The 123,490-nt window shown below is 35.6% G+C and overlaps 14 protein-coding genes, 2 long non-coding RNA genes and 1 pseudogene across 30 annotated transcripts; 8 read left to right on the top strand and 9 right to left on the bottom strand.

Annotated features, from left to right (window-relative positions):
• The first annotated feature begins 1,425 nt into the window (after positions 1–1,425).
• LOC121237190 (protein BREVIS RADIX-like) lies at positions 1,426–7,999 on the top strand. Of its 3 annotated transcripts, none has more exons than XM_041133810.1 (7): positions 1,426–1,574; positions 1,982–2,118; positions 3,019–3,163; positions 5,696–6,096; positions 6,383–6,512; positions 7,034–7,374; positions 7,613–7,999. In XM_041133810.1, exons 3-7 carry the CDS (start codon positions 3,059–3,061, stop codon positions 7,689–7,691), a joined length of 1,056 nt encoding a protein of 351 aa, XP_040989744.1. In that variant the 5' UTR covers positions 1,426–1,574; positions 1,982–2,118; positions 3,019–3,058; the 3' UTR covers positions 7,692–7,999. The 3 variants fall into 3 exon arrangements, with proteins under 3 accessions (XP_040989744.1, XP_040989746.1, XP_040989745.1); XM_041133812.1 differs by having other exon boundaries at positions 7,037–7,374; XM_041133811.1 differs by having other exon boundaries at positions 1,453–1,574; positions 1,968–2,118.
• A 650-nt stretch (positions 8,000–8,649) lies between these two features.
• Positions 8,650–9,870, bottom strand: LOC121237191 (protein PAM68, chloroplastic-like). The gene is made up of 2 exons (XM_041133813.1): positions 9,513–9,870; positions 8,650–9,261 (listed from the first exon to the last, which is right to left on the bottom strand). Exons 1-2 carry the CDS (start codon positions 9,591–9,593, stop codon positions 8,746–8,748), a joined length of 597 nt encoding a protein of 198 aa, XP_040989747.1. The 5' UTR covers positions 9,594–9,870; the 3' UTR covers positions 8,650–8,745.
• A 10,147-nt stretch (positions 9,871–20,017) lies between these two features.
• On the top strand, positions 20,018–29,622 carry LOC121237189 (cyclin-dependent kinase F-4). 2 transcript variants are annotated; one of them, XM_041133808.1, is made up of 19 exons: positions 20,018–20,175; positions 21,538–21,787; positions 21,888–21,939; positions 22,035–22,615; positions 22,694–22,772; positions 22,879–22,947; positions 23,031–23,120; positions 23,219–23,357; positions 23,979–24,081; positions 24,783–24,835; positions 24,936–25,002; positions 25,256–25,364; positions 25,882–25,947; positions 26,174–26,242; positions 26,387–26,450; positions 26,543–26,656; positions 27,805–27,836; positions 28,456–28,534; positions 29,046–29,622. In XM_041133808.1, exons 4-19 carry the CDS (start codon positions 22,608–22,610, stop codon positions 29,261–29,263), a joined length of 1,359 nt encoding a protein of 452 aa, XP_040989742.1. In that variant the 5' UTR covers positions 20,018–20,175; positions 21,538–21,787; positions 21,888–21,939; positions 22,035–22,607; the 3' UTR covers positions 29,264–29,622. The 2 variants fall into 2 exon arrangements, with proteins under 2 accessions (XP_040989742.1, XP_040989743.1); XM_041133809.1 differs by having other exon boundaries at positions 22,035–22,223.
• LOC121237192 lies at positions 29,089–42,036 on the bottom strand. The gene is made up of 2 exons (XR_005934876.1): positions 41,544–42,036; positions 29,089–29,271 (listed from the first exon to the last, which is right to left on the bottom strand). It is a non-coding gene; the product is annotated as an uncharacterized LOC121237192 (long non-coding RNA).
• On the bottom strand, positions 30,624–33,731 carry LOC121237187. 2 transcript variants are annotated; one of them, XM_041133806.1, is made up of 4 exons: positions 33,571–33,731; positions 32,995–33,430; positions 31,483–32,609; positions 30,624–30,952 (listed from the first exon to the last, which is right to left on the bottom strand). In XM_041133806.1, exons 2-4 carry the CDS (start codon positions 33,335–33,337, stop codon positions 30,878–30,880), a joined length of 1,545 nt encoding a protein of 514 aa, XP_040989740.1. In that variant the 5' UTR covers positions 33,338–33,430; positions 33,571–33,731; the 3' UTR covers positions 30,624–30,877. The 2 variants fall into 2 exon arrangements, with proteins under 2 accessions (XP_040989740.1, XP_040989741.1); XM_041133807.1 differs by having other exon boundaries at positions 32,995–33,315; positions 33,571–33,724.
• LOC121237186 (probable methyltransferase PMT21) lies at positions 35,951–40,717 on the bottom strand. Its single transcript, XM_041133805.1, is given in 9 exon segments — positions 35,951–36,549; positions 37,168–37,245; positions 37,358–38,033; positions 38,596–38,806; positions 39,029–39,224; positions 39,343–39,403; positions 39,406–39,490; positions 39,591–39,883; positions 40,480–40,717. Coding segments are annotated over 8 exon segments (1,800 nt in total). The 5' UTR covers positions 39,861–39,883; positions 40,480–40,717; the 3' UTR covers positions 35,951–36,326.
• Positions 42,037–48,623: 6,587 nt separating the features above from the next.
• On the bottom strand, positions 48,624–57,855 carry LOC121237838 (protein CYCLOPS-like). 7 transcript variants are annotated; one of them, XM_041134731.1, is made up of 13 exons: positions 57,166–57,726; positions 57,032–57,085; positions 56,672–56,917; positions 55,185–55,240; positions 53,983–54,123; positions 53,703–53,760; positions 53,578–53,630; positions 52,811–53,505; positions 52,163–52,206; positions 52,010–52,055; positions 51,030–51,078; positions 50,511–50,639; positions 49,473–50,052 (listed from the first exon to the last, which is right to left on the bottom strand). In XM_041134731.1, exons 3-13 carry the CDS (start codon positions 56,843–56,845, stop codon positions 49,923–49,925), a joined length of 1,575 nt encoding a protein of 524 aa, XP_040990665.1. In that variant the 5' UTR covers positions 56,846–56,917; positions 57,032–57,085; positions 57,166–57,726; the 3' UTR covers positions 49,473–49,922. The 7 variants fall into 7 exon arrangements, with proteins under 7 accessions (XP_040990668.1, XP_040990670.1, XP_040990665.1 ...); XM_041134734.1 differs by lacking the exons at positions 49,473–50,052; positions 57,032–57,085 and adding an exon at positions 48,624–49,045 and having other exon boundaries at positions 57,166–57,723; XM_041134736.1 differs by lacking the exons at positions 49,473–50,052; positions 57,032–57,085 and adding an exon at positions 48,624–49,045 and having other exon boundaries at positions 53,703–53,751; positions 57,166–57,722.
• Positions 57,856–62,203: 4,348 nt separating this feature from the next.
• LOC121237507 (ATP-dependent Clp protease proteolytic subunit 4, chloroplastic-like) lies at positions 62,204–64,860 on the bottom strand. The gene is made up of 2 exons (XM_041134251.1): positions 64,302–64,860; positions 62,204–62,903 (listed from the first exon to the last, which is right to left on the bottom strand). The coding sequence occupies exons 1-2, from the start codon at positions 64,757–64,759 to the stop codon at positions 62,420–62,422; spliced, it is 942 nt and encodes a 313-aa protein (XP_040990185.1). The 5' UTR covers positions 64,760–64,860; the 3' UTR covers positions 62,204–62,419.
• A 1,519-nt stretch (positions 64,861–66,379) lies between these two features.
• On the bottom strand, positions 66,380–69,020 carry LOC121237327 (ankyrin-3). Its single transcript, XM_041134022.1, has 2 exons — positions 68,828–69,020; positions 66,380–67,338 (listed from the first exon to the last, which is right to left on the bottom strand). Exons 1-2 carry the CDS (start codon positions 68,962–68,964, stop codon positions 66,720–66,722), a joined length of 756 nt encoding a protein of 251 aa, XP_040989956.1. The 5' UTR covers positions 68,965–69,020; the 3' UTR covers positions 66,380–66,719.
• A 903-nt stretch (positions 69,021–69,923) lies between these two features.
• LOC121237179 (26S proteasome non-ATPase regulatory subunit 11 homolog) lies at positions 69,924–73,292 on the top strand. The gene is made up of 2 exons (XM_041133795.1): positions 69,924–70,054; positions 71,889–73,292. The coding sequence occupies exon 2, from the start codon at positions 71,913–71,915 to the stop codon at positions 73,179–73,181; it is 1,269 nt and encodes a 422-aa protein (XP_040989729.1). The 5' UTR covers positions 69,924–70,054; positions 71,889–71,912; the 3' UTR covers positions 73,182–73,292.
• Positions 73,293–73,715: 423 nt separating this feature from the next.
• Positions 73,716–75,368, top strand: LOC121237180 (acyl-CoA-binding protein-like). Its single transcript, XM_041133796.1, has 4 exons — positions 73,716–73,874; positions 74,803–74,919; positions 75,008–75,070; positions 75,155–75,368. The coding sequence occupies exons 1-4, from the start codon at positions 73,862–73,864 to the stop codon at positions 75,232–75,234; spliced, it is 273 nt and encodes a 90-aa protein (XP_040989730.1). The 5' UTR covers positions 73,716–73,861; the 3' UTR covers positions 75,235–75,368.
• Positions 75,369–77,318: 1,950 nt separating this feature from the next.
• On the bottom strand, positions 77,319–80,540 carry LOC121237914. Of its 2 annotated transcripts, none has more exons than XM_041134847.1 (4): positions 79,315–80,540; positions 78,595–78,650; positions 78,302–78,491; positions 77,319–77,768 (listed from the first exon to the last, which is right to left on the bottom strand). In XM_041134847.1, exons 1-4 carry the CDS (start codon positions 79,966–79,968, stop codon positions 77,418–77,420), a joined length of 1,251 nt encoding a protein of 416 aa, XP_040990781.1. In that variant the 5' UTR covers positions 79,969–80,540; the 3' UTR covers positions 77,319–77,417. The 2 variants fall into 2 exon arrangements, with proteins under 2 accessions (XP_040990781.1, XP_040990780.1); XM_041134846.1 differs by having other exon boundaries at positions 78,302–78,494; positions 79,315–80,537.
• A 5,772-nt stretch (positions 80,541–86,312) lies between these two features.
• Positions 86,313–94,113, top strand: LOC121236929 (pentatricopeptide repeat-containing protein At5g65560-like). 3 transcript variants are annotated; one of them, XM_041133447.1, is made up of 8 exons: positions 86,313–86,619; positions 86,881–87,117; positions 87,627–87,719; positions 87,809–90,637; positions 90,719–90,856; positions 91,486–91,557; positions 92,957–93,033; positions 93,751–94,113. In XM_041133447.1, exons 1-4 carry the CDS (start codon positions 86,509–86,511, stop codon positions 90,563–90,565), a joined length of 3,198 nt encoding a protein of 1,065 aa, XP_040989381.1. In that variant the 5' UTR covers positions 86,313–86,508; the 3' UTR covers positions 90,566–90,637; positions 90,719–90,856; positions 91,486–91,557; positions 92,957–93,033; positions 93,751–94,113. The 3 variants fall into 3 exon arrangements, with proteins under 3 accessions (XP_040989381.1, XP_040989380.1, XP_040989382.1); XM_041133448.1 differs by lacking the exon at positions 91,486–91,557 and adding an exon at positions 87,293–87,426 and having other exon boundaries at positions 86,314–86,619; positions 86,878–87,117; XM_041133446.1 differs by lacking the exon at positions 91,486–91,557.
• Positions 94,114–94,253: 140 nt separating this feature from the next.
• On the top strand, positions 94,254–95,359 carry LOC121236930. The gene is made up of 2 exons (XR_005934845.1): positions 94,254–94,335; positions 94,933–95,359. It is a non-coding gene; the product is annotated as an uncharacterized LOC121236930 (long non-coding RNA).
• A 3,771-nt stretch (positions 95,360–99,130) lies between these two features.
• Positions 99,131–102,524, top strand: LOC121236426 (putative nuclease HARBI1). 2 transcript variants are annotated; one of them, XM_041132850.1, is made up of 4 exons: positions 99,131–99,794; positions 99,898–101,400; positions 101,516–101,747; positions 101,873–102,524. In XM_041132850.1, the coding sequence occupies exons 2-4, from the start codon at positions 100,867–100,869 to the stop codon at positions 102,340–102,342; spliced, it is 1,236 nt and encodes a 411-aa protein (XP_040988784.1). In that variant the 5' UTR covers positions 99,131–99,794; positions 99,898–100,866; the 3' UTR covers positions 102,343–102,524. The 2 variants fall into 2 exon arrangements, with proteins under 2 accessions (XP_040988784.1, XP_040988785.1); XM_041132851.1 differs by lacking the exons at positions 101,516–101,747; positions 101,873–102,524 and having other exon boundaries at positions 99,142–99,794; positions 99,898–100,709.
• Positions 102,525–104,160: 1,636 nt separating this feature from the next.
• LOC121237328 (phytochrome-interacting ankyrin-repeat protein 2-like) lies at positions 104,161–108,196 on the top strand. The gene is made up of 3 exons (XM_041134023.1): positions 104,161–104,874; positions 107,407–107,578; positions 107,715–108,196. The coding sequence occupies exons 1-3, from the start codon at positions 104,743–104,745 to the stop codon at positions 107,927–107,929; spliced, it is 519 nt and encodes a 172-aa protein (XP_040989957.1). The 5' UTR covers positions 104,161–104,742; the 3' UTR covers positions 107,930–108,196.
• Positions 108,197–115,898: 7,702 nt separating this feature from the next.
• Positions 115,899–117,159, bottom strand: LOC121236448 (annotated as a pseudogene).
• Between the last annotated feature and the right edge of the window lie 6,331 nt (positions 117,160–123,490).

Raw genomic sequence — 123,490 nt, forward strand, 5'->3', positions numbered from 1 at the left:
CCAAACGAAACCTAATTTTAAGCAAAGCTAGCCAAATCATTACTTTAGAATATGAGTGGATAAAATAAGTAATAAAGAGGCTTAAAAAAGGAATAAAGAAAAAAAGAGATTTCAGATTTGAAAGTGGTACTGGTACGAGATAGTTTTAAACAAACAAGGGGACATTTGAAGTTAGAGGCTCATAGATGAAACTGAAATTTTTCAATTTTTTAAAATTTTTAATAATTTTATTTTCAAACATCACTTAAATATAAAACACATTTTGATTTCAAATTTTTGACTTTTTAATTTAATCATTACTTAATTATTTTCTAAGCACAAAAACCAATACAACATACCAATACAAGTTTTATACATACCAATACAAATTTTATAGACTTTAAAACAAAATATAAAAATTAATACAATTTTTTTAAACCTCAAAATAAAGATAATATTAAAAAATTATATTCAAACAATTTTATAATTTTATAATATTTGTATTCAATTTTTTCTCTCTCATTTTTTAAAACTCAATGAAATATTTTAATTCGAATTATTTTATTACTATTTACAGAAGAAAATGTTAAAAAATATCAATAAATAAAATAAAAAAAGCAAATATCCACTATGGGTGCATTTTATGGTGCAATCATTGGATCCTTATAGAATGACCCTTTACAAAATTCTAAAATAGTCAAAATATCTAAAGTGTATTAACAAGGAGCCCCTTGTCATGTTTTGGTGAAACAAAAAGCATCTAATCAATTATATTAGAGAAATATTACACATCATATTTTCGATACTTTAATTTGTTATATAAAATCTTATGATTTTTATTATAAAAATAATATAACACAATTTTGAATCATTTAACTCAAGATTAAACTCTTGTATTGACTTATTTGATAATAGAAGTAAGCTTGTTTGGATTTAGAGATAGTTTCATATTATTTTATATCATATCATTATTATAATTTTTTTAAATTTTTACATAAAATATAATAAAAAATTTAATTTTATATATTTTAAAATAATAATAATAATAATATAATATAATATTTTATACATATTTCAAACAACCCTTATCCTATATTTTATATGAAATTCACAAACTTCGAGAATTCTACGCAAACAATTTAAAACCCACTTGATGGGATGGTTTAAAAGATGTCAAATAGAAAGCGTGAAAGAATTCATTCTGATCAAATCAAACCGCCCCTTCTATATGGATCACATCACAGTCAATGAAGCTACGCCACGTGTACAAGCTAAGCAATAGATCCCGCCCTGCCCTTCAGAAGAATTAGACATGTGGACCCTGGTTGACTGTATTCCTCCTTCCCTGCTCCGGACCCACTCGTCACTCTTTAACGGCTTTCCCACTAACAGACTCACTCTTTTTCCCGTTATCGTGACGGCGAACCCAACGTCGTCAAGTCCCTTCTCTACTCTATAAATACGGCGAAATCCCAATTCAAACGAGACTCTCACCTTACTTTGTAAAAACTTCGAATTCCTACCCAGATATATCACCGGCGTTTCGTCCCCGGCGAAGATTTTTCCTGGCCTATCTTTGCATTTAGCAGACCGGAGTGAGTATTTTTTTTTTTGGTCTTTTTTGGAGTTGAGTTTCTTCAGCGAAATCCAGGGGATTTGATAGCAGCAAAAGGATGGAGGGATTGAGAGTTCAAAAAAAAAAAAAAAAAAGAAGTGTGATTCTCTTATGCTCTCTTTGGTGCTCGAGAAATTTAATAATTTCATTTGGTTTTATCGAGAAGAGTCATTACAAGGGAAAATACTCCAAATTTTCTCTCTCTTTTTAGAAATCAGTTTCGCTGAACTTTCTCAGGAACCAAACTGAATGTTGCTTTTGTTTAAAAAAAAAAAAAAACAGTTTATGAAGATTTGGATTTGCTTTTGCTTCTCCTTTGGACCACCATCCATTCGATCATGGTTTTGCATGTTCATGTTGATGAAATGTCAAGAACTTTGGTTGCAGGAAAGATATATAAGAGAGGGCAGATTTGAAGAGTTTACCGGTACGGTGATTGAGACTTTGTGAAGAACGGTGAAAGGAAAGAGAGACAAGAGAAGAGGAACAGTTTTTGCCCTTTGGGAGTTGGGGTTGGCCTTCGGGTAAGTCGTTTTCGTGTGGTTCTAATGTTGCAATCCAATCTCAGAGCTAACGTTATTCTTGCTTCCTCATGTCCCTTTGTCCTCTCAACCACATCTTTCATCCTCAGACCAAAACAAAAGAAAAACAAAAAAGAAAATACATATTTTGTCTGTCTAAGTTGCTTTTTTGTCGTTGGGATTCTGGAAGGACAAGGAGCGATGTGATTTACAGTACACGAAAAAAAAGAAAGAAGAGGGATTGTCAGAGACAAACTTGGGGCTTTGCACAGACAGCACAATCCTTTTGATTCTTTTATTCGGCGGGGGAGAGGGGGCTTTTGTTTTGTGGGTTAAAGCAAGCACGTAAACCACAGTAAATGAGACCACTTTCAATATGCCTTTGCCCACATTTTGTTCTTTTCTTTTTTCTTGTACAATTATTGATTCACCATATCTTAACTCACTTTCTCAGACTTCTCTGATCCCGAGCCGCGCCCCCCCCCCCCCCCCCCCCCCCCCCCCCCCCCCCCCCCCCCCCCCCCCCCCCCCCCCCGGGTTCTCGTGCTTCGCTTTACTCTTCCTCTCCAGGAGGGACCAACTTTTTCTCTCGAAACGAGGAAAAAAAAGGGAAAGAGAAACTCATATAGAATTCACAACTTCATTGGGTTTTTTCCTGGCTGAATCGAAGCTCCATTAATACTATAGTATCTCCGCTAAACTGATGCAAAGAAAACTAGTTGCGTTATTGTTTTTCCTGTTATTTATTTCATGTAATATGCATAGTAATGTTATGCATTAATTACTATTTATTCTCACTTTATTTTTTTTTTTATAGAATGTGAGGCATTTTTATAGGATATAAGATATTTTCAAATGTGGAGCGATACAGTTTTGAAATGTAAAGGTTTTGTTGTTTTGCAGGGGTAATAAAGGAGGAGGTAATTAAACGAGGGAGGAGACAATGTTTACGTGCATAGCGTGCACGAAGCAAACGGGGGAGGACGGTGGAGAGGAAGGAGCGCGTGGGAGTGGCACCCCAGGCTCCGTCAAAAGCCTGACGGCGCAGGTTCCTAATCCTACACCTCTCTCTCTCTCTCTATCTGATTTCTCTTTCGCTCTAGGTGCTTGTCTATCTCTGTGTTCGGTTGTTGTTGCGTGTGATGCACTGTAGAATCTACTTTTTGTTCATTCTTTTATTCGATTTCTCTCACGTGAGATCCTTTACGTGCCAAGCTCTAAAACCCCTGCCCCTGGCCCCTCTTATTAATTCGATTTCTGTCACGTGCACCACTCTTCTTGTTTTTATTATCTAATTAACTCCATCTAAAATTCTTGATTCTTTCCTTTTGTTCCAATCAATAATAAGTGCATGATTGCCATTCCTCTATTATTCATGAAATCGGCCTCCATTTTTTGGATGGAGATAATTTCCTTTTTTAAAAAAAAATAATAATAATAAATTCAAAATATGAACATGATAATCTCTTCAGCAGAAATTCGTTTGGACCCAGAAAAACTTTAGCAGTGGATGATGAATAGAATCTCATGTATAGCTTAAACTTTGAGCCTAGATTGGTAGAAGGTGCATGGGACGACGGTACGTACGTGCATGAGAGCCAGTGGGGAGGCCGGCTGTTTTTCTCTGCGTTAGTTTTTCTATCGATAACGAGGCTGTTTCTATGAATGTTTTGGCCCTCCAAAACTTATGGCGGATGGAGTCTGGAGATAACAATTGAAATTGTATTAATTTTGTCTCTTTGCCTTTTGTTTTGGTCAAGTCTTCCTAGTTGTGGCAAATTTCCTAGAGAGAGAGAGACAACCAGATTACACATCGACCAGTCGTGGGAATCTAAAAAAAAAAACAAAGGCAAAGACAGAGTCGACGCACACCAAGAAAAGGACTATCCAAATAGGTATCTTTGTGTGAGACCCACCGCTGAATTCTTGTCGTTTCCACTGTATTTGTTTTGAAACAATTAGGTAGCCAATTATATGATGCAGAACAAGAGAGAAAAAAAAAACTGTGGGTGACAGACCGACCAAGAGTCAGGGCATATCAGAAAAAGCACCTGTTCATTTCAGACTGTGTTTAGACTATATATCAGCCTTCAGTCCTTGACTGTGGCCCTTCCTTCACTCTGTCTATACTGTGTTATCAGTTATCAATACACCAATCTCAATTATTATTTTTTCCTCTCTAAATACATTCTTTGAATCAAATGCCATTTTAGTAGACAATTTTAGCCTTATGTTACTGTTTTTCTGTGATTTTCTAGGCCATGGATTTAGCTATCCCATTGAGTAGGACACCTATCTTAGCAAAACAGTTTAGAAGCCATGCATGCCATCTACCAATACCAATTTTAGCGCCTGTTTAATTATGTGATTTTCATGCATGCCATGTGTAAGTAAACTACCAATACCAGTTTACTTACAATACTCATTTTATTAATTTTTATTTTAAATTTTAAATTTAGAGATTTTCAATATATCAATAATTGACATATGAATAAGTAAATTTATTATAAGTTTTTCTTAAGTACAATATTTTCCTTTAATTATTACCCTTCTATTGGATTAAAACATTCTCAAAACCCATAATATAAATTAATAAAGAAAACTTATCCAGTCAAAAGGACTCAGTATCCGTACGTTGGCCTTACTGGCTTATCCCTTCTTTACGAGGGGAAGGGACCGGGTTCGCTTGTGAAAGGAGAAGATTACTATTGCCTATGTCAATTTATTACAATGCATACTTTACATTATTGACCTTTTGAAAGGTTGAGAATCTTTCCTGCCATCGACGCTCTATGGATTGAACTTTGTTACATGTTCCTCTATCTTAGCACCACTCTTGTAAATACTCAAGTTAGAGGATTTTTTTTTAAAAAAAAAAATTAGTTAAAAGGCATTTATTACACGTTCTTATTTACTCCCCATTAATGTCAAAACTTGCTCGTGTGACAATATTTTTTATGTAGAGTCAAGAGTGTGTGCTTCTTCAGATGATTCACTGCCATTCTTTTCTCTATTCTTTTCTTTTTGAATTGTTCTTCCCAATCTTCTCCACTCATATCATGTACTATAGATTTCTCATGTCCAATCTGTACTGGTATGTTTTAACAAGAATAACTTGGGTGAGGATCGTACTCCATACTACTCTTCTATATACACGAGCTAGCTACCGAGCATCCAAACGATGCAAGCTTGGTTTATTGTATTTAGGCCACATCGAGTGCTGGTGTCCTACTTCATAGTTACATGAAACATTTAGGCCACATCGAGTGCTGGTGTCCTACTTCATAGTTACATGAAACATAAGCCTGTTCTTAGCTCGTGTGGATCATGCCGTATGCTTTAAGTTCTTCCCATCTACTCCACCTTTGGTATTTGTAGATTGAGTATATTAGTTATGAACATGATAGAAAGAAATCTGCAAATTGCTTGTCCATTTCATGGAATTGCACTATCTTTTTTTGTGGCTTGCTGTTTGCATGATCCTCCATTTCTAATCATGTTCAAAATTTATAACATTGAACTTTTATCATGTGATAATCATGTTTGCATTTTATTAAGCATGGATTTCAATAATGTGCAGATCAAGGATATGGCATTGAAATTCTCTGGTGCATACCGGCAATGCAAGCCCTGCACAGGCTCCAGCAGCTACAAGAAAGGCGGCCATCGGCCTTACCCAGACTTCGATACGATATCAGAAGGGGTTCCATACCCCTACCTTGGAGGAGCAAGTGCAAGCTCAACACCTGCATGGGACTTCACAAATCACCACCCCACAACAAGATCTGACTCAAGATTTAGTGGGGTATTGAGAGGTGATCAGACTCCTAGAGGAGTGTCTGTGTCTGCACAGTCTTGTGATGTGGTGTTTGAGGATGAGGATGAGCCTAAGGAGTGGATGGCACAGGTAGAACCAGGTGTTCACATCACTTTCGTGTCCCTTCCTAATGGTGGAAATGATCTTAAACGAATACGCTTCAGGTATTGTGAGGTTTACTTCCAGCATCAGCAAATTTTTCCCTGTTAAATTCAAAAACAAAAACAATAAAGAAGAAGAATCAAGTCACAATTATATTTTTCACATTGATTAGTTCTGTCTCCAGTCTGTGTAATATTTGGGGTAGCTTGTTTAATAACTCGCCCACTTGAAAACTATATAAGTACATACATATGAAATGGGCCTTGGGACCCCAAATTTCTTCAGAAAGCTTGAGAATTACACTCTCTGCATCCAGAAACTGACATTACTTGGCATTTCAATTTGAAGCCGAGAGATGTTTAATAAATGGCAAGCTCAGCAATGGTGGGGTGAGAACTATGACCGAATCATGGAGCTCTACAACGTCCAGAGATTTAATAGGCAAGCTCTTCACACTCCCCCGAGGTCTGAGGATGAGGTAAACACATTCTAATGCCATCGCTTATTACTTGATCAGAGTATAATAATCAGCCGATAGGCTGCTCACTAATAAATTCCAGATTTGAGTCTATCCACAAAGAAACTAAAATTCTACGTACCACGCTACTCATTAGGTTCATCTATTCATAAACCTATGTAGTCTATTCATAAACCTATGCAGTCCTTCAGCTTTTTGGAATATCAACTCCATCATCCAAAGTCACAACATTGTCTTTCCTCAAGTCATGCTAAAACCTTGTATATATATGAAACATCATTTCTCATCAATTGGGAAGATGGACCTAATGGTCTATAAAGCCGGTGAGGATTTGCTTGAGTAATAAAATAACAAGCTGAAAAAAAAATTGACAGTGTCTCCAATATTTATCTCCCCATCTGTGTGCAAGATAGATGATTTGAGTGTCCTATAATATAATATACTATTTTTTTTTTTTTTTGTCTAGTTATATTCATGAGGGTAATCCCCAATTACTAACGGATACTTTTACACTTCAACAGCAGAGAGATTCTTCATACACAAGGCTTGGATCAGCAAGGGAAAGTCCCATGGCTTCATCATTGAACAAGGAGTGGACACCAAGGAGCCACTATAGACCCTCTGGAAATACAGGGTATTACCCAGCTGATCCGTTGGATCATGGTGGTGGCCACCATTACAATGCAGGATCATCCATGGATGCATCGAGGACGACAACCTCTTCTCGGGATGAAGCTTCTATTTCTATTAGCAATGCCAGTGACCTGGAAACTGAATGGGTAGAGCAAGATGACCCTGGCGTGTACATTACCATCAGACAGTTAGCTGATGGCACTAGGGAGCTTCGGCGTGTCAGGTTCAGGTAACCAAATTCATTTGCATTTATATCATAACTCCTTGTTGCATCATTTGGTGGCCAAGAAGATTGAGGAAGGAAAAGAGTTATGCAACTTAATTGAACAAGAGTTCTAACTCTTAAGCTCCAAAAATAACTTAATTTTGCTCAGCTGCCCAATTCACCATTTGGCATTTTAAACAGACCTCTTTTGCCTTCAAGGGTGAGGCAGCTTTTGACAAGTTTTGCATTTGTATTTGCACAGCCGAGAAAAGTTTGGAGAGGTGAACGCAAAACAGTGGTGGGAAGAGAACAAAGAGAGAATACAAGCTCAGTACCTTTAAAGACTTGATTTAAACGATATACATTACCACAGATAAAAGTATAAAGAAGTCAGGGTGCATCTGCATGCTGTAATGGAGCCTTTATAGAGAGAATTGCAGGTAGACACCACAACTGATGGTTATAACCATGTGTTCCATCATAACCTATTATGATGGCTCTGTTTTGGGGTAAAGGCTCGTTTCCGTGAGATGTCCAGATGGGTCCTGTTTTTTCTTTGTTATTGTTTTTATGATAATGGTCACTATTTAGTGAAATATTTTTGGGCCTACTTTTTTCCCACTTACATATAAGGGTTTGTTATTTGATACACAAATTCGAGAAATGGAATTGAAATCATTCCCGGCTGTATGCACAGATTTCTTGTAATGCTGATTTTATTCTTTAGGAAGATTTTTTTGATTATATTGTTTAATAACAAACTCTTAAAATGGATGGAGGAAAAAAAATAAAAAGAAAAATAGAATCAGTCGTGCCCCCTAGGCCAAATTCTCCTTTTCAATTTTTTTCCTTTTTTTTATTCATATTTTTTTAATATTTTAAAACATTCTTTAAAAAAATAATAATAATATACTAATAGTTACTTACTTAATCAGTAAGTAAAAGAAAAAAATGTAAAAAAAAAATTAAATGCATGAGGGGACAAAATGGGACCGTATAGTAGCATTATTCAAATAGAATAGAGTGAGCCATGCTAACTTATTCATTCGCCTAGCTTGGGATTAGATTTTTGGACCTTTATTGCCATAATCTGATTTGGGAGGCAATCTTGGTTCTGTAACATCTTAGATCTATTTGTTCAGCTGGGGCTACAAGTAAGGAGGCTCAAGTATGGTGTTTGATTTTGTGTCTGCAAAAGTCAGCTTTGATTTATGGGGTAAGGCTTGGCCTGCGGCTGCAGAAGAGAGGAAAATATGAAGAAAACTGAAAACCTATCCTAGAAATTTGGAATCATGAATGTACATATTTAAAGTCCATCAAATTTACTTTAATGGTTTGAAAATGGTAAAAATATCAGAAGGCAGAAGAGGTGTGATAGAAAAGATAAATCCTCTACTACTCTCTTCCAGATCTACCCCAGATTGACTGCCAAAAAACAGGCCAGTTCTTCTGAGCTTCATTCCAACCTAAGAGAGAACCTTCCCTCATTGGATCCCAGCTAGAGGATACAATCCCATAACTCACCCCTAAGAGAGCAGACCCAAAGAAGAAGAATGACACAATGAAAGGCACCCATGTGGGCACATCAATCTTCAGTCCAACTTTCAGATAGTAAAAGAATGGGAAGAATAAAAGCCCCATGAACAGTGGTATCCCTACTGAGAAACCCATCCTGCTCATCATCCTGTTGGTCACTACCTCTGGTATTACTCCTCGATCTGGCCCTTCATCCTCTTCTTCCTCTTCCTCTTCTTCATCACTGTCATTATCTCTCTTTGGCTTCTTGGTTTTCCTCGGAGACGGTCCAAAGCCTCGAGGACCTCTCACGGTTGCAAAGAGTGAAAAAGTTGGCCGGGACAATTGAGCTCGGTTTCGGTATAGTTTTGGGAGGATGCAAATCTTTCGTTCAATCTGCAAGAGAAGATATATATATATATATAGATATATACACATATATATAAGTATTCATACAATAAAGACAGCTGATTTTACCAAAAGGAATGAGATTCAGCAAATTATCATACTATATTCTTGCCCAGAAAGTCAGGACTAGAGAAGGAAAGTTCCTTTGCCCCCAGTTACCGATATCTTTGTACGTTCAGTCATGGTATAAGAAGACCCAATTTCCAATTTTTTGAGTAAAGTATTTGGAGGGATTTTACCTTGTGGTAAGATTTTGGATTGAACTTGGGAGTTAAAGAAAGCTTGAATGTCGATGAAGTTGCCTCCGAAATTACAGCCATTAGGTTCTCTCTTATCTCTAGCTTTCCTGTAATATCTCGATCTTCAATTAAAAGTTAGACGAAGAAGAAGAAGGAACTTTTGGTTTGAGAAAGAGAGAACAGGGTTACGATAACTAAGCTCGACGAGATATTTCAGGGTTATTTCTGAGTTGCCATGAGAGAGAGAGAGAGGTGAGCTTTGGAAAAGGATAAGGTTTGATAAATTAGATGAGATATTGTCAGTTCCTCAAGCCTCAAGTGGCGTCGAGTGGAACTTAACGGTCCTTCCGGTTCTGTCCGCATCTAAAAATTATTCCATCTTCTGGTTTCACGTATCGTCTCTACGGGTCTAATCGATCTGGCTTAGCGATTGGGTCCATCATGGATGGACCGTTAGCTATTTCCTTTTTTACAAACAAACTAAAGTCTCGTTTGTTTTAAAAAATGAGATGAAATAAAATAAGATTAAAATTAAAAAATTAAAAAAAATATTATTAGAATATATTTTTTAATATTATTTTTATTTTAAAATTTGAAAAAGTTGAATTGTTTATTTTATTTTATATGAAAATTTGAGAAAGTTGTAATGATGAAGTGAGATGAGATGAGATATTTCCTGAAAACAAACGAGGCCTAAGATAAAAAAGAGTAATACTACGTACAATCTCTATTTTAAAAATTACAATACAAGTTTAGATAATTTTTTCTTTAAAATTTTTTCAAATTACAAAATTATCCCTCTTAAAATAATTTTTTTCTCATTTAATAAAATATCTATACATACAATCTCTAAATAGAAATTACAAACAAAATTTTTCTATAAAAAATTAATTAAATTAGTAGAATTAAAATTAAATTATTTTTTTAATATTTTATATTTGACTAATAAATATTAACTAATTTTATTATATATATAGTCGATATTCAATGATTCATCCTTTGATAAAAATTATATGAGAAAACCTTCCCACATGAACATTCGCTATTCTTCCATCAACGGACTCGAATGGGGACATGCCACGTAGAAGTCACATGAACACGCAGGTAGACTGCACTGCATAGGATTTAAAAAAAGAAATCTCGCTTCGTGCACTCCGTCCCCCCCACCCCTCCCTCCTTCCCCATATTTGTATATTTTGCGCGTTCAAACCATAATGACTGGAACCTTCCAAAGTCCAAAGCAGACATACTTTTCAACACTCAAAATATGCAAAAATATTGTATGCATTTCCTTGATGAATACGATCTCCTGAAACTACATATATATGTTGTTGATTCACTTGACAGCGACGACGAGGAACTCAAGAACATTTCAACCCCACCCCCTCTCTCTCTCTATCTGTCTCTCTTGATTATTAAGCCCTCCTTCTTGGGTTTCACAGTTTCGATTCATTATCCGCCAAACAAAAATCAAAGCTTTTCTCTGAATTCATTTCCTCTAATTTAAGAATGAGATTCATCTGCTTGTTCACTCGCGCCTTCAACCAGTGGTCAGCGGTGACAGCTTTGACATTCACACAGACGGACTCGTGGGCCAACAATAACAAGGATCGAAGTTCACACACCATTAACAATAAAGTGCAGAATAAATAAAAGACATGAGAATGTGTAGTGGATTGTGATGATTCGTGAGGTTTGGAGGTAGGTTGCAGAACTGAACAAGAAATGAGAAATAAGAATGTGTTGCGTAGTGCGATGTTCGTGCGACTACGGTGGGTGGGTTGCGCTGGTATGGTCTGGAGCTTCTCCACTGGTGGCATGAGGATGTGGGACGTGGTGGGTTGATGGGTAACAAGAGAAGAACACAAGGGTCCTGGTTTCTAATTTTGCTATGGTGCGATGCGGTCCAGAAATGAGGATGTGTGCTTAGTGATGTGTCAGCTCCCTATTTGGTGTCCATTAAACTCAACATATCGGATTTACCGTTCCGAAGACGAACTCAAATTACATAATTAACTCATACAACTACTATATAAAATCATATATTATATATATAAAATATTTATAAATATATATACATTAGGTTGGTCTCTATCCTGTCTGGTCAGGTTTAAAAAAATACAATTCGAGACCGACCAATGAGACTATTGGTTCAGTCTTTTAGCCTTAAGTACATCTCATCTCATCTCATCTCACATCTCATCTTAACATTCAAACACAAATACTTTTCAATTTTAAATTTTTAAAATTTTCATCTAAACATTACCTAATTATTACAATTTTTTCAAACTAACAAACAAAACACAAAAAATAATTCAACTTTTACAAATTTTAAAATAAAAAAATATTAAAAATTTATGTTCTAAAAATATTTAACTTAATAATATTGTTATTCAACTTTTTTTTTTCTCTTTTTCCAAAACTTCATAAAACATCTTAACTCAAATAATTTCATTACTATTCACAAATTATCTTACTATTATTCATAGATTTCTCATATCATCTCGAGGTATGAGTGAACATACACTTTGATTAATTTTTTTTTAATATTTTGAGGTATTGAATTCTTATAAAATAATTATGAAATGAGTTAATTATATTTACAAATAAGCTTGAAGTATACACTGTCTACATCATGACACATTTAATTTGTAAAATTTAAATCTGTAAATTTTTCTTACAAATTAAATTTTGCCAAATCTCAGTAATATAAAATGCGTAAACTCCATACCGACTCATGAATATACTTTTTTTTTAATATAATATTTTTATTTATAATTGTAATGAAGGCTGTGTATACAATTTTTATTTTTTCCAGGCATTGTTTTAAACACAAATCTTATGTTCTATGGTAACTTTTGGTGATGGCTCAAGTCTCATTTCAGTGAGATGTCCAAATTGGGTCCCTTTCATGATTAGGGCTCCCCACTTACATATTGGAGATTTTATGTGATGAACAAATTTGAGAAATGAAATTGAAACCATTCCCTGTTGTTTATAGATCTTGTTCTTTTTTTCTTTTTTTTCTTTTTTTTTTTTTTTTTTCGTGTCTTATGAAGATGCTTGTGGTTTTATTGTTTATGCTTTAGAAATTAGAATGGTATGAGCTATGGAATTTGTTAATTAGTCGCCTACCTCATAGTAATTCTACTCTTAGGCCTCTCTCCAACACCCCACACAGTGAGTAGAACGATTTGTTTTCTCTACTCCCCACATTTTTCACATTTTCTCCAAATCATTGATTCGAAATTCTCCTCCCCACGTCTGCCACAGCCTTTCATCGTCGACAACTCCGATCGACCAAAGAAACTCAGATTCGGCAGGAGGTTGTGCTGCTCTGGTATAAAGGTCCTCTTTTATGTCTAGCTTCTCTCTCTATGGCAATTCGTCTCTCTCTCTCTAAAATTTCAGTAAAACACAGAAAATACCCACATTTCTCTACAACCTAAGTCGAAGAAAGTTGATGCTTGAGTCGCATGAGCATAAATAGAGTTGAGTGAAAAAAAATTAAATTAAAAAGTTGTTGCTTTGTCAATCTGAGTCGCATGAGCACAAACACAAACATGCAAATGCAATGCACAGAAGCTGTGCAGTGTAGAAACTTGAGTGAAAAAAGGATAATAGAGATGATGGGTTAGATAGCAACTTCAATAGAGTTGATGATGGGTTAGGTAGCAACTACTAACTCTGAAAAAAGAGTTCCAACGACAATGTTGCTAAAAAAAAGAGAGAGAAAAGCTTTCATTGAGGCAACTTCAATAGAGAGAAATCGACATTTTTGACTTGATATTGCTTGTTTACTGAAATTTGTTACTTTATGATATTGCAATATTGTGCAGTGTCTCTAAGATCCAAATTGATAATGTTATCGTGCAGAGGGAGGGGGAAGAGCAAAGAATGAGGGAGGGGGGAGGGTAGAAAGGGAACCGATTCTAAAGCATTAGACCGTTTTCAAATAAATCGGTCTATCACATCATTAGTATGTGGTGTATGCATCTAGACCGGTCTAAGAGTAGAATTACTCCATACCTTGGGTTAATATTTTTGGATCTTCATTGATTTGGAAAGTCTGTTGGTGTTGTAATTTGCTAGGTTTTAATTTTAAGTTATGATACTTCTAAATTGATATTTAAACGCACTGTTTATTATACGATCCATTATAATTTCAAAAAGAGTCAATAAATGACTTTATATAGAGTTTTTCTTTTATTTTTGGCATACAAATGGCAGCTTGGGGGTAAGGTTTGGCCTGCAAGGTTGCAACTGAAATTGAAAAACAGAGAAAAGAATAATATGGAGAAAACAAAAATGTGTTCTATAAATAAAGGTGACAAAGATAAATGCTTTAGGATTTGTTTGGTTACGTAGTTCATATGAGATGCTTTGTTAAAAGTTGAATAAAATATTATTTTTGTTTGAATTTAAAAAAAAATTAAATTATTTATTATATTTTATGTGGTTGTTTGGAAAAATTATAATGATTATATGTAGGGCTGTTCACCGACCCGACCCAGCCCGACCTGAAAAATAATAATTCCGACCCGACCCGAATGGACCATTCCGCTCAACCATTTAACCGTTAACCGATTACCCGACCAGACAGTAGATTCGGCAGAAAACGGGTATTCCGACCCATTTTTCTCTCCTTTTTAATTTTTATTTTTTTTTAGAAAAATTTGATATTCATCAATTTATTTGTACTGTTTTTTCTTTTGAAAGAGGCGTGTGCTGGCAGCGTAGTTCCTAGTTCCTATCCTTTCATGGCTATGGAGTATGGAAAGTGATGATTTCTTTTGTTCCTTTTTTTTTTTTTAATTTATCCGGCATAATTAATTCTCAAAGACTTGATTTGAGTCAAACCTGCACATTGAATTCTCATAAGAAAATAAAAAGTAAAAATCCTGAGAGGTATGGATGCTTTGGTGAAAAAACAGTGACAGAATTATTGTCTTGGAACCAAGCTGGAGAGATGCTCCGGCTAAAATTGGGAACTCTCTCTCCATTGGAAAGGACGACAAAATTCTGAAGAATAAATATGTGAAACGCTTTGAATTGAATCCAATCGACTGCAAAGTTGTCGGTGCTGAGCTAATGACCGAGTGTTTTTAAACGGGTATCGGCTAATAGCCGAATTTTTTAAAACGAGTCGAGTAATTTCTGTTTCTAATTCGGAAGCTGTACAGGTCGGGTCGGTTCGATAAACGGAAGTAAATATCGGCCGGCTTTTTTGTTCAGTCCTAATTATATGAGATGTGATAAAATAAAATAGTTTAATTTTGTGTAACCAAATCAATCTCTAGTTCTTCTCATATATAGAGGATAGAAGCCTGGAACTCGGGATCCTAGAAGAAGAATGATACAATGAAGGACACCCACGTGGGCTTGCTGAACAATGCTCTTCAAACCATAAGCCGAGTAATTATTGTTTGAAGGAAAATGTTACTTAAACTCATTAATGTTAAGGAAATGATTATTAGTAATATTCTATATTTTTTAAATTTTTTCTTAATAATTAAGAATGTTAAAAAATATTTACAAAAAAATAATAAAAAAATAAACTACACATTTATGCTAGTGGTACGCCCAACGGTAAGTGCTGGGTGGCCCGCTAGCACCACCCTTGTTTGAAATATAAACTTATATCAACTCACTTTAAACTAATTATCGATGAGACTTACAATTTTTTTAACTTTTTATAAAAAAGTTAAACCATCTCAACCTATTTTTATTTAAACACATTTCAATGAAACCTATAAAATAATACTATTTATAGATCAATTCAAATCATCTGAGATTACCTTAACATTTAAAAGTAATTTAAGTTCAACACAATCCCAGCCAAATCGCGTAGAAGATAAGAACATGCAACATAAAGATAGACATGTTGACAAAGATAGAGTTAGAGTGCCAAATGATATCATATAACGTTAGATTACTATTGTAGTTTAACTTTCAGGCTGCGTTTGGTTGTAAGACTCAGTTGAGTTCAGTCTAATTTTAAGATGAATCTAACATTCAAACACCCAACTCTCAAATTACTAAACTCATCTCAACTCAAAACATCTTTATATGTGAAATCCACAATTTTTTTTAACTTAACACATCTTTATACGTGTAATTCATAGTTTTTTTAACTTTTCATAAAAAGTACTAAACTCATCTTAACATCCAAACACACTTTAAACTCAGTTTAGATGGGTTCCACGTAATTTCCTCCACTACTCAACTCACTATTATTTATAAAAAGCTGAACTTAACTTTAACATTCAAATAGAGTTAAGAGTGCCAAATGATATCATATAACGTCAAATTACTGTTGTAATTTAACTTATAGTCTTCTAGATAGTAAAAGATTGGGAAGAATAATTATTAATGATTTCAAATAAAATACGAGTATGTAAAATTTGAATTTGATATCTAAATAGAAGGAAAAATTGTTCTTTCCAATAATCATGATTTTGCTCTAAAACTCTTAGTGCAAAAATATGCAGCCTTGTATTGAGACGGTGTTTGACCCAAAATGCAACATTGAGACTCCTCTCAATTTTGAAGATGCTAAATGATTTGTATGGTTATAAATATGTAAATCATTTAAAAAAGAGTAAATGTGAGATAAACATGAAAATTTTCATTTTTAATAATAGGTTCCACTATTTCTTAAAAGTGGGTATGCGAAATTTGCAACCTAAGATCGTTTGGATAGTGAAGTAAAGTGAGATGAAATGAGATGAGATTGTTTTAAATGAAAGTTAAAAATTGGATAAAATATTGTTAGAATATATTTTTTATATTATTATTGTTTAAGAATTTGAAAAAATTGAATTGTTTATTATATTTTATGTAGAAATTTATGAAAGATGTAATGATGAGATGAGATAAAATCGTTTCTATATATAAACGAGGCCCATATCAGGTGTTAGTCATTGGAGATAGATGGAAGAACGCAAATCTGACCAAAATACCAAAACATTGAAGTCTTGTGGGAGATGTTTTTTAAAGCTGTGCACCAAATAGGCGTGTGCGTTACACTTACACCAAATAACCAGCTCGATGTCGGATTTATGCCGCCACCTTTGAGTGCAAATCCATTAACCTTTGTACCTCAACTCACCACCCACCGCATATTCCCATTTCAGTTCTCACCAAAATCATTTCTCTCGTCCCTTAATTTAAGAAGTTTATGTTTTTTTCTTTTTTTTTGGTTCATTAAGCTTTACATATCATGTTTTTATACAATTAAGCCATATGAATCAAGTAAATTCATCAATGCCAATTTTGTAAACAAAATGTGTGGAAAATTCACAATTTAGTGACTTTCCTACACTATTATTATTTATTTTATAATAATGTTAGATATAATATTAAGGTGTACAAATTCCGTACACTCCATTTGAAAAAGAGTAAGGTCTACCATTAAAAAAATTAAAACTTTCATATGGGTATCATATTTATCTACTTTTTTAAAAAGAAGTGCAATACTTGTACACCTTAGAGCATACACATTGGTCTATGCATATATATATGCAAAGTCATATTTGTATAATATGACCTTAAAATCCTCTACATTGGCTTATACATATCTAAATATTTAGTTAGTTATAAACAGTGCTTATCCAAATTTGGATAATTACTATTCACTCTACAAAATATATTTTAATCATTATTTCTCTCTCTCACAATTCTTTCATTTTCTTCCTCTTTCAACAACACAACAAACATTCATATGCACATTCATTTTATTATTATAACATATTTTTTTTTTCATTTTATTATATTTTAAATATAATATAGAAAAAAATTATATTTTTTTATTATTATATTTGTATTATTAATGTCAAATGTATGTAGTGGATGTTAATTACAATATATATATATATAATTTGATTTTAGCAAAAAATTTTCAAATATACATAAGCCAATGTGAGAATTTTGCTTAAATGACAAATTGGTTATACAAAAGAAGTGATTTTGCATATGCATATACATAAACCAATGCTAAGCTCTTAAGATTGCAAATATCATTTCTCTGTATTTTAACATCTCTCTAAGTCATTTGGCTCCAAATGAATTTATTATATCAGTGGATCTTGTTTGAATATTTAAGGCCTTGTTTGGATAATCAATTCAACTTATCTCATCTAATTATTATAATTTTTCTAAATTTTTCTACAAAATATAATAAGTAATTTAACTTTTTCAAATCTCAAAATAAAAATAATATTAAAAAACTATATTTTAACAAGGGCTGCAACCCGGTTCATATTTTGGTCTGACTCGACCCGACCCGACTCTGGCACAAATCATGTCGACCTTGACCCGACCCGAGATTGGAAGCACAAGGAGGAAATTGCAAAACTGCGAATCAGAACAAAGCAAACCCAAATCAAACCTTGTGCGCATCGTATAAATATCAACGTAAAATGTTCTATCTTCACTATCCTATGGCACCCTTTTTCCCACAGCATCGAAGAAAAATTTTTATGCATGTACACAAGGTGCGATCCTCATTTCTTTAGGGTTTGTTTTGCAGAATTAGCGAAATCCCAACCTTATTTACAGCTTAAGATCTGCTATTTTTCTACCAAATCTGCAATGTGGGAGAAAAAAGTGTGTGCGTGTGTGTAGATGCGCGTGTCAGGAAGCATTAGCACAATTGATATTGTTCATGGATATATATCGCAGAGAGGTTAGGGACGTGGTCATAAAGCTTACAGACCCATAGATGTGTACAGAAACACAAATTTGCAATTGTGACTGTGACCCACGGCCTGATAAAGCTTATAGACCCATCGTGGTCATATAAAACTCACAGACCCACGATCCATGAAACTTGTAGATCCATCATCTACTGATGGGCATTAGCATGAGGACGGAGAAGAAGAGAAGCGGAGGGAGAAAGAAAATAGGTGGGCTCTGCAGCAGCCTCTAACAGTGTCCTTCACTCGAACATCAGCTTGGTAAATCATGGTTTTCATGGCTTCGAATTTTTCCTCAAGGCAAAGGTTTTCATGGTAGCTAGGGTTTGAGAAATTGAGATCCTTAAAACATGCAGTCGGTTTCAGCGAGTTCGACTTGCACGTTACTTCAACCCGTTCTTTTGGATTGGGTGGAGTCGGGTCTCACGGACGGACCGGGTCACAACATTTTCTACACAGGCTTAATTCTAATAATATTTTATTCAACTCTAAACATTTACGCTATCTTATTTCAATTTACTATCTAAACCTTTCATAAAGATAATGCTATTCAACCTGATTGATTTTGCATTTAGTTTATAATTTCTTTTCTATTTTTTTGAGTGTTAATTGATCAAATTAAAAGAGGGAGGCACAATTACTTTTTCTGTCTGTTCTCAAATTATAAACCTTCAAGTTTTCAACCGTTATCACAACCTTCAGCCTTTTATTATTATTAAGAAAAAGTCTGTTTGCAGGCACAGAAGGGGGAAGGCCTTGTGCACGTCAGCCACGGTGGTAAATGACGACGATGTCGTTTTGTGTTTCTTGAGTGTGCGGGACAGGAATGAAAGGGAAAGAAATTGCGCGTTTCATTAATTGGTTCTACCCCGAAGGTAATCTTAGATCTCGTTTGCATTCAAAATTCATCTCAATGTATTTTAAATTCATCTCATTTTATCATTACAAAATTTTCAAATTCACACATAAAATATAATAAACAATTCAATTTTTTTAAATTTCAAAATAATTTTTTAAAATTCCTACACAAAATATAATAAATTATTTAACTTTTATTCTATTATTTATAAACCATCTCAACTCAACTTTTATTGTATTATTAAGGTTTTGGTTTCGTAAACTTTTGAAATCAATATCATCTCATCTCAACATTCAAATACCATTTAAACATAAGTATTTTTTAATTTCAAATTTTTAAAATTTTCATCTAATTATTACAAATTTTCTAAACTTCTAAATAAAAGACAAAAAATAATTTAACATTTTCAAATTTCAAAACAAAAATTATATTAACCCTCTCTTAATTTTATAATTTTTTATTCAACTTTTTTCCTATCATTTTTTAAAACTTCATAAAAACCTTAATTCAAATAATTTTATTAGTATTCATAAATTATTTTATTATTATTAATAAACTTATCATCTTATGAGACGTAAATCACACTAACTTCCTAGACTTCCAGAAACTATAATTAAATGTTAACAATTACTCAACATTATGTTTCTTCAAAATTGATATTATATTCCTCAATATATAAAAGAAAACTCTAACATTTTTATGAATTCTTATTTATAGAGTTTGATTGAATGATAAATCTGGCACACTTTCCTAAAAGGTAACGAACAATTAAAAAAAGCTGGAATTTCCATAATTATTGTCGTTAGTTAAATATTATAAAAACAAAAACGAGGAACCGGCCACGTGATGACTGATCAACCATTGGCACATCCTGACCGTCCAATTAAAGTGAGAAAAATAAGCCACGCCGTAGAAAATCAGAGCCGAGAGAGAGATTAGTTAGGTAAAGGAATAGTAGGATCTATTTAGGGGTCTGCACGAAGAAACAGGCACATCGGATTTTTTTTTTTTGGGGGAAAGGCACTTCGGCTGCAACGGAAGAGAGAGAAGCTCTGGATTCCAACTCCTCACCTCCCTGGCGACGGTGCTTCTGCCGCTTGGCTTTCAGGTCATCTCCCTCTCTTCATATTTTCGTATATGCGTACGTGGACCGGATCAGATCTGATGTATTTGCCACATATGGGGAAAATAGGAAGCTTTTTTTTTCTTCTTTTTTTTTTTTGGATTTAGGATTCGGTCTCGTTGAGTTGTTCTGAATTTGATTCAGGGACTGTGATTTTTTGTTTGTGTCGTTGGAGAGTTGAGATTGGATTTGATAGATCAGGATTTGTGCGAATTGAATTTGGAATTTGGGATTCGTCTCAGTTTTTCGTGTTTGAAATGGATGGCTTTGTTTTGGGAAACCTTTATTTTGGCGAAACGCTGACGTTTCTATGTTGCTTTATCGCGGAGGGTTAGGGTTTTGTTACGGTATTTTTTAAGGGTTATGAATTTGTTTCGGATCTGAGTTTTAGGGTTTCATTACTTGTTCAACTTGCACTTGATTTTTTATTTCCACCTTATTGCCTTCATTATGTATAGAAACGGAACCGTTCAACACTTTATCAATTTTTTTAAGGTCATACTATTAGATGCGATTGCTAATGTGAACACGCATGTTGTTTATCAATCGTTGTATCTCGTGGGTTAAGAAGTGTGAAGGGTATTTTTTTTTTTTGTGAAAAATTCAATTCTCAAGTCGTCGAGCACATTTAATACAATGCTTACATGGTATAATTTAATTTAAAAGATAAATTTTAAAAATTTGAATTTTACAAATCAAATATTATCATGTAAGTGATACGGATGATGTGCTCCACACACCGGCTTGGGAATAGAAGAACTCTTGGTTTGTAGATAATTTCGCTGCATGGACTTTATTTGGCATGTAGTTTTATTTGTCCAATATTTTGTTGGAATCTGTACTCATCTTGTGTTAAACTTGTTCTCATTCATTTTTAAAATACTTTTATTCATAGAAAGGCGCTCTTTTTTGTTTTTTCAATTTGAGTTGTGTGTCTGAAGCATTTGTTTTAATCTTCTCTGTTACAAATGGTGTTAGATCACTGGTATTATTTATTCCACATACCATGTTGAGGATATTTTTTTGGCGGTTAGTCTTAAGAGTGAGCGACTGATAAGCCATTATTACCTCATAATTATTGATTTTGGTTTACTTGTTCGGCTGATACTTCAGCTCTGGAACTGTCTTTTAAATTAACATGCTCCTCTTGTTTCACTTTAATTTGTGACTAGTTTATCATTGGAACTACTTATAAAAAAAAAAAAGTTTATCATTGGAACTTGTTTTGCCATATCATTCAAGACTATTGTCCTGCTGATGAGCTTTAGTTATGAATTAGGTAATACTTATCAAAACTTTCTGCATGATGATTTGGTCTGAGCTTGGACGCTGTTGACTTTTTTTCAGGCTCTGCCAGGCTTGGGTTCAAAGTGCTTTAATATCTTTCTTAAGATATGGAGCAAGTGCGCTTCTGGTCAAAATGCTACAAGTTTAGGGTTTTCTCGTTCCAGGAAGTTCTTGACTGGAGGTTTCTTGTCCTTGGAGATTTTCTTCTGGTTTCCTTTGTTAATTGCACTTAGTGGTCGGCTCTTAAATGAAAAGGCGTAATGCAAGTTTTTTCTGAGATAGGTGTTGGATCTTTAGTGCACTTGTATAAGTAAGATCTCTCTCTCTCTCTCTCTCTCTCTCCCCCCCCCTGCGTGGTCACACACCAAGCACCAAGCTGTTTAACTATCTAATAAATTGTTTGTTGATAGTGCATTGGTGGCACAACATCCAATCAAAACTTTTGGGAAAACGTCTTCCGGGGTACAGCATTTTATTTGTCATCATTTTTGTGATTATATTTGGTTGTTTTCTAAGACATATAACATCATTCTGACTGTGTTCCTCTATTTAAACAGGGCTGAACTCTGCCAATCACTCTCGGAGGTTGCTTACCGTAGTTGACATTAGATAAGCAATTGCGTGGAGTCTGTGCAGACTGCACAGATCTTGGTTGTTTCATCGTTGCTCCCAATGGGTTCCATTTAGTGTGACCAGATCCAAGTTAGCTGAAGATTCTGCTAAAAATTCTTCATAGTATAGATGAGGTAGCTATTACTTCAAGTTTTGAACCCTTGGCTGACTCTGTCTTAAGCCAGGGATCCTTCCTGTTTGTTAGACCAATCATTTCTTGTCAGGTGTTTGATTCATTACAATATGTTCTCTAGTACTTGTCCTTTCTTAGTGTCCACCCCGTGTCTTGAAGTCGTGGGTTTGGTAATAAATATGGCTCTGCAGCCCATGCATCAGAAAATTTCGGGTCTCATCCTATTATATCTCACTGCCAAAAATTAAGGGTGGATTCAGCTGGACCAGCAAGGCAATTGTTAATATCATATGGAATTTTTCTACCAAAGATAAATGCTATTTATCTTTTGTGAGTTCTTTTACTTTCCTGAATAAAGAAAAAGAGCTGCTTTTGTTCCAGAAGAATGGAGAGGTGAGTTAGTCTGCTGTGGGACTTGCTTTATAGAGTTTGTATGACATTGTCCTTATCACAGTTTTTGGTCTATTCTAGGTTCAACTTAATTAAGGAAGTTGGTGATGGAACATTTGGGTGTGTCTGGCGAGCTATCAATAAGCAGACCGGTGAAGTTGTAAGTGGTTTTAGTTCCATTCCCTCTAGAACTCACGTCTAGAATTTTGATTTTTTTTTTTTTTTTGTTTAAGTCACTTTTATTTCTAATGCTTCAACTTTAACAGGTTGCAATTAAAAAAATGAAGAAAAAGTATTATTCGTGGGAGGAGTGTGTAAATCTGAGAGAAGTGAAGGTAATGTCATCTGCCATTTTTAATTTTTCTATTTCTGTCTTTGCTATATTGCAAATACTTCAGAAGTGTTCTTCTCATGACAGTCATTACGTAAGATGAATCATCCAAATGTTGTGAAGCTTAAGGAAGTCATTAGAGAAAATGACATCTTATATTTCGTGTTTGAGTACATGGTAGGTGGCATTTCTGCGCTCACTAATTGCTTGCTATTAGTGTTAGAGATATATTTAGTTATCTATTCATTTAATTGTTGCACTCATTTGTACTCTAGGAATGCAACCTATACCAACTCATGAAAGATAGGGTAAAGCTTTTCTCTGAAGCTGATGTCAGAAATTGGTGTTTTCAAGTTTTTCAAGCTCTTGCTTACATGCACCAGCGTGGATATTTTCATCGTGATCTCAAGCCAGGTAATTGACCATCTTCGTGGAGGAGCTTGAATGATGGAAGAGAAACCAAAGGTCTTTATGAATTTGCAGAAATAAATGTCAAGAAGTGTATTTTATTTTTGATTGGCACTAGGTGTCTGGGAACAAAGTCCCGACTAATCCCTAGGGCACATAGGCCCTTTGCAATAAGTTTCCTGGAAGTTTACCGATAAAAAAAAAAAAAAAAAAAAAAAAGAAGTTTCCTGGAAGTGCACATCAGGTAATTCAAAGGGAAATTCACCAGGTCTGATGGCCTTTAGAAATTTTTTGCACCCAAGGGTTCGAACCTTAGACCTAGAGGGAGCATTCCATCAAAACCAAGACCCTTATCACTTGAGCCAACTTGTAGGGGGCAAGAAAATTATTTTGTAAATATGTATTGAAAAAAGACAAAGCAGATTTTGTCTTGATACATTCTGTTTATAAATATGTATTGAAAAAAGACAAAGCAGATTTTGTCTTGATACATTCTGTTTACATGCTATTTGAATTCTCTATGCATAAGCCATGCGCAGCTCATTTCATATTCAATTTTCATATTTTCATTTGCTGCTAGTTTCTTTGGTTGTAGTTTACCACTAATACCTACAAGCGCCTTTGCAGAGAACTTGTTGGTTACAAAGGACATAATCAAGATTGCTGATTTTGGTCTTGCACGGGAAATCAACTCGCAACCACCATATACGGAATATGTCTCAACACGCTGGTAGGTGTTTTCATGTTCTCGTATTTATGAGCCTCTGCTTGAATGATTGGTGTGGCCTTTTTACTGCGAGGTAGACATACAAATGAAATCCCCCCGTGGTGGCCCTCTAGAAAATTAGGAAATATCTTTGGCTCCTCAACAGAATTTGAAATACCCCTCAGCCCCAGAAAATCCATAGAAACCCATAATTAAAAAAGATGAAAAGAAACATATTTTTAGGTCTTTTCTAATACTCAAAACTACCTTGAATATAAAAAAAGAAACTGAGATTTTTTTTTTACTTCAAATTTTCTCCTCAAAAATTCATAGAAGTCAAATGATAATTATCTAAAACTCAATGGTTTTCTCAAACCTGCCTTGGGTTTATTCATCCTCTTCCTGTTGTCATTTATTTTCTTTGTTCTCCACGACAACTCGTAAACAATAAATTGAATGCTTGTTGAGGAATAAAAGTTACTATCGGTAATGGGTGATCTTTTGTTACAACATCCGTGCTCTATATTCTGTTAGGTTGATGTACAGGTTGATACCATTTGGTGTATCTTGAATTATGATCATAATGTTCTTGCTGTATTATTGTATATATCAAAATATATATGTTATGCAAACAGAAGAAAATAAATAATAATTAAAATATTAGGCCCCCCAACCCTAAGATGAATTCCTGGCTGTCATTGACTTCCAATATATCAACATTGCAGGTATCGAGCCCCTGAAGTGCTGCTTCAGTCATACCTGTATGGTTCTAAAGTTGGTGAGTATTTGGTTGGAATGAACCTGTGGTTCCCTTATTATGGTTGCCTACAGTTCTATTCATTTCTCATTTATGAATGGTTATGCCTTATGACATCTAGATATGTGGGCAATGGGTGCTATCATGGCCGAGTTGTTCACTCTCCGTCCTCTTTTTCCGGGTATCAGGTACATATATTCTTATACTGAAATTTTGGTTCCTTTTTCATCTTTTGCTTGTTTCAGTATTTTTATTTGCATGTCTTTTTTTCTTTGTTCACTTTTTTTATGCACAGTTTTTTCTCCTTTCTTGTCTTCTTCTGTTGGGACGTTGTCAAAGGTTATGATTTGTTGATCTGGTTTGAAGTTTGATAAATATTCAGGCATGGATCTATATTGGGTAGTCACTAGTTGGTACTCAATAATATAATTATTTTTGCAGTGAAGCAGATGAGATATACAAAATATGCAGTGTCATTGGCAGTCCAACCAAGGATACATGGGCTGAAGGACTTAACCTGGCGAGGGACATTAATTACCAGTTTCCCCAGGTCGGTTTTGCTTTTCTGGTCTGCATGCCTTGTAGGAAGTGCTTGTATCGTCGAAAATTTCAGTGGGCATTCTTAAAACATCTCTGAAATACTTGGTTGTATCCGTAAATTGGGATGTTAATTGAGTGCTTTTGGCTGGGTCTTGCTAGCCAGATTTGGTAGATACAGTGATTTTGTGTTTTTTGTTTTATGGTTTGAGTGGAGAGAAGTGAGTGGAGGGAAGCATTACTTACTTTTTGATGAGTGAGAAGCATTACTAATCCTTTGTGGACAATATATTTTGCTACTCTATGCCTTTGTTACTTTATGGAAGATGAAACATGTAAAAACTGCTTGACCTTTTTAAGTTTTTTTGCTAGGTGACTAGAACTAATTCCATTATTTACTGTCCATGTGTGAACAGTTAAATCTCGTGTTACTTATTTCACAGTACATGGTTGAGTTAATTGAACTGCTAATGTGGATTTACTCCTTGCAAAAGTAAATTTTTGATGTCGTTTGTAATTGGCCATTGTAGTTTGCTGGTGTCCATCTTTCTGCCTTGATTCCATCTGCAAACAATGATGCTATCAGCCTTATCACAGTAAGTATGCCATATAAAAATACAACTTTTATCTTTCATTTTTAGCCCCTATGGTGCTGTTGCTTTATTTCTTTATTGGGCACTATCGTTAGATGATTTTATTTTGTCATTTTTTATTGTTAGAGCATAAAGATGTAAACTCTTGTATTTTCATTTTCTGTTATTATAGTTCTCATGAGGTTGCATCCGTAACTTAATACTCTTTTTTTCTCTATTTAAACATTAGTCACTTTGTTCCTGGGATCCCTTGAGGAGGCCAACCGCTGCTGAGGCCCTTCAGCATCCTTTCTTCCAGGTTGTGGTTCATCTTTATAAATCTGTGCAGTTATCTTTATCTGAATCCAAGTGAGATAAATTTTTTTATAAGTGGATCCAAGTGAGATATATTAAGTAATGTTGTTTCATAAATTCTAAAGCCCAACTCCATTTGATGTGGCAGAGTTGCTTTTATGTTCCACCATCCCTTCGTTCTAAGGCAGCTGTTATTAGAACACCTCCCTCTGGTTCGTCTTACTCCTTGAACTGACATTAGTTTAAGGTTTCTGGATTTCTTGGACTATGTTATGCTGAAGTCTAGTCAATTTTCTTGTTGCAGCTGGAACAAGGGGGGCATTGGAGCAGCGATCTGCTAGGAGAAACTGTGGGACTTTGCCTAGTTCAAAGATGACTAGCAGCTCTCCTTCTAAGTCACACGCATCTTTAAGCACAGGTGGTTATATAATTTTGGTTTTTTAAAACATTTATAATTGACTTTATTAACTCATCTTTTGTCTTATGAGGAATGGTTGGTGGATAGTTATATTATGCAAAATGAGGTTGATCTCTTTGCATTTTGTGCTTCAGGATTCATATTACTATGAACTTCTTAAATTCTAAGTTGCAATTCGCAATGAAAATTTTTGTAAGAATTGCATGCTAATAGATTAACAATTGTCATTTGCTTCAAACTTTTACAAGCTTCATTCAAAAAAACGACTTCAAACACAAACACTTTTCAATTTTAAATCCTAACATTTTCATCTAATCATTACCTAATCATTAGAATTTTCTCAAACTTCCAAACAAAACACAAAAAACAATTCAATTTTTTCAAATTTCAAAACAAAAATAATATTAAAAAATAATATTCTGGCAATATTTTAACTTTATAATATTTTTATTCAACATTTTCTCTCATTTTTAAAAACCCAATAAAACTTCTTAATTCAAACCATTTCACTACTATTCACAGTTTTCTCATATCATCTCATTCCCCAAACAAGACCTAAGTTAGGGTTACACCTGCATTTTTTAGTAAAATCGTTGTTTACTTATAAAAAAAAAACACATGGGTAATTTTGATTTCTGAATGCTGATGATGAGATGATTTGCAAAATCCAACGGGAAGACATTATGGCATGAACTTCCAGGTCTATACTGCAGTCAACTTTTGATCATTTAAGGGCTATATATGACTTCGTCTTCATCAATATTAATGACTTTTGTTACCTTTTAATCTGATGCAAATGTTATAGATAGATAGTTTTTGAGGTCTCAGTGCATTATTGCAACGTCTTTTCAGAGCAGTAAGTGCATTGAAATTTTTTTATTGGTTTTGATCATTCCATGTTGATAGGGTTTTTAATGTACACTTACATGTATCAAGCTTATGCTTTCAGGAAGAAGTGATAATACGGTGACCATATGCGTGTTTTTTATATTGCGAGTTTGTTGATCCCCTTATTTGTTTTCTTTTTGTTTTTGTGTGCATATAGTTCAAGGAGAACATATTAGGTTCCATTATGTGTTGATTTTCTTTTGAAATAATGGTGTGTGCCGTGTGCCATATATATTCATCCTTTCCAAATGTTGTTACAGGTGTGCAACGCAAGCTGGATTTGGTTAATCAGGTAGATGCTGGAAATATTTTCTGTTACACTTTGTAGTTTGTGTAGTTTTTGTGCATTAGCAAAAATATTAATCAGTTATTTTTTCAGTTAGTATGAATGATGCTTTGGTTAGGTTAGTGGGTCTTATTACTTTATGTATGATTTGTCTGTGATGCTTTTTTTTTTTTTTTTTTTTTTTTTTTTTTTTTTTTTTTCTTGAAGAACAATGGTATGGCGAAACTGATTTTGTCCTTTCAATTTTTGAGGTTATTTGGCACCCAGCTGTGCTTTTCTGAATCTCTGATGCAGCCAGCATCGAGGAACAGTCTCATTTGTTACATATACAAAGCAGTCTCTTTTGTCATTGCCTTGCAGAGATTTAATCTCTCTAATGAAGTCTTAAAGTTATACTTCACATGAAATTTAATTATATGCTATCTTGACTAAAATACTTTTTTTTTGGAAGTGACAGAGGTGTTTGATGATTAGATATGTAGAAATTTTATTGCATCAATTCAAATCAATTTCATGAGGTTCATGATGATTAAACATTTCTGCGCTTAACTTTTTGCCTCATTGTTCTGAAGTAAAAAGAATGTCTAGTTACACTAACTTTTCTCTTTTTATTTGTTTGTTTAAGGATGCAATGAAGAATGATAAATCCCTAAAGAGCTCTAGCAAACAGCCAATATATCAGCCACCAGGAAAGAACAGCCCAAGTAAGTTTCTCGTCTCCTATGTTCTGTTGTTAAAAATACGTTGTTAGTTTCTTTCTTCCATGTTATTCCCTTTATTAATTGAAGTTGTCATTTCAGGTTGAATTTACTATACTATGTTTGATGTCATCTTTTCGATGGAATATGGGCCAAATTTATTAGATACTGTAAATCAGAATAAACTGCTCTATTTTTCTTTCAAGGGAGGTGGACGAGATTTGGTTTTGAGCTGTGCTACTCATCATCCCCACACACATCACACATTTTTATTTTTAAAATTTTTTGTTTTGTTTTATTCTTCTTAAACTAATTGATTTCTTCTACTCATCATCTATACACCGCCCATTTGGTAAGAGAAAAAAATAAAAAAATTATGTGGTGGTGTGAGGATGATGAGTAGAATTTTTCTTTTGTTTTATTTGTTTGTATGCTTTGCTTGTTTCAAATGTTTGTTTTTTTAAATGAGAATTGTTGTTGCCCTCACAACTAACTTTTGGTAACCGTTGGTTTGAAGGCTCATTGAACAAAGGAAGGACAGCACGGGGAGTATTGGATTCAACTGAGAAGTTGGCAAACATGAGTCTTGGTTCTCGAAGGCAGTCTGTGGGGCAGCCACGCCCCCCTCCCATGAAGTCTGGAGTCCCCTGGATTTCTGGATCTGGAGACATGTTTCTCAAGCCTTCCAAAGGGATTCAGCCTGCTAGAACTTATACCAGGAAAGTTGCTGGATGAATAAGCACCTCGCTCTTTGATGGCCGTTTATATAAAATATATGTGAGATATATGTGCCAGGAGTTGCCGTGTGTCGGTCTTTTTATCTACGTACGTGTGTTTTATCAAAAACACAAACCTACGAACCAGTCCGTGTCTATTATTTTTGTTGGGGATTATATTATGGCCCCTTTTGTGCTGCTGTTGGATCGCTTTGTTTGCTACACTTTCGTTGCTTTTGGTGACGTTTGACTTTAAATAATGCGTTAGTACCCCTGGGTTATCGGGGGATTAAAGGACCTTTGTTGTAGCCTGCCTTGTTACTTTGCTAATAGCTGCCTGAATTTGAATAAAAAAGAAGATGATTTAATTCGTATAAAGAAATTATGAAAAGTTTATAATTTAATTTAATGACACTTGTTATAATTTTCGCAGTGGTCATGATGTATTACATAATCTATCTTGCCAATTCGCAAGTCTTATCTGGAGACATATTTTCCAATTATTGATACCTGTCAACTGAACGCTATAATGTGGACGGACCCAAATTGTAGGATTTGAAAGAGAGACATGGAATCTGAACTTGAGCTCGTCAAGATGTCGACCAAAGCTCAAGCGCAAGTCCAAAGTGGGTTTTAAGAAAAGCAGCAAAACTCATAGGTACCGTAAAACATTACGAGTTGCCGTCAAACCTGTCTAAGAAAAGCTCAGTTACGCTGTCCATGAAAATGCACATACAAATGCTAACATGTGTACCGTAATTAAATAATTGTCGTCTCGGACGGTATTGATCCTCTGTTCTACATCCTTAAATATAAAAGCATCCTCAATGAGCCTGGTTCTCCAAATCAGGTTGAAAACATAAAAAGAACACGCCGGTCGGACAAAATTGAAAGCTTTTGTCAGATGAGATAATTGGCTTGCTGAGTAGAATATATAAGCATCACGAATGAGGCTGGTTCTCCAAATCAGGCTGAAATCATAAGAAGAACATGCCGTTCGGACAAAATTGAAAGCTTGTCATGATTTTGCCAGACAATTGGCTTACGACTATTAAGAGAGGTTTGGATTAAAGATTAATAAAACTTTGATCAACTACTCTTGACTGCGGCAAATCATACCAATACACAATCATCCAACTTATAATCAATCAATAAAAGACCATTTCGGTCACATCATGCTATAACTCAAATTTTATCCACCTTGTTGCAATCTTAGTTTATGTATGTCTTTAATACCTCCCGATGACGTGAAATACAATGGGAACTATTAGACTAAAAAATAGAGAGGCAATCTTCCCCATCTCACAACCCTACCTTCTGAATGAGAAAGGGAAAAAAAAAAAAAAAAACAAAGTGAAAGAACGAAAAAACAGTGTAGCTATATCAAACACCATTTCGTTAGAATCAATGACATCACTTACACTGCCTTAACGTTGTAACTGAACAAACTACCTCATCTTCAAACCACCTCTAGTGTACATCTATTACGAGGTGTAAAACAAATGAAATGTCACAAGAATTGGAAAACAAACCTTAACTCTTTACAAAAGCAAAAATTTCAAAGATATGAATTTGCTTTCTGGCCGAATGACAATACGGCTGGCTGATTCTGTGCCAACTTTACAAGCTTGCTTCATTCCCACTTTGCAAAAACCCATTTCATCCACGTAGACATACAATGCTTAGAAAGATGTTCTGGCAAGTCCACCTAGAAAACAGCAGAATGATTAAGAAAATCTATCAAACAATCTTCTCTTATTTGCTAACTGCATCTAGTGCAATAATTTTCATCTGCATAAGTACCACATGGGAGTCCGATGGACCGAAGAAAATTTCAAACAAGCAATTAGAGGAAAAAAGATTCCTTATGATTACCGGATTGGACTGGCTCAAAAAAAGACCTACCATTTTTTTTCTTTTCCAATATTGTAGAGAAAAAATTATTGGTTTTATAGCATCTATAGCAGATATTTCCTTCTGGTAAGGTTAGTGTGAATGGGAAGTAAAAATTAAACAACTATATGCATTACCTGAAAGTAATTATAAAATAAAAAACTTATTTGTCTGAGCTATTTAAAATTGGTTGGCCAACAGATTTTGTGTGCATGACTGCCTAATTGTTTACATAGAAATTGTACCTCGTTGAAAAAACCAGATATTGTAGATTAGTGCAAAAGGTTAACAATAAAAACACAGGGGTGCTGAAGTATAAAGCTTAACACGAGTGTGTGAACTTACACTGCTCCAAGACACAGAATATCCATCGATAGAGAGCAACCAACTTCCAGCATTAGCTTGCAAACCCCTTGTATTGATGGTATCAAAATCTGGCAACTCATTGTCACGGCTGTCATCACCACTAAAGCTTTTTCTTCTCTTTCTTCTTTTTTCTTTCCTCCTGTGTTTGACTCTGATTGATGCTTTACGACCTGAATCAGAACCACTTTCTTCTGACAGTTCATCATGATCTAGCAATCTATATTGATTTGATCTGCGAAAGCCTATGTTATTATCTCTGAATAACAGTTCCCAGGAATCAAGAGTATGGCACTCCTCAGACAATATATAATAAAGAACCCAAGCCTGAAGACCCAGCCATTTTATCGCTTTAATGGTCCTTTTTTTGAAGCACTGGATGAAAATAGGCACCAAACTATTGGCATTGCTTGGTATTGCGCGAACCCGTGACATGATGTCTTTTATTTTTGAATGTTCCTCTAGGCCACCTTCCTCGTGTAGAAACCGTAGAAGTTGGCGCCCTTGTGTAATAATCGCATTTAACAACATCATCTGATCAATAGATCCGCAATTACCGCATTTAGAAATTATAACCTCAAACAAGTAAGATGAATTTCCAAATTCCTTAGGTTCCATTCTCGGGTCGAGAAGTTTACAAAGAAATTCCAAAAAACTATGCAAGTCCCTCTCTTCAAGAATAATAAGAAGGTGGTGGCACAACGAAGAGAAAGATTCTTCAAATAGGAACTGATTTATGACTTCCCATACATCTCTTGAATCCTCTTCATACATCAAATCAACAAAATATTCTACAAAGAATTGTCTATCAACGAACAAAATCTCACCATCTTTTAGAGACTCAGCAAACTCATTGGATGACCAAAATTCAGGCACATTGACAAGGAAATTCTCGACAGTTTGTTGGACGTCCAAATCTAGAAAGTAATGGGGCTTTGTAGCAACCATTGCAGGTGACTGACCATGTTTTCCCTTCCATTCGAGTTCCTCCCAACAGATATCCCGATTTACAAAAGCAAATTGGGATAACGCCTTGGCACCTTTTCCGTGATCCAGTCCACCACCAGCGGCAAAATTAGAAAACCATTGCAATATACGCCTCGGATTTCCTGCCTTGTTATGCAATTATGGCACAATCAGAACTCTGGAAAAAACATCAGTGAAAATAATCACATAACAAGGACAGAGAATAGTGGGACTTGATTCCAACAGTAGCTACTCATACTTACCCTACATCATAGTAAGAAATATCTAAATGAAAACATACTTGAAAAATGGAATGTAAAGCCACAAGAAAGAGGGTAAAGATAAATATTCACCAATCAAAGTAATATCCAACAAGAAACTCATGCTACTAAATACATAAACAATGAAATGTCATTATAGTAAAATAATATATTTTCTCATCTGTTTTTCCTTCTTTCAGACGAGTAAATGAGAAGGAAAAACTAAAGGGAAAATGAACTGACAGCACAACTAGTAATGTTGACTTGCCTTGAAAGAATTTCTTGAGAATGTAGCTTTTCTTGGCTAAGATGAGCCCCGCTTTCTGAGGTCTTTTCTCAAATATCATTTGTAGGAGTTGGGATGCCAAGGCCCGCTTCCGTGGCTTAGATCTCAGTAAGCTCGCAAATAGCTCACACTGGTGGTGGGAAGTGATAGAACGTATGCCTGCTATAGTGTTACAAAGCCATAATCGAACCTCTGATCGACCTCCGGACATCATCAGTGACCAAATAACCGATTCCAATTCATTCAAGAGAGATATTCTAACACCGGAAGAGGCATCATCTCCATTGTCATCCCATATGGGCTCTGACAAAAACATATAAATCATTCTATTTACAAAATATCAAATTTTTGAAGCTCAACTTCTTTTTTGATAATTATATTGTTCAGCTCAACTTCAATGGCTCCAGAAAACGATTTCCTGCATAAAATCCAATTTGACGCTTGAAACCCACGGCAGATTCAAGTTTTTAATAGAAAATTCAATTTAAAATGAACAAACAAAACAGAAATCTTCAGAAACTACAAAATGAGTGCATAAATTTGTTCCTGAGATCATACCCAACTACAAGTTTGGTCGAGAGTAAGAACGTGAAGAAGAGCACTAAGCCACTAATCTTTCGGGCGGAACCCTCTTCTTTCTGGAGCGGAAGGAATTCCTCTACGGAAGTATTATGATTCTTGTAAACCTCCATCACTCCATTGCCCTAGTTTTTGTATCTTCAAACTGAAAGCCTCAAAAGGGATAAAAGAAAACCCGACCCACTAAACCGGACCCGCTTTATACAAATGGGACAGCCCTGAATTTAATTAAATTTCGACTGCAATTAATCTACTAATAAATAGTTATCTTTATAAAACTATTAGCGATAAATATTACTAAAAAAATAAAATTCTATATATATTAATTATTAAAAATCCATCTTCTGGTGATTAAATTGTGATATTGTAAAAGTATAAAAAAATGGTTCGATTGAGGTCGGTTCAACTGATTTAAATTGAATTGATCAGAAACCGAACCAATTTTAATAATTTTTAGTCAGCCAGTTTAAGCCGATTGAAACCAATTTTAACCAATTTTCAGACCGATTTGAATAGATTTAAAATTATACATGTTTTTTAAGTTGTTTGATAACTGAGTTTTTTTTTTTTTTAATTTATTGTACAGAAATATGATATAATTAAACATATATTACATTTTTCATTATTGTATTCAACAAGAATTATAGAAAAGTTCAAAGATAAAAAATGTAGTTATCTAAAGAGAGAACAAAACATTTAGAAGATGAATTGAGTGCTTTGTATCAAATTTGGGGTGCATAAAATACTACATTTTTCATGTGCTAATAACTTCAGTCTTTAATTTCTTCGAATACGAGGCAAAACAATGTTGACAGTTGAAGTTAAGAAGTGAATTACATGTTTATTGGACCAATTTAGATTCATATCATATATTTATTGAAATAGTTAATAAATTTATATTTTATTCCTTCTATATATATGATAATAAATGCTTGAATTGCATTATATATGATTTTTAATATTTTTTTTTTCTCAATATTGAAAATCAAAACAACAAAAATTGATAAAAAAAAAAAAAAATCAAAACAACTGAAAAATCCACAATAAATCGAAAAAAAAAAATCTAAACTAGTAAATATTTAGATTTCTATGGCGGCACAACCATGAGTGCTCCAAGAAGGAAGAGATGAAAAAGTGGAGGAAAGGCTAAGAAGGAAAAGAAGAAGAGGACGTAGCCATGGAGAGAGAGAGAGAGAGAGAGAGTCGGGGGTGGTTAGGTTTATCTTAAACAAAACCTAAAACGTTGTTGTCTCGTTGTTTACTTTTTTAAAAAATAAATCTAAAATAAAACGTCGTTTTATTATTATTATTCTTTTAATAATCTATGTATATATTTATATATAATTATATATTAAGCTAGGCAGGGCTCAGGAGAGAGTGCTAGGGTGCTGGCCTGGGCCCAACCTGCCCCCCGCCCTTGTTGCTTAAAAGCTTGTGGGCAGGGCAGCCCGCCCCGCATGGTCTCGGTGGAGTTGCCTGCACCACCTAGGTGGGGTCGGGGGGATGGACGGTGGGGTGGCCAGCCCTATCATTTTTTATCATATTTTGATTTTTACACTAAATTATAACTTGATTTTTAAATGCATTTGAAATTATGATTCTTGATAACTCGATTTATAAATCGAAAATTTTTACACAAATTACTAATGTGTTATTGGGGATTTAAATCGAATGATAAACCTCTAGTTTCTTTAACCTTTGGATTTGTGAAGGACAATTATGTTTTTTTGTTATGAACAAGAATAAGACTATCTAATTTAAAGGATGAGGTATCATTGTTTTTCCATAGATCTATCAAGAAAGAAAACCAAAAAATAAAAAATCGGATCAGAACGTGCTGGGCTAAATTTCTCAAACTCGGTCGATCCATAAATACTAAGCCCAGCCCAAAATAGATTGAACCAAGGAAATGAGCCCAATGGCCCAATTTAAAGCCTCGAAATTTCTAAGTAGCTATCCTTCCAATGAAAATATTTCAAGCTCCCACAAAGAGAGAATAATCTGCTTTAGGAAGAAAGTCAAATAACAAAGAAGCAGAACAGATTTACATCCAATAAATTTCTTTTGACAAAAAAAAAACATTTAAAGGACCGTTTGGATTGAAAAATGAGATGAAATTATTTTAAATGAAAGTTAAATAAAATATTATTAGAATATTATTTTTTTAATATTATTATTATTTTAAAATTTAAAAAAATTGAATTGTTTATTATATTTTGTATGAAAATTTAAAAAAATTATAATAATGAAATGAGGTAAAATGAAACCGTTTATGTATACAAATGGGGTCTAAAGATCACCGATTAAATTCATTCGACACCAAATAAATAAATAAATAAATAAATCACGGGCTGTGAGGGAGAGTATCAACCACTTGCATATTTTCGATTTGGTTAACTGGGCTTACAGCACATAGAGACAACAATACATTGGGAGGAAATAAACACTATATATAATAATAATAATAAAGGGAATAATACAAGGTACATGTTGATGCCTTAAAGAATATATCTATATGAAAAGGCCCTGTAAATTAATAAAATCATATTATTTGGTGATTAATTTTCAGTTGAAAAATATGAATTCAAAGATTTTTTGCTTCTTTAGACTGAAACTAATATCTCTATGAGCTGGCGGCTGAAATTGCTTCTCTTTTTGCTTCTATTCTCGAAATCATATTTGTACTTTGACACTCCAAGAGATTCTCATAATGACTTGGGTTGCTATTGTTTTCATCATCTTGAACTCCCATTAGAGGAGTACCAGAGTTTTTTCTGGCAAATCAATATCTTCTCCTTCTCGATACCATACTCCGTGTCTTCTTTACGGCAACCCCATCTCATCCCCTTGGCAATGGTGGCAACAGCATCTACAAAAAAACTGGATTCCCGAATTATTGCATACCCGTTGGGTCGCAGTATCCGGTCCATCTCCAGGAGTACATATTTCATGTCACATCTGCCAAAATACTAGCTATTGTCAGAACCAGAATACTTGTGTAGTTCATGCATCAATTAGCCAGAAACAGAATGTTTTAACTTGTTCCTATCATACTTAAGAGCTAACAGTGCACCACAATAGTCAAATCATATTAATTCTAATATTGAAAAAAAGAGGAGTGCCCTCATGCATTTGAAACCAAAGTATTTTCTCCATGGCAGACTCAGTTTGCTATTTGGGAGACTCACATGCACTCTAAGCTGAGAATAAGCAAGTCCGTTCTAGGTTATTAGCTTTTAACCTTATGTATCCAGTTTGGCCCGCTCCACTGAATTCTCAAACAGCCCTGGGATTACAAATTTCAGTAATGTCCCAAGCCTTTTGTTTTCTTTACTGTAAAGTTCAACCAAGTTGGTGACAAGTTTCTAATATGTTATTTTTCAGATCTGAATTGTCTGCTTGGGCACTCTAGTCAACAAGATAAATTTATCATAATCAGTTCATATTTCAACATCAACTTTGTCCCATCAGAGGAGTGTCATTCCAAACCCAGAGGCAAAAGAGTTATCACCATCCGAAAATAATCAACTAGTTCATAAAAAAAAATAAAAATGAAGCATTTGGCCAGTGCCTTACCTGTGGCTTTCATCAGTAAAGAGGCTATCAAGGTGAAGGAGATCATATGTTCTAGGATATGTTGAGAATGCTTCACACCTACCAAAGCAGCAGATACCATTCAGTATGATATAATCAATAAGATACAAGGAAGGTACTTAGGATGCCATCTGTGAGGAGAAAAGGTTCCAGAAAATAATTAAAAAATTACCAATCATGGTAAGTTCCAATGAGACCCCGATCAAAGATCACGGCAAGTGTATTGGCAGCATAGGATGAGACAACATTCATAACCCACACGGGATCATCAACTAAAGCTGCAGCAAATCCCCCATAAACGGTATTCATGTCCATTACATTTCTTATCTTGTCAGTCCCAATTCCAGGGAGCAACTTTTTGTAGTGCTTCACTCGTACCTTCCACTTACTGTCATCATGCTTGAAGGTACTAGCACTCCCACCGGGAACATCTGAAACCCGCTCAGGTGCAACATGCAACCGCTCAGGCCATTTAGGGATGGATGCCAATGCAGATTTCTTAAGGTTTGGGTTTGGAACAACAACGCAAGGACGAAGTGGGGTATACCATGCTGAATCTGGCTCAAGGCTATCATCACATTTAGGTGGATAGGCATCTGGATTATCCAGCTGATTGTAGCAACTATTGTCTGAAGATTTCTGCCAAACAGCAATGTCATCTTTTTTCTTGTACAGTTTGAAGCACATAGAAGTTAGCAGGTCCTGCAACTTTTCGTAATCTGATCTCTGCTCTTCCACGGTTGTGTTCCATCCTCGCCATCGGTTTTCATAGTTAACTGGTGGGCCAGACAAAACCCAGAAGCCTCCAGGACGAAGTATGCGGTGTATTTCAAGGAGGTACATTCCACCTGAAAGCAGGAAATTTGATTAGTGAAAGAAAGCAAGAATAATACCGCTCACAAAAAAATATCAGCAATTTTTTTACTAGCTTATGCATGTTCCAAAAGGAAACTCCTAACAACCTAAGTGGATGAGGATTTAAAACAACGACCTCACATGAAGTTAGTTAAGGGAAAAGAAACTCAGGCCACAAAAGAAACCACATCAACGATCTATCTTATGCACAGTTTGTGCATAAAATAAGCACCAGCAATTGCTACACAATTGCAAAACTCCAGAAAAATAAATTGCACACTCTAAACTAAATATACAGTATTCTCAGAACAAACTACATTCATCTGCAGATAAGAAAAGGCAGAAAAAATTGAAAAATAGCTGATCGAGTAAAAAGAGCACGTAATGGACCCTAATTAAATCGTATGACATGCATTCTCACCCCAAAGTTCCAACAAGAAAAAAAATAACACGAATCATGACTACTCGTTTGTCTATTTGGACAAAATTCTCTTAGTTTCATAGGTTTTGATCAGAATATGACAGAACAGTTTCACAGTATGAGAAAATACTTACCAAACTCTGTCCATGGGATAAGGCATCTTGAGCAATGAGCCATATCAAATGACTTTGAAGGGAAAGGAAGGCGTTGTGTGGAAATGATGCCAAGGATTGCTGGAATTCCACGTTCCAGTGCAAACTGGACTTGAGCTTCATGATTATCTCTTGGGGCAAGGGAAACTGTTAGAATACCACGATCTAACAAATCACCACCCCAGCTTGCAACCTAAGAATTAAGCCATTTGTACAGATCAATTGGCCTATCTTTTAGCAGATAAAATATTAATTATTTCCACTACCTCTGATTAAATTCTCTACAGCACTGCAAACAGATGACCATGTCTTCAAGGACAAAACATATATAGACAAATAAATGACTGGTAGAAAATAAATGTCTTAAATAAGATGAATGTCATAAACAATGGAGAAAGATGAAAGAGTCACTCACCCCGCACCCAGTGTCAATGGCAGTTCGAACAGTACCATCTTTCATTTCTGGGATCAGATCTTGCATCAGATCAACATATGCACCAACACCTCTAGGGAACATGGTACCCCCACCAGGAAAGAGGAACTTCTCCCCTTCTTTCCTAAGCCAATTCTGATTTGATTTCTGCTTGTTAATCCAATTATATGGTACATTCCTGGAAAGTCCACGTGATTAATTCAATGAAGCACTCAAAGCACTCAAATTAGGTATAAGATCCTGGCAACTTAAAGCCAGGGAGGCACTTTAACTAAAAACTAAAAAGATCATAATACCTGTACCAACATTGATCCCTGCTCTTTGGCCACTTAATAGGCGGCTTATACCCATCAGGGGTGGAACCAAGCATTCCTTCCTTTCAAATACTGGAGGACAGTGACGTTCCATGAATCTAAGCCGCTGAAGACCATACTTCCTCCACCTCTAAACAAATAAACATGAATCAAAAGTAAGGGACTTTTATACCCTACAACCTTTTCCTAGATTCCAATACGTCTACAACACAAAAATAAATTAACAGTACCCTGGGATCCGTGCATGGAGTGTAGTCTTGATAGTCACTGCTGCATTCGGGAAATACAATGGGTTTAACTTGAAGAGGAGTAACTACTGATCCTTTTGGGGATTGGACATCCCTTGCAACATTGTTGGTGTCAAACCTGCTCTTTTCAGAACAAAAGATTCCACCAAGATAAAATGAAAATCCACATAGCAACAGAAACATAATTGACATGGGGACAATCCTGGAATTTTTATCCCCTTGGGGAAATGGTTTTCCATCTTTATGCTTCATGATTCCCTAAAATTTGCAAATATCTGCACAGATGCAAGGGACTTATAAGTACCCAAAGACTGGAATTTTTTCTATCTTTAAATTTTTTGATAACGCTAATAATATTCCACCTTCCTCAACTCAGTAAATCATATATAAAACAGAGGCATGATGCATATTTTCTCCTTATTACTTAAGAAATCAGAATTTTCCCTTACTCTCCAAATCACATATTTCCATCTGTCCTCATTTGCAGTTAAAGGAAATGAAGAACACTAAAAAAATTATAACAGCCCAGCCACTCTAACCACACTATTCATGACATTCCAAGTTCCCATCTCATTTCCCGTTATCACCCAAAAAATTAAACTTGGCATCATGAATATGAAACAAAAGATCAATGGATGCGCTGATTCAACTATTTAAGTTCCATCCATCCCAAATATTATGCAATTACCAGTTAGTTCTTTTGAATTAATCAGTGTCCTACCAAATTCAAAAGAAAAGAGAAAAAGAAAAGAAAAGAAAGGTCACGCAACAACTTCAAAAGTATGTACTGATGTGTTTAATTGAGTAAAACCCATCTGCAATGCGAAAAACACAAAGCAAGAAGTTAATTTTTGTTAGAAGTTATAAACACCAGAAGTGCGCAGCAATCAGATCGATGCAAGTCATGCCACAAGACTCAATTTTGAAGGTCAGATCCAGTTTATGCGTGCAAATTCTCCTCAATTAACACAAAAGGAAAGAGAGTCAGGTGGGAAAAAAAAGACCCAAAATAATCGGCGCAAACAGCGGAAGGATTAAGATCAAATGTCAATAATCAATACCAACCACTACATTGACTACGGTAAGCTGTAAACTACGAGATCTGATAGCGACTACAGACAATTATTATTTTGCATGTCACCTTGGCTTTACATTTTCACACATGATATTGGGTCCCAAACCTAACAAACGCGGCCGACCTTATGACTTATGAGGGGGCCCCCCTCTCTCTCCCACTACTTCAAAAGGCAGAAAAAGAAGTGTTGATCTTACACCAACCATAGAAAAGAAAAAAGCAAATAAAAGAGAGTGCATCATGCAGTTTAATCATTTCTTCAAACATAAGAAAAGTTCCCATGATTTCATCGTCACTGCATGCCAATCGGCTGCTTCTGAAACATCAATGGTTATATGACATCAAGAAACGCAATTAATAGGAAAAAAGAAAAAAGAGCAAAAGCACGCAGTTCCAATGCATTGCCAATCAAAGTATAGGATGAAATGCATCCATATGGTGCCGAAACAGAGCAGACAATGCAGACATAAATGAAACAACAATTCTCTTGAAAACCCATCCTGTAATTAGGAAATCAACACAGAACATGGAAGAACAAAGCAACTGATCTAGACTTATACCCATATCAAAAGAGAAAAACGGGTCTACATCAAAATGAAGATCAATTATGCAAATGGAAGAACACTCATCACGAGGACATGCATACATGTCATGAAGAAGAGCATAAAGTCGGAAATTGATAAAATATAAAGATGGATAGAAGGAAACTGGATTATTAATACAATGATAGTATCTGACGAGATCTGACAGAGAACAAAGAAAAGCAAGAAACAAAGAGCAAATAGTGAGTAGCCACACAACAAGTCCAGGGAGAAGATGAGAGAGAGAGAGAGAGACGATGATGAACATAGAGTACGTACCTCTCTCTCTTTCTCTGTACAGCCTCTCTTTTTCTCACTGCTTCCAAAATCCAAAGGAGAGACAAAATGGGAATCCGTCGAAAACTCTCTCTTAAAGAAGAGAGAGAGAGAGAGAAAGAGGAAACTTGAATAAAGGAGTATGCAAAAACCGAGATCTCAAGCTCGGTCTTTTATAACTCTCACCCCCTTGCCTTCTGCTCTGCTGGCCCCCCCAACCCACCGGTTTTCTCAAGACTCCATTCTGCTTCTCTGGTAAAAAAAATTATTATAATAATAACGTGATAACGATGATCATGGAAATATATGCCTCCTCCCCTCTAAAGTTTTGTCCTTTTTTCCTTTTATGTGTCGGTGAATCTACATCGGTCTACTGTCATTCACGGAAAATGGCCAGACCCGAATGACTTCTACCACTGTTCCACGCACTGAATTACACGCAGAAAAGATCAAGACCATGGGATTCGTCAGTTTTTTTTACTTCTCTGTATTAATAATATAAAAATGATAAACACATTATATTTTATATAATAATATTTTAAAAGAAGTGATCTTATAAAATTAACATCATTTTATAAAATATCTTTATTTTATAATATATTATAAAAAATATTATGTAAAATATTGTGCATTTATCACTATTCTTAATAATAATACAGTAAGAAAAGGATATGCGAAATCAGATCATTTCTTTTTTCTTTTTGTCCAAATTATTTTTCTTTTTTGTATACAGTTGATATGCCGGTGATCCTTGGCCATTAATTTTGTTTTCTCACTCGAATACTCGAAGAACGCCAGGATTCAAATCTCCCACATGTTACTTCGAAAAATTAAATTAAATTAAATTAGAAAAGGATATTCACTTTGTCACGAATAGATTTTACAAATATAAAATCTCAAAGTGACGTAATTGTAATACATTAAATTTACTTTAACTTTACCATCTAACGTTTCAGTTATATCGATTTATGAATTTATTTTTATATAATTTTTTTGTGATTAAAGCTTTATCATGTAGACGATAAATTGTTTCAGAAGAATATTAGATATAGTCATAGAGTGTACAAGCATCGTGTACTCTTATTAAAAAAATAGACCAATATGAGACTCAAAAAAAAAAAAAATTAATAATGAATCCTATTCTTTTCAAATCGTATATTTTATGACTATATTTAATATTATTTATTGATCTTCGTGATGACCAATAATAACTAAAGATAGTCGGAAACCCCAAATGCAAGATTTATAAGAACTGTAATGCTTAAACTGCTGAAGGGACACGGATTCCTGTCTAGGCCAAGGCTTTCGGGTTCATCAACAGGGCAATGTCCCTTTCCTGTCCTTAGATCGAAGGGACACTCTTAACAAGATACTTTGTTTATCCCATGTTTAACATCCTAAATTTTGTGTGCAACTGTAATCTTCTTTTCTATTTTTTCCTCACATAAATTAAATAATTTAATTATAATATATATATATATATATCTAATTCCCAGCTCAGGTGGAAGGTGTCAAATTCTCATGAAAATTAGTCCAATCATTTCTATGATTAAGGCTAGAGTTTCAACATTAAAGTCAGTGGTGTATTTCTCACTGATTTGTGAATCTGTGACATCTCCGCACCACAGATAAGGATTGTATATATATATATATAGATATTGGGGGTTTCTGACTTTTTTGTACCACCGTTAATGGATTTTTTGTTTTTCTTGGTGATGAAGAATGCTCGTAGAAACGGGTAGACCCACCTATCTTCATTCCAACAAAAAAGTTTGGCAAAAACCATTAATTGCCCACAAATTATGGCTTTTTATATCAAGCCATTGCTTAAATCTCAAGTTTAGCCACCTATATTTTTTGGCCAAGTGCTCTTCCATTTCATCCTAATATTTGTGGGTTGAATAATGCTATTATATCATCTCATTTTGCTCCTTCATTTTGACCGTTCGTGTATTTAATTTTTTTTTAATTTTCTTTTTCTTTTACTTACTAATTAAGGAAGTGACTAGTAATGTATTGATGTATTTTTTTTATTTTTTAAAAATATTTAAATATGTTAAAAAATGTAAAGAAAAAAGAAGAAAAAAATAAAAAAGTAAAATTTGTACTGACGGGCACGGCCAACGGTCAAAGCTAGGCGGCATACTAGCACTACCCTTTTGGATTTGTTGATCGCTTTTTACCTCCTCTCTTTTAATTAAATACATTCTTTAGAATCTTGAATGTGGATATTTTCAAAAGAAAAAAAATAACAAAGAAACGAATACGAAAAAAAATGAAGATATATAAATTATTATTATTATTATTATTATTATTATAAAATACGTATAATATAAAGCAAGGTTAACTTATGAGTTTATATTAATAAATTCTCTTTGTGAGTAAAATATTTCTCACAGTGAATTCGTATGGTCGTTCCCCTTTTTTCTATTTTATTTTCAATGAGAAATCATTTGAATAAGAGCTGATTCCACTGATCTATTAATGAAGATGGAATTTGAATATTATAAATGCAGGAATGATGCAAAAATAGTTTAATTGTGGAATTGGAATTTAATTCCGAGGAAATTATTTTTCTTGGTTTTATGTCAGAGTCGAGATGAAAGAGAGAATAATTATTACAGATAGATACATTGCCGGCAACATAATTAATGAGATAAATTGAAAAATTATACTTTTATAGCTATAAAATGTAATTTCTCCAACTGAATTTAAAAATCAATTAAAAGTAATAAATATTTTTCTTTAATTAGTATGTCACAGCTGGAAAAAAAAAAAAAAAAGGTGTTGGACATGGAATGGAAGACTTTGACAATTGGCACAAGAAAGTTTAGAGTACCGAGAGTCGGATCTCATTGTTGGGTGGGAACATTAGACTTGGACCAAAACAGTATATATATATATATATATATATATATATATTATAAATTTCTTTTTTTGATAAAAAAAATATAAATTTGTTGAATAGTAATGATTTGGATTTAAAATTAAATTAAATTATAAAGATGTGAGGATGTAATGGGTCAATAAAAAAATTGAATAAACTATGAGATCATGACCTCCACATTAAGTTGACATTGAACACCATTTTGTACTAACTTACATGTAAACTATACACATCTCAGTTTTCACACTGCAAAACCTGTTCAATCAGAAGATTCAGTCAATCAATTATATATGAGAGTTGTAAAGAAATTTTATAAAATTAAATTCATAAATTGATATATTTTCATACGATACGTGTGTTAGATTTATTTTATAATAAAATAATTTTATAATTTGACCTACTGCATTAAACTATATCAATTTGTGAGTTTACTTTTATGAAATACATTTTTAGCTAAAATATTTCTCATTATAATATACGTATAACTTAAATTATATACTATATTCCTAAATCATTTTCATCATATTATGCTGAAGCGATAGAATATTGCCGAGCAACCATTAGGTTAATTATTTATCTTTTAAAATTATAAATATTAGAGTTACTCTATAATATCATCATATCAATACAGTAGGATAAAAATGGAATGAAAATGTAATAGATAACGAACATGATATACATAAATATATATGTGTATGCATCTAATCACTGCATGATCAGAGAGTATTTTAAATGAAAAAAAATCTATTCATCATTATTTTTTTTTTATCATCATCCATCTCATGACGTGATATTGGATAATAAATTTACAAGTAAAATATAATAAATAGTTTCAAATCATCTAATGTCATATCATGAAATAATAAGAATTGAGATGATGAATAGTATTACTCTTTTTAAACGGTAGACAGGATAGATGGAGTTCTTGCCGGTAAATAATTTTTTGGATGAGCCTTACAATTATTAACAAAGGAAATTAAAAATCTGCTTATAAATTGATCATCACCGACATTATATATCTCCAGACAACTTTTATTCTTTATTTACTTTGGAACTGTCATGGAAGACATCATGTGCAACACTTTGCTTCTCCTTCAACCTAAGGAATATGGAGAGACTAGTAAAAATTAGTCCATGAATGAGAATGTTAGCTACTGTTCCCTGGATCAGCATCTTGACTCTGAGTTGTTCAAGCTCGCTCTCTCTCTCTCTCTCTCTCTCTCTCTCTCTCTCTATATATATATATATATATATATATTATAAACACCATGCAGTCTAATCCATAATTAACATTTGGAGGAATCAATATACTATATATATATAGTCAGATCGGATGAAAAAATTAGACTTAAAAAACCATTTGGTTGAAATATATCAATTAAGGGAATAAGGTACTTCAGTTTAATTTTGTAATGGTTTTATTGAGGATAATTACTTGGTAAATGGATAAAATACATGGGTGGACAGACATCTAGCTATAGGTCAAATGAAGAATGTTATACACCAGTTACTATTCACTCTCACATTTCATACCTACAACTTTTTTTTTTTTTTTTAACAAGTAAAATGATCAAAATATCCTATATTTTATGCTCGATGAAAATCATCGATGACTCTATATAACTTGAAATGGAGAGTAACCAGCTAATCCTCGAACCCATTTAGTTTTTTGTTTTTTTTTTTTAACTGTACAAATTGTATATCTATCCTCATTTTGGTTGAACTTTAACAACTCCAACCGCATGAGAAAGAAAGGTCACCATGAGTTCTTTTAGATCGACCTTTCCCAATCCAATTGTCATCTCAATGGCACACAACACATGCAGAATGATGATGGAGACCCAAAATATATAAATTGGATAGATCAGATGTTGTTGTTGTGACCATAACTGAATGGCTTGCTATCTAGGTAGCTGCATTTATACAAAACAGTGACAAATTAACAAAAGTTTTACACATGGTTAGCCGTTTAGGGGCCCAGTCTACGGATATTAGTGCAGTTTATAATAATAAGCCGAAAAGGGTTTCGAGTATATGGACAAAAGACAGATGACAGAGGACAGATGGCATAGTCGAAAAGGAGAAAACGAAAGATCATAAGAGACCGCAGGAGCTGGGCTGATTGCTGCTGTGGGCAAAGGATAAACGCGTCGAAAGGGAGTATCTTTGGCAAGTAACATGACAACGTCGGGGGCCAAGAAAAAAAGGCTCCACATGGCTTTCATGCCCCTCCATGTGATGCTTGCTTAACTATGATTGTGCTGTTGCTATGGCTTCTCTCTAATAATTCCCATCATTTTTAGGCAAAAACCCAACTGCGTGTTGACTGAGGCATTTTTGCATTTATTCTATTTTGTCCTGCAAAGTCATATATGTACGCATGCAATTGGGTACGTACAAAAACAGGAAGGTGAGGAGAAACTTGCATACCATTACACATACCATGAGGAGAGAATTAGGTAGTAAATATTTTTATATATTTTTATGCCTATGCTGTCGGCTGTTTTGCTGTTAGAAATTTCAATAAAAATTAGATAAAAAAAAAAGGTTCCTGATTAATTTAATAATCTTTGGTTGTGGGACCTTTTTGTTTGAATAGTGTATTTATAATTTCATATTTTTAAATATTTTGTTGATGGGGCTCTGTGGATTGACTTTCTTAAGTCGAATCTAATGTTTGAAGTTGGGTGAAGAGCCAAGTTCATCGATCCATCTTTAGAAACTGATTAGCACGTATGAACTTTTATTGCTTTTCCATTTGTCCTTCAAGATTGACCAAATACAATCATGAAATCCAAAAGAGAAATATTTTAACCATAAAAGAATTATATAAAAATAAATTTATAAATTGATGTGACTTAATACAGTACGTCAGATTATAAAATTATTTTTAGTATAAAGTAGATTTATCGGATCAAGTGAAATCATATCAATTTGTAGATTTATTTTTATATAATCTCTTTATATCTGTAGTAAATTTTTTAAGAAAAGAGAGCAGTTGGTTCCTCCCTTCGCTTAAACTAAAACAGGCCTCTCTTAAAAAGTTATAATTTTTCCGGTCTGAATCCATAGAAAGCCCCACATACATAGATATGATATACAACCCAAACCCGAAACATAGGAACATCCCGGGGGGAATGGTTGTACGGCATGACAAACAAAAGAGAAATGTGATCTTGGAGCCAAAATAGCATAAATATGGATGGTGTTAAAACGGATTGATCAAAACCAAAGAGAAATAAATGATCACAATAGGTGAACTCTACAATAAGATGGGAGTAAGGGCAGAAATGTCATTTTGTTGGCTTTTCCACGTGTAATCATGTGACGTATAGTTGATCTACAGTGCTTCGACATGTCATCGCTTCGTCAAGGATGGACAGAGTTTTTAAGAACACTGGCATTGGCCTAGCCAAATGCCAATACCTAACCAAATTTTAGCTAAGTAGCTCAAAAGTAGTCTGCATTGAAGTAGTCAAAACTCCAAAGCTAGTGCCACTTTTGAACTATAGTAAATCTATCACTTTTTTCAAATTTGGCCAACTATTATTCATCTCCAAAACAATATTTTACTCTAAAAATATTCTCAATGACTACTATTGGATAGTTAGGTTGAGGAAAAAAATAATTGGGAAACAATAATTTTTAAGCAAAAATTAAATTATTACTTAATATATGGAGTGTATTTGTAAAATATATATAATTATTATTAAAATATCTAATATTATATTATTATTTTGACTTTTGGATAGATAGTCCAATTTAGATTAACCTTTATAATGGTTTTGGTTTTAGCTAAAATCTCAACTTTTAATCAAATTTTAGATTTGATAATAGCTAGACCATTGCCAATGCTCTTAACAGATGGACTTCATTCACAATCATGTCTAGTACAAGTGGTTATGGCTAAAAAATGTACATGGTACTAAAGTCCAAACCCGAGTAATCCATAGCACAAGGAGTGTTTGAACAAGTCACTCAACATACGCCAATGACTGAAAATGACAAATTCAAGATAAATACCATTGCCAATGCTTTTAACAGATGGATTTAATTCACAATCATGCCTAGTACAAGGGGTTATGGCTAAAAAATGTACAGGGTACTAAAGTCCAAACCCAAGTAATCCATAGCACAAGGAGTGTTTGAACAAGTCACTCAACATACACCAATGACTGAAAATGACAAATTCAAGATAAATAATAACATTGCTCATTAGGATCGCAATCATGGTTAGATTTTTCCAGATAAAATGACCAGAATGGAATGTAAAGATCCATACGTTTATATTTAGCAAACAAGTTTGCCAATCATTCTTTACTGGTACATCAAGATCTGGCTTGCTCTTGTCTATCCTATGGATAATCGGCTTTGGATTTGTGTGCGCCTAACTTGAATCTTCACAAATGGCTGTTGCTTAAAACTTTGCTGCTTCACAAAATATTTTACCCAAGGTTGATATGACAAGAATCCAACAGTAGCTAAATCACTTTAACATATCTTGACACTGTCTGAAACGATCCTCTCTATTTCTTCTAGAAGGCGCTCTTTTTCATCCACCAACTCCTCATTCTTCTTCTGAAGCTCTTCTATCTGCTTTGTTTGCTCTGAGTCCTTCCTGAAAGTTTATAGATACTAGTATAAAACCAGAGAAATTCCGCCATTTGTTTGACAACCAATGTGAAAGTTGAGGTTCCTGTAATGGCTAAGCATAATAGAGGAGAAGAAATCTGGTTGTATTTCAATTCAATCAAAAGCTATCAAGTGCCACCACGCCACCCTGACAGTGAGTCACACTTGCTTGACATAGCATTTCTAAATATTGGAGAATAATGCAGTCTACTGTAGGTTTGCTGTTGAAGTATGTGCAAAAATTTCAAGCTTCCAACTATAGAAAGGTCAATAACAAGGAGTTGAAGCACATGCAGGTCATTGGAGAGAAGGAACTGCATCACATGCATCGCATCCAGATTATGGGTAGAGCTTCCTGATCCTATATGGTGCATCTACTAGTGGCATCCAAGCCAGATGACCAAGAGCCATTCCCAAAATTTTTGGATAAAGCTTCATATACAGACATGAATCTTCATTCCCTAGTTTATATTTTACTAATGACCTCCTCTTGCTTAGCAGATGATAATTTCAGTTCTTAAATATTATGATATAGAATTTTAATCCATCTCATAAAGAAACCTATCATAGTTCTAATCCTCCCTCATTAGGAGACTACCTAACAGTGGTTCTAAATACTTAAATCTCTAAGTTCTAACATATAAAATTAAAAAGTCTGACAATTAGGAAGTACAACATTGATCTTAACTAAAGAACTGCACATCTTATTCCTGGTTTCATCATATAGCAACTTGACTCCACCAAGAGATTTTCGACCAATCTGCTTGGTGGGAGACCAGCTTAAAGCTCACTAGCTGCACCTCCCTATGCATATGTTAAGAACAGAAAGAATCAAGATCGTTCTTAAATTAGCTGTTTACTTATCAAAAAACAACAGAAAGAATCAAAGGTATCAGCCAGCTGACATGCTCTCCCCAAGCTTTTATCTTCCATGATATACAAACACAAAGACTCTGACCGTACATCTGCCTCATCCATAAAAAACCAGTCCACCTATAGTAAGAAAAAGAATTGTACTGAATCTTTTGCAGCAACTGAATGGACAGAGTGCAATCTTTTGTCCCAGTCCGATCCCTTTGACTATAAATTTAGGCCCCTGTATATGTTTGTTGTGGACTAAAGCCTTATATGAGGAGCCACTGAACTTATTTTTATTTCAATAGTTAATGGGGTTATCAAATAGGCCCCTAGTTAAGCCAAAGCGAAAATTACTGTCTATAGGCACATCATTGACTCTACTGTTTTCTGATTCAAAGGATTTGAAACTCCACTGAATCTTAGGAAATCTGTAAAGAACAATTCCAAGCATTGTATTTGTAAAGTACTAGGCATGTTCACCAATTTCAACAAATAAGTTCGCGTTGAATAAAGAAGCAATATAGTCTTGAGCATTAGATCAGTAAGCATTATATCTTGAGTGTAAGAAAATAGATGTTCCATTTTCTCGTTACCTATTCATGAAGGATAAGTTGAGTTTGAGTGACCGCACTTCCTTCTCAAGGTTTTCACACCGCTTCAAGACAGATTGCACATCTGATGGAATTGCTGGTGTCAAATTCCTTTCCTTTGCCTCCGCCATCCTGCATCATCAAGAAATCAATATGAACCAGCAATTGCCAGCCGTAGTACTAACAGACAATTATATATTCTCGGGTTGCCGGCAAGAATGAGCTCGATATAAATTATTGGCCTACTTCCTTCGTGTGTGTCTGAATGTGCTCCTTTGTGTGTGTGTTTGTATGTGTGCATTTGTGTGCTTTTGAAATGTATCTCATTAATTTCAACAATGCTTCTTGTATGGGAAATACAGAAGTTATAATAAAAGAAATAATATAGCTATGTAATTAAATCAATGATACCAAAGATAGAAAACAAAAAGAGAAAAAGAAAAGATCATGAAACATAGAAAGAAAAGATAACTTTAAAAGGAAGAGGATACTCTTCCCAAAGTTGCAGTTTGTTTTACGTACTTTCTCGATCGCTCCACCCTTCGCTTTTTTGTGGAGTCCCCTTTATCCACTGTATAACTTTTGTTTGTTAGAGATCATATGACTGTATAATCGTTACTCTACCACTTCTGTGAAATGGAAGTTTTCCATGTAGTGGTAGCATCAAGATAAGCATACTAATGAAATAAAGTGCACACAAAAACAAGCATGCGCGCACGCACACACACTAATTTCTCATGAAAACATATGAATACCTTGATTCCATTTTGCAGTCAGTCAAATATGTCAAAAGCGGTTTTTAAAGCTTTCCCTCAAGCATAAACATTAGCAATTTGGATGTGAGCGTTGCATTTCAGAAAGTAGAGCAAGCTAAACATGCCATGTGATATTGTGTAAAAAAAAGCCACTGCATGTTTGGAAGAGATGAAGAGTTCATATCAATTTCATTGCATGCATGGTTTATGTGTAGAGTTGCAACAAATATACTTTTAATTTATTATTTTTTGAAATAAGTCGTCAATGAAATAATATCAACAAATCAAGAGTGAAGAAGGAAGTGTCTATAAGTATTCAGGGAACCAGAAAAGTTTCCAAGCAGAAACTCATGGCTTAGATTTTGACAAAGAACAGATCAAAATTCTGACCAATTGTACCATCCATTTAAAACTGCCTCAATATGGTTTTCATACCCCAACAATAGTCTCTTTTTCTTTTTCCTTTTCTCTTAGTAAGCTATGCCATGGGCCCATCAGACCACGACTTCATTCTCAACTCCATTTTCCACCATGGGACTGTGTTTCATTTAATCATCTCAGGTATACAGAGAGTTCAACCAATGAAATGTATGATTATTTAAAGATACAGCACAATCAGGCTTATGCTGTGGGAACATATACAATTGCTTTGGCAAATAAAATTCTTTGTCCTATTAAATTTACCGAGTACATATAAAAGGAAGACCTAATGTTCATTCTTGTGAAGTTCTAAACATAGTTGATCACCTGAACCTGCTGATGTCACAGATCCATATCGGACTAGGCTTCCCCTCTGCGTCAGATGCACAGAAAAAGAACAAAGTAAAATAAAACTGTGTTAAGGCATTTCCCCAAAATCTTTAAGCAAGTACTTCCTGTTATCCAAGAATAAGTATATACCTTTCGATCTTCCTTCAAAGTGTCAATTATCCGTTCTCTGATTTCTGCAGTTACACAAGAATACACACTTGATTATCTGAATGTATAGTTCTTCCATGTGGTCCAGGAAGGGGAGAAAAGAAAAGAAACAGTATAACGTGTTGGTGTTGTAGGAGGCACACAATCTTTAAATTTCAAATGTTGTTTTCACAGAAACTATTCATGTTCATGTTGAGAGCTTCAAATGATTCAGAGTGCACTCTTTCATTCAAAGTGACGGATTCAATTATGTAACACATCCCCAGTGACCCTTGAAAACTTATTTTTCTGCATCAAAAACTTGAAATTAATGACAAGAATTGCATCAGAAATTCCTAATTAGAGGCAGCACCATGTGCTAATAATCTAAAAAGCCCCCTTTACCAATTTTGACAAATGACAACAAAGATCACTTTATAAACGAATGAACCAATAAATTCCATCCCAGTGATGAAGAAACAAGAAAACAAAACATATACCTGCATGAAGGAAATACACTGATGTCATAAAACATATTATTTGTAAAATAAAGAACACAGTCAAGAATGCTGAAGGAGAATGATGATGACAGGATGACTAGCAATTTTTTAAATCAACCTATGCCTATTTACCATCATGTGGATCATATACCTTTGGCTTTAGTGCCATTTTCTGAACTCCTACTATTTCCAACTTGTTTCCTCGAGCTCTCACAAATGCTTAGAGTTTGACTTGAATTGCTCGGCCCATCACATGCATCTAACCCAGATGAAACTACTGGTGCAGCAGCAGAAGATTCACTTTGGGAAGGTTCTTGAGAAGCTCTACTCAGCTGCATTTGGTTTGTGGGATTTACAAAACCTTCCATGTCAAGGTCTATGGATTCTTCAACTGCAAGTAAAATCCCAGAATCCTTAACTTGGACATGGGATGCTTCTTGAAAAGTTCTTGGTATTTCATTTAAATGATTGTTTTGCCCTTGATCAAAGCTACTGTTCACAACAATGTCATGACCATGATAAATCCCAAGAGAGCTATCCATAACAGCTTCTTTTTCAATCTGGTTGCTAAGCTTCTTGCGTTCTAGCGTACCCTTCAGCATACTCACAACAGAAGAAACTTTATCTATATCAGCCATTCGGGGGGTGGTGAAAGTCGATGAGGATGAATTTGAAGGAGACATGAATCTGCCCACTTGGTTGGGAATCTCACATGTCGAAAAGTCATTGAAACAATTTGAATTGGAAAATTCTTGTTTCAATGTATTGATGCTATGCCCAGAAGCATTCTGCATAACTTCCATACCCATTGTTGTTTGAGCACTCTGCATAGCAGCGTACCTCTTCCTGGAAAAACAAAATAAATTGAAATTTTCATGAATATGATTTTGACTGATGTATGCACTACACAATATATACCGCAACTCAGAAGATCGGCTTCTTGTCATAGGTTGAGAACTATGAAACCATGCCTGCATTAATAGTAAGATATCAGAAAAACACGAAGCTTTAGTGAAAATAAGATTAAAAAAGGAAAACCTAACCTTGGCCAAATATAAATCTGTATTTTGCAATCCCTTTTCAACAGAATTCCTGATAAAAGATAAAACTGAAGTAAACTAAATCACTGAACATAATAAACTCTATTGAGAAAATGTAGCACTAATAATTTTAGTACTTTACAAAATCCTCAAGTATAATACTAATTATGGATGATTCAACCAGAAAACAATAATGGCTCTACTAATAGACCTAGCAACTCTGGGACCATGCAATACAACAAAATGGATAGGTACATTCATATTTAAAGGAAGCAGTAAGCACCTAATTGATTGTTGATGGAGGTCTCCAGAGATATTATCTGCCATAGAATTACTCTGTGGATGTAAATTATCGTTGCTTCTTTTCTTTTGTAGTATACCCACATGTTGCTGACTAGAAATACTGGCAAGTTCAGTGGATATCCTGAAAGTGCAATGAAATTGCAACAGAGTAATTATGTGCCAATATCAAGTACACTAGGTAGTTTAATAAACTATATAGAAAAGAAAAATGACTAAATACTTAGGAAAGCAAGGTTTAGGGAAGTTGTAAAAGTAACTAAATGAATCTTATCAAACAACTAGATGATCTTACTAGTCTAACTTTTGGTGACTTCCCATGGCTTACATATGTTTTCTTTGTAAGTAATCAAATATTTTAGTAAGAAATAAAAATTCATAGCTCAAATACACTGGCCCCATGGCTTCAAATGTTTTTTCTAAAGATCAATTATCACTAGAGTGATGTTTACTTTAGGATACGGGTGTGTGGTTCTTAAACGTGGCTGTATCGATGAGAAATCACGATAGTCAAGAGAAGTAGAACTAGCACCAACGTAGACATCACTTAAGGTAGTATGGAGAAATATACAGCATTTAGTTCATCAGAAACTTTAGCTCCAAAAATATTTAAAACCCAACAATAAGTAGATAATAAAGAGATTTGATGAGTGGAAAATTTTGGAACTGCAATTAATCTAATTCCAACTGCCACTTGAAGTATACATTTTTCACCATTTGGACTTTCTTATACTCTATTTAATGGTCATCTTAAAATATGAAACGGCTGGTCAGATAGCAGCTACACATAATTCAAAGGAAAATAAGTTATCATGTTGTTGCTAATTTTTATGTAATTCTATGGTGAAACAGTTATACAAACCTGAACGTAACTAGTCTAATCCTATATCATTAGGAAAAGGTAGCTTCCAAATGTTAAAGTACTTCAAAATTTTCTAATCAAAGTTCTGGAAAATTATTGTTATGATTGTTGGCACTGTTGTTTTTAATATTATCATGCGTGTAAAATCTACAATGGCCTTTGATCAATTAAAAAGCATGTTTCCCTGCATTATTGTGGGATAAAGAGACAAAAAAAAACATTCACAAACAAGAATCACAGGAATTGCTTCAGTAAGTCACCGATGTCCATATTGCATATAAGATGTACTCAATCCATGAGTTCTCTGTTGATAGCCTACTCACCTCCTTGATGCTTGCCGAGTACGATGTGTGATACTTGATGAGTTGTTGGCATTGTTCTGAAAATAGATATACAACAATTTAAGGAAAAAGTAATCGGGAAAGGGAGAAAATAAAAAGCATGCCATTTTCGACCACTAAGTCACAACTACGAAAATTTCAAGGTAGATTATGATCATTGGATGATGACTTACAGAAAGTCCATATTCAGTAGTCCAATTATATAACATCCATTCACATGTTTTCATTCTTTCACTATTTCCTGACAAGGTTTAAGCTGATACAAGCCTGCAGCGATCATATCAACCATCTCATCTAATTTGGTCCAATACTTATCAAAACTTCTACAGCTTTCCATAGTTCTTAAGTCCAAAAAGTATCAATGATAAGTAAATTAATGGATCTAGAAATTTCAAAGGCTAAAACCGAATTTGGTTAAATCCATCGAAAAGAAAAAAATGCATACTCCTGTTTAGAGCTTCAAAATGGATTCAATGTCTGCCAAGTCTATTTGACAAGAGGTAGATGACAAAAGTATTCTCATGACTGATACTTGAAAGGGCTTTAAATTCTGTTTTGCTTAACAACTGGAAAATGATCTTGATGCTTCACCTTGCAAGGCCAGGGTGATCCTCAGTTAAAATTTCACAATTATGAGTCTAAAGGACCATCCGCAATTGCTGCACAACTATGCTGCAATTAATATCCTATGGAGGTGAAGACTCACACTCAGTTGCTAGTTGTCTTATTTGTAGTACTTCACAGAGCAATACAAGAAAAGTTTGGATTGTAGAGAAAATGCAAAAGGATTAAAAAATAAAAATAAAAAAATTATAGAACAAGAAATGAGGATGGCATAATTTATAAAGGAATGGCTTGAACTGCTCCCTACATCCAAAATGCTTCAAGAAAAATGTGTCACAATCCTCTAGACTCACAATTTTCCCTTGAATTACCCGAGGTGCACTTGCTGAAAACTCCTTACCGAGAGCCTGTGCACCTCAGGATTAGTCGGGACTTTGTTCCGGACACCCCGTGGCAATAAAAAAAGGGTTCCTTTGAAAGAGGGTGCATTACTTCAGTAAATTACAAGCAACAATATTAGTCTATCTGATTAACACAATAGTCAAGCTCATATCCACCAAGAAACTAATAGGATAATAGCACTAAGTTTGAGACAGTTGTTTGCATCCCCTTGATATTCAAATCCGACATATGGTTGTAATTTTCTATACTACTTTTCCTACAAAAATCAAACGTAATTGGAATGAACTGCATGGAGTAGCATTTTCCCCCTTTATTCCCTCACAAAGAGTCACCAGTGTATAACTGAAGATAGTAACTGTGGTTAAAGGATTCAATAAAGCTTTAAAAACCATCACAGTGAATGATCCAACTGGTTTCTTCAACACTTTGATCGTGTCATGTTAAAATCCCAATTTGTAGTCAAGGAACAAAGTCATGACAAGGATAAAAAAAGCCCCACTTGCCTCTCCGTTTGTGAGCCAACATTTGAAGAGCTCCTCACTATCTGCATGTCGAAAGCTCTGAGAAAGGTTCTTAAATCCCAACATCTCCATGCTTGGTGCTGGGACTCCATTTGAGCTTTCCATGAAATATTTCAGGAAGATCTCCTCGCTTGAATTCCTATACAAGTCTTCCATCGCCACGAAATGCCTTTCCCTCCACTCCTAGGAATTGTCTGACCCCGATTTGACTTCAAAGTCTGCTGATCACTGTCCAGTTACAAAAGATTCATCCTCAAGCTTCCCTTGTTTCCATTCTTAACCATATTTCCTTCTCTCCAAACAAGAAAATAAAAAAAATCCCCTGAAAGGCTTAATATCCACCTCTGTAAGTGGACTCTACCCTTGCCACCCCAACAAATAACCGAACTTTGTAAACTGAAAGACCATGAAAATCATGAACTATATGATAAAAAATCTTGTTAAGAAAAAAAATTGGCAAAAACATCGATACTTACAAACTTTAACTATGAGGAATCGTTGCTCCAACAATTTGCATATGAAACACAAAAAGCTTTGCCTCTAGATGAAATAACAAGCCAAGCTTTCATCTTGCGATGAGCCGAAAATATGACCACTTTATCAGCAATCAGTTGACAGTTGTACCTAGACTCTTTCCATTTTAGACCAACTGAGCATACACAGATTACTCAACGTGAAAAGTCCAATCTACTAATATTCTACCGCACAGGTGAGAGTTCAGACTAGTATTTTTTTGGTCTTTTTTACTTCAACAATTTTACAAACATACGGTGGGTAAATTAATAAAATATTCAAGGAGCCGCATCAAATAATTGTGGGTTTTCTTCCGATTCCACCAAATCATAGTTTGTCTTTTTCTTGATTATGATTATGAAACGTAAATTTACGGCCGTAATCTGAATTTAAAAGGTTGAAAAATAATGGAAAATTATCGATTAAACTCAGGTGGAATTGTTCAATTCAAGACGGAACAAACTACAAAAAAAAAAAAAAAAAAACAATAATAATAATAATAATAAGATGAAAAGGAATTGAGTCTTCACCAAAGGTGGAGCAGAAGGTCGGTAAGAGCCATGAAAGAGACCCGTTTTGGGGATTTAAAAATTGTAGTCGTTGAGATGATGCTTTCATGGTTTGGGACCTTGGGTGCTTATTGTCTACGGCCATCATACATCATGCAAAAAATATTATAAATAAATAAATGTAATTCATTGTCTACGAGTGGGAATAAATCAATTAAGAAATAATTCAGTCGTAAGTCATACGTTGATATGTCACATTAACAAAAAGTTCAAATTTTTAAAACTCTTATTTTAAATTTTTTTTGATCGTATTAGTATCATAAAATGTGTCATTCACACCGAAATATAAATAAATACTCTTAAATTAATCGAATAATAATTTTTAACGAGATTATTATTATTTTTTTTAAAAAGGCATTAAGTGATTTTCTAACTTGACCAATGTAAGAAGAAAAAATATATTCGCAACCGTGAATTATGTAACCACTGTGTAACCGTTTTGAAAAAAGTAAATAAAATATAAAACCTACATAGAAAAAATTAATTTTTTAATAATTAATCATACTTTTTTTTAAAATGATTATACAGCGTTTACACACTTCACGATTGTATATAAAATTACTCATATAAAAAATCATAAGCACATAGACGTTCGTGCGCGTGGCATGACTCAAGTTGAAAATTATAGCTTGAAAAGTCTATCATCGGTAACTTACTAACTTTGCACTTATATCAACGATTAATAATTTAGTAATATTTTTACACTACACATCATTCACACAGTATGATTTAATTTAAAAGATAAATTTTAAAATTTAAATATTATAAATTAAATTATATCACGTGGATGAAGAATGAATTCAAGTAAGATACATTCGTTCTCTATAATATGTAGTGTAAATATTTTCAAATATAATCATACCAAAAAAAAAATGTTATTATTCATTATTTATTATTTTATTATTATTTTTTTACTTAATTTTTATTACTATTTATTACTATTTAATATTTTATTATTATTTTTTTATTATTACTCACAAAATATCTAAAATTACCTTTCTATCCAAACGTTTGATACATGGTGTGAGTTTTTGGTGCAGGAGGGTTTTGGGTTGCGGGGAACTTGACCCGTAGATATCTCTTAACGCTTCATACTTAAGACGGGTACAACTTTTTACCTACATTAAACGAAATAAATATTGAGTGGTGCTAAAAATTCGATACCGAATAGGTAAAGTGTTGATTGTTTTTTTATTTTTATTTTTTTAACTATTTTTTAAACTCCTTAAATATTAAAAAAATTACAAAATTATTTAAAAATACTTCTTTAACTATTAAGTAAAAAAATTTTAAAAAAAAATCGATACTTGTACAATATTTCGGTGTCTCTATCATTTCTCATAAATATTTTTTGTTGTTAAAATTACAATAATTGACAGTACTATTAACCCATTAACCCATGTAACTCCCTCTCTCTTCCAATACCACTCTATTCTCATCATCATTATTATTATTATTAATCAAATACAAACGTAATTTCATGTCAAAATGATACAATATATATTATGTCTGTGTAATCTTACAAGTAAATCTAAGAGACTAAGACACCTAACTCATGATATTTTTTGCATTCTGCCTGATGTTGAGTTTACTTTATGTGTTTGTCTCTCTCTCACTCGAGACCCTCAAAGTCCAGCAACAACTATGCACATGCTCTCTGAGTTAAAAATTAAAAGAAAATTATAAATACCATACTACCATCTTATTTTTATCTCATTAAGTATGATGTGATACATTTATCACTATTAAATAATCATTTATTATATATTTTTTTGTCATATAATGATAATGAATGTATCATATACCACTTAATATGATTAATATAGAATGAGAGTATAGTGTATATCATTACTCAAAATTAAAACCTCTTTCTTAATCACGAGACGACCATATACATGCTCTCTTATTCGTGGCAATAAAGTTTTAGAACTTTGGTAATTATTATTTTTTAAAATTCACATTTTGTTATATAGACAGTAAGTAAGTAAGTAAGTAGTAATTTACTCTAATCTAATGGGACCAAATTGTTGTTATAATTTGGGATTGAAGAAAAAAAAAATTAATGCAGCAAATGTCGATGGGAATAATGAATGACATTTGCAGCTGAATGAAGTATTGATTTCATCATGGTAACGCCACTTGGTACATTATATTATTCAAGGAGATGATATCATTTGCCCACAGAAGATTCTTTTATTAATTAGTGACTCAAATTTCAGCATAAAAGAATGCAATGGTATACCTAAGCAATTAGGTAAGCAAACATTATTTAATAACATAGTTAATCAGCACCGGATTTGCATCCTTTGCAGTTGGATTACATACAATCTGTCTCCCACAAAGTCGTCAACCTGCAAATGTTTGACTAGAATTCTAACCACTAGCAAATGTTGTCTTTTGAGGGTTTGGCCAAAATTAACTGGAAAATTGTATGAAATTGGTACGTTGGGAATTTTTTTTTTTTTATGTCGGGGAATCTCTACAAAGTAGGGCCCTTCGGATCCACCCCTGCAGAGTAAATCTTGATTCCGTGCATCGTACTCTTGAAAGTTTTCATACACGGAACTAGTTAAATCGCTGGCTTTTTATCTGAGAGTGTAGCCTCAAATGATTGTTTACACTTATGAGATGTTGAAGTTTGAACCTATGTTGTGAATTAACCCAATATTTGATTTGGTAACTCATTTGAGTTCTCTTAGTATGAGGAAGAACATGAATCCAAATTTTAAAAAAGAGTACTGTTGTTATAAGATATTTACACCACATATTGCTTACGTAGCACAATTTGATTTTGAAGATAAATTTTAAAATTAAAATTTTACAAATCAAATTTTACCATTTAAGTAACGTAAATTGTATATTCTACATACCGACTCGAAGAATAGAATAACTCTTGAAAAAAAAAAAAAAAAAAAAAAAAACTTAAATGAGTAAACTGCTTTGTTTTATATGATTATTTATTCATATTTGAAAGTAACATTGTTTTTGGGATCCGGCTAATATAGAAGGCCTTCCACTTCGATGGCAATCATTTGAAAAAGGTCATACACATTTATTAAAATGGTGTCCGCATGTTGACAAACATCAGCTGCCACAATATACAGTTGAGACTGATTCAGTGATTCGAGAGTCAAACTATGAAATGGCATGATCCCATGGAATAATCACAGATCCTTCGTAAATCTGAGTTCACTTTCATTATTTTTATGTTCTGATTATTTGTTTTATGGAGCCGGCATCGTCTTACTTTCAGATTGGGACAAATTCTGACCTACTCAACAGTACCGACTTCAAATGTAGCATCTCAGTTTGTTCTAATCCGTTTGGATGCAAAGGTAACTCTTCTCATTTCATCTAATTTTAACTAATAATTTTATTATTATTCATAAATCATCTCAACTTATTTCATCTCATTTCTCTATCCAAATGAGTCTGTCTATGTTTTCTTTCTCATGTCAAGGGTCTGTATCTTAACCAAAAAAAAGAAGCTATGTTTCATCCTAAATCTTGTACTCCACGGTCAAACTTGCATGCAAATGCCATCCAGCAGCAGCAGACTCAGCAGAATCAAAGATCTTTATAATGCAGAACAGCAACTGGAACATTAGCTTTCTGAATTGGTTTAAGATATATCAGTAGAATGATAAACAAACATAAACAAAAGGGTTGTGAGATGGATGTGCATTTGGTAGGTGAGAGTTCATGTGCATCTAAAATGCCGGAGTAAGATACCCTCTTCCACCTCTGTCTGAATCACACCCAAATTGCCTAACTTGAATCCAACTATGCAGTGACAGAATCTTTCAAGTGTGAGTCTTTAATGCTCGTCCTTTTTTTTTTTCTTTTCAGTCAACTTATTAATTTCTAGTCTCTGAAGTGCCCTAAAGTCAGAGCCTCTCCCTGCCCGTCTCTTTACTTCTTCAATCATTGATAACTCCAAATTTCCAATCGAAACGCCATATGAAACAAATCTCGTGTCGGATAGCATCCATAGTTTATCTTTCTGGGCATCATATAGTATCCTTAATTGAATGAAACATGATCTCTGAGAGTTACCCTTAATTACTGTCATATTTCTGCGTGCCCTTTGGTGGTGCAGATCCGTTCGACCTATCTGGAGTAGCTGAGCTATAGAGTCTTTGTCTTTTGCAGATTGTTCTCTTTATCGTATTGGGATTTACTTGAATCAGCCATTGTGTTATGGGGTAGTTTTCCTAGTTTCAAGTCACATATATGTAGTCTAGGCAACATGGAGACCTCTTATATATGTCTGCTTTGACCTTTGTTGGATAAGTCCTTTCTTTTTTTTTTTTTTTGGGGGGGGGGGGGGGGGGGGGGGGGGGGGGGGGGGGGGGGGGGGGTGTAATCAAAGTAATTCACGGCAAAGATTAGAAATTCAAGTGTCTGAACACGATATTTGCCAAACATGACATGCAATCAAAACAACCTTAAGTTCTGAAGCTTTCTTCCATGGTTAAAAACTAAAGAAACCACTCAACAAAAGTTTGAAATTTGACAAGACTTTCCTCGCTACAATTGCAGAATCCCGTAAATGTAAGTCACCTCAGCTTACATGAAGTTCAAGACGACAGTACATAAATGAAATGGTAGCTGTCAAGAGTATTTGACCAGTAGCACACACCCAAAGCTAGTATATCTCATCATCTGGAACATCAGGAGTCAAGAACTTCCTTGGATCTTTACTAATTTCCTCGTAATTCAGTCTGGCTTTCACCCTTTCTGGCACAGGCATTAAAGGAATAATGCTATCCCTATCAATAACTCCATCAATTATTCCATATTCAACTGCTTCTATGGGGGACATGTAACGATCCCTATCAATGTCTTTTTGGACTTGTTCAAATGAGCGATTGGTGGATTCTGAAATAATTCTTGTGACATTATTTTTATTATGCATGACTTCTCGAGCTTGAATTTCCACATCTATTGCTTGGCCGCTAGCACCTCCAAGAGGTTGATGAATCATAATCCTTGTATTGGGCATTGCCAGACGCTTCCCTTTAGTGCCACCTCCAAGGATTATGGAAGCCGTAGATGCCGCAATGCCGAGGGCAACTGTGGAAACATTGGCCCTCACAAGCTGTACGACATCATAAATGGCCATTGTAGCACTGGTACAGATAATAACAGCAAAATAAAATGAGCCAGTATAAAAAAATTGAAGTGGGATAGCCAAGAAACCAAGTTATTATCAAACAAGATGGCAGCAAAAGTGGAAATTCCATTAAGGAAACATACTTTCCTAGGTTATAATTGGTTGAGTTTGAGATTGAAAAAATAATAATAATTGATCGAGTTTGTTGTGACATACACTGTACCATAGATCCTAAGAGTATTGACCACCCCTCATTTTTAACAGTGCTATTGACACCTATTGTGAGTCCGTAAGATATGCTTTCCCACCACAATAGAATAATATTAGAACTAATTTAAACAAGAATAAAGACCAAATCATTAATTGGTTTAAGTGCAAAAAAAAAATCATTGCAGATGCAACAAACGAGGAAGGAAAGTTGGGCAGAGGCAGAGGGAACTCGTCGAATGATATGGCAGTTGCAAAAATGATAGCGGTGTAGTGAATTGGAGGGTGGCAGGTTGGGATGAGGGTGAAGACACTGAAGAGAAGTGAGTGGCCTCATGGCGGAAGTGGTTGCTGAGGAGTGCACCAGTGTGTTTCAGATAGGTGAAACTGGAGGAGTAACAGTTTCAGATGCCAAGATAGTTTGGATGGAGCAAATGCGATTCCTGCACCAATGGTACAACGGATTGTCCTTGCAATTTGTGAATGGAAGGTGGCATCAAACTTTGGTGGCTTCCAATACAACCTAACTAATGGGATGGAACCAATCGTGGCAGTATGATTCACTGAACTGAGACCGAGGCTACTCTGGTCATATGGGCAATAAATGAATAATAACCATTCTAGAGGAATTATAGACACCGTTAAATCACAGCTCAAGTAGCGTCACTATAATAACGTAGCACCAGAAAGTTACAAAGGCAAAAAATGATCACTTTATACTTGGGCTTTCCCAGACCCAATTCACATTGTGTAAAACCACGTCAACATATCATGACATTAGTAATGATAGTATCAAGCACTCAATCAACGGTTAAATATATTTGAAAATGGACATATCCAACACTTGAATGGCTGCTTCAGTAACAATATAGAATGCAGAAAGGTGCTTGTGTGTGTGGAAATACCCTGAAAACTATCCTTACGCATTCATGCCAAGGTATTTTGCCCAAAGATTTGGGGTTTACTAAAAAAAGAGAGCATCTTTAGCTCGTCGAATTCTCTGTGAATTAATCTACCTCTTCACTACTAACGTCAAATGCCACTTTTCAGTTTTCAAAGAAGTCAGATAGGACTAATCGGCTAAGTTGAATTAACCCTTTTCATCTGCTCAGCCTATCATACTAATCAGGTAAAGTGTAGTTATCCCTTTCCTCTTATCTATTTTCTTCGTCAATCAAAAGGAAAATGACAGAAAAAAAAAATTGACCTCAAAGCGCCGCCAGGGGAATTGATAAAGAGGCGGATATCCTTAGTGTGGTCCTGAGCATCCAACAGAAGTAGCTGACTGATAATGGCGTCGGCCACGAAGTCATCGATGCTGCTCCCCAAGAACACAATCCTCTCCCTGAGCAAGAGCCCCATGGCATCGGTTTCGGCGCCTCTCATGGCGGTCGCCGGGGTCTGCAGAGGCGCACCCGAGAGTTCGAAACTAGCATGGGTCCCTTCTCGTGGCCGTAGCTGAGCTTCGAGCGCTAGGGATTTGGGGGGTTTGGGAGCGTAGGTGTGGAGGGAATTGTGAATGGAGCTTCTGGGATGGCGCGAGGTAGTGAAGGGTATTAGGGGCTTGAATGAGGAGAAGTGGAGGGAGGATTTGGGGCGGTAGAGGAAGTGAGAGCATAGTAGGGAAGACGACGGAGAAGAGGATGAGACCGAGAGCAAATCCATGGCGGGCTCTGAGGTATGGGAGTGAAACTGTGAAACGCCGAGTAACCGAGGAAAGATGGAACTTGCCGAGAAACGAAATGACTTCAAATTTTTAAAAATTTATTTTTGCAAAAGTAATACACAAATTATCAAAACACCGTTTAACATCTCCAATCAAGATGTAAGGTTCAAGATTTTAAATAGAATTATTTATAGTATATATTTCCCATGATATATCATTAGAAATTGAACAAAAATATTCTTAGGTGATATAATTTCAATGGTTAAATTTATTTATTTTAAAAAAAGATATGTTTGAATTGAGATGTCAAATGATAATTTGATTATTTTAGAGTCCTTTGATAAATTGGAATATAAATCCAGATATGTTTGAACTTTTTAAGTCATTGCAAATAGTATAAGAGGTCATCTATTACTATATATAAAAACGGAGTCACGTAATTTCGACGTGACATTATACTTATAAAAGTAGGTATTCTATCCATTAAATTTAAAGTGTTATATTTATGAAGCGGTAAACCTTTTAAGAATAATACTTTATTATAAACCATTGTAACTTTTAAATTTCGTTTCTTTTCTTACATATAAATATATACACTGATTAAAACTCTACCCAAAAGTACTAATTCAACATTTATATTGTTTTGTATTTTAAGCATAATCATATGACTCCAATATAACATTGTACCCATAAAATAGGCATTCTACCTATTAAATTTAAAGTGTTATGTTTATAGAGCGGCAATCTTTTTAAAAGCTATGTTTCATTATGAACTATTATAACTTTTAAGTTTCATTTCTTTTCTTACATATAAAGATATAAAAACTGATTCAAATCTCCACCCAAAGACACTAGTTCAACCTTTATATTATTTCATCAAATAAACCGTTTTATAAACCGTTTTGAATTTCTTCACTATAAAACTCGATCTCTCTCTAAGTTTCGTTTGGTATATAAACCTATCTCAATTTATCTCAACTCATCATTACAACTTTTTCAAATTTCAATACAAAATATAATAAATAATTCAACTTTTTCAAATTCTAAAATAATAATAATATTAAAAAATAATATTCTAACAATATTTTATCATCTCATCTCAACTTTACTCAACTCAATTCAACATCTAAACGCAACCTAAATCTCTCTCTCATACACAACAATCTGTGCATTGTGCAGATTATAGGCTCATTGTAGAATAATTTTAGATGCAAGTCATGCCAATTGCCAAGTCAGTGTGTGTGGGATGTGTGCAATAAATAGTGGCTGATAAGAAGAATTATTCAGATCATTCCAATTAAACATTTTGAAACTAAGATTAAAAACAGTATGGGACAATGCTATTATTGAATCCTTTTGTTTTGTATGGAAATCTTGCTTGAAGATAGACTATATATATATATATATATATATATATATATATATATATATTCGAGTACTCCTCACCCCAAATGTTGTGACATTTGAAATGTTTAGATCCTAATCTGGTAAAGCTTTCCCTCTCATTTACTTGCAACACAGCCATCCTGCCTCACGGCCGCTCCACCAAAACTCTCCACCCTAATCGAATTTCTTTGTAATCGCTATCTTCTTCCTCTTCCTTTACAATTGTCTCTAGATTTTGTTATAACTGAGTTTTCATTCGTGATATTAAAAATAAAAAATAAACTTTCATACAAGAAGAAATCACAAGATGTCGCTCTTGCATGCTCTCTATGTACCTCTTTCGTGACAGTTAGCCCTAAAATAGCGTTTACAATATAAAATACCAGGACATTAGCAGGGAATCACAATGTAAAATCAAGACATTGAAACTTAAAAGAAAAAAAAAAAAAAAAACACTCTAGTTAAGAAAGTCTTACAAAGATGCGATTATGGTATCGTATAGCACAAAAAGTCGTACAACTCCAAAGCAGTCAGGATGGCAAGTAGTCACTCTACCACACTTCTATCAAGGCATCACAAGTTTTCTTCATCTTCTTGTGCATCATCTGCACTTGAAAGGTGATTGAGTGCAACTCGTGCCTTTTTTGGTTCTGATGAGGCTTCATTTCTATCATCTTGATCACCCTTCCGCTTCACCCCTTCACCATCCAGTTCATCGTTGTCGTCGTGTACAACGGAAGGAGCTCCATCATCAGGATTTTCTTTTTTTTCTTGCACAGATGGCTTCGGGTCAGATTCTTCAGCCTTCTCTCTACCATTCAGATCTCCTTTCAATGGCGACCTTTCGCGCTCCTCCAGAAAGGAGCGAATTTCTTCATTGCTAGCAAGATCAATGGGAGTCTTCCCTGACTTTGTCTTGATGCTAAGACTTGCACCTTTCCTTACCAAGTACTTGACAAGTTCTGAGTGGGATCCTTGGACAGCATAGTGTAATGGAGTCAGGCCCTTGCGAGTAGAAGCTTTAGCAGAGGCACCTGACGAAAGTAGAGTTCGTACAACTTCTAAATGACCCTTTTGGGCAGCAAAGTGAATTGCACCCATGTCATCCATGGCAGCGGCACCGACATCAGCCTTGTTCTTGCAGAGATAACTCACCACCTCTGCTTGGCCAGACCATGCAGCTAAATGTAGTCTATGATCAAGGTTGCTTGTGTCAAAGAAACAAAATCTGATTGCAAGAATACTAAATGATGGATACAAGTTTCACTAATAAGTCTCTGCCCATTAGTAAGTGAATTCCTCCCAGTACACTAATAGTAGCCGCTCTATGTTATTTATAAGTTGCAAAGCTGACAGGGAAACAAATTAATGGCCAGTGGAAGATACTGGAGTAAAGAGTACATCAAGCCAAGATTAACATATAGAGTACACGATGAACTTAGCATCTTAATAATACTATGTATTTTGAGAGATAATGGGACCCCTGCACTTGCATTTGACTGTCCGGGTTCTCCCTAAGAATAAAATTTAAAAAAAAAAAAAAAAAACACTTCAAAGAGTTCATCTCATATGGCACAACTACTTTTGCCAGTGTTGTATAAGTATTTTTTTATCTATCACCATAGCCAGTATCAAATCCATCTTCCAATCCTCTTGTTTTTACTGGTTAAATTCCTCTCTTTTTGTTGTTGTGATAAAAGAATTAAGATGAGAGGCAATGAGAGCATAAAAAAGGAAGAGATTTGGAAGTCTGGATTTTGTAAGGAGACAATTTCATTCTCTCGTGGTCTTTAAATATCCCACGTTGCTATTTGGAGGTCCAATGGGAATCCATAAAACATCAAATATCAACAAACATGATGGCATCGACAAGTCCCCCCAATAACAAGAAATGGCACTTAAGAACACAACAGAGACACAAATAACCTTGACAAGTCTATAGGGCCTTCTCACCCTTACAAAGAAATTTAATTTCATCGATATATTTTGCCAGAAAAGTATGTTTTTGAAAACTAATGTAATTATCAAAGTGACCATCTACGATCTACAAATGCACAAATAGGTCTCAAAGCGACAGCCATGTCTAAGTAGATTCTCCAATAAAGCATGAGCAAGCCATTCCAATTTCCAAATCCCAAAAACACAATTCAAAGATGCATGGGGAGATTAAGCAGAAAGACCCGACAAAATTCGGTACGAAATTCTTTATTTTCCAAACATTGCTGTTGTAACACAAAATTCCCGGAAGAAACTGCGACCAAGTCCCTCATTAATGAGTGAAAACTCGGCAGCTTCTCCTATCATCTGTGATCCCTCCCCTCGATAAGTTATGATCACTGTGTAAACTTAAACTAGAGATTTATGAAAGTAGAAAAACTATGATAGCAGCCCCCAAAATTTTATTTTAAAGTGAATTAAAGGCTGCAAACAATTTTATTATCCAATAGAAAGAAAATTACGAACTGGGTAATATCGAGTTTTCTATCGCTCACCTCATGGTCACTCATAATAGAAATAACAATACTAACGAGACAGATAAACTTCGTAATTTTATTTATCTAAAAATAACTTAAAGACTCCAGAAAGTATATCTCTTCCACCATTAGGTTTTCTCGGGAACCAAACAAGACACAAATAAGAATCCAACTAAAGCAACCAAAAAAGGGTGGAGAAGAGGATACGGAGTTCTAGAGTGCTTATCCCTGGAATTGACTGCCAAAGGGTTTGTGCTCAATATTAATTGCACCGCATTCAGGTCACCGGACCGAGCCGCGTTGTGAAGATCTCCGCCGGTGCCCGATTTCTGAGGATTCCCCATTTTCCCCCTTGTCTCCGGTTACAGGAAACAACAGTGATATTTCTCTCGAGTTTCTCGGGCAAAACGCACTTAAGCCCCTCCCGTTGGTATTGTAGGCCCACCCAGTCAAAAGCTGGGCTTTGATGGGCACTTGACCCATTCGTATTATTTTGTTTTTATTTTTAATTTTTAATTTTACCACATTTCTTTTTTTAGCATTCCTTAATTAGATGATTTAATATGAAAAAAGTAGACACGACATTAAATATTTATATAAATTCTATATTATCTGAAAATTGTATACAATAAAACCCACTTAATTTATCTCTTGCTCTCTTTATATAAAAAATAATTTTTTTTTTTAAATTGGTATTGGGTGTCTAGAAATAACGTCTCACTTAATCTCAATGATGTACAGGAGTTCGGAAAGAAGCTTTTTACAAGAACACCTTAAATAATTTAAGAAAAAAATCTCTCAATCCGATAACCGTGGAATCCGAATCTTCGAATCTTAATATAATAAGCAGTTATAAAAAGGTTAAAATTATAGTAGTACATCCTTCATAATAATTATTTCAGAAAACAGATGAAATGTATGATTTTCGAAATTACGAGCAACTTAATTTGTTTCACGCTTGATATGATGCAAAAATATAGTTATAAGACGTTGGTAATTGCTGAAGTCTCTTCTTCTTTTTTTTAAGAGAATTTACTGCTTGTTTTGCGTCACCTTTAAGTTTTACTTCTTTATCTCTTTTAAAATTGAATATTTAAAAAAAATGAATAATCCAATTTGGTCAAAAATATTCATTACCTACACAATCATGGGCCAATTGGTTGAGCCTGGGATTCAATTATCAGCCAATTGGTTGGGCCTGGGCCCATTAACTATTGCGAAGCTCACAATTACATAACTACCCCCAATTCAATCGAAAAGATGATCTAATCTGAACCGTTTCCCAATTCCGTCCAAAAGCTGATTTAATCTCATCCGTCCAATGTCTGATACCCAGCGGAGGAGTCTTTTAAATCCCTAGAACGACTTACCTAAAAACGAAAAAAAAAAATTCCCTAGAACGAGAAACTCCACGCTAATAATCAGACACTCAAGGTATGCAATTCGTCTCTGGGTCTCGGATCAGATGTGGTTGATTTCTTCAATTATCAGAGTTTTTATGGTCTTACTTGATTACACATATGCTGGTCTGTTCTTTTATTTTTGGGGTTTGTGTAATTTGCAGCAGTTTGTTTTGAAGTGGGTTTTATGTTATTTAATCGAGCACGAAACAGATTTTCGAATGTTAATGCCAGTAATAGCTGATAATGCCAAGTTACAGCATCATATTCATGTTAGCGTTTCATCAACTGAATGGATATTTGTAGAAGTTGCAACTTACTTTGGGATTGTCTCCTTCCGCCGTTTATAATATTCTTTGAATTCCCTGATTCCGAACCATACTGCATATTAATAGTTTTGAGCTAATTAGAGAAGGGTGACCTTCTGTCACTTCTTTTTTTGTTTCACACATTTTTTGATTTGGCACCTGGTGTCCAGGAACATTATCCCAACTAATCCCGGGATGCACAGGCCCTCGGCAATGAGTTTTCCGGAAGTGCACATCGGGTAATTCAAGGATAAAATCCCCTAGTCCAATGGCCCCAAGATATTGTTTGCACCCAAGGGGATTTGAACCTTAGGCCTAGAGGGAGCACACCCCAAAGCCCAAGACCTTTACCACTCAAGCCACTAGGGGTTTTTGTTTCACACATTACAATGAATGAGCAACTAGAGCTGGCGCATTTGAAATAGATTATATTCCCTTGTTCAAGAGATCTTTTGAAAAAAATTCACAATAACTGTAGATTTTTTTTATTCCTCTCGAAATTCGTTCTGGCTTACATATTAACACACAATTTGGAAGTGGACTACAAACATTTAACACAGATTGCTGAGAGTTTATCTGTCGCACACGAAATGTGGACTAAAAGCATTTAAAAGTTCAAATTCTTTGCCGAGAGTTTATCTGATGTACCCTACAAACGGGCCAAAAACTGCAAGTGAGCCAGAGTGATTTTTGAGAGGAACAAAACTATCTAGATTGTTCTTTGAGAAAGATGTTGACTCCCTTCACCCATCACTATGCATGGCCAATGAACTCTTTGCTTAGTTTGTTCTTTTCCTTCTATGGGCTCGGGGCCGATAGTTTGCTTGCTCGATTGGGACATCTATAGTGAATTTGTGGGTTGCAGATGCCTGAAATGAATCATCTGAATCATTGTGTTACTGATGGTACTACTGCATATTTATTGGCTGGGACAACAGTAGGATGAAGGTTGACTAACCCTTCTATGATTCTAAAGAGATACCTATTAGGTTTTGATAATACTTTCAGTTGGTACACTGCCATAATAAGAGGTATTATAGTTTTTCCTTTTGGGTTAATGGCCCAAAGAGGAGAAGAAATTTAACAAATGATTCAGCTGGTGCTAGTGACGTTCTGCTTTTTATTTTTTCTCTATGATTAAGAACAAAAGTTGGAGCTGGCCAGTATCGTAGTGTACAAGAGAAGTACCTCTGTGAAAAAGGGGACAATAGATCTTAGAAATGGACTCTTCAACTTAGAAACTGATGGTTGATGCTGTTAAATGTCCAGGTCTTTCTTTTATGTATCATTAGGGAATCCCTTGGTAATTTTGGTATCTTGTTTTATAGAATGAAATGGATTATTTGTTGAGTGCTACTAAGTTCCCGTGTTGAGGATGTTCTTATTATCTTTGTATAGAGAGTGTAGAGGCTCAAAGATTTAGAAATTGTTGCTGTTTGCTGAATTAGCTTGGAACTATTTTGAGCATGAGTTACTTTATATCTTTGGGCACAATTATTTTGCTCTATCCGGTGTTTGATGTCTATGAAGTTAAGTTGTTGGATTGTTTTCATTTTTCAGGATTCAGCTTCCGAACAATCAACTATGTCTTCTTCATATCTCCTAGCAACTACTGATTCTATTGCTCAGGCTTTAGAAGCCAAGACCCCAGCTGAGGCCATCTCTATTCTTTACCGTGTGCTTGAAAACCCATCATCTTCTGCTGAAGCCTTACGGATAAAGGAACAGGCAATCACAAATCTTTCAGATCTTCTAAGGCAAGAGAATCGGGCAGAGGATCTCCGAAACCTTTTGACCCAATTGAGGCCCTTTTTCAACTTAATTCCCAAGGCAAAGACTGCAAAAATTGTTCGTGGGATAATTGATGCAGTAGCTAAAATACCAGGCACGTCTGATCTCCAGATTTCCCTCTGCCAAGAAATGGTGCAGTGGACCCGTGCTGAAAAGCGAACTTTCCTACGTCAAAGAGTGGAGGCAAGGCTTGCAGCTCTTTTGATGGAAAACAAAGAGTACTCAGAAGCTTTAAATCTCCTTTCTAGCTTAATAAAGGAAGTGAGAAGGCTAGATGACAAGCTTCTGCTTGTGGACATAGACTTGTTGGAGAGCAAGCTCCATTTCTCTTTAAAGAATCTCCCCAAAGCCAAGGCTTCTCTGACAGCTGCTAGAACTGCTGCCAATGCCATATATGTGCCCCCAGCTCAACAGGGTACTATAGATTTGCAGAGTGGGATCCTTCATGCAGAAGAAAAGGACTACAAAACTGCTTATAGCTATTTCTTTGAAGCTTTTGAAGCTTTCAATGCTCTTGAAGATCCGAGGGCAGTATTTAGCCTCAAGTATATGCTGTTATGCAAAATCATGGTGAGCCAGGCTGATGACGTGTCGGGAATAATATCATCCAAAGCTGGGCTGCAATATGTGGGGCCTGAGCTGGATGCAATGAAGGCTGTGGCTGATGCCCATTCGAAACGCTCTTTGAAGCTTTTTGAGACTGCCCTCAGGGATTTCAAGGCTCAGCTAGAGGAAGATCCTATTGTCCACAGGCACCTCTCTTCTCTGTATGACACGTTATTGGAGCAGAATCTCTGCAGGTTGATTGAACCTTTCTCCAGGGTTGAGATTACTCATATTGCTGAGCTGATTGAGCTACCGGTTGATCATGTCGAGAAGAAATTGTCTCAGATGATTTTGGATAAGAAGTTTGCGGGTACTCTGGATCAGGGTGCTGGATGCCTCGTCATTTTTGACGATCCCAAGATAGATGCAATTTATCTGGCTACACTGGAAACCATTTCAAATGTTGGCAAGGTCGTGGATAGCCTCTATGTTAGGTCTGCCAAGATAATGGCATGAAGTTCTAGAGCTATTACCTGTGTCTTTCTAGTTTCTATTTCAAAGCAATTACTGTGTTTTCTCACCTGAGATGCTTCCCAGAATGATTAATGTGTTGTTGTTTAGCCTAAACTCTTTTTCTGGGTTGATTTCCGAGATCTATATGTTCTCTGAGGGAAAATTTTCACATTCTCTTGTCTCACTGTTTTTTCAGGATCACCATTTCAGCAAAGGCTTAAACTCCTTTTCCAAATGAAACCAAACTCAAATCAGGATACGATCAGGCTAATGTTTTGTTGGGTTCACAAAGTTATATTTTAGTGTTCGATTATTTTCTGTGAATTATTATTACTATATTAAATTATAAATATTATTATACCACCTCACATTTCCATCTCTCAAGAAATATTAATAGAAAGTGTTTCGTTGTCTCTTTTTTTAACATTTGGGATCACATTTTTTGTTCGAGTTTTAAATTTCCTTAATATTTTAAAGAGATTGTGTAGAACGAACACTAAAATTGCTAAATTATTATATATATATATTATGTACGAGGGATATGCTGCCATCGGGAGTCTCGGCCCTGAGTGATAGTTTCAAGGGAATATCTTTCCTCATACACACTTCACTATATAACACATACCGGCACGCGAGAAGTGCTAAGCAAATCAGACGTCGGAGTTCAGGCGAGAGATAGCAATATGGGTTTGAAGGTCTGCCATAATACTCTCTTTTCAATCCTTCTTAGAAATCTCGCCTTTTTTTTTTTTTTTTGGGCGACATATTTTCTTTCGTTGGAAATTATTTCTTGGAAGGGACATTCTGGTCCTATTTATTTATTTTTGGGTGTTGATGATATGGCAGAACCCTTAAACACGCATCACCATCGTGTAGTTATCCACATTGCTTTTTGTTTAACGATTTAAAGGGATTGCAGATTTTGTTAATATTTGTTGGATTAGACTCAATTTGGTTCTTTCAATTATGGTAATTATTGTGGTAGGAATTAGTTCAAATCTGGATTTTATACTTGTTTCAGGAGATCAATAAAAGAATAGTACGGCTACATTTACAAAAGAATTACATAAAAACAATCTCACAAACTGACGTAGTTTCATCTAATATGTTAGATATATAAAAATAACTTTATAATATGACGAATCACATCAAGCCACATCAGTTTGTGAGATTGTATCAGTTTGTGGGATTGTTTTTGTGTAATCCTTTTGTAATTAAAATATTTTTCCTTTTGTAAACTTGCTTTTAGATTATTTAGGAAATTAGATAACATTTTGGATGCACGTACTGGGTGTATGATCTACTATAAAATTACTCAATGCGCATAAGATCAAAGAGAATCATCTTGATCTAGTTTAGGCATGATGAATTGGTATTCGGTATTTGAATTTCGGGTCCTTTAATCTTGGCATTATCAATGGGTTCCAACTTCAGTTTTCTGATTTGAATGACTCCCTTCTGCTTTATCTTGGCTTGGGAAAATTAAGACAGACTGAGAATAAAACCCATTCGTAGCAGAGCTTTACTTAAAATGAAGAATTGCTTCAATACCTTATAGCTATTTTGGCATTTTTCATGCATGTAAATGTGTTAACAGTAGGAATCTGCTGGCGTTAATTAATGCAGGAGTTTGAGGAGTATGCTGAGAAAGCCGAGACCCTGCCGGAGAATACCTCAAACGAAAGCAAGCTTATTCTCTATGGGCTGTACAAGCAGGCCACCGTTGGACCAGTGAACACCGGTAAGCATCTGTTGCTTTTTGAACTAAAAGCTTCTTTCTGAGAAAATTAATTTTCACCCTTTATGGCTTTTTTGTATCTAATTTTCAGGCCGTCCTGGAATGTTCAGCATGAAGGAGAGAGCAAAGTGGGATGCATGGAAGGCTATCGAAGGTAATGGTATTCTGATCTGTTAAAAGGCTGATGAATAGTTTAGTTAACTCTGTTGTGAGAAATATCGAACCTTTTATTTTCCAGGAAAATCCAAGGAGGAAGCAATGAGTGATTACATAACCGAAGTGAAACAGTTGCAGGAAGAAGCTGTGGCATCTGCCTGATGTTGTCTTCTAAATTGTAATAACTAAAACAAGCATCTGCAGTTTTCAAACTGGTAATGTGTTGTCTTGATTCCTCAAATATGTTCATTTTCTTGCGTTTGTTAATTTGAGTTGGCCAAAATTCTTGAACCCAATACAGTGCCTGCTTTAATTTAGCTTAAAAAATTAGGCTAAGCTGCTTATTTATGCTCAAATATATGGGGATATGTTTGGATAGTAAGATAAGATGAGATGATTTGTGAATAGTGAGATTATTAGATGATATGAGATCACGTGAGATGGTTTCATCTCACTTCTGTATCCGAACGGATCTAATTGAATTGAAATTTCCTAGAGTTTTTTTACTGAACTCTAGGGCCTAGAGTGGAAAAAAGATAAACACCTAAAATAGGCATCGTAGCATTTATTAAACATTTAATGCTTCCTAAAATAAAATTCACTCAGATAGCTATAAATGTTGTGAGATTTATTTTATGTGTCTATCTTTCTCACTCTATGATGTAAAGTCCGGTCAATAACTCTATGAAGTTCAAATCCAGCTTAATCCTCTCAAAAAATGGTACGGAAAATAGCATCAGAACCTGAACCATTTGCCTGTTGTCGTTTTGATACCATCTCCTAGACTACCATTTAAGTTGTGTCATTTATGAATTTCAGCTTACCAAACAAAGAAGAGTGCCATGTAGTTGAGAGTAAGGTTTGTTTCATTAATTTTCCATGTAGTCTGGAGTGGGGTTTGTTTTCATTCCAGTACCAAATGGACAATGTGTACCGCAAAATATCATGAAAAACTCTACTATACCGTCCGAAGTATACCACTCAGTATTTTTTTTTTTTTTTATTTTACCGAATGATGAAGAAAATAATTTTAAATATATTGCTATATTTTTTTATTTTTTAAAAATATTTAAATACATTAAAAAAATATAAATAAAAAATAATAATTTTACAGCTAACGATAACGATAAGACCGAACGGTACCATTCGATCGGCAGAATAGCACCGCTCAAATACCATTAATCTTGAAAAAGAAAAGTTAAAACTGTTTGACTAACTTTGCTCAATCACCGAAGAGGGACCAACAAACCCATCAGCATGTGATCCACACATGCCGCCCTATATTTCTTCGAGAAACAGGAAGAATAGGAAACAAGTATCTTTATCGGCCGTCCAAAACAGCAAATTTGTATCGCATCTCTACTTATTACGTGATAGGTGGCAACCAATTTATTAGGTCGATGCTCTATTTTCTAGTTTTAATCATTGATGTGTCCCACGCCCTTGCTTTTATTAATATACTCCTCCATAGGGGCAAACTTTAATATACTCCTAAGGAAAGCCTAACTACATTTGGATTGAGACTTGATCTCAATTTATATCATCTAATTATTATAATTTTTCTGAAAAATAATGTTACTATGTCACCTGCATGTGCCTACACCGTGTACTGCCTAGTGCAAATTATATTTTTCTTTTTTTTTCTTTTTTTTTTTTTTTTTTTTTTGCTTTTTATTTCAAACATTTTTTAAAAATAAAAAAAATGCAAATATACTAATAGTAACTTATTCAACCATTAAGAAAAAAAAAATTAAAAATTAAATGCATGAGTAGTCAAAATGAGGGGATAAATTAAAGAGGTATAGTAGCATTATTCTTTTCCAAATTTACACACAAAATATAATAAACAATTCAACTTTTTTAAATCTCAAAATAATAATAATATTAAAAAATGACATCTTAATAATATTTTATTTAACATTCAACTTGCATCTCAACTCACTGTCCAAATCTCACCTAAGCCGATCTCTATAACTATTTACGGATATTTTTACTCAGACATAAACTCCACAATATTTCTAATTTTCTATGTCGTTATTAAAAAGAAAAAGAAAAAAGTTTATATACATTTTAGAATTCATAGAAAAGTTCTGCTGGAGCAACATAGAACATGGTTCTCAAGGTAATCCTTGATGATAAAAGTTGCAGCTTGTCTCTGTCCCTAATGTTTCAGATCTATGTTGACTACATTTTAAAGATGTAATGTTACGTTAAGATGCTATTATTAACAAAGCGGAACTTTCATATACAGGAGACATTTAACTGCCACTTTATTGCTTAGAAAGTATGATACCAAAAGAGCATATGCATATATATTTTATGTGGATCAAGATGGCTTGAATATTCTATTGAACAAAAGGATACCTTGACATATAATAATCCCTTACACGAGAAGCGCCATCTCTTGCCAGAATCCCTTCAAGATCTCCTATAATTCTGGCCAGCCATATCTCCAAATTCCTCTGGATTTCTTTGAAGTTGTTTATGATCGAGTCTAAAGATATCCTTGTCTTCAGTTTTGCCTGGCTCACCTCATCCCCATGGTAACTCTTCCCAACTTCAGTTCGTAATGCCATGAGCTTCTGTCCAGTTTCTGATGCACGCTGCTGAAGTCTAAATGCCTCGAGTAAAAACTCTGTTTGCCTTTGCGTTCGAAACTCTGGACTAAGGGTTGGTTCACTAGGATCACTAGCCTGCTGTAGAAACGAGGAAAGCAACTTTAGTAACATTTTTTTTTTTATGTGCCATTAGCAAATACCAACAATGGAAATAAAAATCACAACAATTTGTAGCAGCAGGCTGAGGGGTGACTTGTATCCTAACATGAATCTTTCACCGATAATCAGGGTAAACCAGGGAAGTGCTAAAATAGAGAAAAGAGAAAGGAGAATTGGGGGCAGGGGACATCTGATTACAGTGTTACATTTATCATCTTTTTGGGTCTCAACAACAAATGGTTGACATACTCTTCCACAGCAAGATACTTTTAAAATAGCTTTGTAGATGCATCATGTAGGATTTTTCCTTTAATTACTTCACAAGCGCAAAGGGAACAGCCTCTTAGTTCCAATTGGTCACTATTACAAGCGGGACCTCTCTCATGCATAGATTTCACATGTAGCATGATTAATTCAAGTGATGATGTGTCTAAAAGGATCAAATGACGATCGAGACTAGTCATAATGTGTACGAGTAAAGAAGCAATAAACCGGAAGCAGTTGAGCATTACCATTCTTCTGCATAGATCATCAATCTTCCCTGCAAGAGCTTGACATCTCTTTGCTTGCTTCCTCATTAGTGTTGGTACTTTTGATAGATCACTGTTACCCACGCTTACCAAATTCATGAGTTCCTGTTCAAGTAACTTTAGTTTAGAGGCAACTCCAGTTGATTCACCATCTACCTTCCAAGGGGATTCCCTTCTAGGCAAGCAAAAAATGTTTCCCCTTTTGTTAGTCGTAGGGTGTTAGCAATACCAATACATTCTTCAGGAATTATAAGTGATAGACTGTTTCAATTTACCTTGGTACAAAATGCTTCATATGATACAATGATTCGAGGGAATCATACTGTAGATCCTGCAAGATGAGACACTTAAACTTCAGGTCCATAAGAAATGCCTTCACTCTCTTCACAAATTTGGAATTTAAGCATCATTAGTTTATCTAAGGCTATTAGAATATAAAAATAACTTAAGAATTCTACACTATCAATATTAGACCTGGAATCCCAGTGAGAGATTAAAGTAGTATCATACTGCTAATGATAATTAGTTGGCATATATCCAACAAACTCTTTTTTCTTTTTCAGATGTGTATTCATGTGCCATATAGTTATTATCAAGTAAACTCTTTTTGCCCTTTTTGGCCATTTAGCTCTATCTACAGATGCATCCTCCATCAGACAATTGGAACTAATGTTAGGTCTTCTCTTTGTCTATTGGGTGCTCTTCTCTTGAACAAGCATCTTCATCCAATCCCATCCATCAGTTTTCATCAAACAAACCCTAACTATCTTGTACAACTTTCTCTCATCTACTACTCAATAAAGATCGTGGCCACATTCTTGCAAGTGTACTGAGTCTGAATTATTCTCCATCATGCTGTCCACTCAAGCAGTAGATTCAAATATTTTTTCACCATATAGGCCTCTTCCAAAGGCTAATCTTTTTTTCTTCGTTGTTCAATTATATTCAATTAGAAAACTAGGGGATTCAAAGGCATTGGAAAAGAAAGTTAATACCTGGCAGAGGCTAGCTCTTTCCGCCCAAAACTTGGAAGCAGAGGACGCCAACAACTCAGAATCAAATGCATTCTTCTGATGATGATTAAGCTGCGGATGTGGTTCCGGACGCTCATAAACAAAGTTCACCTCAACTGAACTATCTTCCTCTTCCTCCCCAAACTCGTGATGATCAACCCTGCTGGTCCTGGACATGAAGCTAATCATCTCATCCCTCTCGCCCACCTCCTTCTCCAGCTCCTCCACCCGCGCCCTGTACTCTGCCTCCCTCTTCTCCAGCTCAGCCACCCTCTCCCTCAGCTCCTCGATCCCCTGAAGAAGCCGCCTCTCCTCCGCCTGCCACGCGTTCCGGTGGCTCGCAAAGATCTCCACCACCCGGGCATTGGCCTTGGAGTCCTCTTTTCTCCGGGACTTCATCTGCCTCAGCTGCTCCTCCGCTTGCAGGAGTCTCAAAGAGAGTTCCCGGACTTGGGTTTCTAGGGCCGGTACCAGGGACACTGTCCTATTGGGAATCAATGCCAGCGACACCCAGAAGCTGAGCCCCAGGTATGTTCGCACAAGCTTCTTCACTTCCTCTTCTTGTTCTTCGTCTCTGTCTTCTCCCGCGTCCTCCTCTAGTACGGTACCCAGTTCTCTTCCTCCTTTTTCTGCCATTACTTCCTTCAAGTCCGAGTTGCAAGGCCTTCGAGTCCGAAACCGAGAAGAAAAAGACCTTTGAGTCCACAAGAAAGCGGCTTTCTTTGCTTTTTATCGGGAATATCCCCCTCTGAGCCCGTAGCTCCCTTTCTTGGTTGGCTTTCCGACTATGAATTTACGAAAATGGGTCTTGCAGGACATGGAATTAACGAAGGTTGTGATAACCAATCCGTCATAAAATATCACTGCAATCTCGAGAAATATATTTTCATTTCAGACCTTGATTCGTACCGTCAAAAAATCAGAATATCAGTTGTACATCAATCTTAAAGATTCTGCCTTTATATATTCACGAAGCCGTTTAGGACAATCAAACTCATCCTGTCCATATTTAGCTGTTCAGAACTTCAGATTCAATTCTCGTGCTATGATTTCTGCTATAGTTTGTTTCTAAACATCATAAGAAAAAGATATCAATGGCATTGCCAAGCCTTCCTTCCATCTTCATATTTCTCACGGTTTGTCCCAGTCTGAGCGTGTGGTTGCAGGCTTTAAAAATGAGGGAAGGGTAAGAAAGGCTTTCTATTTTCTTCTTCTTTTTCTTTTTTCTTTAAGCTGTATTAACAAGGAGGTTCTGTAACAGCTTTTTGTTTTGTCTATTTCTCCACTTTGGTTGACTTTCATTGTCCAATAGACAATAGCCAGTTAAAGTGGGAGCCTTGTAACCCATATCTGTCTCTCCCTTCTTTCCATAAAACTCTTCATTGGACTGTCAAGATTTTGTTGGACCGGAAGTGATTGGGTTACTATTTATTTATTATCTGTATTTAAAATTTTTTATTTTGTTATTATTTTTTTTAAGTATTTTTTTAACATTTTAATTATAAAGAAAAAATTTTAAAAATATATAATTTTACTAATAATTATTTCTTTAATCATTAAGTAAAATTAAAAATTAAAAAAATCAAATAAAAAAAAAGAATAGATGGATATTAAAATCTAGAATCAAATGTTTATTTTTCTCTCTTTTTTTATATATTCTGATCTATAGAAACGAGTAAATCATACCAGAATAATCTGTCAATCACTGCCAGAGAAAGAAGAGAGAGAGAGAGAGAGAGCGAGCATGTGCACTGTGCACAAGGTACAATACTCAATGAATCAACTTGGGGAACTTGATAAAAGGTTGGATCTACTGAATCAATGTTTTAATCAAATATTTTTCTTCTTTTATTTTATATATTTTGAGATAGAGAAAGGAGTAAATCAAATCATTACCAGAACAATCACTGCCACACACACTCACACAGAGAGCATGTGCACTGTGCTGAAGGTACAATAATCAATTGAATCAACTTGGAAAGCTTGATAAAAGGTTGGATCTACTGGATTACCTCAAAAAACAAGTGTCCCATGGAACTATGATTCTGTGATATCGTGGAGCTGACCCAGCAAATTTATGTTTTGCAACTGCTTGTCTAGAAAAAACTCAAAAGAAAAGGACACCCGAAAAAGATGGTTCAAATTTCGGCTCGTTTTTAGAGTGAAATGACCATCCACCTTTTTCATGTCTCCCTCTCGTACCAGCTACTAAAATTGCTTGGATTTAGCATTGTCTTCACAACCAAGGTGGCTTGGGCCAGCTGCCTATGGCCCTTGTAATCTTGGATGCATTCTGCACAATCACATGCTTTTTTCGTGTCATTGCAGTTCTAATCTTTTGATGTTATATGGATTTAACCCAAAACAAAGATGGCCTTGGGACCCAATTCCAAACCCCATACAGATTGTTGCCAAACTCAGTCGCCAACACTTTGCAGGACTCAAGACTCCCAACAGATGGGGCTCCCACTGCAGAAATTATCGGCCCCATCGCATGGCTGTATGCATTTCAATTATGATGCAGAAATCCGCAATGATCATCTTCCATTGTTGCATTACTGCGTAAGGATTCCTCCGGAATTGATGAAGCTCCCCTGCCTTAAAAAAACTCAACCTTAAGAAGTTCATCCCAGAATATGATTCGACGAATCATTTTACAAAGCGCTGCTCAGCCATGGGCTTATCTGTGATTTTTAAATCTCCTCCATCATTCAGAGCATCGTCTCTGTTTTCTGAGTATTTATTTGAAAAAGCAAAAATGGTAGTAATTGTTTCAGGCTACCCATTGCAGTCTGAAGTTCAGGGTTGATCTTGGTTGCGATTGTTAAAGATGAAAAATGTCTGCTTGAATCAAGTTCTTACATTTTTTTCACACACACAGAGAGAGAGAGAATACAACATAGTTATGTAAGCGAGAGACTGTATAATTGCTTGGCTTAAAATACTTGTCGACGCCTGCAAAATATCAAACATCTGTCCCATTTAGCCGACCATGTTACAGAGCTTGAGATTGACACCTTCTCCGTCTGTTTACTCAAATTAAATGGTGTAATTGAAGAGTGATAAATACAGTATTTATTAAGTTTGCATTTCATAGTGAGTTATTATCAAGTATTCTATAAATAATAATTAAAAAATAATTATAGAATATTAAATAGTAATAAAAAGTAGATGAATAATAATAATAAAATAATAAATAACAATAAGATATTTTCAGGTATAATATCTCAATACCCGCTAGTAACTTTTTATCTGCATTTTTCCTTCAAGACTGCCCATCACTTTTTTGGAGTCGGTTCAGCACTATATTTCTCAAATTGTGCCTGATTCATATACATTTTTGTTCTAATTAGTGAGAAATTTGGTGGGATCCACATCAGTACTTCAACTAGATTAGGGTACTAACCACTCGATGATAAACCAAAACAGCTTTTTTGATTGTACCATAAACATGCGAAGACCGCATCAATACGTGCCAGAGGACCATGTTCCATATAAATCAAAAATTTAATTATAAACGATTTCACGTGTTAATACGTGTATCTATTTAATATAATTAATTAAAAAATAAATTTTATTAAAAATAATATTAATTTAAATTTAGAATATGAAGGTAACAATATTAATATACAGATTGGTGCACAAATTTACTTGTATATAACAAAACTCTTCCATAAAAAATAAATATTTTTTTTAATCTTAATTCTTATTATTTATAATTAAATTTGATGATGTAGTATGGAGGGAATAAAATATCTCAGACTCACAATGAGTTTCTAAGCCCAGCCCAAGATGAAAGCTCCCACTAGAAGACAAAATAATAAGAGAGAAATGACTAAATTAGGAGCAAAATTAGAGAATGGACATAAATGAAAGATGATGTAATATGAAGGAATGAGATATTGAAAATAAAAAGGGAAACAAGACAACTTGAGAGGGACTTTTAAGGGCTTCTTCCAAATGACTTTTTGGCCAGACTACAGCTTTTAGAGCTTCTTCAACTTCACGATAAAAACTTCAGCAACATCATCTCCCCGAGAAGATAGACTTCCTATTTTCATTATACAGTGAGGATAAGATACTATGAGAGACTGTAAAATAATCATATTATAGCGGATTCCCCCTCCTCAAGCTCCCGTGGATGTAGGCATTATGCCGAACCACGTAAATTTGTGTATCTTTATCTCTTATATTTTTCCTGCATTTATTTTTTGTTCACTACCTTGGATGTATGCAAGGACACCGTTTAGTAGGGCTGAGTAAAAATTCGACAATCCGACTCCGAATCCGGCTTCGCACCGGCTCCGCTTGACTTGTCGGAGTCGAAGTCGGAGGTTTTTTTTCTCTTGGAAGTCGGAGTCGGAGTCATTGATGAACCGACTCCGACTCCGCTCTGAACTGACTCCGAACTTCCAACTCCGCCTCCGCCTCCGATTTTATATATATTTTATAAAAATATGTGTTTTTCTGTATATTAATTATTTAAATTTTATACAACTATATCTTATATAGTTAGTTAAACTCAATAATATACTAGTTAAATAATATATTTATATTATAATATATAGACTAAATTAATTAATAATAGTTTAGTATATGACTATATATAAATATCATACTATTACAAATTTACAATATTACTAACATGTAACACTAAATTACTAATGTATAAATTACTAATGGATAAACACTAATCTATAAATTTATAATAACATATAATACTAATGTATAATAACTAAAGTATTATTCATATAAATTACTAATAGTATTAATTACTATATATAAATTAGTAAACCACTTTAAGCCTATATATAAATTACTATATAAATCACTATAGTATTAATTACCAATATCATATTACTATATGATACTATTAACTATAGTGATATATTAGTATTAGACATTAGCGTACTAATACAATCAGTGATATAGTTAGAATAATATTTATACTAATACTATTATATAGTTATATTAAATTAAAATCACTATAGCAAATACTAATATATAATTATGCTAATCACCATAACTAATACTAATACTAATATAGACTATAGTTATAACTTATAATATTATAACTATACTAAATCACTATAACTTATACTAATATAGTTATACTAAAATTTAAATCACTATAACTAATACTAATATAGTTATATTACTATAAGGTACTATTAACTATAGTGATATACTAGTATTAGTATACTAATACTATTAGTGATATAGTTAGTATAATATTTATACTAATACTATTATATAGTTATACTAAATTAAAATCACTATAGCAAAAGTTTAATCAAAAATTAGTATGTTACTTATTTTATTTAGTTGTATTTTTTGTTATAATCAAAAGTTTAATTAGTTTAGATTGTAATGTTGAGAAAATTTAAATTTGAAAGCTCATAATTTTTTTTTTTTAAAGTGAGTCAAATATGAAGTTAAAAAAGAAAAAAAAAAACCTGCGACAAAGTCGGAGTCAGAGGGTCTAACCTCCGACTCTGAAACGATCGGTGCTCAACCCTACCATTTAACTGCACTGAACCACCACCAAGTGTTCCAAATCGCACCGATCAAGGCCCGAATAGTCTCAGCGGGTCGATAATGACTTTTTTTCTCCTTCCAATCTATTGTGTTATTTTTAAGTATAAACATGATATATATTAAGTGATAATAATCATATTCATCTACATCCTCCGATCTAGGATCTAACAGTTAGAAATCGCACAATTGAGAAAGAAGCATGACTGGTTGAGATCAGAGAACCAGAAACAGAAGCTCGTTTAGAACAATTAGGATTATAATGAAGAGTATCATTGCTCATTCCTAAAATATACAAATATTTCTTCTTCTCATTTTAAACCCTGTCATCCTAATAACAAATGTTGATATATTTATAAGACTTTGCTTTTGCTTTCTTGGCAAAATTTTAGAAATTTGACATCTTCTCAAGAGGATCATATGAAAAATAGGACTAAAGAATAACAGTGATATTAATCTATTTAGCAAGCTCAGGGGAAAAAAAAAATCAAGGATTTTAGAGTAAGAGCACTCGAAAAGATGATAGGCAGTTTCTTCAACAGAATTGCTGATGGTACACAAATTTTGTAGTTATTAGTGTTAAATATGATCATTGAAAATATGATTTTTTAAATAATAATTTAATTACAATTTGATTATTAATTAGCATACGATCGATATAATTGTAAAATATGAAAAATTTAAATTAGATAAAAGATAAAAAAAATATTAAATTAATAATATTTTATTATTATTTTAGCTAAGAGATGGATAATCCAATATGTGATTAGGTTTTGAATGAAATAAACAAAGAGCAAAACATATGATATAAGCTAAATTCTAAATTTGCCTTTGCCTATTCTAATATTAATGCTCCTAGAAAGGCAGTTAGTTGCATCCTAACTTTACTGACCAAAAGACCAAAAAACCAGACGGTAGACAAACAATCGCAACATAAATGTACTGTCCAAAACAAATCATAAGGATAAAACTGTAATCGAGTAAGTGTCTCGTCAAACAACTTATATTTTACGAAAAATTCTATTCATCATTTCTATATATCACACATCATATTTTTTTTTATTTTTTTTTATTTTGTAATCTCATCAAATGTGTAGTATATAGATGATAAGTAGAAGAATTTAATAAGTTTAAAAAGAATAAAATTAAAAAAAAATCTCGAAAAATTATATTCATCATTTGTATACATTATACATCATATTTTTTATTTTTATTTTTTATTTCTTTTTTAATCTTATTAAATATGTGATATATGGATAATGAGTAGAATAATTCAATAATTTTAAAAATATAAAATTTTTAAAAAAATTAATCAAAAAATTAAATTGTTTAATTTTTTGAAAAATATATAATATGTGATATGGAAGGATAATAAATAGCTGAACCCTAAAATACACTTCCCAGTTAGGAGGTACATGGAGACCTAAAGGTGACACGTCTACCAAATGTATACCATTTGTATACCATTTTTTTCCTTCCCTTGAGACCCAAGGGCCAAAATCAAAACGCAAGGAATAAGAGGCTAGTTCTGAAAACGTGAAGAAGGCTGGAGCTGAGAGTATTAGCCCAATCTTCAGGATCTTCCCAAAACCCTCCCGGGGCCCTCTCTTCCTCTCTGGTTGTTTCAGTAGTTTCTTCCATATGCACGGGTTCTCACGAAGCTCTCTCTCCGGTTTCTTGCGGACCGGCGATGGCGCACGTTACAGGAACGCCGCCGCTCCGATTTCCTGCTCCTCACGACTTTTTGATTCCGTATGCTTTTCAGTTCTCTGATCGATAAACTTTATAATCAATAGTTCTTAAAAACTGTTTAAAAGAAACGAATATATATATATACACATTTAAATTTTGGTCGGAAATTCCAGTTTTAAGACGTTTTGAGTGAAATATTGTCGAAATGTAGATTTGCGGTTTCTCTTTTATGCGTGCTAATGCCCTTTTGCGTGCTTCTATATGTGAGTCGATTGCCATTTTCTTTGGGCATGATATCTTGATGTTTCTAATCCGTAGTAGGTGGGAGAGAGTGAGTCCAGGAGTCGTTGGTACTCTGTGTTAAGTGCTGGAAGGACTCATGTCATCAAATATTCAACTCAAGTAAACTTGAAGGACACCTCGTTTCCGTGCAATCAATTTGAGTCCACTGCTGCAGCACCCTATGTGTCGGCCTTACCAGTTGAGAAATTTGAATTCTATAAGAGAAACTTTGACAAATACTTGGATTCATTACCATCTTCATGCTTTATAACAGAGGTAATAAGCATTATACTTTTGTATGGTAATGATTTGGAAATGTTTGCTTGTCCTCTATTGACGTGTTTTTCAAAATATTAGTTCCTTCTAAAATGGGCGCCCAATTAGCTATAGTTAAATGAGGAAACTACAGCTAAGTGTAGGCTCTACTCCTGATGTATGCGATTGTTTTTAGCATCTATTATTTCATCATGGTGCCTCTCTTTCTGAGCTGAATTGCCGGGTGAAATAATGTTTTGATCTGTACTCTATGCGCCAGCCATCGCTTCCATAAGAAAGGAGGACGTAATCAATCCCAAGACCAAACATGTAAGGCTTTATGAGAAACAGCGGCTTGTTTCTGGTGACTTTGAAGGAAAAGTGATAAATAATATTGCTAAAGTTTGGACAAGAGAGGAATGCAATTTAATAACATATGTAAAAATATAATGTCAAGTTGTGGTGCTAATTTTTTTTACTTGTCAAAAAACGTTGTGGTGAAATAATTGTTTTCATTTTTTCTTGAATAGTTCCCGCAATATCTAAGCTTTGTGAAAGGTGTTGTGGCCTCAACGAACCTTCCACTTAATGTCCCGCGTGAGATTCTTGCGGAGAGTCAAATTGTAAGCAGCATTGTCTTTTTAACCTTTTTAGGGGGTTGTAAAATTGTTTGTTATATCATACTAATTTTTGTTTCTATGCCTTCCTGAAGGTACAAATTATGAGAAAACCGATCAAAACCTCATCTTCTATTCACCTTCGAAACCTCCTTTCTCAATCGGGTTCCCACCATTTTCGCGGATTCTCATCCAAACCCAACTTTTCATTCACACCCTTTGAAGACCCTCCCCCTAATCTAGTCTCCAAAATTTGTAACATCCTCTCTGGTCCCCAATGGGAAAAGAACCCCCAACTCAAAACCTTGAGCCCCAAACTCAAACCCTACCATGTATCCAAGATCCTCGAAATCCATAACGACACAGACTCAGCCTTGCGCTTCTTCTATTGGGTCTCTAACCGGCATTTCTACATACGTGATATGAGCTGTTTTATATCGATGCTCAATAGGCTTGTGCAGGACCGCCAATTTGCAAAAGCAGACCACGTGAGAATCCTTATGATCAAAGCTTGTCAGAATGAAGATGAGCTCAAGCGGGCTATGTCGTATTTCAACGAGATAAGTGGAACTGGTTTTGAATTTACTCTGTATAGCTTCAATACGCTTTTAATTCAGTTGGGAAAATTTGATATGGTTTTTGTAGCACAAGATGTATATTATAAGATGTTGAACAGCAGGATTAGGCCAAGTTTGCTGACATTCAATACTATGATTAATATATTATGTAAGAAGGGTAAGGTGCAAGAGGCAGAGTTGGTTTTGAGTAAGGTTTTTCAGTATGATATGTGCCCAGATGTGTTTACATATACATCTTTGATTCTTGGACACTGTAGGAATGGTAATTTGAGTGCAGCTTTTGAGGTTTTTGATAGAATGATGATGAAGGGGTGTGACCCAAATTCCGTTACATACTCAACCCTTATTAATGGCCTTTGCAATGATGGGCGGGTGGACGAGGCATTGGACATGATTGAAGCAATGATTGAGAAAGGTATTGAGCCAACCGTGTATACTTATACGGTTCCAATTACTTCCTTATGTGAAGCTGGGCGTGTGAATGATGCGATTGAGCTGGCGGGAAGTATGAGGAAGAGGGGATGTATTCTTAATGTTCACACACATACAGCATTGATTAGTGGGTTGTTTCGAGCTGGGAAACATGAGATTGCAATTGGGATATACCACAAGATGTTGAGGAATGGTTTGGTTCCAAGCACAGTAACATTTAATGCTTTGATAAATGAGTTTTGTGCTGGAGGAAGATTTGGTGTTGCTTTGAAGATTTTTTATTGGATGGAAGGCCATCGTATGGCACTGAATGTTCAAACATACAACGAGATTATAAAAGGATTTTGCTTGCTGGGTGATGTTCAGAAGGCAATGGTCCTTTTCAACAAAATGCTCAATGCTGGTCCCCCTCCAACTGTGGTTACATACAACACACTCATCAATGGGTACCTTAAATTAGGAAACACGAACAATTCTATTAGACTATTGGAATTGATGAAGGAGAGTGGTTGTGAACCAGATGAGTGGACCTACAGCAAACTTATCTCAGGGTTTTGTGAGGGTGGCAAGTTGGATCTTGCATCTAGTCTTTTCCAAGAAATGGAGAAAAGAGGTATTAGTCCAAACCAGGTCTGTTACACTGCTATGATAAGTGGATACTGTACAGTGGGTAAGTTAGATATTGCCCTAACATTGTTTGAGAAGATGGAGGAAAGTGGTTGCCATTCAAGTGTTGAAACCTACAATGCCATTGTCAGTGGGTTGTCCAAAGATAATCGCTTTTCTGAAGCTGAAAAGACTTGTATCAAGATGGCAGAGCAAGGCTTACAGCCAAATGTCATTACCTACACATCTTTGATTGATGGGCTATGTAGAAATGGTAGGACCGAGCTTGCATTCAAGATATCCCATGAAATGGAAAAAAGAAATTGCTCACCAAATCTGTACACATATAGTTTACTTATTTATGGGTTATGTCTAGAAGGAAAAGCTGATGATGCGGAGGGGTTACTTGAAGAAATGGAGAGGAAAGGATTGGTTCCCGATGAGGTGACATATACATCACTTATGGACGGTTTTGTTATGCATGGTAGGCTAGATCATGCGTTCTTACTTCTTAGGCGAATGATTAACATGGGCTGCAAACCCAACTACAGAACATTGTGTGTGTTGTTGAAAGGGTTGCAAAGGGAGTGTAAGTTGCTCACAGAAAAGGTTGCGGCACAACATGAAGCAGTGTACAATTGCAGCTCAGATGAGAGATATACCAATTTTGAAGTTTTATGTAATTTCTTAACTAGATTGTCAGAGAATGGATGTGACCCTACTGTTGATACCTACAGTACTCTGGTGACAGGCTTGTGCAGAGAAGGCAGAGCTTGGGAGGCAAGTCAATTGATGGAAAACATGAAGGAGAGAGGCTTGTGTCCTAATCAAGAAATTTACGACTCAATGCTGGTTGCTCATTGCAAGAACCTAGAACTGGACCATGCTCTGAAAATCTTCAACAAAATGACAATTAGAGTCTTGGAGCCCCGCTTATCGATCTACAAAGCACTTATTTGTGCTCTCTGCAGTGCAAGTCGAGTAGAAGAGGCTCAAAATTTTTTCAAGAGCATGCTTGAGAAAGGATGGAATAATGATGAGATTGTTTGGACAGTATTGGTTGATGGATTGCTGAAGGAAGGGCAAGTAGATCCATGTATGAAGCTTCTGCACATTATGGAGGCCAGAAATTGCATTCTCAATTCTTATACATATTTAATCTTGGCCAGAGAGCTGTCTAAATTAGACAAATCCATTGAAACATATGAAATATCTGACAAGTTAAAAAGGACATAGATTGACGATGAAGTATGAACGTCTGTTAAATGGGACGAGTAATGCCTTTTCAATCTTGCCATCATACAGTGGGTAAGCAGACGTGCTTCTAACTCTTCTTACCTTTTCTTTTTCCTTCATTTTCTGTTTTTTATGTCAATAATTTGATTTCAAGTATGATTTCTTAATTACAAGAAGATGACAGATGATTGTGCGTCTGGCATACTATTTAAAGAATCTCGGACTCAGATTAAATCAGAAGGCTTAGTGTACACAAATGTGGTTCTAAAGTAGCCTTACAGTCATGTTTAGGTAAAGTTCACATTCAGAGATTTATTATTGCTTTCACCATATCTTTCAAGTAATTTTCTTGTTCTGTTCTAGTTTTCTTAGGATCGTCTTATCATTATTGTTTTGGTTCATTTGTCTTGCCAGTAAATAAAAGTTTTGTTCCTTTTTTCATTGATTATAGCCTTCTTAGACTACTAGTGCTTGCCAGTCACATGCCACATGCAACCTAGCTAGGCAATCTGGGGTCAAAAGAAAAGTTTTGGTCCTTTTGAAAGCCAATTAGGTCATACCATAGACTGTTACCCACGATCACAAAATTTTATGGATTATTTGATGAGTGCTTTTGAATATATGCTTGATTAAATTACTGCAGTTCATATTATTGATATCAAACAGCTCCTAAATGTGGTTTCTGACAAAGTCACAGACCTATAAAGCTTCCTAAGGGGTATTTCCCCACAAACAACCTTTGGGAATTCAAGTTGTAATTACACCATGATTTATTAAAGCTTCCACATTTGAACTTGAATTCCAAATTGAGAAACCATAAAGATACTGGGAATTTCTTCCATTATTTCTAGCTTGCAATTAAAATTTCACCTTTTTGATACTACAATCCTCTGATGCAAGATTGTACATTCACTCTCTAGGTGGAGATAATTTGAGAGCCGAGTAAAAAGCTGAAGAGGAGGCCCACTTGCTTATGTTCTTCTAAGACTTTGGTGCCATCCCAGACCAATTGAGTTTCCTGTCATTGGGAATCACATCTTTCTAGCCTGAAGGATCTCTCTTCCCACTCTCCTCCGCATGCTTCCCCCAATATATATATTTTTTTAAAGAGCTGAGATCACATGGCCAAGAGTGATCCTTTCCCACTTTTATTCAATAATGCTTCCCCCCATATAACATAATACTATTAGGACGCTAGTATTCCGGTTAAATGAAGGGAAATTAGAGGAAACGGTTGATTAAAATGCTTGTTATTGTTGATCATAAGCATGTGTGTGATTCTCTCTCTGCTTCTTCTTATACTGTTTTAAAAAATCATGTCACTTCTTGATCCTTGCATTTTGTCCTTTTCTCTCTTTAGGAGGAAATATATTTTTAAAAATTCCTTCTCTCTCTTAATGTACTTCTTGGAGCCAATTGAATAGGGTCTGAACTGAAAAGGGGAAAGGGAACAACTTGGTAAGAAGTCAGACTCTTTTCAGCATGATTTGATTTTAAAAAAATGAAAAAGTTCTGTAGATTTTCGGTTAGCTCCTTTTATAAGGCGCTAACTTGTCATTGTGTCTATGATTACTCCTGGAAAAGCATTTGGAGAGTTAAGGTACCTAGTAAGGTGGCCTTTTTCTGTTGGTTGGTGTATCTTGGTAAAATTCTGACCATGGATAACTTAAGAAAGCGTGGAATGTGTGTAGTAGATTGGTGCTTCATGTGCAAGAGAGATGGTGAATCTATTAACCATCTTTTTCTTCATTGTGAGGTGGCCAAGACTTTGTGGAATGAGATTTTTGGTAAGACAGGTATTGATTGGGTGATGCCTAAGCAAGTGGTGGATCTTCTTGCATGTTGGAAAGGTTTTGAGGAGAGTCAACATATTACTGCCATATGGAAGATGATTCCTTTGTGCTTGATGTGGTGCTTACGGTTGGATAGGAATGGGGGTGCTTTGAAGATAAAGAACGCTCAAATGGGAGAGCTTAGGGAGTTTTTCTTTAGTACCTTGAGTTGTTGGGCTAAGGTTCTTGTATTGAATGGAGATAATTTTCTCATGTATACTCCCTGTGTACTTGGGTTTTGCCTATTATTATGAATAAAACTTCTTGATTACTTATCAAAAAAAATATTTTCTTGTTTTGCTTTAGTCTTTTTATGTTTCTAGTGTGAATGTAGGTATTTCCTCCTGTATACTTGGGTTTTGCCTATTCTTGGTAATGAACTTCTCTTATTAATTATAAAAAAGAAATTGCTTGTTATTTATAGTTTATAGCGCTAATTTGAAATATGTTCCTAAAACATGTTCAGAAAAACAAATGTTTTGCGACGACCTTCTTCATTATGCTGCAATGTGGTAAAATCTCTCTTTTAACACTTCCAACGAATCTCTTCTTGATGCAGAGAGAAGAGTTAGCACACAACTTGGGCAAACAAATGCTTATGTAACAGTAGGGCCATTTCCAAGCAAGTGTTACAAGGTAAGGGTGCTCTTTCAAAGAACATGCCAGGTTATAGACACTTAAAATTGTTAGAATTGCTTGTGTCATTGGCTGCTGTCACTTCCACTCCTTTTCTTGACGTTTACTGGAATTATTTGCAAAAGGTAGGTCCAAGCTCAACGCACCGTATACATAAGGCAAGGCTGCTGACTTTGTGAAACCTTGGGTTTTAGCCATTTTTGCGTTAGAATCTGTTTTCATTGTGTAGCCCATGTGCTACTGCTACTTCCTCTCTCTCTCTCTCTCTCAATATTTGAGATCAGCTGGACTTACCGCACTACCTATGTATGATGTTCAACGAAGAAAGGTTGTTTTCTAATGGTTCAAGTCATAGAGTGCCAGATTGCGATGTTTACATTCTTAACATGATTCCTTGTACATGTGAGAAACATACATCAGGATAGACACTTGAAAATTGAATAATACCCATGTTAGACAGGTGTGCTACCTATCTCACCTGATCATGTTCATATTCCCTTAAAATGAAACACCGCGAACCTGGTTATTTATCTTGCCGTTTGTGCATTACTAACTTTTCTCTGTTCATCCACCATTTAAAACTTGTCCCAGGAACTTCTATAAAAAACTTTAAAAAGAAAAGTTAATCCTTCTAATGCCCAAGTTAGGCATTTTTTGCTCACTAGTTATGCTATAATGGAAATTATTCCTACTGTTCTTTTTGCATATTGCATGCAGGAAGGAAAAGTGTGAAGATTTAAATTTCTAGTGGAGAGAAGAATATGGCTGGTTTAAAATCAGCCAAATGCAGCCTATCGTCCTCTGTTTTGGCATTTGAGGTTTTGATGAGCTGCGGAAAGATTTTTTTTTTTATTGGCACCGGATGTCCAGAAACAGCGTCTCAACTAATCCCGGGGTGCACAAGCCCTCGGAAAGGAGTTTCCCGCAAGTGCGTCTCGGATAATTCAAGGAGGAAAATTCCCCAGTCTGATGGCCCCTAGAGATTGTTTGCATCCAAGGGGATTTGAACTTTAGACTTGGGGGAGCATATCCTCAAGCCCAAGGCGTTTACCACTTGAGCCAACCCCTAGGGGTTGAATTGTCTTCTATACTCAACAAATCAGCATCACGAGTGCTCAGAGGCCAAATTCAATAAAACAGGCAAGTTTTATCATCAGTAGTCGAGTTAATTTTGTGTACTAATCCTCTATTTGTTTCAATAATGTTTTGATATGTTGAGCTTGTAGCTTTTGCATCTAAAATAGTTGTCTCATAGTATGGAAAACCACTGATAACATATTCATTTGCCGATCTTAAACTAAGGTGCGGTTTGGATAGTGAGATGAGATGAGATGAGATTGTTTTAGATAAAAATTGAAAGTTGAATAAAATATTGTTAGAATATTATTTTTTAATATTATTATTGTTTTGATATTTGAAAATGTTGAATTGTTTATTATATTTTATATAAGAATTTGAGAAAATTGTAATGATGAGATGAGATAAGATTAAACAATTTCAATATCCAATGTCCACCATTGAATATGAAAATTAAGTTCAAATATGATGACGGTTATGTGAGAAAGGCAGGAATTAAGGTTTGGTTAATATCTGTGAAACGAAGTTATTAAAATGAGAATTATAGCCTTGTTTGGTTACGCAGTTCAGATGAAATGAGATGAGATATTTTGTAAAAAATTGTTATAATATTATTTTTAATATTATTATTATTTTGGGATTTGAAAAAGTTGATTGTTTATTATATTTTGTATTGAAGTTTGAGATAATTGTAATGATGAGATGAGATGAGATGAGATAGGTTTGTGTATCCAAACCGATAGTAACTCGATTGCTCATTCCGTTGCTGCAATTACTTGTCATTCCTGAACAACCCGTCAACCTGAACTATATTTTTTGCAGTTGGAGAAAATCATTTTGGGAAATTGAAGACAAGGAAGTAAAGCAGAATTCTTGAACAAGTTGAGAAGTACTCCAATTCTGTTCTGACCAACCAAGTGAATGAAGAACGGGAAAGTCAAAATAGAGCTACCACCAAGAAGGCTATCGGTCTCATAGAGTGGATGAGTAAATCAAAGTGGGCATTATGTACACTCTCACGTATGTTTCTAACCTGTTAAATATTTAGTTAGGACAGGTGATCTTGACTGCTCCCACAATTGAGTTTCATTCTCTCTCCCCCCCCCCCCCCCCCCCCCCCCGCGGGCGGGGGGAGATTTTTCTCTATTCTTTATTTATTTATTCATTCTTTATTCATTATTTCCCTTCTTTCTTTTTCTCTCCGAAAATAGAAGATAGGTTGGGATGGCATTGGGTTTACCCCTCAGAACAAAATAGTTGGAAAAAAAAATATTATTTGTGAATTTTTACCTCAAAATGGAAGGTGTTATTCTCATCAATGTTATATGAGTCTTCTAGAGCCACTAGAGAATGAAGAACCTCGACCTTCCTATCACTGCCCAATCCACCGGCTTTCACGCCCTATCATTCGAGCTCGAACCCCCGACCTCCCTCGATGCCCATGATCCCAACGGTGATGATGAATGATGGATGGCTAAATCGGATGCTTTGGCAGCTCTGGTGGTTCAATAAAAGTTAGCAGCTACATGAAGCACTAGAAAAACCGAGCCTAATTGACCACAAACTTTATGATTTTGTGGTCAAAGTCGGGAACAGCTTCTTCCTACTTATTAGGGACAAATCAAATAGTACTTATTTGGGACATAATGTAAATGTAATTGTTAAATACTCAAATGCTAGTCCCATTTTTGGTGGGCCTAGAAAACGAGGTCTTGTTTGTTTAACGAGGTATTTTCATATATTTCTTTTTCAAATATCACTTAAACATAATTCAATTTTTAATTTTAAATTTTTAACTTTTTCATTTAATCATTATCTAATTATTATCCAAATACAAAATTAAATTTCTCAAACTTCCAAATTAGGAGTGCTACCTGCATTCTACGGGATGGGGTTGCCCTCTTCTCGCATCTCGTCCCTACATGAGTGGAGGGTGGAGTTTGCCTCTTAGGATCCACCCCCGCACACAGAGGGTGGGCTCCCCGTCCACCATGGCACCACCCACCAACAATTATGGGAAAAAACAAACAAAAAATCACAAATTCACAACAAAATGTCAAAATTCACAAAAAATCCAAACTAAAATATAAATCCACATTTCACAACAAAATACACAACAACAAAAATCCTAAACTACCATTTAAAATTCTTACCAAACAATAAATCGGTCCATTGGAGAGGGGGGTACCTAATTGGGACATAATGTACATGTAGTTGTTAAATACCCAAATGCAAGTCCCATTTTTGGCAAGCCTAGAAAACGAGGTTTGCCCACATCTCTCTCTAGAAAACGAGGTATTGTTTGTTTAACAAAGTATTCTTAAATATTTCTTTTTCAAACATCACTCAAACACAATACAATTTTTTAATTTCAAATTTTCAGTTTTTTTATTCGATCATTAACTAATCATTATCTAAACACAAAACCAACTTTCTCAAACTTCCAAAGTAGGGGTGCTACCCGCATTCTACGGGGTGAGGTTGCTCCATTTCCACACCCGACTCCAACATGAGTGGAGAATGGGGTTTGCCCCTCGGGATCTGCCCTCACACACTGAGGGTGGGGCCACCCGTCCACCAATGGTTGTGAGAAAAAACAAAAAAAAAATCACAAATTCACAACAAAATATCAAAATCCACAAAAAAACACCCAAACCGAAATACAAATTCATATTTCACAACAAAATGCATCCTAAACTACAATTTAAAATCCTTACCAAACAATAAGCCCCGGTTTGGATTCGAAGGTGACTTCGAATATATGAGGATGACTTTGAATATATGAGGATGATTTCGTACGGTAAAGTGGTCTGTCAAACCACACTCATCTCAGAGCAAACTCTTGCATAAGACAAATGTGATTTATGACCGTTGCTTTTCAGCTTTTTCACTTTTGACTGTAGGCAACTTCACATCGGGTGTAATGGCTCTGAAGGCCCTCCCACCCACCCTTCACCCATTCGGTTCACGCACACTCAGCTCCACGCAAGACACGAATTGCCCTCACCGAAGCTCCTCAGGCTCAGCGGTCATCTCCGCGCAGACCTCGTCTCAACTCTGGGTAGTGATACTCCCTGCCATCATCAACGCCAGAGCCATCATCAACGCCAGACCGAATGTTAAGAGCCGTTTATCACGGCTTGAATGCAGCAGCTCATCTCCAATCTCCCGTAATAGGCGTGTTCGAAGGCAAGCCGAGTTTCAGAAGCAACAAAATTTCCCATGGCCAGAGGCAACTCAGGGAGGTCAGTCACGTACAAATCTCAGTCCAAGCAACCGATTTGATGATCTTCCATATCTGGTAACCGTACCCAATCACATCCCCCTTCCATTACAGAGATTCCCCTGCCCCTGACCCAAACGCTGCGACCCTTTGTCTAGGGTTTTCATGATACATTCGCATCAAACAGTGTAGATTTAGGTATGTGGGAACGTGGGATTTTACATTAAAAATTGATTGTGTCCCCCTCACAAATGAAGGCCACAATTCTGAAAACCACCAAACACCCCACCTCAAGAACTCGATTCCACCATAAGCACCTTCGGGGTACCCGTATCACCACCACGGCTCCAACAACACGATCCTTCCAAGTATGTGTATCTCATCTCAATTCATCTATTGCCGTGTTCCTTATGCGAAATGTGTAAATTTCAGTGGGCATTACTCTTGTATTTTGAACATGAATTTGACCCTAATTTGGTTCGGCTTGTTGTTATTGACCGAGATTAATATGAATTGAACAGAAAGCATGTTATCCTTAGATTAGATGAATCGAAAACTTTCCTTACTCACAAATTTCTGTGGATGCGCCCGAGCCTTTTATTTTTCCCCCATTTTTGGTACTTGAAGCAAAACAAACTTATATATATATTTATATATATATATATATATATATATATATATATATATGGGATGTATCATGCACTTTCATTTTAGTAGTTGTCAAACCACTTTATTTGATTCGCATGAGCTTATACAAATTTAGAATAATGAAGATACTGGAGCTCTATTCCAACTCTCCAGGACAGTTGAACATTGCCTTTATTCCCCACGTATTGAACTTGCACAATAAGATTGTACAAATGAAATTGATCCCCTAGTGGTTTTTGGCCTGTAAGTCTCCATTGAAGAGAGAATCATGGTTTATAATTTATAATTTGTCACTACCTTGATGTGCTTTAAGCATATTGAATTATGTTTATATAGTGTTTTTTATTTTTTTATTTATGGTATCATACATAAATAATATAACATTTTTCTGTGTTCGAATGATCTTTTTCCTGCAAATTACATATTTGCAGTTCACCTAGCAACTTATAGCAACTTACTTTCTATCTATCTAAAGTTTACATAGTGCTCATTCTCAATATATGAACGTGAATCACAACAGCCATTCCATCCTTGACTATGAAGACAAGCACACAAGAAAATGGCCATAACAACTTGACCAAAAAATAGACGTGCAAAATTGAAAGTTTTAACTTTAACTTGGTAAAAAAAAAATACCCATGTTGGAAGATTATTCATTGTTGGCCAATTAAAAGGTACCCCTCAAGGTAGAAGACTCCGTGCTTGGCACTTCACTGGTGCTCCGTGTGAGTATCTGCACTGACCACAGGGTGTGCATTTCTCCAACTTCACACTGTTTTTCAGTGTACAAAACAGTGTGACTTTGTAGTTTGTAGTTTGTATGAACATCTTGAGACTTTTGAGTGCTACAGAGCTCACATATTGGAGCCAATGGCTGCAGTGATAGACCATCAATCATTCGCAATGTTTCCTTCTCTTCAATATACTTATTAACAAACAAGTTTCCTCTCTTGAATATACTTAAATAATATCTATAGTACTCACTCATTTTACAAGCATCTGTTTAAATTCTTGTTTTTATCCTGACATGTCAAAAATAATATAACCAAAAAATCTGCACCATGGGAATGCCTATGTTAATTTCTATCAGCTTTCCTAATAACCAAAAAATCTGCAATTCTTCCAAGTTTGTTAATTTCTATCATGGCCCTGTGTATTTATTAATGTTATGTTTCTGGGGTTGTTATTGTGGTACGCATGTAGTTGAATGTGGTAGTGGGGTGTTTTGATTTTTATCAATTCTCCTCTACTACTGTTGTGTACTTATATATAACAAATATATGTGGGGATTAATAAACTTCCGTCATCCATGTTCCCATAGCGATACTCATTACGCTCATCTGCTAGACATCAGCCGTATCAACAGGTATGGCTCATTTTTAATTCCGGGTCATTACTCATATTAACGCATATAATGTAGCGTAGTTGACATGAAATTTTTTTTTTTTTTTTTTTTTGTCTTATATTACCATTTTAGCTATTTGAAATGGATGACCCAGAAGACACGAGCCGGGATAATGTGCTTTGAGGCGATGCCACGGAGGAGATATTCATCGACATGCTCTACCAGGACGCCCTTCAAGGTAGATTAAAGGGCGGAAAGATAACGTTTAGAGAGCATGGAGTTTATGCACAGCGACTCACCGCTGTTGGGAAGAAAGTGTTTGACGGGAACCAGGTTCGTGGAAAATTGACGAGGTTGAAGGGGATGCAGCGCTTGTTTACCGATTTGTTGAGCCAAACTGGTATGGGTTGGGATCCCGACACAAAGACAGTAGTCGCGAGTGACGAGTGTTGGGAAAATGCCATTAGGGTAAAATTTTAATTAAAGTTAACCATCTTTATTGCACCAAACAGTACGTTTGAGCACTCGATGTCTGATTATTAACTGGGTATGTTTCTTCTGTAATTGTTAGGTTAAATCGAAATGGGGGAGGTTTCGTACTTTTGGCTGCCCAAAGTACGAGGAGTTGTGCACCATATTTGGCGCTTCAGTTGCATACGGGACTATGCAACACGCATCAACACAGCTACCCGCAGATAGCGACGAGGAGTGGCGCCTGGATGAGGAGATGCGAGCTCGACGCCCTCCCGCACTAGGCCATCGACAAGGATTGCCCATTGACAATGATGGCTTTATTGACTTGATGGGGATCGGGTCACCTTCAGTCGATGCAGTGACACAATCATCACGTAGGCCGAAGACAAGAAAGAAGAGCGATTTTGAGGTGCAGCTTTCTGAGGCCGTGGAGGAGGTGAAACTGACGCAGAGAGCGAGGCGTAAACGATATGAGGATCAAGAAGCTGTGGAATCATCGAAGTGCAGCAAAGAGTCACAGCCTAGTGATGGGACCAATGGGGGGTATGATCCGATTAATCATTGTGCGACGTTGCTCAGCGAGCTTTCCCCGAGGTTGGAGCCATCCCAACTTGTTCGCGCAATTAAGGAATTACTAAACCCAGATATGCGACAGTTTTTCTTGTCCTTGGATGCTGCAGGGAGCGACGATTGGGCCCGTAATTGTTAAAGTAGGCTCATTTTTAATTGTTAGGTTATATTTTCGATGGCATTGTCACCCTTTATTTTTCATGAGACCATTTGTATTCCTTTGATGAGTTTATAAACAGCTACTTTTCCAATGTGGGTTGTCTGTTTGATTTGTTGTAATCTCATCGAAATGAGGACGGATTATGAAGGCCCTGTTTTAGGCTCTGTTCGGATTATGTATGATTATATTGGATTATGTTTAATTATTATATGGTTATCGTAATGCCCCCTTATTATTTTGTTAACTTGAGAGAGATTATTTACAACTGTTGTAAAGATAAAATGTACGAATTAACCCACTGTGCACAATGGGAATTGGTCAGCAGGAAGCTACTCGATGAACGTGAATCGAGATGCAGATGATATGTTCCCTAATGTGTGTTGGACTGATAGTAGTGAAGATGACCTTGCAATTGATGATCTTGAGACACTCGCATTTCTTGTGAGGGCTGGTAGAGAAGCACAACAACAGCTTAAACAGCCACAACACAATATTGGATTACGGGGACATCAATATATTTTGAAAGTTTTGAATGGGAATCCAAGAAATTGTCGCGAGTTATTCCGAATTGAGGTTGATGCCTTCCGCGCATTATGCAACTTGTTACGTTCAAATAGTTTTTTGAAGGATACTAGAAAAGGGCTGACCGTCGAGGAACAAATAGGCATGTTCACATTGGTAGTGGCGGCTGGAGACGAACAACGGATTGTGGGGCAGCGATTTCAACATTCAACGGAAACTATTAATGCCCATGTAAGGAACGTTATGAAGGCCCTGTGTAGGCTAGGGACACATCTTATTTACCCAACTCACACATCCGGGGTGCACCCAACAATCGCAGGCAATCCGAGAAATTATCCTTGGTTTGAGGTAAGTTGTTTATAGTAGATAATAAAATATAATTATGATTATATTGGGTCATTGTTTTGTAAATTACTTGAACAGTATGGAATCATATGTATCATGTCCGGTTCTTCGTTTGCAGGGATGCATTGGTGCAATTGATGGGACCATGATCGACGCTGTTGTACCTGCAGAGGTGCGTGAGGCATATCGCAACCGGCATGGCAAAGTTGCCCAAAACGTATTGTGTGTATGTGACTTGGACATGAAGTTCACATTCCTGTACACTGGTTGGGAGGGAAGCTCGCATGATGCACGTGTATTCATCGATGCATTGTCTCAGGGCCGCAACGCATTTCCAATGCCTCTCGATGGTAAATATTTAATATTATATAATTATTTTTGTCTAAAAAATTTTGGGTCTTTATATCTGCTGTTGTTAAATCTGTGGGATTCGTTGCTTGGGGCCTGATTATCTCAGAATGTTAATGGTTGACAGGTCATTATTATCTAGTCGATTCGGCGTACCCATGTACTCGAGGATTTATGCCCCCTTACCCTAGAGAGAGATATCATAGAAGTGACCGTCAGGGTCAGCGGGGATTTAGGGGGTATAAAGATTATTTTAATCATCGTCATTCATGCATTCGTAACGTAATAGAACGTACATTTGGGGTCTTGAAATCACGATTTAGAATTTTAAGACTCATGCCTGGTTATAAAGTTGGGAGGCAAGGGGATCTGATCATTGCATGTTGTACGTTACACAATTTTATTAGAATGACGAGCCCGAATGACTGGTTGTTCGAGGAGTGGAGAGATATGGAGCTCAGTCCAAGCGGTCGTGCATATAGCAACGCCGCAATTTCAAGAAATCATCCTGACATGATCGTCGAATCAGCCCGAGCTATGGCTGCAATTAGGGATGACATTACCAAACGTATGTGGGAAGCTAGGAGTGGTCATTGACTTATATTGATAAATATTGACATTATTATCAATATAAGGGTGTAGTTAGAGATTCAAATGTATTACAAATTTGATTTTGGTCTGGCAATATATTACTAATCTATATAGATAGGGAAGTTTGTAGCAAATTTATTTAGAAATATGGTTGCTAATATTATAAGCTATATACGTAAATTTAGTTTCATAAATGATTGGTCGATATGTAAATTTTATCGTACACAAATTTACAAGGATTGATTTTATAATTTAATGATGTTATTTTCCTAATTGGTTATCACTGACTATAATTGAAAATTAGAGGTAGGCAAAATGAGCATTACTACGGTGAATATGGGAAACGAATTTAAGCACAGCTATTTGAAAAAAATTATTTTATATATATTAGTATTATTTAACGTTTTTTTGCAAACAATTACAATTGGGATTTTTGAATAAATGATTATTATTATTATGGAAATTTTGTTGTAAAAATTCATTAGAAAAGACTATTGTAATCTAAAAATTTTTATTATTCACTTCATTAAAAAAAAAAAAAAAAAGTACCTGGGTAATTTATAATTTATTATTACTTCTTTATGAATAATTTATAAATAACATTAATATAAAGTTAAAACCATATCAATTCATAAATAAATTACAACTATTTATAAATTATTTCAACTCATCTCATTACTATTTATAACTCATATCAACTCATCTCACTACTATTCAAAACTCATTTCAAATCATCTTAAATCATCTCAACTCATCTTCGAATCCAAACGACACCTAAATTGGTCCATGGGTGGGGAGAGAGATAGAGAGAGAGGTTTGAGTCATGAGGGAAGAACCACGAGAGAGGGAAAGAGAGAGAGACAGGGGGCGACATTTCGTCGCTTGTCTAAAAAAAAGTATATATATATAAATAAATATATATAATTGGGCTGGGTTTAAAGCCCAACTCGAGGTGTGGAGGGGGGCGGGTCTAGGCCTAGACAGCTTTCCGCCCCTTCTAGGATTCTTGCCTGGTTGCCCACGTGCCTAGGTGGGACCAAGGTGGTGAGGAGTGGCACCCTGCCGTCCATCCATATTCTAAACAAAATACAAAAAATAATATAATTTTTTTAAATTTAAAAAAAAAAATTAATTTGATAAAATTTTTATTCAACTTTTTATCTCTCTCTTTAAAATCTAATAAAATATATTAACTCAAATAATTTTACTATTATTCACAAATTAATTCATTACTAATTATATATATATTTTAGGATATTGCAAATGTCAAAACGAGCCTTTAGAGCTTCAATCATGCCATTAGAGCATCAGTACATAATAAGCAACCCACCTCGAGTATTAATTAAAAAAATATAATATTACTGTTTATTCTTCTAATCATATTCAAATCATATTTAAAGTTGACAGTAAAATGGGATAGATAAGTGACAATTAGAAAATAATTTTTCAATAAGAGATAATAAAATAATGATTATTAAAATAATTAAAAATATTATTTTTCTTTAGATAAAGCAGAATGTGTATTCTTTTTAATTCTCATATATTTTAAAGTGGAGTAATGTTAGATATAATTATGAAATGTATAAATGTCGTATAATTATTTTAAAAAATAATGAGATTTATTATTAAAAATTTAATTTTTTTATTTAAATCTTATATTTATTTACTTAAAAAAAAAAATTACACAGCACTGACAAGTTGCATATTTCCTTACTATAAATATTATCTCTCTTTCTAGAAAATGTGAAAGACTCATACCTTGGGCCTGAGAGAGTCCGATTACCCGACCCTTTCACAGGCTCACTTAAAACTTAAAAGGACCAAAGAGATCGTCAGGAAACCAAAGCCAGGCCTTGCGAAGTTTCGTCCCCCTTTTACAGCCGCCTCGCTCTCGTCCTCATTCCCTGCCTATCACCCCTAGGGTTTGTTCCGATTCTCCGAATCAAACCAGGATTTATCGACTGTTTTTTTGTTGTATATCCGTCTCTTCCTCCACTGCTCTGTTCCCAGATTTCCCGTCCCCCTCGCATCACCTATATAATGATTAAAAATTTTTCGCCCTGCGTTACCTCCGTCGTTGTCCTTCAGAATCTTCGCGTCTTGGGTCCTGGTTTGAATCCTATCACACCTTATTGCATCGCCAATCATTCCTTCCTCTCCGCCTCTCGCTAAGTCTGCTCTCCCCACCTATTTTTCTTGTTTTCGCAACTAAGTTTTCCCATAAGTGTATGGAATTTGCTGTCTTCTCGGTCTTGAGAATATTACCGAACTGAAAATTGCAAAAAATTGATCTGGGAGTTTCTTGATCGCGGGCCTTGTACTGTTTGAAAATCTTACGATTGTTCCCATATATACGTACATATTGGCTTCGAGGAGAATATTTTGGTGATTTTTTTCCTGGGAAGTATGCCCCAGGAGCAGGTGGGTTCTGCTCGTCGGAGCTTTTCGAGAAGGAGGTCGTCGAGATCTGGTGTAAATATGGATGATAGAGGATGGACTCTGCTCCATATTGGTGCTCGTAAAGGTGATGTCAAGGAGGTAAGTTTCTTGCTTTGCTTCGTTTTCTTAAACTCTTGGATAATTCTGTGACCTGAATTGAGCCTTTGGGATTGATTATTTTTTTAATGCATATTTTTTTTTTTTTGATCGGTAAATTTTTTTAATGCATATTAAAGGGTTTGTATGTTTGCTTTTTCTATTGATACGCAACTTCTTTGGATTTAATATAGGACCTGATATGAGGGGAACTCAATTCTTTTGAACTCCCTTTGCACGTTTTCAAGTTATATAATAACTCATCTTACGAGAGCTAGCTATAAAGGTTTTGAAGTTTTTTGTTGGAGTATGTGGTGAGAGACTTCCGATTATGATGTTCACTGTTATAACGCTTAAGAGATAAGAATATTGTACCTAGGCCCTATAAGACTTAATGATGCTTTGTGAAATGTTACCGCTAATGGACTGTGCTTTATTTATTTTTTTCTTCTACTTATCCAAAATAAAATCCCTTCCTTTGTTTTGGATAATTTAATTTCTACTTATCAACAACAATGAGAGGAGCAAAAACTCATTTTTAGAAACTTTTTTATGTGCTGAAGAATATTCTGAAAACCTGCGTAGAATATGATGGTTTTAGTGAGAGACAAAGGTATCCTCCATAGTAGGAATCAATTTTCTGGACAAAATGAGCTTTAGATCAGGGTGGATGGAGAGGCCATTGGTATTAGAACTACCAGTGCTTGTGTTAGGAATTTCATTACTATCATTCAGTAACTCGGGATATGTAATTACATCAATAACTCTTCGTTTTACTCTACTTATATATATAAAGACAAATTTGTAGAAAGTCTTCCATAACACTATTAAAAAACTTGAGTTTCTGGGTTTTTGTCACGGCAATCAGCCAGCTGAACATATTCATTTTTTTATTTACATTTCCTAAACCCTAATCCAAACCCATTTCATCTTTGATTGTTAACAAGACAATCGAGTCTACAACAACAAAAAGACACAGATAATGCCAATCTTTCTGTAAGTGTGAAGCTTTGAGAATGGGTTATCAATTTGGTGCGTGGCAACATTATTCAATAGGAATAGAGAGAAAATAGATGGGTTGAGGAAGTTCATATGGTGTAAACCGTGTTAGTTATGCAGTTGGAGAGGGATCTTGGATCTGTTTTTGGTTTGATATTTGGTTTGGTGAACAAGCTCTCAATGGGGTGTTTCCAGTCATCTTTTGCCTGGTTTCTGATCGGCATGCCTCTGTTTCAGATCTGTGTTAGTTTGTTCTAATGTTCTTTTCAGTGGGATGTTTGTTTTGCTGGAGCTGTACAGGATTGGGAAATTGATAAAGTTTCAGCTTTTTTCAGTTTTTTATACTCTTTGAGACTTAGTGGTACTGATGGGGATAGGATGCTGTGGAGGTCCAAGGGGAGCAAAAAGTTCACAGTTTAGTCATATTATAAGCTGTTGACATTTCATAATAGTTCTCCTTTTCCTTGGAAGTGTATTTGGAGGTCTCACATGCCTTCCATAGTTGTTTTTTTCACAGACTGCTTCTCTTGGGAAAATTTTGACGACGGACAATTTGAGGAAGTGTGTTTTTATTGTTATGGACTGGTGTTTCATGTGTAAGAAGCATGGGGAATCAATGGATCAATTACTTTTGCGTTGTGAGGTGGCAAGGGCGTTATGGGATGGAATTTTTTGTAGAACTGGTTTGGCTTGGGTGATGCCTTTGAGAGTTGCTAGATCTTCTTGTGTGTTAGAACGGGCTTCATGGTTGCTCTCAAGTGGATGCAGCTTGGAAGATGGTTCCCTTGTGTCTTATGTGGTGTATCTGGATGGAAAGGAATGATCGGTGTTTCAATCAAAGATTTAAATTTCGTACCGTACCGGCCGGTACGGCCGAAATTTTTCGTTTCGGCCGTCCGGCCGGTACAGGTACTATACCTGTTCCGTACCGGTCAAAATACCGGCCGTACCGGCCGGTACCGGTCATACCGGCCTCAATTTCGGCCTGTACCGGCCTATATTTCGGCCGGTACCGGCCGATATTTCGGCCTGTGTTTTTTTTTTTTTTTTCATTTTTTCAAACTACAAATTTATTTTTTAACCCTCAATTCAGATTAGACTATTTATAATTTATATATATATGTATTTGTATATAATTTATTTATATATAGACTATTATTTTAGAATATAATTTTTATATATATTTATATATATAATTTATTTATAGATCGACTATCCCGAAACGTTATCCCGAAACGCTATCTCGAAACGGTACCGGTACCGAAATATTTCGTTCCAGTGCCTTGACCGGTACGCTGTCCGGTACGGTATTCAAAACATTGGTTTCAATGATAAGGAGCGCACTTTGGAGGAACTTCGGAATTTTTATACACACATTACTGATCGATGTTTTTAACCTGAAAGCTAGTAACAGTTAGACTTTGTTGCTATCCTAATAAATTTGCAATTATGATCTGGCTAAAGAGAAGTCGATTTAATTTAATTTAATTTAATTTATATTTTTCTGAGTAGTTGAGTTAATTTTATTTGAAACAGGTGAAACGACTTCTTGATGAAGGGATGGATGCGAATGTGGCTGCCTGGGGCTCCAAATCGAAAGGAGTGACCCCCCTCCACCTTGCTGCTGAGGGTGGTCACCTTGAGGTTATGGATGAATTGCTAGAGCGTGGTGCTAACATTGATGCTAGAACTTTGGGTGCTTGTGGTTGTAAGTCAATTCATCTCATAGATAAAGCAGTTTCAGCATTCCCCTCCTGTCTTTTCTTCCATTTTCTCCAAATGAATCAATGATTTTGAATTCAGATGGACGATATTTATTTCTCTTTGTTTTTTGTTAAACCCAGGGACACCACTTCACAATGCAGCTAAAGAAAGGAGGAAGGAAGCAGTGAAATTCCTGATAGAGAATGGTGCATTCTTGGCAGCTGACATCAATGACAGCAGATTTAATCCACCGCTCCATTACTGCACTGGTCTTGAGTGGGCTTATGATGAGATGGTGCGCTTTAGGCAAGAGAACTCATCAGCTAGTGAGACCTCCTACAGCTCAGAGAGCTGAAAATACCCTCATTGTCATGGCCTCGTACTGTTGCTTTTGTTTCACTTTATGTTTATTGCATTTGCTTGAAATTCCTGCTTTGTGTTCGGTTGGCCGCTGGAGTTAACATGCTTTATTTGTTGGTTGCCAACTTTTGACGTTTGGAATGTTATGATGACTCACTACACAGACTTCCTTGAAGCCATTTGCGCATCTTTGGAAACTTTATTGTTACATTCTCATGATCATTGTAACTTTATTGAAAAAAATGCTATTTTTCATCTTAAATGTTTATTTCCAGTTATACCAATAATGTTGGTATGTCTTAAGCTGATGTTATTTGAGTGGTTGACTTTATGAAGTAATGTAAAATGTGTCAAATCAACAATGTGAATAGGAATGACAACTTAAGATGAAGAGTGGTAGTGCTCTCCTTTTCCCATTACTGGTTCTAGATTACCAAGAAGCCCTCACTTTGTGTTGCTTAAAGATTCTTACTGGGGATTAGGATCCTTATTTCCTTCCATTTCTATCATGGCTGGATGATTAGAATCTCTTCATATCTGTTACAACCGGACCCTGATTATTTTCCGGTCAATATCTTCTTTTAGCAAAGGGTCATGCTACAGTCACAGAAACTTTTTACCGACTGAGATGGACACTTACGTGGCATGCCAGATGAGTAATCTCTCCTCTTAGTAATCTTTCCAAAATACCATTCCCGACTCATAAACCAAATCCTTTTCCAAATCCCTTTTCCAGATCATAACTCTATCCACATAACTTTCAGCCACAAAGAGTCTAACCCTCTCCATCCCTAATCGCTAAACCATGAAACAAGCACAACCTGATATTGACCTCCTCATCTCCTAAACTAAAGCACTCATGAGAAAATATCATCCTTGAACCGCTGTAAACATCTCAAACCATGACGTCATCGGTAAACTAATCTCGTCAAAAGTCCTAAACAAGCATATGTTTCACTCCACCATTAAAGCAGTCTGGAGTTTCATCCTTGGTCTAAACATAGAGGATCTTGGCATCAACACATTCCTATTCACGTTCCCTACCTCACAAGAAAAGGCTCGAGTTTTAACCAAAGGCCATGGAACTTCAAAGGATACCATATGATCTTAAAGGAGTGGCATCCAGGCCAAAGTTTACAAGAAATCGAGCTCATACATTCAGCTTTTTGGGTCCAAATCCATGACTCCCTCTAAAAATGATGACACTGAAGAATGCAGAAAAAATGGGAAAAGTGATGGGTAACCTGTTAGAAGTCGATCACAGTATTGCTTCTAATATCTGGATCCGAAAGCTCTTAAGGATTAGAGTTAAAATCAATATTACAAAGCCACTCCTCGACGACTTTTCACTTCCTCGTCTCAACAGACTTCCAGCAAAAATCATATTCTAGTATGAAAGACTCTCTGAATTTTGTTATGGATGTGGCTGTTTAGGACACATACACCAAACCCGTCCTCTAAACCATGGAAATGTCGATGAACCTCTGTATGGTCAATGGATGTGCATTGAAGGTCAAGAGCAACAAAGGTATGTTAGAGCAGAAGAACCAGTGATGGAGCCAGCAATAGATGAACCTTAACTACATGAAAAACTTCCAACACTACCCCCATCAGATTCCGAGAGCCAACAGCAGGGAAAAAAAAACCCTACTGTAATTTGCAGCAGGAAAACAACCACTGGTCCAAGAAGTCTATAGTGGAAAAGGAAAGTCAATTCTTGAACAAATTGAAGAAGAAGGCTATCAACAAAGCAAGCCAAAAAAACCAGTGAACGGCATAGGCAGCAGTATTGCAATTTCAGACTTTGCTCCTGTTCATCTTCTCCCAGAGAATCAGCCAGGCAAAGCTCTGGAAAATCCATGCAGACACGTGGTGAAAATCCAGTTAACCAGACAGCTAACACAGTGATATTAAATGAAAGCCGTCTTCTTGAGACATCACACCAACGTTTGGTACCTACCAGTCAAAAGTCAAGCATCCCATCCACTCTGATAAACCACCCTTCTCAGCAAACAACATAGGCCCCTCATTCCACGTGGAGCTTGCTGGAACTCACAAGAAAAACAAATGCACTATGCTACCGCATCCAATACCCCAAAAAGAAACAGCTCATTTAAATCCCCACGTCACTTTCCTGCGACAAAACCCAACACCTAAAGAAATACCCGTTGGATCAGAACCATCTGTTTTCATACAAATAATAGCCCAATTCCATAATCCCTCTGGCCCAATAGAAGCACATCCTCACAACCACAAGATTTCACTATTGGTGAGCCCATCAGGGCAAGCTATCATAGACTTCAATCCTTTCCAATAGGACCCAAGCCCAACCTTTCCACAAACCCATTACACAAACACGTATGTCACCCAAGAAATTAAATAAAGAAACCCAGAACAACACAAGGAAATCACCTTCCCAGAAACAAACCTCAATGACACAGCGACCATGAAAAGAGGAAGAATAACTCTTCGAGAACAGAGCACTTTCCCAACCCATGAAAAAGGGTTTCCTTAGCTCAGTGATTTCAATGGAGGGCAATGTAAAAAAAGAAAACCCAAACAGCAGCAACCATGCAGAAATCATCAAGGGAATCCAAAAAGAAGAAATCCAGGAGGAGATACCAATCACACAACTGGTCAAGATGGTGAAAAAATATAAGAAGTATGCAAAGGGCATCTCAAAGAGGAATGGCTTCTCTCCATACCATAAATCAGAAGCACAACATCCGGGTAACAAGTCTCAGACTCAAATTATGAATCACTTTCCCCTTAATCCAATGACCAATGTGGCAGGGTCTATGCTACCACCACCGAATCCACGAAGCTCTTAACATGGAACTGCCAGGGTATAGCCCGACCCTGAGCAATTAGAACTCTTAGGGCTAATATCAGGAACTATAATCCTAATGCTATTTTCCTTTCAGAAACAATGTTGCTGAATGTAAATACTGCTAATGTTGTGAGTAGGTTAGGTTATTCTCTTTTTGTGAATTTCCCCCATTACTGAAGTGCGGAGGGCTTTTGTTTTTGTATCGTTCGGGCTTGGATGTGGACTTTGTAAAAATTTTCAGTATATCATATCAGTGTTGGTGTACTCAAATCCATCCCATATGCCTTGGCTCCTTAATTTGGTTTATTGCCCAGCTCAAAATGCAAAAAACAGCATTTCTGGGACCTCCTGCATTCACTCACAGAATCATATCTTGGTCCCATGCTAGCTATAAGAGATTTCAATTTAGTTCTTCTTCAATTGAGAAAATAGGAGGTAGACCAGTAATCAATTCCTCCACTCCAAAAGGTTTACAATTTTTTATGGAAAAAAAAATGGCCTAATTGACTTAGGATTCTCGGGTCCCAAATTTACTTGGTCCAACAATAGGCATGGTCCCAGTAATATTAGAGAAATGTTAGATAGAGGGGTAGTTAATCTTCAATGCAGCGCTCTCTTTCCAGGAGCCTCCATAAAAAATCTCCCTAGGTGCCCTCTGACCATTCTCCTATTCTACTGGAAACTACCATCCCTAACAACTCCCCGAGATCCTTTAAATTTGATGAATTTTGGACTAGGGACCCATCAAGCTTTGATGTGGTCAGAGAGGCTTGGAACTCACATTTCACTGGAACACTTGCTTAAATCCTATCCAAGAAATTAAAAGTCACGAAGAATGCATTAAAAAAGTGGAATATCAACTGTTTTGGGCATATTCAATCCCACATTAAAATATTACACATTGCCCTCAACAATGTTCAATCTCAATTTCCCACCCATTCTTCTATCAACTTAGAAGAGAACCTTAAGGAAAATCTAAATGAACAACTTAGAATAAAGGAATCCCTTTGGCACCAAAAATCTAGGATCACCTAGCTTACTACTACTGATCTTAATACAAAATTTTTTCATGCATCCACTTCCATTAGGCGCAGAAAGAATAACATAGACTGTCTTAGAGTTGGGAGAAGAAAATGGTCATCTGACCCTTCTGTCATCAAGACCAAATTTCAGGATCACTTTTAAAATATCTTCAAATCCACTAATCCTGAACCTGGATAGTTTGTTCCCTAGTAAAATATCAGACTCTCACAATGAATTTCTTTGTAAAATCCCTTTAGAGGAGGAAATCCTAAGTACTGTAAGTCAAATACCCTCTTCAAAGCTTTGAAGGGGCCTGAAGGCCTCTGGTCCTGATAGTTTTACCAGTCTCTTCTACAAAAGCTACTCGGATGTTATCAAAGATGACCTTATTGCTGCCATTAATAGTTTCTTTACCCATGGAAAACTTCTTAAGGAACTAAACCACACCAATATTGCTCTGGTTCCTAAGACAGAAGCCTCAAATGATGTACATCAATTTCGCCCATTTAGCCTTTCAAATGTCTGTTATAAAATCATAGCAAAGATCCTGGCTAACAGACTCAAGATCATCCTCTCGAGCATCATTTCCCCATATCAAACAGCTTTTGTTCCTAGCAGATTAATACAAGAAAACACTATTCTAGCATAAGAAGATTTTCAGCATTTGAAAAAAAAAAGGTAGGACTGTTCTTATGGCCATTAAAATTGATATGGAAAAGGCTTTCGACTTCATGGAATGGTCATTTCTTCTAGCTATCTTCCATCACCTTGGTTTCAATCAAACTTGGATAAATTGGATTAAAGAATGTATCACAACTGTGTCCTATTCCATCATCATTAATGGATACCAACTGAATTTCTCCAACCCTTTCGTGCATAAGACAGGAGATCCTCTGTCACCTTTCTCTTTATCCTTGGTAACGAGGTACTGTCCAAATTAATTCTTAGAGAAGAAACTCTCAATAACATCAAATGAATCAATAATATTTAGAAGGGTACCTTTCTTTCTCATCTACTCTTTGTTGATGATCTATTCTGTTTTGGAACTGCTTATCCCAAACTGATCAAGCTTTTGCTCACTACTTGACACCTACAGCTTTTGGTCTGGTCAAAACATTAATCAGAATAAGTCTTCCATGCATTTCAAAAGTAATACCCTCCCAGTAGCAAAAGTGAGATAAGAGAGTTCTTAAATTTCAAAGTGTCCCCCCCCCCCCCCCCCCCCCCCCCCCCCAACCCACCCAAAAAAAAAAAAAAAAGATACTTGGGATTACCCCTTTTATTGGTGCTAGGAAAAAATCTCCTCAAAGAAGTCCAAAATCCAGATAGACTGCAAGGATGGAAATCTAAAACCTATTCCCAAGTAAGTTAGGACAACTCTTATAAGATCAGTTGCAAGCTCAATCTCATCTTATGTCATGTCCACTCTCTTTTGTACTCTTCCTTTTGTAGATTTTGGTGGGGTATTGATTCTCAAAGCATCCATAAATATACCCCAAAATCCTGGCAATCCATATGTATGCCAAAATCTATGGGAGGTCTTGGTTTTAAGCAACTCTCTCTATTCAACAAAACTCTCATTTCTAAATTTGCTTGGTTCTTTCTCAATGGCACCAATAGTTTATGGAAACATTTTTTGACTAGGAAGTATATGAGGAACACTACTTTCTTAGAAGTGAGTGCAAAACCAACATACTCTTAGTTTTGGAAAGGTCTTTTAAAGCAAAGAGATTTCATCAAATCTAGCATCTGTTATCAGATTAATAATGGAACCTCTATCAGAGTCTGGATGGACCCATGGATTCCCACATTGCATACATTAAGGCCACTTCCTAACCAGAATAATCTTTTCATTGAACCAAACATGAAAGAGTCTAGAAGATGGAACACTCTCCTACTCCAGGCACTTTTTTCTTCTGACTCTGTTAAGGAAATCCTGAAAATCCCTCTCTCCTACTTAAACTTCTACTCCATTGAAGATAGGACTAAGTGGATTTATCACTCTTTTGGTAACTATTCTGTTAAATCAGCTTATGCTGCTTTGGCAATCTCTCAAAATATTTCTCCCATGCATCACACAACTATTAATTGGAAGAAACTTTGAAAATTAAAGATGCAAGACAGATTAAAACTCTTTCTTTGGAAGGTCATTCAGAACATCCTCCCCACTAGATCCCTTTTATAAAGAGTTATATCATTAGGGAAAACCAAATCCTTTGTCCTTTGTGCCAAACTGAAGAAGAGAATCTTCCCACTTATTTCTCAAGTGCATCTGCTCAAGAATCTTATGGAGACAATCCAAATGGCCCATAAATATTTCACACTTTGCTAGTCAGTCTATCTCTAATTGGATCCTGAATATTCTCAACCCCTCTTCTGGTTTAGCTATACTTGAAGAAGAACACCACTCATTTCAACTTTTTGCCACTCTAGCTATGGATATTCTTTGGTACCTTAGTGGTTCATAACTCTCTCTGCCCTTCACCAACCTAGTTTGTGTCAAAAGTTTCACAAAGCTTTGCAGAACACTCTAAAGCATGGATCACCAAATCCAAACAGCAAAAGATTGAACAACAGTTACCACCAGAAGGCTTTTATTTGTTATCATTTGATGTGGCAGTAAGGTACCATTGAAGTCCTATAGCAGGAATTTGTCGCTCCAATAGAGGAAACCCACTTTTTGTGAAAACGAGTTTCATTCACGGTTCACCGCACTAATTCTACTATTGGGAGCGTCGGCATCACCAATGGCTGTTCAAGAGGCAGTAGAAAAAAAACTTTGGAAAAAACCATCATTGAAGGTTATTCAAAGCTGGTAGTGCAAGCAATCTCACATTCCAAACCAGCAACAGATTGGACAATGCAATCCATAATTAGAGATATCAAGGATCAACTTTGTAACTTTGATGAATGGAAGGTTACAAAAATTCATTGATATTAAAATCGATGTGCGCATAAGATAGCGCAATGGATAGATTCAACGCAAACCTATGGAAACATCCCCTTATTTGTATTCTTTAGTGTTTATTAGATTTTAAAGATCTCCCCACTAGCTTTGTATAATTACTCTTGTATATTTTTCTGGTTTATTATGAATGAAACTTACTTATAAAAAAAATAAAAAAAATGCTACGTATAGACGACTTTGTGGATGCAATGCGTACTCTGCTGATGTGGCAGAAGTCTACAATTGTTTAAAAAAAAAAAAGAAGAAGAAGACAGGAGGAAAGAACCTGTCCCCAGAGAGAGAGGACCTGCCAAATTGCAGCAAGCAAGCTAGGGGATTTCCTTTTAATAAATAGAGCTTGTGTTTTGAGCCGTGGAGTTGAAGTAAAGGCCATTTTTTTTATAGCTTTTATATATGCATGTGGGTCTTCGATCTCTCCAGGCAATGTTTTTTTTATGGCTTCTGGAAATGGAATAGCAAAGGTCATGAAGGTCAGTAGCCATGGCGGCGGAATGGTTAAGAAGTGCAGCGAGAAGGATCTGGTTCGAAAGTATTTCAATGGCATAAATGACAACCGATTCGAGGAGAACAAAGCGCAGTTGCCCAGATCCTCGATCTCCACAACTAGCTGATTTTTTTTTTTTTTCATTTCAATTTACGATGAATCTGATGCAAAATACCATCATTTTTCTCATCATTTTTTTGCCTGATATTTTGATGGTAGTTATTCCTATCAGGGGGAAAAATCGGGTGTATTTTGAAATTAATCTCTTAATTTTCAAATCGTGATGCCATTTTCTCCTCGACAAAAACATTCCATTTGAGTTTTACCGTACACGCCAGCTGGATTCGTGAGTCAAAGGGCACACAAAATCGACTTTTTATAGAATTTGAATAATGTTAGTTATAAGATTTAAACAGACAAATTTAATAAATTTTATTAATAAAAAATAATTTTTTTCTTTTTTTTAAATGAGCTTATCTATTTGAAATTTTTACATTTCTCGTATAATTTTCCCAGCCCAAACGAATGATATACTGTTGAGGAAACAGACAAATTTTCACTTTCAAAGTTTCCAGAAAGCCACGAAAATCTCAAAGAATAATTAAATAATAATAATAATAAAACATCATGACTCTCCAAAATTCACCAAAGAAAATGAATTTAATAAATAAATATTGAAAAATCATCTTATTTCCATGGATGTAGAAGGTTGCACCAGAAAACTAATATCCAGCCGGTTCATCCTCGGCAGGATATGAACGGCCACCGTTTCAAATCCCGCCGGCACATCCAACACCCAAAATCTTCGAAGTGGTGACACCACATCTACCACAATGATCCCAAGACCCCCACGGCAAACGACGCACACTCGCCTACCACCTGCGGCAATCTGCTGGGCACCTCTGAGCCTCTCGGACTCCAATATCCTCTCCCACACATCCCTCTCTGGGACGTATTTTCTCAGAGCTCCATTACCCTCATCCAACACGTACATGACCTCCTCGTTCATGGCTGCCACCGGCCCTCTCCACCCGGCAAGCATGCCTTCCGGCATCTCCTCCCATGTGTCCTTCTCCACGTCGTAAACCGCTCCTTTTACGGCATTGCCTCTCACGTTCACCATACAAAGCTTCCCTCTCCATCCGACCGCATCAATTGCTTCCCTGCTAAATCTCTCGTCTTTAAGCCTGCCCTTTCTTTTCCACTCCCATCCGAAATATCCGAGGTGGTATCTGTCGTTCTCATCTTGTATGTGCAAATCCCACTTCTCCACCGACTGAGCGGTATCGATGGAGTAGTGGAATCCCATCCCACTGGCCACATACACTGCGCCGCGCACTGAACTCGCTGCACACCAACGGCGCGGTGCGACGAGTGGAGGTCCAAAGGTCCATGCTTTAGACAGTAGGTTGAAGACGAGAGGGTGAGAAAATGCTGGGAAAAAATTATGGGTGGTGGCAGCGAGCAGGATAAGGTTACCGGAGACGGCTATGAATTGAATGGGAAAGTTTCGGGATATGAAAGATGGGTGGTGAAGGAGGACACGGAGGGGTGGGCCAGGTGGTGGATGAGGGAGAAGATGCCAACACGATGAGATCGGGTCGAAGGTGAAGAAATCAATGGCATTCAAATGATTTTGAGACGCTGTTGATGAAGAAGATAGAAGCGCATACAAAGAGAGGGAATGAAGGGGAATAGATTAGGCGGCGCCATGAGCGACAGACAGAGTAGAGAGAAGAAGGGTGAACGAGGGAGAGGCAGAGTTGGGAAATATGATCGGGAAGTCCAGGTAGCAGCGGTTGATCTTGATGAGGCAGATCATGGCGGTGGCTGCGATCCAATGCGAGGGTCTCAGTGTCAGTGGTTGGAGTAGTACTGGTGATGGCGTCGACCATGGATGCTATACAAGCCGAGTTGGGGGAGTGGTAGGACCCCATGTTTTGTGGCCCATGGCCAAGCCACTAGCCATGTCAGCCACATGCCTACCAGCCGTGCCAACCATGCCCATAGCCCATGCCATGGGCCAGCTTAGGCCACCAAGGGCCAAAACATGTCACAGGCCACATTGGCCATGCAAGGCCTTATCACTTTTATTTATTTATTATTTATTTTATTTAATAATATTCTAAGGACCTATTGGGGGTTTCCACTTTGTAATCTCTATAAATAGGACCCTTAAGCATTGAGTTAAGAACTTTTGATCATTTGACACTTGTTCCCATTATAGACGGTTTAGGCTTGTTCTTGTGAACACTTCGGTGCTTTTGCACTTGGGCTACTTGGGTGACATTCGTGAACCCCAATGAGAGGATCATCACCTTGCAATTCTTTGAATATGTGTTGTTCTATCTATCTATCTTTTGATTATTGTTTTATCATCACCTTGAAATCCGTGGATAGGTGTGATTATATTTTTATTCAATATATGAGGTTTACTCAACTCTTGTGAAATCCGTGGATCAATTGTTGAATTATTATCATTTGGTTCATTCATGTTCTTAAGTATTATTACTTTTGTTCTTGGGTGTTCTTCATTGATTTCTTGGTGTTCTTTTCATTGTTGCTCTTCCAATTCATCCAAACCTAATTTTCGACCAACCCAAGTGTTTGTCCATTTTTCATAAATCATTTGCTCCATACACTTTGCCCTAGCCGTAACCCATTTTCCTTATTAGTCACATTCAAATTCGGCAATCACTTGCCTTATTGGAATTGCCTTAGCCGCCCACTTCACTTCCCATATTAGTGTTCCTATAATTTAGGAACCCTAATTGCCCTCATCTTTCCATTCCCTTACTTACCATACTCGGCCATCATAAGTCTTCCTTCCATTAAACCTTAGCCGCCCACCTCAAGGCCTATAAGGAAACTCATTCCTTTTAGGAGTCTTGACTTCCTCACATTCAAATTCAAATTCAAATTCAAATTCAAATTCAAATTCAAATTCAAATTCAAATTTAAATTCCTAAACTTAAGAAACGATCCTAGACTTATTCAAACTCCATCTCAGCTCTATAATCCAATCACTTAAATCTCTCAACTTCTTCCAATCCATCTAGTCAACCAAAATCATCTTCCAAAATCGAACCATCCTAACATTAAGGGTGAATCAAACCCAAAGTCGGCCAACCCTAGACACCAAACCTTAGTCTCATTCATCCACATCATCCTCAAACCCTAGCTTTCATTGAGAGGTGCATCTTGTTTGGTGTTTTTGAGGAGTTCTCACTTCTCCAAGAGGTAAACAACGCATTAATCTAAAAATATTGTGAATTGGTTGGGGGAGACCCTCGTTGGATCCCATTTATTCTTGTTGATTGTGACACACGAAATTTGGGAGTTGAGGAGGAGAAATGAGTAGTTGCTTGTAGGGGTCGACCACACAAACTGGTGGAAGACTCAAGGTTGGACCTTTTTGTGCACGAGGGGTCGACCAATTCAAATTCAAATTCCTAAACTTAAGGAACAATCCTAGACTTATTCAAACTCCATCTCATCTCCATAATCCAATCCCTTAAATCTCTCAACTTCTTCTAATCCATCTAGTCAACCAAGATCATCTTCCAAAATTCAACCACCCTAACATTAAGGGTGAACCAAATCCAAAGTCGGCCAACCCTAGACACCAAACCCTAGTCCCATTCATCCACATCATCCTCAAACCCTAGCAACTCATCCTAGACTCCAATCCTTGTCCATCTCTTTCAATCTCGAAATCCTCCTTAACCACCACACAAAACTTTAGCTACACTACTCCATTCAAACCCTAATCATCACCCAAGAGGCCCCAACATCAAGGGCAACCCTCAAGCCGTCCACATTGCATCAAACACTCATAATTATCATTTAGAACACTCATTCCATCATCATCATCATTATTCCATCACTCAAACACTAAACATTCATCAACCTAGGAAACCTTCATTGCCATTATTGTTCAAAGACCAAGCAAGAGGACAAGGTCACTCGGTCATCATCCTCACCAAGGCGAGTTCGTGGACTTAGTGTTTAGGGACAAAACCGGAGTCCCTAACAGGGAGACGGCTGCAGGGGTTTTGTCACTTTTGTGTTGGAGGAGGGCTTTTGGAAATTGGAACGTTACTACTACAGGAGCCCTTTACCTTATAATGCAGGTAAGCTTTAAACATGCAGGTAGCTGTGGAAAATGGAAATCTCTAGTTTTTGGAGGAGAATAGGAACTTGTTACGATGTCAGGACAGGACAATAATAATAAAAGAAAATTTCTGCTCGATTGTCGTTTTCACAATATACTGTATATATATATTTTTTCAAATAAATATTATGGATAGTATATGAGGATGATAATTAACAAATCTAATAATAAAAAGACAAATATTCCATTCATTCATTTCCCATCTGTCGGACATTTCTCCTTATTTTTACCTTTTTTCTTTATCTTAAAAATAATTAAATAATTCAATAAAAGTTTTATCTCCAAGGCAAGCCATGAGATGAGAAGGTAGCTGATCTGGTCCAAGACGTCATCACCCTGAAGCGTAAGCATTTGATCATAATTGTTAACTACTAAAAAAAGCGCAAAATCGGAAGTAAAGAAAAAGTCATTTTCGGCCTACTGATACTATTCAGGCCTCGGTCTGTGTAGTGTAAAGGTCTCGGCGGTGATTTGATGACGCGGTACGTATATATATGACAATGAACAGTAAATAAATGTACGAAAAATAAGAGACAAAAATATACAAATTTACATGGTTCAGAATTGAGCCTACTTTCACGGGTCGTTTAGAGGGTAAATCCACTATAATATGCATATTTTACAGTCTCTCATAGTCTCCCCTCCTCGTTATACAATAGAGATATAAGCTCTATCTTCTGGTGGAGATCCCGTCGCTAAAATCCGTCACATATGGTTGAAGAAGCTAAAGAAATTGAAGTCGAATAACAAGTCCCCCTAGTCATCTGGTAGAAGCCCCATTTATCATATGCTCTTCCCTTCCTTTATTTCACATCTCCATTTTTTCTCCTGATACTATTTTCTTTTTTTAACCTTTTGTCCCCTCATTCATTCTCTCTCTTTCTTCATTTCCCTCTCTACGTTGTCTTCTAGTTCTGTACATATGATATTGTAAGAATTATAAGAATACCACCTGATCAGCATTTGCCTTTTATTTCCATTGATGGAAGCATTTATTGTCATTTAACCAAATTATCAGGAAAATAAGGTAACTTATATTCACGTGCTTCCTTGTTTGTTTATAGGATTAACATAAAATAGGAATAATACAAGACATATCTATAATAATCTTTACTGCAAAGAAACTTCTGACAATCTTCTGCACTAAGAATTAATGCTTAGAGCACTCATGTGCTTGTCCAGTTGTTCATAGGTTATGACATATTGTTTTCTTGCTTTCCCATATAAAATCACATATTTGCAACCAATCAATCTTTTGTTCATGTCTGTTTTCTTGTCACTTTCACTATATTTTGAGCACTACCCTGATCTCTTCATCTTTCCATGCAAGAAATTCTTAGAATTATAGTGTTTGCCTTATGGATTGCAGAATATTGCGACCTTCGATCCCAGTTGCAGAGTGAAGGAAAAAGAAGTTTTTGAGTTACGACTCTAGAAGATGCATGCATGCATGCTTGAGTCGGTGACCACTGTTTTTTCCTCTTCTTCAAAAAGCTGCATGTCTGTCTAATACCGATAGGAAACGGACAGGCTCAGCTTCTCGTGGCAGATGCGTGCTGCAGGGGGAGGGTGCATGCATGCTTTCAGGATCACAAAGATACTGTGGCGAAGGCACTGACATTACAAAAAAATATCACGAGACAAAGCTTGGGTTGGACTTTAGCAATGAATGTGTGAGAGAGAGAGAGAGAGAGAGAGAGAGAGAGAGAGACGGGTAAAGAAGCCTGAAGGAGAAGAATAAATGAGAAAAGTTGGAACAGGTGGTGGCTGGTGCGTTGTTGGGTTGGGCGGTTGACAATAAAGAGCTTTTTAATAGGTCCATTCAAAAAGTCGCCTTTTGGTCTGTATTTTCGTTTAATGCAGTATATGCAGGATGTTCTTATGTTCCCCCAACCATCCCAAGAGGCAAGAGTCACCTTATTATATAAGAGAAAAATAAATAGATAAATAAAGGGAATTAATGTAGTTTGAGCCCAGCCATCTGTTTATCATAAATGCTTTGGATTTAGAAAATCTCCCGAATGATTTTTTTTTATTTAATAATTAAGAAAATATTTTTAATGATGTTATAAATTTTTTATTTTTTTAAAAAATATTTATAATATTTAAAAAAATATATTAAAAAAATAAAATAAAATAAAATACACTATTCGATAAACTCATTCAAACCACTTTTTTTATGGCTGTAGCAGGACTCTCTGTTTATAAGTATTTTCTTTCAACATTTACAATTTTTTTTGTGCCACTACGACTGAGTTCTATTTATCATATAATTAATATAAAAGACAAAAAAAGTGTTAAAAAATGTGAAATTGAAAAACCCATCCACATATGCCAATAATTAAGATAGAGTTATTATATTCTCAAGACAAAGCAAAACATCTATATTACTTAAATAGTAAGATTTGATTTATAAAATTTAAATTTTAAAATTTATCTTCGAATAAAATGTATTATGTACACCAATTTAAAATATAATTTTTCTTTTTCTATATATAGATACGTAGCTGATGGTGATGCCAGTTAAGTTAAGAATGAATAATCAAAGATATTTATAGGTCTAAAAATAATTAAAAACATATTTTTGGATTCAAATTGTAAATTTAAATGAGTAATACTACATGTAATCGTGGAGTGCATAAACGTCATACAATCGTTTTACAAAAGAGTAAGGTCCACTATTAAAAAATTATTATTTTTTCATGTAGGTTCCGTATTTATTTACTTTTTTCAAAGTGATTGTACGACACTTGCGCACTCATAACTGCAACTATCATTTCTCAATTTAAATTTGTAAATATGACTATAATTTAAAATAAAACTATGTCGTTTTTAAATTTGCTAATGAATATTTTGTATTTCCTTCACAATACAAGTCTCACACTTAAGCAATGTGAAATTCTTGTATTGTGCTGATAATTTATAAAAGGATCGCCCTACTATACTACAACTTATACAAAATATTAAGTAAAAGTTATACTTAATACATATTATTATATTTATATATAGTACAAATAATAAATATTTATAAATATGTATAGTATAAATAAATATAAATATATATATAATAAAATATATAAGTATGGAGCGGGAGAAATGCGAGGCGGAGTTGGGCGCTACCCACCCCTTGCCCCTGTTAGGGGAGACAAATACGGGGGTGGAGTGTGGGGCCCCATTGCCCACTCCTAAAAAATAGTACCGAAAATTCATACTTGTAAAAAGCTTTTTTTTTTTTCAAACATTTTTTTAGATCCCTTAAACATTTTTAAAAAATGAAGAAAATTACAAACTCATTAAAAACACTTTCTTAACTATTAAGTAAAAAAAATAAAAATAAAATAATTCAGTACAAATTTTCTGTAGATATTTTTTGTGGAAGTAGTGTTTTCCTATTTATTATTTAATAGTGAGTCAAGAGCCCTAAAATGGATGTTTAGGTTCCATGGTAATAAGCCCATGACTAGAGGACGGATTCAGCCTACGGACCCAAGACTGAGAGACTTACAGCCCAAGAGTCCATGGCGCGAACCGTGTGATATGATAACACCAATAGATCAGGGTAGTTATCTCGTCTACTTATTAAGGAATTATTCAAGATGAACCATTGGATTTAATGATTATTTGCGTCCTCAACACTTCTATAAATAACACCTGAAGGTAACAAATAATTATTATTATTTACATACTTATATTGAGACTACATCTCTTTAACTTAGGCATCAGAGCTCCTCTGGACATCCAGTTTCACCCTCTCATCTGTTACAAGTTATCCGAATAGTTGGTAGTATGAAACACATCATTTACAAGCCCCAATGTACGGAAACTTCTAGAGTAATCGCATGAAGTGGTGCTTTATGATCCCTTACCTCTTGAGTCCTCCGTTTTCTCAAATTTTCGTAGATACCCTCAGGCCTCATGATTGGTGCACACAGTGCTAGATTTCCACGCCCTTATAATTATCCCTTTTTTTTTTTTTTTTTTTCCCCTATCGATTAATGATGCTTTCTACTTTCTTTCATTTAATTGCTTTCTTTTATCAAATCCATTTAATTTGTTGGGATGGTTGAATCATCGATC

The sequence above is a fragment of the Juglans microcarpa x Juglans regia genome, chromosome 6S (assembly GCF_004785595.1).
Source record: "Juglans microcarpa x Juglans regia isolate MS1-56 chromosome 6S, Jm3101_v1.0, whole genome shotgun sequence".
Classification (NCBI taxonomy): domain Eukaryota; kingdom Viridiplantae; phylum Streptophyta; class Magnoliopsida; order Fagales; family Juglandaceae; genus Juglans; species Juglans microcarpa x Juglans regia.

Excerpts from the sequence above, each read along its gene's own strand:
- LOC121237189 (XM_041133808.1), top strand. Across the intron at positions 24,082-24,782 it reads GAATATGTCTCAACACGCTG|GTATCGAGCCCCTGAAGTGC; the intron begins GTAGGTGTTTTC and ends TCAACATTGCAG. Across the intron at positions 25,948-26,173 it reads ATGCTATCAGCCTTATCACA|TCACTTTGTTCCTGGGATCC; the intron begins GTAAGTATGCCA and ends TTTAAACATTAG.
- LOC121237180 (XM_041133796.1), top strand. Across the intron at positions 74,920-75,007 it reads CGTTGGACCAGTGAACACCG|GCCGTCCTGGAATGTTCAGC; the intron begins GTAAGCATCTGT and ends TCTAATTTTCAG. Across the intron at positions 75,071-75,154 it reads TGCATGGAAGGCTATCGAAG|GAAAATCCAAGGAGGAAGCA; the intron begins GTAATGGTATTC and ends TTTATTTTCCAG.
- LOC121236426 (XM_041132850.1), top strand. The coding sequence starts at position 100,867 with ATGAACGTGAATCGAGATGCAGATGATATGTTCCCTAATGTGTGTTGG. Across the intron at positions 101,401-101,515 it reads GAAATTATCCTTGGTTTGAG|GGATGCATTGGTGCAATTGA; the intron begins GTAAGTTGTTTA and ends CTTCGTTTGCAG. Across the intron at positions 101,748-101,872 it reads ATTTCCAATGCCTCTCGATG|GTCATTATTATCTAGTCGAT; the intron begins GTAAATATTTAA and ends AATGGTTGACAG.
- LOC121237179 (XM_041133795.1), top strand. The coding sequence starts at position 71,913 with ATGTCTTCTTCATATCTCCTAGCAACTACTGATTCTATTGCTCAGGCT.
- LOC121237914 (XM_041134846.1), bottom strand. The coding sequence starts at position 79,968 with ATGGCAGAAAAAGGAGGAAGAGAACTGGGTACCGTACTAGAGGAGGAC. Across the intron at positions 78,651-79,314 it reads AAAGAGCTAGCCTCTGCCAG|GATCTACAGTATGATTCCCT; the intron begins GTATTAACTTTC and ends CTCATCTTGCAG. Across the intron at positions 78,495-78,594 it reads ATGAAGCATTTTGTACCAAG|AAGGGAATCCCCTTGGAAGG; the intron begins GTAAATTGAAAC and ends TTGCTTGCCTAG.
- LOC121237838 (XM_041134733.1), bottom strand. The coding sequence starts at position 56,845 with ATGGAAGACTTGTATAGGAATTCAAGCGAGGAGATCTTCCTGAAATAT. Across the intron at positions 52,056-52,162 it reads CTTTGAAGGAAGATCGAAAG|AGGGGAAGCCTAGTCCGATA; the intron begins GTATATACTTAT and ends CATCTGACGCAG. Across the intron at positions 51,079-52,009 it reads TGTGACATCAGCAGGTTCAG|TGGATAAAGGGGACTCCACA; the intron begins GTGATCAACTAT and ends AAAGTTATACAG.
- LOC121237328 (XM_041134023.1), top strand. The coding sequence starts at position 104,743 with ATGCCCCAGGAGCAGGTGGGTTCTGCTCGTCGGAGCTTTTCGAGAAGG. Across the intron at positions 104,875-107,406 it reads GTAAAGGTGATGTCAAGGAG|GTGAAACGACTTCTTGATGA; the intron begins GTAAGTTTCTTG and ends TATTTGAAACAG. Across the intron at positions 107,579-107,714 it reads AACTTTGGGTGCTTGTGGTT|GGACACCACTTCACAATGCA; the intron begins GTAAGTCAATTC and ends TGTTAAACCCAG.
- LOC121236929 (XM_041133447.1), top strand. The coding sequence starts at position 86,509 with ATGCACGGGTTCTCACGAAGCTCTCTCTCCGGTTTCTTGCGGACCGGC. Across the intron at positions 86,620-86,880 it reads CCTCACGACTTTTTGATTCC|GTGGGAGAGAGTGAGTCCAG; the intron begins GTATGCTTTTCA and ends AATCCGTAGTAG. Across the intron at positions 87,118-87,626 it reads CTTCATGCTTTATAACAGAG|TTCCCGCAATATCTAAGCTT; the intron begins GTAATAAGCATT and ends TTTCTTGAATAG.
- LOC121237187 (XM_041133806.1), bottom strand. The coding sequence starts at position 33,337 with ATGATTTATATGTTTTTGTCAGAGCCCATATGGGATGACAATGGAGAT. Across the intron at positions 32,610-32,994 it reads TCTCAAGAAATTCTTTCAAG|GAAATCCGAGGCGTATATTG; the intron begins GCAAGTCAACAT and ends ATAACAAGGCAG. Across the intron at positions 30,953-31,482 it reads ATTCTGTGTCTTGGAGCAGT|GTGGACTTGCCAGAACATCT; the intron begins GTAAGTTCACAC and ends GCTGTTTTCTAG.
- LOC121237191 (XM_041133813.1), bottom strand. The coding sequence starts at position 9,593 with ATGGCTGTAATTTCGGAGGCAACTTCATCGACATTCAAGCTTTCTTTA. Across the intron at positions 9,262-9,512 it reads ATCCAAAATCTTACCACAAG|ATTGAACGAAAGATTTGCAT; the intron begins GTAAAATCCCTC and ends CTTCTCTTGCAG.
- LOC121237327 (XM_041134022.1), bottom strand. The coding sequence starts at position 68,964 with ATGGGGAATCCTCAGAAATCGGGCACCGGCGGAGATCTTCACAACGCG. Across the intron at positions 67,339-68,827 it reads GATAAGCACTCTAGAACTCC|ACTACATTTAGCTGCATGGT; the intron begins GTATCCTCTTCT and ends CCTTGATCATAG.
- LOC121237190 (XM_041133810.1), top strand. The coding sequence starts at position 3,059 with ATGTTTACGTGCATAGCGTGCACGAAGCAAACGGGGGAGGACGGTGGA. Across the intron at positions 3,164-5,695 it reads TCAAAAGCCTGACGGCGCAG|ATCAAGGATATGGCATTGAA; the intron begins GTTCCTAATCCT and ends AATAATGTGCAG. Across the intron at positions 6,097-6,382 it reads CTTAAACGAATACGCTTCAG|CCGAGAGATGTTTAATAAAT; the intron begins GTATTGTGAGGT and ends TTCAATTTGAAG.
- LOC121237507 (XM_041134251.1), bottom strand. The coding sequence starts at position 64,759 with ATGGATTTGCTCTCGGTCTCATCCTCTTCTCCGTCGTCTTCCCTACTA. Across the intron at positions 62,904-64,301 it reads TCCCCTGGCGGCGCTTTGAG|TGCTACAATGGCCATTTATG; the intron begins GTCAATTTTTTT and ends TATCTGTACCAG.